The 144,179-nt window shown below is 35.4% G+C and overlaps 1 protein-coding gene, 1 long non-coding RNA gene and 8 gene segments (V, D, J or C); all 10 read right to left on the bottom strand.

The window, feature by feature from the left end:
* Positions 1–15,916: 15,916 nt before the first annotated feature.
* Positions 15,917–17,167, bottom strand: LOC127499029 (T cell receptor alpha variable 18-like). The segment is given in 2 exon segments: positions 15,917–16,251; positions 16,361–17,167. Coding segments are annotated over 2 exon segments (528 nt in total).
* Positions 17,168–23,207: 6,040 nt separating this feature from the next.
* Positions 23,208–23,803, bottom strand: LOC127501436 (immunoglobulin heavy variable 3-64D-like; the record flags this gene model as incomplete). The annotated part of the segment is given in 2 exon segments: positions 23,208–23,518; positions 23,704–23,803. Coding segments are annotated over 2 exon segments (351 nt in total), but the record flags the coding sequence as incomplete, so codon positions are not given.
* A 267-nt stretch (positions 23,804–24,070) lies between these two features.
* On the bottom strand, positions 24,071–25,214 carry LOC127501310 (T cell receptor alpha variable 9-2-like). The segment is given in 2 exon segments: positions 24,071–24,703; positions 24,853–25,214. Coding segments are annotated over 2 exon segments (420 nt in total).
* Positions 25,215–36,383: 11,169 nt separating this feature from the next.
* LOC127501377 (Ig kappa chain V region K16-167-like) lies at positions 36,384–37,373 on the bottom strand. The segment is given in 2 exon segments: positions 36,384–36,862; positions 37,037–37,373. Coding segments are annotated over 2 exon segments (385 nt in total).
* A 28,833-nt stretch (positions 37,374–66,206) lies between these two features.
* Positions 66,207–67,894, bottom strand: LOC127501466 (uncharacterized). Its single transcript, XR_007926612.1, has 3 exons — positions 67,651–67,894; positions 66,521–67,528; positions 66,207–66,433 (listed from the first exon to the last, which is right to left on the bottom strand). It is a non-coding gene; the product is annotated as an uncharacterized LOC127501466 (long non-coding RNA).
* A 20,661-nt stretch (positions 67,895–88,555) lies between these two features.
* LOC127499016 (uncharacterized) lies at positions 88,556–95,160 on the bottom strand (the record flags this gene model as incomplete). The annotated part of the gene is made up of 6 exons (XM_051869077.1): positions 95,133–95,160; positions 94,805–94,924; positions 93,166–93,561; positions 91,812–92,117; positions 89,005–89,055; positions 88,556–88,854 (listed from the first exon to the last, which is right to left on the bottom strand). Coding segments are annotated over exons 1-6 (1,200 nt in total), but the record flags the coding sequence as incomplete, so codon positions are not given.
* Positions 95,161–104,673: 9,513 nt separating this feature from the next.
* LOC127501256 (T cell receptor alpha variable 12-2-like) lies at positions 104,674–105,566 on the bottom strand. The segment is given in 2 exon segments: positions 104,674–105,350; positions 105,524–105,566. Coding segments are annotated over 2 exon segments (444 nt in total).
* A 22,561-nt stretch (positions 105,567–128,127) lies between these two features.
* LOC127498991 (T cell receptor alpha variable 18-like) lies at positions 128,128–128,744 on the bottom strand. The segment is given in 2 exon segments: positions 128,128–128,441; positions 128,546–128,744. Coding segments are annotated over 2 exon segments (507 nt in total).
* A 379-nt stretch (positions 128,745–129,123) lies between these two features.
* Positions 129,124–130,230, bottom strand: LOC127501275 (T cell receptor alpha variable 19-like). The segment is given in 2 exon segments: positions 129,124–129,868; positions 130,162–130,230. Coding segments are annotated over 2 exon segments (438 nt in total).
* A 13,205-nt stretch (positions 130,231–143,435) lies between these two features.
* The window catches only part of LOC127501217 (T cell receptor alpha variable 18-like), a 994-nt gene continuing 250 nt past the window's right edge, over positions 143,436–144,179 (bottom strand). The window contains 2 exon segments of the V gene segment in view: positions 143,436–143,899; positions 144,073–144,179. The exon segment at positions 144,073–144,179 is cut by the window's right edge and continues 250 nt beyond it. Coding sequence covers positions 143,499–143,899; positions 144,073–144,115 — 444 coding nt within the window.

Raw genomic sequence — 144,179 nt, 5'->3', positions numbered from 1 at the left:
TATTCTTATTGTTTAAATCTAATTTTCTTGATTTTTTGCGAGTACCGTGCTTTACCATGCCTCAGAGAAAAACACTTTTGTGAAGTAGCTAACATAGCATCATCAGATGCAGCTTTATTTTTAGTAACAGTAATACAGCATTTTCTCAATCATACAGTACATTTTAAAATTAATTGCATGCTATTTATCAACACAAGCCATCCAGCATTTATTAATATGATATTCTAAAATCGATCTTACTGCAGTGTGCAACAGTGTCTCACAGCAGCCACCGAGCGAACGCACAGATAACATTATAACATCATTTTCAAAACACTCCGATGTATCTAACATGATAAACAGAGCTGCGTTAACTCATAATTATGACCGGAAAAGCAGAAGCGGCGCCGGCAACTGTGGCATAATAAAAGTTCCGCTGCTCGCGAGGCGTGTGTTGCGCAATTGCTCCAGCGGCCTCGTTCAGCTCCCACAACATTCGGTCCTGCTCTGCTTTATACTAAAGTAACGTTAATAATCACATCCATGAACATGATTTCTGCCCGAGGCCTATCCCGATTATTTTCCCTGGCTGTGAGTTGAAGACCACATGTCCCAAGATTCCTCGTTCAAACTTGGCATCATCAAGCTATGCCTTTATTTTGAATAGGCCTCTAGGGACCTCTAGCGGACAGAAAATTTTACATATTGCACCTTTAATACGGATTAGTTTTATGATCTCTTTACGAAATTTTTGAAGCATCAAAAGGTCAGTTGCGTTGCTGTCTATGGAGGCACAGAAATCTCTCAGATTTCATCAGAAATATCTTCATTTGTGTTCCAAAGATGAACAAAGGTCTTACAGGTTTGGAACGACATGACGGTGAGTACATGATGACAGAATTTTCATTTATAGTTGAACTAACCCTTTAACAGGTGAACAACAACAGCATAGAACAACAAGTGAACGAAATCAGTAAATAAGGGAACAAACTAGCACACGCTAGTAAAATAGGGCTGTGTCCGAAAACTTAAAAATGCTGCTTTCAGAGGATGCATTCCAAGGTAGGAAGGCATCAAGGCACGTCCGAATCCAATGTTAGCTTCACTTCCTGTCTCCTGAGATACCGTCATCTGATCAATTTTTGAAGGCAGCAGATGTATCCTTCGCTGCCTTTGATATCCCACAATCCTGTGCTTTCCATTCTGTGACAGCTGAGCTAGAAAAATTAAGATGGTGTCTGAATGTTGTGGTTGCTGCAAAGTCATTGACTATAAGGTGAGGCAACAAATCGGCTGCCTAAGTTTTCAGACGCAGCCTTAGGTCAGGGAACACATGGTAGAACAACACAGTGAACAAAACATAATCCTGACACTTGTAGGATAATTAAAAATAAATATCCTCTTCAGATATAATTTTTTGCTGCTACTGTATATTGCACACGTTTTATTGTTTGTTGTATTAAAGGGAAGTATTATAGGGATTTAATAACTCCAATTGAATGTAATGTAAATCTTTCACATTGCCACACAAATTCACATCTTATAATTAAAAGAAAATAAATCCGTGTCTACCTTTTGATTTGGTACCTGTGATTTATTCATTGGTTCTATTACTTTCCTGACATACATAATACTGTAATTGTCAGTTGCAGTTTCTTTCTGTCTGTGTTCATCTGTCTCTCATTGTAACAGGTTTTTGTATAGATCTGATGTGTTTCCTGTGACTGTGGGCCTCAGAGCACAGTAGTACACAGCAGAGTCAGACACACGCAGATCCTTGATCATCAGAGGAACTGAATTTGATGAAAGTTCAGAGTGAAATCTCTCCTGGAACTCAGTGCCATTTTCTCCTCCATATTTGCTTCTCCTCAGGATGTATTTAGGAAAGTCATTTGCTCTCTGGATGTACCAGAATAAATGTTCTTGTGTTGAATCTGTTTTATATTTACACTGTAATGTCGCTGATCAACTGTGTCCTCTGATCTGCACTCTGTAAAAGTGTAAGAATATTTAATGTACAGTATGATACAAAATATGACCAACTTGCATGAATATTAAGCTGTATTAAATGAAAATGTATACCAAGTATGAATAGTGCGAAGAGAAATATGTTCCTCAACCTGTGTGACATGACTGTTGAATAAACATTGAAGTTCAGATAAATCAGTAATGGGAGAAATTTATTTTTAGTTTTATAATAATGATGATCCAAGGAGGAGCTTGTGGATACCCAATAAAGGTTCAGTATTGTCAAAGGTAATATTGAGTAACTACTGCCCTCTAATGGTTACCTGCAAGTATTGCATAACTGAAACAGTGCCATCTCATATTCGCTGTGTCCACCTGGTATTAAGATGTGTTTTGGTCAATTGGATCACATGTAGATGAGGGAGACACATACCCGTTAACACCTGGTGTCTCTTTTGTCCACTTTCAACCACTTCTGTCCTGATTTCTTCAAGGGGAGGGTCTATGGGGGGGTAAATGTATGGGCTTTTTCAGATCTTTCGATCTAATGGACAAAATGAGCTTGCACAATTTACATATATGAACACTACTGGAGACATGGAAAAACATACAGAGAGCAGCTTTCTTTTCTGCTCTGACAGCTGCAAGACCGGCCGAACGTGGTGACTGAGTGTGTGTTAGAAATCAGGAATGGAGAGAACATTGTGCTTGGTATGTTTTCGTCTTCAAACCCAACTTGCGTCTTCAGCCGACAAAGTTTTAATCCCATCTGGCCAGTGCGATTCCCATAATGTTTAAATGTATTCAGTAGGTGAAGAGTAGGCATCTTTAGCGCTGTTCGAACACATTTGACTATATGAGTGTTTCCACTACAAAAGCAATCCGGTCGATTGAGTTTTCGATTGAGTGGTCAAAAGTGCACAAGCTCAAAACATTTTACACCCCATTTACACCTGTATTTAGCATCGTCCACTTGTGATCTGATCGACCAAAACACATCTTAATATCAGGTGTAAACAGGGATATAGATTTTAATTTAAGTAAAGATACTTATTTTCGGAATTACTTGATATTCTAAAGGGACTGGTGAACTAAAGGACCGTATTGTAGGGATTTAATGTAATTTATCGCTCATACTGCCACACAAATGCACATTGTAATTGGCTGTTTGACTCACTTTAGAATTTTTATGTTTTAATCATTTTTGCATCTATGACTGCACGACGACAGAGGACCCAAAAGAAACACTTTATTATAAAAGTGGGAGTTCACAGGAGAAATAACAGAGGAACACAAGCACTCTCCCATAAACAATACAGGACAAAGAACTAAGGAGAACTCGGGGCTTATATACAGACTGGGTCATCAAGGTAGAAACACAACAGGTGTGGGGAACTAATTAACAACCATAGAAACAAACTAGAGGCGGGAAATGAGGACAAAGGAAACAGGAACTAGAACAGAACCAAAACAGAATACACATGACAGCATTAGATTCATTACATATTTTATACTAGCTTCATTTTCACTATCTCTGTGTTTGTACAAAAACCTGTTACAATGAGATAGAGTTACAGTGTTTCCTGTGACTGTGGGCCTCAGAGCACAGTAATACAGAGCAGAGTCTGATACTGCAGCAGAGGAGATCTCCAGATCCACATGTTCGCTTCTTATAATGTTAGCAGAAAATCTTGGATCTACTTTAGACACCTGAGCTTCTTTTGCATTACTGTAGGTGAGTACAAGAAATTCAAGTTTTGATCTTCCATACTGACGGTACCAGTGGAGATAATCTGAAGCTACAGAGGCAGAAAAACTACAGGATAATGTAACACTTGAACCCTCCTCAGCAAAAACATCTGTTTTGTTTGGTTTGATGACATTTCCAAATACAGCAGCTGAAACAGAAAAGATACATTTGTACATTTTTAGTGAGACTTTTTTAATAAAAAGGAAATTTTAAATATTATAATAATTAACCAAATAACATACCTGCTGAAGCACAGAGCAGAATAAGTGAATGAAGATTCATTGTACAAGTGTTCACTCTGAGAAGAGTCAGACTGAATGGTTTCATCCACAGTCTCTTTCAGACACGATTAGATCATGTCAGATCTGTGAACTCTGAGTCCCTCCTCTCTGAGAACATCTGACAATGAATTTCAAGAAGACAAGAAAGATCCAATCACATAAACTAATCTTACAACTATATGATTGTGAAACAAGGCTAAATTGATCTGTGATCCTTATTTGAGTATATGAATGGTTACAAAGCTATTTTAATTATTTATTGCATTTCAGGGGGTGTGACCTTCTTCCATTATAGTCACATTTTGAATGTTATTTTGGACTCGTCTCACAACAGCGTACCATCATTTTAAACAATTTATCTGTCCATCAGTAAGAATAATAAATAATATGCTGTACAATTGTTCATGTTCAAGATCAGTTTTACTGTGCACAGCCTTTTAATCAGGAAAACACTATCGGATGATTAAAATGATATTGAAATCATTCAATTAAAATAAATTATGTAATCAATGTAATAATGATTGCATGATCATAATGTAGTTCATGATGATTTTATTACAGTTTTTAAATGTCAAAAATGCTTTCATCACAGTCACATATGTTTATGGTTGTGTTTTTGTATGTGGTTTGACTTCAGTTTTGTCACAGTGGTCCTCAGAGCACAGTAGTACACAGCAGAGTCAGACACACACACATCCTTGATCATCAGAGGAACTGAATTTGATGAAAGTTCAGAGTGAAATCTCTCCTGGAACTCAGTGCCATTTTCTCCAATTCCAACCTTGTCCCTTCTCAGGATGTATTTAGGAAAGGCATTTGCTCTCTGGATGTACCAGAAGAGGTTTGGCTGTGCTGAAGCTGTCGTATATGTACAATCTAATGTCACAGATTTTCCTTCAACTTCAGTCACATGTTTGACTGGCTGATCAACTTTCTCTTCTGATCTGCACTCTGTAAAGATTTAAGAATATTTGATGTAGATTTGATTTTTGACTCATAAAATCCATATCGACAAACAATCTATACAAATATTCAAAAGTGATTTAAATTCTTAAAAATGAGAAGAAATGCATACCAAGACTGAACAGTGCAAATAGAAATATATTCCTCATCCACCTCATGATCTGTTTTAAATTGACACTGAAGTCGAAATAAATCTGTCAATGAGAGAGTTTTGCTTTCATAAATATCATAAAGACTCTGAGGAGGAGCTTGTGAAAACCTAAAAGAACGTCTCAGGTTATGACTATAACCATGGTTCCCTGAGAGAGGGAACGAGACACTGCGTCCCGAAAGGGGCGCTATGGGAACGCCCTCAGCGTGAATGCGTCTGATGCACGTGTGTCAACTAGTCCAATGGCGAGAATGAACGTCACTGGTGGGTGACGTCACGACCAGGAAAGGATAAATACACATCCGGAAAGACCGGCTTCAGCTTAAATTGCCGAAGCAAATCGATCACAGGAATGCAGGGAGTATGGCAACGCGACGCAGTGTCTCGTTCCCTCTCTCAGGGAACCATGGTTATAGTCATAACCTGAGACGTTCCCTTTCGAGGGAACTCGCACTGCGTCCCGAAAGGGGCGCTATGGGAACGATATCCCAAAACGCCATAATTCCAAAATGCCTGTCCGTGTGAAACTGTGGCACACTAAGACGAGAGCACTGATGAGCCTGGAGCTGCGTCCAGGTCGAGATATATCATCTCACAACGTGAGTGGCGAGGATCAGCCCACCACATCACAGACTTCCTTGAGGAAAACCCCCAACAACAAGGCCGTGGAAGCCACCATACTCCTAGAAGAGTGAGCTCTGACAGACAGAGGATACTGCTGACCAGAGACCTCATACGCAAGTGACATAGTCTCAACTATCCACTTGCTAACCATGGACGCAGGGAGACCCCTTATAGCGCGGTCCAAAACAAACAGTTGATCTGAAGTCCTCCACAGGGCAGCTCTGTGGACATTAGGTGTCCAGTGCTCACACTGGACACACAAGATTCAACTTTTCCTGGTCTGGATCTGAGAACAGAGAACAGAAAGCTTGCAGCACTATAGGCCGTGGAATATTGGTCAGAACCTTAGGTATATAACCCGGTAGGGTAAAGGAACACTTGACCATCCCTGGTGCACACTCAAGGCACGTAGGGGGTACAGATAGGACCTAAAGGTCTCCTACTCTTTTTAGGGGAGAACCCAAGCAGGAACCCTAGAGCATGCTGCAGGCCTCAGCCTCAGAGTGCCACGAAGGAAACGATACCTCAAAGGGTTATACCCCACAATTATACCATCCACAGGGACATGGAATGCAGAAATACGAGGATAGTTTCCTTGTGGCTGGAGTTCTGGAGTAAAGTATGGTTTCCACAACCTCGGTTGAGAGACCAGATACTATGAGTTGGGCCCCCTCAGGGGCCAAACCCACAGGTTCAATACTTCTGGGCGGGGTGAAAAATCAAACCCTTCACCTGAGATAGAAGGTCTCTCCTGATCAGAATCTCCGAGGGAGAGCCGTCGAGGAGAAACACAAGTTCCAAGAACCATATCAGACTTGGCCAGTAAGGTGCTACTAACAGACTTATTCCTTCCCGGCGAATTTTGTCCAGAACTCCTGGGAGCAGAACAATTGGGGGAAAAATATACAGACATGGCCCCGGCCATGTCTGTACCATGGCATCCAGTCCAAGAGGAACTGGATGTGTAAGGGATAACCACAGTGGACAGTGCGCCGTATCCTGAGACGCAAAAGATCCACTTCCACGTGGCTATAAATCTCCCATATAAGCTTCACCACTTTGGGGTGAAGTCTCCATTCCCCTGGCCTCAGCCCCTGTCTCGACAGGACGTCTGCTCCTATATTCTAGGTCCCTGGAATAAGATTGTTCTCACAGAGAGCATCTTTCCCAGGGACCACAGGAGGATCTGGTGTGCCAGATAGTGGGCGCGAGCGCAGACCCCCCTGTTGATTTATACAAGAAACCATCGATGCATTGTCTGTCCAGACAGCTCGATGACCTCTCAGGTCTGGGAGGAAGAACTTCAATGCATTGAACACTGCCATCATCTCCAGGCAATTATGTGCCACGAAAGATGACTCCTCCACAGCCCTTGAGCTGAGCGGCCTTCCATTACCACTCCCCAGCCTGTGAGAGAAACATCTATCATGAGAGTGACTCAATGATATTAAGCTCCTAACACAGGGCCCTGGGACAGGAACCAACTTTTCTTCCATATAACCAAGGCGTGAAGACACCGCCGTGTGATCTTGATCATACGAAGTGGGTTCCCCCTCAGGGACAACCCTTGGTCCTGAGCCACTACTGTAAGGGTCTCATGAACAGCAGGCCAAAAGGTATCACCATTGGACGCAGCTGCCACCAGACCCAACAGTTTTAGAAAACTGTTTTACAGTGAGTGACTGGCCTAGATATATCTCCTGTGTGACTGAAAAGATTGCAGAAATACGAGTGGGCGACAGAACGGCCCGCAGCGTCACTGAATCCATACCATGCCCAGGAAGGTGGTTCTCTGTAATGGAGAAAGCACACTCTTCTTGGCGTTCAGCCACAACCCCAATTTTTATATGAGCAAGAACGACATCTCGATGTCGAACTGACCATCTTCTTCTGACTGCGCTAATATTAGCCAGTCATCTAATCAGTTCAGAATGCGTATGCCCTGCAGCCTGAGCAAGGCCAAAGCTGCATCTACGCATTTCATGAACGTGTGGGGTGATAGAGCTAGACCGAATGGAAGAACCTAATATTGGTATACTTTGCCTCTGAAAGCAAACCTGAGGAACTTCCTATGCTGTGGAAGGATAGAGACATGGAAGTATGCATCCTTTAGAACTATCATGACAAACCAGTCCTCGGATCTGGTTTAGCGTCAACATTTTGAACCCAAGTCTCCTGACTGAACGATTCAAATGATTAAGATCTAATATAGGACGCAACCCTCCATCCTTCTTTGGAACAAAATAGTAGCGGCCCTAAAAACCCTAACTCTCTGCTGGGAGGAGGAACCCATTTTATAGCTCCTTTCGCAAAAGAGTTTACTTTCTGTTCCATCACCAGAGCCTGCCCAGTGAGATAAATTTGGCAGAAGCCTCAACTCTGCCAGAAAATCCACAAAAGGGAACCAGCCTCTCAAAGCTGGTCTCTGGTATACCTAGAGCAGCCACTTTGGTGACCTGAAATACACTGGCAGGAAACAACCCATTTGACTGCTTTTCGACCCTCCTCAGAGGGTGCGAACCTGACACAGCGTCGTGTGAACGCTGAGTCATAGCTTGCTGGAAACTGCTGCGCCCTGAAACACCAAGGGTGCCAGGGTTGGTAGAACGGCCCCATACAGACAATGAAGTTGAGCGGGCACCGTATATTGAGGTGTACACCGCTCTATCCCGTATGGGGCTGCCCTTAGATTTCATTCAGAGGGTGCGAGCCTGATGCAACGTCGTATGAGCGCTGAATCAAAGCTTGCTGGAAACCGCTGCGCCCCAAAGCACCGAGAGTGATGGGGTTAGCAGATCGGTCCCCTGAGGGCAACGAAGTGGCACGGGCACCGTATACTGAGGTGTACACCGCTCCACCCCGCAGGGGGCTGCCCTAAGAAGCCTAACACCACTGGCGTCAGGATCTACATGAAAGGCTGAACTAATACATGAATCTAACTACTTAAAGTCAGATAAATATGTATTATTTTAATTTCTCAAAATTAAATTACAGCCAACTGTCCATTTAATTCCTGAAAAATTAAATGCAGCAAATGATCTATCAGACAAGTTAATACTGTCTGAAAGAAATGCTAAATATAGTATGCATATAGGCCATACACACATCAAATAAAGAGTTATTAGTGCAGACATATAGCTTTTAAAAACCAGGCAATATCCCATTTAACTCCTCAAATTAAATGCATCAATGAATCACCAGACAAGTGTACACGGTCTGAATGATTGGTTGAATATTTATAACTGCCGTCTGCACACCCTAATCTACGCGTTGCCTCGGCAAACACGAGATCAGAGCCACTAGATTCTTTATTGCATTTTGCAGGCTCGAAATCTACGCGTCGCCTCGGCAGACGCGAGATGAGAGCCACTAGAATCTTTAATGCAGTTTGCAGACACGAAATCTACGCGTCGCCTCGGCAGACGCGAGATGAGAGCCACTAGAATCTTTATTGCAGTTTGCAGACTCGAAATCTACGCATCGCCTCGGCAAACACGAGATCAGAGCCACTAGAATCTTTATTGCAGTTTGCAGACTCGAAATCTACGCATCGCCTCGGCAAACACGAGATCAGAGCCACTAGAATCTTTAATGCAGTTTGCAGACACGAAATCTACGCGTCGCCTCGGCAGACGCGAGATGAGAGCCACTAGAATCTTTATTGCAGTTTGCAGACTCGAAATCTACGCATCGCCTCGGCAAACACGAGATCAGAGCCACTAGAATCTTTATTGCAGTTTGCAGACTCGAAATCTACGCATCGCCTCGGCAAACACGAGATCAGAGCCACTAGAATCTTTATTGCAGTTTGCAGACTCGAAATCTACGCATCGCCTCGACAGACGCGAGATGAGAGCCACTAGAATCTTTATTGCAGTTTGCATACTCGAAATCTACGCATCGCCTCGGCAAACACGAGATCAGAGCCACTAGAATCTTTATTGCAGTTTGCATACTCGAAATCTACGCATCGCCTCGACAGACGCGAGATGAGAGCCACTAGAATCTTTATTGCAGTTTGCATACTCGAAATCTACGCATCGCCTCGGCAAACACGAGATCAGAGCCACTAGAATCTTTATTGCAGTTTGCAGACTCGAAATCTACGCATCGCCTCGGCAGACGCGAGATGAGAGCCACTAGAATCTTTATTGCAGTTTGCAGACTCGAAATCTACGCATCGCCTCGGCAAACACGAGATCAGAGCCACTAGAATCTTTATTGCAGTTTGCAGACTCGAAATCTACGCATCGCCTCGGCAAACACGAGATCAGAGCCACTAGAATCTTTAATGCAGTTTGCAGAATCGAAATCTACTCGTCGCCTCGGCAGACGCGCGATCCGTGCCACTAGATTCTTTATTGCATTTTTGCAGACCCGTAATCTACGCGTCGCCTCGACAGACGCGAGATCAGAGCCACTAGATTCTTTATTGCAGTTTGCAGACCCGAAAACAACGCGTCGCCTCGGCAAACGCAAGATCCAAGCCATAGATTCTTTATTGCTCAAGACTTTATTCCCTCAAGAAAAAAGCCAAGTGGAGCAGAGCTAAAAAATCTCGATAGTGCATCACATCGGGAAATTTATGAATGAACACCGTCAGATCCCAATACAAGAGCTGACATGTATGCTCTGCTCTCAAACAAACAACACATGAATCGCGTGTATCCCCACTCGTATAGTAGCGAGGGCAGGGAAGCACACACGACTCAAGTTGCTATTTGCTCGCCAATAAACTCCTGTCTAGAAATATATAATGCTTGAGGACAAACAACAATAAATAGACAGAGACAGTTTCACACAGAGCGCTTTGCTGAGGCACAAAAGCTGAAGCCGGTCTTTCCGGATGTGTATTTATCCTTTCCTGGTCGTGACGTCACCCACCAGTGACGTTCACTCTCGCCATTGGACTAGTTGACACACGTGCATCAGACGCATTCACGCTGAGGGCGTTCCCATAGCGCCCCTTTCGGGACGCAGTGCGAGTTCCCTCGAAAGGGAAACTTCTCTGTTAAGTGTAATACTGAGAGATATCGCCCTCTTTTGGTTTCTTACAAGTGTTACACAATTGAAATAAAGTCACATGATGTGAAACATGTTAGCCATAAAGAAACTTAAAAACACTTATAATTACAATCATTCATACTGTTTCTTGAAATTGTACCTTTTTGAAAAGCATTGTTTGCCCTTTTATTCACTTCTTCCTACAACCTCACACAGATGTTTGCAGTTTTATCTCACTTTGAGGTTTGAATTTCATGAGAGCCACAAAGTGAAAGCGTCTTTTAGTTTTTGTATGACGTGTTTCATGTTTTGTATCACTGGGCTTCAACTCTTAGAGCACAATAATAGAGAGCTGAATCTGACACAGTCACACTGCTAATAATGAGTTCAGTGAATATGTAAGAAGTACTTGACTGAAATCGAGGATCAATTCTGTGCCTTATAATGCTTGATCGAGCTCCCTCACGTAATAAATATTGAGGTTCTTCATTGGGATATTGTCTGTACCAGTAAAGACATACATATTCATTGTCTGAATCATATGAGCAGCTCAGTGTTACAGACTCTCCTTCTGTTTTGATGACTTTGGTCCCTCGGTTTGGCTCATTTTTGTCCTCAGCCGTCACATCTGCAAACATTAAGCACAATATTAACTCCCTGTTTAAACGTTATAACAAAGAAGATACTCTGCAATTGTTTTGAAAGAAAATCAATAATACCATCCAGTGTTTTATAGAGTTTTTTAAGCTGCTGCTAATAGTCTGAAGTGAACATAAATGACACACCTGACGCCATAATGAAAAGCAGCAGCATGTATTTGTTCATGGTGAATCAGATCAGATCAGTTGTGTGTTAATGCTCTCAGTTCTCTGAGCTCTTACTGTGTGTTACTGATGCTTTCTGCTCTTCACTTATCAAGACATTCAACTTCCTGATCTCTGAGTGTAAAACCAAAGCTTTGAACCTTCATTAATAGTATGATTAATAGTATTTTCCGTGTTTTCAGTCTCTTTTCTTACGTATAATATTAAAATATAGTAGAAATATAAATTCTGTTGTTCATTGCTGCAGTTCCTAGTGAATGTCTGAGAACACTGACACCTTGTGGCACATTGTATATGCGCGATCTGTTACATGTGATATTGGATCACTTATATTGGAAACTTAATCTACTTTTGTAGACTACTTTTGTATGGATTTAATGGATTTAACAATATTAGGATGCTTAATTTATTTTTTTAATGTTATATTAATTTAAATATTTAATCTTTCTAACTGCAATTTTATAGCAGTAGGCTTGGATCCATTAGCTTTTTATCAGTTTATTTATTTTAATTCAGTTATTGCTCTACTTATTACTTACACCTGCAGTTTTTATCTCTGTGTCTATTGCTTGTTCTCATTGGATTAAATACAGAAGGGTTTTTGTACAGAGTTACAGTGTTTCCTGTGACTGTGGGCCTCAGAGCACAGTAATACAGAGCAGAGTCTGATACTGCAGCAGAGGAGATCTCCAGATCCACATGGATTTGTTCCTTTTTTGTTACTTTAACAGAGAGTCTTGAATCTACTTCAGATTCTTGAGGCTCTTTTTCAGTACTGAAGGTGAGGACAAGAAATTCAGGTGTAGGAAACTTTTTCCTCGTTGAAGCAGAGACCAGGAGACGTTGGGATATCTTTCAAGCAGAAGTTACTCTTTATTGAGAAACGCGCTGTGTGTCGCTGTAGTCATCCAAGTCCAACTAAGGCAGGGTACATTGTAGTTTATATACATTCAAGGGGGAGGGATACATACAGTAGAGGTGGAGACAATCTAAACAAAGCATGCAAATGCAGTGCAGGAATCAGCCCGTTACCAGCATTTCCCCAGCCCTGATCTAATCAGCATAACAGTGTCATTCAAATGCATAGGTGCTAATCCAATCAGTCTGACAGTATCGCCCATACCTTCACATTATCATAGAGACAAAGGCAGAGCTGTGTCTTGAGCTTGTCATGCCAAATGGTCAGGAAGTGCATAAAGACACCTGGGCTGCCTGATTTGATTTTCTTAGAAAGTCATCCTTTTTACCTTAAAATGCTAAATACAATGTACTTCACCATAGTATTTCATGTGATGTTATGTCAGGATGTAGGATCAGCAGATCTAGTAAGGGATATAAGGGATATAAGATATAAAAATGCACTTCTGGCCCCCACAACAAAATGAAGAGAAGTCTCAAACCTGAAATGTGCATTGTGCTCCATACTTACCTAAAAAATTCAAACCCTTCCCATAAATTGACCCTGAGTGATCTTTATCATTATCATTATATCACTATATTTGGACTAAGGAATAAGGAATGGACCATTTAAGATGGATTGGCCCTATTTTGAAGTTTTTACATACAGTTGAGATATAACTTTATATATATATATATATATATAATATATATAATATTTTTAATGTCTGTTGTTGTTTTTCATGATTAGTTATTTATTCTTCTTTAATTTACAATTAAAATGTATAACCATTATTGCAGCATAAAGCATAAACACTGTTATATATACTATAGGTAAACGTTTACTGTAGGTACTGAACCCCTTTTTGATGTTCAACAGGTGTTACCATATCCTCTCATTTATAGTCTCTGTGGTTTACAAAAGAGACGTCTGTGGTTTGATACTCATGTGATTGCTGTTGTTCAAAGCAGTAATAGTGTGTGTGAGTTTTTGTAAAGCTTCTCAGGCATTTTGTATCACTGGGCTCCTACTCTAAGAGCACAATAATAGAGAGCTGAATCTGACAGAGCTGCTGCTTTAATAATGAGTTCAGTGGATGACTGGGATGTTGTTGACTGAAACCGACTGTCTGGTATATCAGAATGTGTGCTGTATGTTCGAGCACCTTTATACAGTAAATATTCTGGTTCTCTGTTTGGATACTGTCTGTACCAGTAAAGATAGACATAATTGCTGCTAGCATCATATGAGCATCTCAGTGTCACAGACTCTCCTTCTCTTCTGATCATATTAGTATCCTTGTCAACTGGACCAATGCTATCAGCAAATGCACCTGCAATACAATTTGAGAAATCACAATAGAACATTAAACCATCAGCCAGTTTTTCTTGCCAAAAACAGCATGAGATTTTAAAAGTGTAAATTATATCCACCTGAAACTGTAATGGCAATCACTAGTAGACATCTGTCCATGTTGATTCCTCAGTTTAAACAGGTTTTGATAATGGTTTAAGGTTAGCTGTGTATCTTTCTTTAAGTGATAAATGATAGGAAAAAAAAAAAAAAACATTGAATAGATAAATGAATGCAGTGGGAGGGGCTCTGCAGGAGGAGTCTGACTGAACCACAGTTCCTGAATACTGAACGTCTCTTCCTCCTTAAGGATTCTGGATGTACTTTTAATACTTTTCAATGTTCTGATGTTTGTTTTATTAGTTTCTTCAAATACGTTGATACAAGCACTGACCAGTATTGTTTTTGTGTGAGTGTTGAGTGTGTTTGAGTCACAGTGGTCCTCAGAGCACAGTAGTACACAGCAGAGTCAGACACACACACATCCTGGATTATCAATGGAAATGATTTTGAAATTGTGTTGAGATCGCTGCTAAATCGATCCCTGAACCACATTTCATTACTAGTAAATCGGTCCAGAATGTATTCTAGAAATCCTTTCTTTTTTTTCTGGTACCAGAGAGGTTTTGCATTACATCAGTGGTTTCATATTGACAGTTGATTGTTACAGCTGCACCTTCAACAGCAGTTTGAACTCCTGGATTTTGTTCAACGCTGTCCAGAGAATCACATCCTGTAATGTATAACATCACTGATGAGGATCTCATATTCATATTAGAATATTACAGCATGAATACTTACAGAATCTGACTTACCCCAGAAATATGTGATAAAGAAGACTACAATTCTTTGCCAGTTTACCATCACAGAAATTGTTAAAATAATACTTTAGATAAAATGAACTTGTTGAAATCTACAGTAGACTCTTGTTTCAGCCTCTCTTTGATAAAGTTGTACTAACACTGTCACATATCAGAGACCTGCAGGAGGAGTCTGACTGAACCACAGTTCCTCAATACTGAACGTCTCCTCCTCCTTAAGGATTCATTATGGTTATGTATTTGTCATCAATGCCAAAGAAATGTGTTTTTGTGTGAGTGTTGAGTGTGTTTGAATCACAGTGGGGTTCAGAGCACAGTAGTACACAGCAGAGTCAGAGTTGCTCTGAGTTGAAGAGAGTGAGAGAAAAACAACTAATGTGAGTCTCTCCTTATGGTGAATCTCTCTTTAGTAGCTTCTCTTGATCTCTTTCAGCAACTGCACGAGAATTTAAGTGATGCTTCCCCCTGGTGGTGAATGTATTGAATTAAACACCTCACGTTTGAAGTTCATTTGTAACCTTTGAAACCATTTGTGATTTTTTTTTTTATTATATAAATGATAGAGTGCAATGTCCTTTGCCTGATTGTGTAAAATGTTATTACATATAATCATCTCTGTGTATCTCAATCAAGACGAGTAGTCAGGTGAGAGAATAATGCGATTTTTCAGTCAAATGTCTCTGTTTCTCTTAGTCATTTTAGTTGCTTCATAAGGTTCAGCTATAATAATTTGAGGAATGATGAGGAATTCTTCCTAATACATTTGCTAAGCTGTACATTACACAACATTACATATTTCCATGCCATCAGCATCTAAATCAGGTTTCAATGTTATATGTCCACATTTATTATGGTTAACAGGTTTGCATATGTTTTGCATATTAATAACAATCCACAAAATGCAACATTAGCCTATGTTGTGAAATAATTCAACACTGTAACTAAAGTCAGAATCAATTAATCAGAAGTAAAATGACATTTATTGGATTGATCAGACTCTTTCAGGCAGACTCAAGCAGAGGAGATATCAGATGATAATTTAATGTTTAATCACATTTATCAAGCTGTGATGAACTAAAGTCATGTGGGATGTTACATATTTAATAGAATATGTATTGTTTATCTGTTATTTTGATCTCTTTTCACTTTCTTTCATTTGGCTTTATAACTTGAACTAAATGTCATTTGTAACCACACACAGGTGTTTCCACAACTGTAATTGTATTGTGTGAATTATAGATTGTGGGTTTGATGTGGCTTGAGATCAAAGTGAAAAATGAATTTGAGTTTTTGTACAGCTTCACATAGACTTTGTATCACTGGGCTGCTCTCCTACTCTTAGAGCACAATAATAGAGAGCTGAATCTGACAGAGTCACTCCATTAATCTTGAGTTCAGTGGATGTTTGAGATGTAGTCGACTGAAAGCGGCGATCAGAGGGGTTCCCAGTACCACTACTAGATCGTGCCGCCTTATATAGTAAATACTGAGGCTCTCCATTAAGATACTGTCTGTACCAGTAAAGTCTAACATAACTGCTGTCTGTATCATATGAGCAGCTGAGGGTCACAGTCTCGCCTTCCTTCTTTATAAGAGTTTCTTCTTTTGGCCCAATCTTGTCTGCAGTCATCACACCTAAAACAAAGAAACAAAATAATTTGAGAGTCAAGTTGCACAAAATTTTGCAAATCTCATTTGGATGTTTCTGACCAGTAATAAATTTAAAAAAAAAATCATATTGTACCTGAAATCAGAAATAAAATCAGAAACAGGTGTTTTTCCATGTTTACTCGGTCATATGAATTGTGTATTAATGTTCTCCGTGCTCTGAGCTGTAGCTCTGTGTTACTGTGAGTCTCTGCAGTTTCACACATAAACACGCTGGAACTTCCTGCTTTCAATGTGATGCTCCACTTCTCATGTTTTCGCTCTGCCATTGCCTAGAGGACAACTTTTGCAACTGCAAGAAATATACATATATTTATTTATTTTACAGATGATTTAAGAAAAAATATGAATGATTAATGAACCAATAATATTAACAGTGCTATGATATGGGAAAATTATGTCATTTTGTGAAATTATGTGGTGCCAATTAAAATGGCTTTGTAAGCCTTTTTATGTAGTTGCCTATTCCAGCTTTGAATCATTTTTATTGTATAGACAAATAAATTAACAAATGAGTAATCTGTAAATGAGATATCTGTTATTTTGTAAATAGAAAAGGTGGAGCTATTATAATCCTGTAATGATGCTTGATAATGAATATGCATATGGTTACCCAAAAGCATTACAAAATGAAAACCAAGTTTAATTTGAGTAGTTTCCTCCAAAGAAAATAAAGTCTGCATACTGTTTTTTTCTCCTTGCACATATTATTTTTTTTATATATAAATGCTGGTAGTAGTTACATCACATAATGACTTTGGGTTTGTAGAAAATTATTATATGTAATTTATATGTAACATGGGTCTTTGAATGTGTTCCATCAGACTTTTGTTCTGTGTCTGAATTGTCAGTTTGGGAATGTGATTCTTTCGATTGTTATGTGCTTCAGTCTGTTTAGTAGAAGGCATAATTAAAGTTATGCTTTTTTAGCTGTGTCAGGTTTTTGTACAGTGTTCTTGTGTTTCCTGTGACTGTGGGCCTCAGAGCACAGTAATACAGAGCAGAGTCTGATACTGCAGCAGAGGAGATCTCCAGATCCACACGGTTGATCTCTTTTGTGGCTTGTTTTTCTTTTCTGAGCTTAGTAGAGAACCTGGGATCTACCTCAGATGTCTTAGCCTCTTTAACACCATCTATTATAAGCACAAGAAATTGAGGAGCTGATCCAGGATACTGACGGTACCAGAGAAGTGAATGTGCAGATGAATAACTGCAGGATAATGTAACAGTTGAACCATCTGCAGCAGACTCTTCATTGTTGTCTGGTGTGATTTCATCTCCAAAACTCACACCTGAAAAGAGCAAAACAACAACTTATAATGTTCAAATAGTTTTAGTTTTGAAACTGATTAATTACAGTTATTTGAGATTGTATACATACAGAACATCAAAAGCTAGTTAACAATTATATTACATTTTAATGTTACATTTGTCATTGTGAAGAAAGGATTTAGGATGTAATAAATATTTTCAATTAAATAAAAAGCTCATTTAGCATTTAAGAACAGAAAATTATTTGGAAAAAAAAGTATGTATATTCTCAAATTAGAAATGCAAATGCATGCAAAACATACACAAATGCACTTACATGTCAAAGGCAGAGAGCAGAATGACTGAATGAAGTATCATTGTACATGTGTGTGTTCACTGCAGCAGGACTGAGCTTTGTGACAGTCAAATGTAACAAGATCATGTTAAAGATCATGTGAGATGTTAAACTCCTCCTCTTTCACCCTGATGCCATAAAAAATCTTCACATACACAGTTTAAAACCAAGCATTACCTTTAATCTAATAAATGTGATATCTGCTCATGCATGTCAAGAAATAATCATTTTTATATATGCTCACAAATATGAAGACAATTTTTCGGCACATTAAGTAAAACTAAAATGTATAGTGATGAGTAGATGAAATCACTTTACACAGCACTAAATAATTATAAATTCTTATTTTAAAAAAAATAAAATAAAAAATTATATGCATGTTATTGTTGTGGGACAGAAGTCAATTTGAACTTTGTCATATAATTGAGCACTTCCTCTGTTTTTGTATGAGTGTTGAGTGTGTTTGAGTCACAGTGGGCTTCAGAGCACAGTAGTACACAGCAGAGTCAGACACACGCAGGTTCTTGATTGTCAGTGGAAATGATTTTGAAATTGTGTTGAGATCGCTGCTAAATCTATCCTTGAACCGCATGTCATTATTACTAAATCGGTTCAGCATGTATTCTGGAAATCCATTCACTTTTTGCTGGTACCAGAAGAGATCTGGTGAAACATCAGTGGTTTCATATTGACAGTTGATTGTTACAGCTGCACCTTCAACAGCAGTTTGAACTCCTGGATTTTGTTCAACGCTGTCCAGAGAATCACATCCTGTAATGTATAACATCACTGATGAGGATCTCATATTCATATTAGAAGAATATTACAGCATGAATACTTACAGAATCTGACTTACCCCAGAAATATGTGATAAAGAAGACTACAATTCTTTGCCAGTTTGCCATCACAGAAATTGTTAAAATAATACTTTAGATAAAATGAAGTTGTTGAAATCTACAGTAGACTCTTGTTTCAGCCTCTCTTTGATAAAGTTGTACTAACACTGTCACATATCAGAGACCTGCAGGAGGAGTCTGACTGAACCACAGTTCCTCAATACTGAACGTCTCCTCCTCCTTAAAGATTCTGGATGTACTTTAACAAAATTGCAGTGCTCTGATGTTTTATTATATGTTGGTTCAAGCACTGACCCCTTATTTCAATTCATTGACCAAAATTATTCTAGACAGAGCACATGACATTGTTATTGCACTTAATTAGAAGAAACTTCTAAACACTTAATGTTATTCTCAACTGTATTACATGTACGTTACATGTAATCATACTGCCAGCATCTAACAGGTTTTTAAAATGTAATTTTTGTTTTTTAATTTTAAAATGTCTTATTGTTTGACATACAGTATGTCCACATCTATTAGGATTGCATGCTTTGCATATTAATAGCAATCCACAAAATGTTATTTTGATCTCTTTTCACTTTTTCTTAAAATTTCCCTTTATAACTTGAAATAAATGGCATTCATAACCACACACAGGTGTTTCCACTGGTGTAATAATATTATGTGAATTATAGATTGTGGGTTTGATGTGGCTTGAGATCAAAGGGAAAAATGAATTTGAGTTTTTGTACAGCTTCACATAGACTTTGTATCACTGGGCTCCATAGAGCACAATAATAGAGAGCTGAATCTGACAGAGTTACTCCATTAATCTTGAGGTCAGTGGATGTTTGTAATGCAGTCGACTGAAAGCGAGGATCAGAGGGGTTCCCATTTACAGTAGCTGATCGGGCAGGTTTAAATATTAAATACTGAGGTTCACTATTAGGATAATGTCTGTACCAGTAAAGATAAACAACACTGCTGTCTGTTTCATATGAGCAGCTGAGGGTCACAGTCTCGTCTTCCTTATTTATAACAGTTTCTTTATTTGGCCAAATTTTGTCTGCAGTCATCACACCTAAAGCAAAGAAAATTTCAGAGAAAGTCAAGTTGGATAAAAAATATTTCTTACATTGTTTTTCTGCATCACTACAATGAATAAAGTGAATCATTTTTTACCTGAAGTCAGAAATAAAATCAGAAACAGGTGTTTTTCCATGTTTTCTACAGATCTGTTCATGTTCTCTGTGCTTCGATGCTAATGCTTTAGTTCAGAGCTCACAGAAGAGGTGTGTCTTCAGTGTCTTCATCTTTGGTTCAGATGCAGGTGATTGGTTGGAAGTGACAGTTTTGAACACAAGAGCCTTGAAAGAAAGAAATCAGAAAGTGTGTGATTGGGACCTATATGTGCTGGTTAAAAACCAAATACACCAACACATTCTGGATCATATAGAACTATACTCTAAAAAGTTGAATAAATATATAACAATGAAAATATTGTAGAGATGCTCTGCTTGAGTAGAACTTTGGGGTTTCACATCTTGCAGGTTCATCTTGAACTTTAAATGACGTGATTCTTCATGGTTCCCCACAAAGAGCACTTTATTGCTTATTACTGGTATGCTTCTCACTTCTTCTCACTCATATGTGAAATGTCATTTTATAATATGTTTCCATTTGGTTTATAGTGTTGCTTTGGCAAAGTTGGAGAGTTTTTATTTATTTTGCATGTTTTTGTATGAGTGTTGAGTGTGTTTGAGTCACAGTGGGCCTCAGAGCACAGTAGTACACAGCAGAGTCAGACACACACACATCCTGGATCATCAGAGGAACTGATCTTGATGTGGAGTCCAATGTTGCAGAAAATCTGTCTCTAAATTCATCCTCAGTATTTCCTTTACCAACTGTAAATTCACTCAGAATGAATGTTGGTGATTTGTTTGGTAGCTGTTTGTACCAGAAGAGATATGGACTTCTATCACTTGTAGTATAATTACACCTTAAAATAACTTGATCTCCTTCACTTGCAGTCATTTCTCTTGAAGACTGTTCAACTCTGTCCTGTCCCAAAGACACTAAGTAGATAGAAAAGGGTAAATCATTAACATGAAGTATCAGGAACGTAAACTTAAATTAATAATCTAAATGTAAGTAAACCTTGTTCTGTTAAATTTACCAAAACAGAAAAAAGAGCTCACCATCATAATGTGCTGCTATGAGACACAGGGAAATCAAAGCCCGTTTGAACATAGTTGTTCTGTGCGGTAAAAGAGCAGAAAGAGCTGTGCTCTCAAAAACTCTGTGCTTCTCTCACAGAGCTCTACTTTAAATGTGTTCATCCTGTCACATGATATAATCATACATGAAGAGTGCAATGCTGACCCCTTGTGGATAAATTTGAAATTGAAATTTGGACTCGTTTTAGTTTTTTTTTTTTTTCTTCACATTTCTCCAAATGAATGTTGTTCTCAAAACAATTAACACAGCAAACTAAACACACTCTTATGATGGCAAAACAGTTCAGTATTCACTGCATAATGAAGCACTGCAGTTTTTTCTATTAATGCATTTATCAAAAATAAATACTAACAACAAAACTACAAGAGTGTTCTCTGTTGATTAATTTGATTAAAAATTCAGCTGCAGATACACAAATAATTAATGAAAATACATGTTTTTCATGGCCTTTAATTGTGTTATTTTAATGGTTCTGTAATCGTCTTTAAAAGTTCTTTAATGACAAGTTTAGTTGTATAATGACGGGTTTCGCCTAAAAAAAAAGTGAGTAAATAAATAAATAAATAAATGTACTGCAATCAATGAATCAATGAACTTTATACACCTTGCCTCTCATTTACATCTGGCCAAAGAATTTAATCAACATCTCAGCATATATTTTCACAAGTCATGGATCGTGGGTAAAAAAAAAAGTTGCATCTGTAAAAATGCTGGATCCATCCTTGTGCCTCAGCTTCTCCACAAGCCTCTTCCATCACTTCAACAAGACTTACTTGGTTGTAAGGGCTGTGATCATATGCCTTCCATCTCCAAGAGAAGAATATGCTGGAACAAACACCATCCTGAAATTGGGTGATGCTCAAACCACTCTTGTACCGGTGCTGAATGGTGAAAGTGGACATTGTCCCACACAACTACACAATTTCACTCAGTTTGCTCCTGATTACCCTGCAGAAAGTGGATATCACTGAGGGGGTTTAAACAATTTAGAAGCCGTTCTGTGTCGTGTGGCCCAAGACAGTATTGTGTGCCACAACACCAGTGGATGGAGCTCTTGTTGTCCAGGGACATTGACTGTGGAACGATGCTTATATTGGGCAGAACTCTCTCTTCAGCTTCTCTCAAGAAAAGACCATAATTTATGACATGGTAAATTAGGTTGGCTCTGATTTCATTTGAAACTCATCTGTACCCTATCCTTCTACCTCTCCTCCTCCCTCTTATACCTTTCTTTCCCTCTGTCCAGGTCTTTCTTGCTCTTTCCACTAATACCATTGCCTTCCACTCTATCTCCCTCTACTCCTCCGTCTTCTTACATCCTCAACTCTTCTTGCTCCATCTCCTCTTCCCATCTATTCCTTTCCCCTCATCTCTTCCTCTTCCACTGTTCCTCTCCCTCTCAATATTCTCTATCCTCTCCAAAACCTCTCACTCTTACACCTCTTCCTTTTCCCATTCTTCTTCTTTTTTTGTGGTTGTTGTTTTTCTTTTCCCCTTTTATAGTTTTTGTAACTGAAAACAATTAAACAATTAGGAAGCTTTTCCTGTGTTGTGTGTATTACTAACTCAGAAGATATTTATTTGTGGCTAATTGAGATCAACTGAGAATTTAACAAATAACAGAGTTTTGTTTGTTTTGTTTGGAAAAATGGTGCCAAAATGATATATTAAAGTTTTGGTTGGCTGTATACTGTGAAAACATCTGGGCATTTTGTTCACAGTGTTTTGAGAAAATAATGTATGTGATTTGTAATTTGCATGAAATGAAGGAAAATTTACCACCTGTTAAGGACAATTACAAAGTGTTCAGATTACTGTGTTGTGACCTGTGTGTGTTTGGAGAAAATGTGTTTGGAAAAATGTCAAATCGACTGAGAAAAACTGTAATAAACCAAGCTAACTGTGATAATACAGTAAATGATGAAAAAAAGTTTCATGAGGGTGGGTAATTATTTCTGAAGAAGGTGTGACTTGATTGTATTTATGACTTTTGTACATGCAAATAGGTGACTTCTGCCATGTTTTAGACAAACACTTTTAACTTAAAATAATGTAATTCAAAAATGCTCAAATTGTGGCATGTGGCTTATTTGATTCGGCAAGATGCTACTTGACATACTGGAGGGGATCTGGGTATAATTCAAGATTCAAGAGTCCCATTTCTCTCGAACTGTAGAAGCCCATTGATTCCTCACTCTGAACAGAAGCAGGTTTTTGTACAGTGTTCTTGTGTTTCCTGTCACTGTGGGCTCCAGAGCACAGTAATACAGAGCAGAGTCTTTCAGAGCAGCAGAGGAGATCTCCAGATCCACATAGTTTTCTTTTTCTTTTCTGATCTCAGCAGTGAATCTGGAATCTACATCAGACTCCTTAGCGTCTTTTGCACTGTCTGAGATGAGCACAAGGAATTCAGGAGCTGATCCGGGATACTGACGGTACCAGTGAAGATAATATGCAGATGAATAACTGCAGGATAATTTAACACTTGAACCCTCAACAGTGAACTCTTCTGTTTTGGCTGGTTTAATTTCATTTCCGTATGTTGCATCTGCAAAAGTAGATCAAATCTTTACTGAACTGATTTAAATTAAATCATTTTAGATGTATCAGCATAACATACTGTATTGTACAATGTAAAGAATAGACTTCATACTTTTAATTTTGAGCAGAAATTAGCAATTCAAATCTGGCTGCTCAGAATACTTGCGATACTCAAAAGACTTCAATACTTACATGCAAGTGCAGAAAGCAGAATAAAAGAATGGAGTATCATTGTGTTTGTTCCTTATGATCTGTTGAACAGACTTCTCTTACAGACACTTATCAAGATCACATCTGATGTCAATGCTTTAAACCCTCCCTCTTCCAGAGATCTAAATGAAAGAGCAGATCAGATCTGTTTCATAGTCCACAGTGTCATCACTATTCATATACTGTAGTTTATAACACCCTCTTGTGGTTACTTACTAAAATGTACAAGAAAAATCCTCAGAACACAAACAGAATGTGATCTTGATTAATTCCTCAAACTTTGGTTGTTATAGTATTGTAGATTTATAAATCAGGTATTAATTTTATGGTCTTGTACAGTCGCCATAGCTTAGACACAAAAAGCAAGTTAAATTCTATTTAAAACAACAATCAATCAGTGGTTTGCAGAACATCCTAAGAGTACAGTGTGTACGAAGAGCAGTAATAACATTAAGTCATTTATTTTATTTTTTTATTTATTTTTTTTTTAAAAAGAAGAATCATAACATATCATGTCACTGCTGCACTTTTCACCTTCACATATTTATATATTATTAATTATTAATCTACCTTTAATTTGGATAGATTTTTATGGAAGGAAATTAGTAGTACACCTTCAGTTGTGTCAGGTTTTTGTACAGTGTTGATGTGTTTCCTGTGACTGTGGGCCTCAGAGCACAGTAATACAGAGCAGAGTCTGATACTGCAGCAGAGGAGATCTCCAGATCCACACGTTTGATCTCTTTTGTTTCTTGTTTTTCTTTTCTGATCTTAGTAGAGAACTTGGGATCTACCTCCGATGTCTTAGTGTCTTTCACACTCTCTATTTTAAGCACAAGAAATTCAGGAGCTGATCCAGGATACTGACGGTACCAGTGTAGATAATCTGCAGATGTATAACTGCAGGATAATGTAACAGTTGAACCCTCTGCAGCAGACTCTTCAGTGCTGTCTGGTGTGATTTCATCTCCAAAACTCACACCTGAAAATTTTCAGGGATCTGAATCAATTAATAGTTAACAATTATATTCAATTTTAATGTTAATTTGTCATATATATATATATATATATATATATATTTTCTCAAATTAGAAATGCAAATGCATGCAAAACATACACAAATGCACTTACATGTCAAGGCAGAGAGCAGAATGACTGAATGAAGTATCATTGTACATGTGTGTGTTCACTGCAGCAGGACTGAGCTTTGTGACAGTCAAATGTAACAAGATCATCTGAGATGTTAAACTCCTCCTCTTTCATCCTCTCATATATACACAGTTTAAACCCAAACATTTCATTTAAATTAATAAATGTGATATCTACTCATGCTGGTCAAGAAATAATCATTTTTATGCAGGTTCACCGAAAAAAATAAAGATAATTTTAGCACATATGTAGCACCTTATGTAAAACTAAAATGTATAGTGATGAGGATGAAATGTACAGCTCTAAATAAATTAAAATTCTTAAATTATTTTTTAAAATGATACAGTGTGCATGTTATTGTTGTCGGACAGAAGTCAATAGCATGTGGATTTACACCTTTTCATATAATTGAGCACTTCCTCTGTTTTTGTGTGAGTGTTGAGTGTGTTTGAGTCACAGTGGGGCTCAGAGCACAGTAGTACACAGCAGAGTCAGACACACACACATCCTGGATCATCAGAGGAACTGATCTTGAAGAGGTGTTGAGATCAGCATCAAATCTCACTTTAAACTGTTCATCAATCTCACCAGATCCGGGATATTTCTTCAGCATATATTTAGGGAATCCATTTATTTTTTGCTGGTACCAGAAGAGATATGGAAATGAATCAGTGGTTGAATATGTACAGTTGATTGTTACTGATTCACCTTCAAAAGCAATCTGAACTCTTGTTTTCTGTTCAACACTGTCCAGAGAATCACAGCCTAAAATAGAATTTCAAAAAACAGTTTATTTTCTAATGAAATGTAAAACACACACACACACACACACACACACACAGGGAATAGCCTATAAAAATGAATCTAAATCCACACATATTTCATGATGTCACTTACCCCACAAATATGTGAAGAGAATGAGAACCACCCTTTTCCAGTATGTCATTATGTCTGTTGTGCTTTCCAAATTAAATCACCAAAGTCATAAAAAATAAACTGAGGAGTTTTGAGTCTCTTCTTGTTTTTGCGTCTCTGTGATGTAGTCGACCTACAAAACTTTATAGGAGGAGCTTCTTCTGTTGAGATCATCACCATCATCAGGTTTATAGTTAGAAAGATCTGTATGATTTACATCTGTGTGCTGTAATCATTTGCATTTTTAAAATATTTCAAAATAATTGCTCTTCCCTTTACCTTCGTGGTTTCTGTATTTGTTAAGCAGGTTGCAGTGGATCCCAGGTCCATTTGAACATCTGCATCATTACTGGTGTGATTTTTACTGTTTACTGGAGGGAATATATCAAAATCATTAGCGTCATTAAATAATGATTATCAACATATACATGACTGTCTGTGAGGTCTCTTACCAAATTAGCTTATTTTATTATTATTATTTTTAACATCACTTTCACTTGCTTTCTCATATCTGTTTATCAATTTATGCATTTATTGATGCATTTCTTTATTACTTCTTTTTTCCATGAGATGTTTAGCTGCATTACTGCTACTTTTCTTTCTTCATACCACCACTGTCTGAACTGCTGTATGATATTTTAAGTGTTTTGTGATGCACTGGCCCTTCTCTGAAACTTTAGTTTATGAGGAGATTTATTGTTGAGGATGTTTTTGTACAGTGAGGATGAGTTTCCTGTCACTGTGGGCGTCAGTGCGCAGTAGTACAGCGCAGAGTCTGATACTTCAGCAGAGGAGATCTCCAGGCTCACAAGATTGTTGTTTTTATCCACTTTAGGTAAAAGACGAGGAGGAAGATGGTCACTTGTGGTTCCATATAGATAAATGTATGCGAGGAACTCTGGTTTGGATCCTGGATACTGACGATACCAGTGCAGGTTATTTACAGATCCATTATATTTACAGGACAGAGTGACTTCGTCTCCTGCAGATTTAAGCACCTTGTTTTCCAGCGGTGTTATTGACTGTGCAAATGTCTCCCCTGCAAGACAACCATTAAACTTTTGATCAAACTTACCCAAAGAAAGAATCGTGCTGATGCATTAGTCAGTTAAATCAGTTTCAAGCAATATAAAAAAAGAGATGAAACTCCAAACATTGTACAAAACAAGAAAGCATGTGATTAAAGGTCTAGAATCAGTAAATTTCTCTTACTTTTCATCAACAATAGCAGAAGCAGAACACAAAGGATCGTCATGTTTGCACTGTAGGAAGAAAAAGAGTTTAGTTTGCTCTATATCAGATCTCCACAGGCTCCTCCTATCTGTCAGTGTAAGAGGATGAGAACAGCATTAAAATTACATCAGTTCATGAACACTGAAAACATATGAAACCATAATATACCATAACCATACTATAATGCTGTGCTGTAAGACTATCAGAGCTCATCTAATCATTAAGATTATTTTCTTCATTATGGTGGATGTTTATGGCTTCCTGCTGGTTATTGTAATAAAACCCTGATTGGGTTTCACAGTACATTAGAGTCCTCATTCATTACAGCTGCAATTTAGTTTAATTTGATGAAATAATTAAAACTTTAATCAAACTCATAATAATTTAACTCCTTAAAGAAGGATGAACATCATTAAATGTCAATGTTGAGTGTATATCGCCCTCTTCTGGTCTTTCATAGCTTTCTGCACATAATACATCTTCACAAAATCTAGATTTTAATGGCAATAACCAGATTTATGGTGATATATATTATTGTAACAGTATAAGCAATATGAAATCAATTGAAACCAAATGTAAGGGAAAACTGATACAAATGTAAATATAAATAATGTAAAATTATATATATATATATACATGTGGATGGATAAAAAGGTTTTTAAAAATGAAATCATAAAGTAGGTGAATTATTCTAATACAAACTGAAATTGTATAATGATGTAATTGATGCTGTTGCTGTCAGAGTTTTTGTGTGAGTGTTGAGTGTGTTTGAGTCACAGTGGGGTTCAGAGCACAGTAGTACACAGCAGAGTCAGACACACACAGGTTCTTGATTGTCAGAGGAACTGAAGTTTTGCTGAGATTTGCTTGAAATCTCTCCTTGAATTCATCCTCATTTTTTCCACTGTTAGAGAATCTATTCAACATGTACTTGGGGATCCCATTAACTTTCTGCTGGTACCAGAAGAGAGTCGGGTTTGGGTAAGAAGTCTGATATGTACAGTTGATTGTTACATCATCACCTTCAAAAGCAGACTGAATCTTTGTATGCTGATCAACTTTATCTTCAGATTTACATCCTGAAATAGAATTGAAACAATATGAATAAAAACTTCACCTACTGGCTGCAAGGAATATACACAGATATATAAGGAAAATTCATTTTAAATAGGCTATTTGAAAAGAATCATTATTTGATAGTGTTACTCACCCCAGATATATAAAAATATGATCACAATGACACTTTTCCAGAGTGCCATTATATACAACTGAAATTACCAAGGATATATTCAGAGATGTTGTGATCTCCTTCCTCTTTCTGTATCTGTTAAAGCAGCAGTAAATTCAAGTCATTTGGTCTGACTGCTGGGAGGAGCCTGTGCTACAGCAAGTGCCAGTGAAGACTGTAGTTTATATAATATATAGTGCTATATCACTTCATTCACTTATCTGAGTAGCTCAAACCGGCACTACTTTCATATCTCTCATATCACAGAGTATCATTCAAGTATACATGACAGACAGTACAGTTAATAGTTAAGTTACATACCAAGAACTAAAACCATTAAAAGTAAATTCATCAGCCAGATTAACAGATTATAACAGTCTAATAAGTATTCCAGAGCACAAATGTTTGCAGATGTTACAAGGGACAAATACATTTAACATACAGTGGGATCTTAAATGAGTATTTCCCACATCACAGATTCTGCCACACTGTGGCCAACTTCTGAAATTACATTGTTTTGTCAGAATAAAAAAGGTGTTCAAAGACAAAGTTACAGTAGCTCCTGTTTGACTTCTAAGTTTTTTTCAAACCTTTTTTCTTTTTCTTTTGAACTGTACTAAAAATATGTAAATATTACTTTTATTTATTTATTTATTTAAATATGGCCATGTATGAATGTAGCAAACACATTTGGTTTTGCATTTGCTGAGGAGAAGTTTGGATTATATTCGAGCAAGACAATCTTGTTAGTTTGTCAGTGTGAGATGTTTAAGAACAGCATTGATTATGTAAACTAACTATAAACTAAAAGTTTTGCCAAAGTAATCTCTTTAGTCATAATGATAATGATTGAAATGAAGTAATTAAAGAAGTAGAAATTAAGATGTGTATTTGTGCACTGAAGGAACCACATGAAACATATATTGTATCTTTGTAGTTTTTTAACAGGCCTAATTCAGCCTCACACAGGTGTTAGCACATATTTTATTACATTTGAGGCTGGATAGATTGTGGTTTTGATTGTGGTTTTCACTAGATCGGTTCAAAGTGAAAAGAGCTTCAGGTTTTTGTACGACGTGTTTCATGTTTTGTATCACTGGGCTTCAACTCTTAGAGCACAATAATAGAGAGCTGAATCTGACAGACGTACATCAGTAATAGTGAGTTCAGTGGATGTTCGTGATGTAGTCGACTGAAACCGATCATCAGAGGTGTGATCACCACTCGCTAACCGTGCATTTTTGTATAATAAATACTGAGATTCTTTGTTTGGATATTGTCTGTACCAGTAAAGCCAAACATATTCAATATTTGTACTATATGAGCAGCTCAGCTTGACAGTTTCTGTTTCTTTAGTGTTTTTTTCTTTCTCTTTATCAGGCCCAATGTTGTCTCCAGTCACCAAACCTGTCAACAATAAAAAGTGATATTTGATTGACAAAATTGACAAAAAAAAAAAAAAAAAAAAAAAAAAAAATATATATATATATATATATATATATATATATATATATATATAGTGATGTTTTAAATACACATTTGTTTTCACTCAGTAAATAATGTACCTGTTCCCACAATGAGAATAAGTATGAAGCATGTGTCCATGTTGAATCAGATCAGATCAGTTCTCTGTTGAGGCTCTCAGTGCTTGAGCTGTAAGTCACTGCAGATCAGTCACAAACACACACAGGAACTTCCTGCTTTATAAAGGCATGGCTTAAATACTAGATGTCTTTGCATTATTCAGTCTGTCTGATTTCCTCTCAATTCTCATGAACATGAAAATATTAACTGATGGAAATATGAAGAATATTTATTTTCTAGTTTCTAGTTTCTAGTTATTTAGCTAACTATTTTGTATATATTATACAACCATGATTGGGGCAGTCGTGGCCTAATGGTTAGAGAGTCAGACTGGTAACCTGAAGGTTGTGGTTTCGATTCTTAATTCCGGCAAAAAAATGACTAAGGTACCTTTGAGCAAGGACCTAATTCCCAATCACTCCCCTGGCGCCTCACCAAAAATGGCTGCCCACTGCTCTGTGTGTGTGTGTGTGTGTTTGTTCATTACTCCTAATGTGTGTGCACTAACTTGGATGGGTTAAATGCAGAGGACAAACTCTAAGTATGGTTTACCGTATTTGGCCTTCACATGTCACTTTCACTTGACTTAATTTAGAACAAGAAAGAGCTCCATATGAATGTATGTGCTTTATATTACACATGAGATAATTATTATTTTAATGTTTTTTTTTTTTTTTTTCTTTCTTGAATTACAGGATATTCTAAATTGATTTGTCAATAGGACAGTAAGACAGTATTGAAGGGTTTTAATGTGCTTCATCTTTATATTGCCAAAGATTCACTCAATTTAGAATGTTATTTTGTTTATATTTTTATCATTTTTACAATGAGCTGATTAAATGATTTGTCTACCTTTTGATTTTGGTAGCAACCTATTTCCATTATTTCTCTGACATACATATTGTTGTAATTGGCAGTTACAGCTTTTTGTTCTCACTGTCATTTTCACTATCTCTGTGTTTCTCTCATTGTAACAGGTTTTTGTATAGATCTGATGTGTTTCCTGTGACTGTGGGGTTCAGAGCACAGTAATACACAGCAGAGTCAGACACACACAGATCCTTGATCATCAGAGGAACTGAATTTGATGAAAGTTCAGAGTGAAATCTCTCCTGGAACTCAGTGCCATTTTCTCCTCCATATTTGCTTCTCCTCAGGATGTATTTAGGAAAGTCATTTGCTCTCTGGATGTACCAGAAGAGGTTTGACTGTGCTGAAGCTGTCGTATATGTACAATCTAATGTCACTGATTTTCCTTCAGCTTCAGTCACATGTTTGACTGGCTGATCAACTTTCTCTTCTGATCTGCACTCTGTAAAGGTTTAAGAATATTTGATGTAGATTTGATTTTTGACTCATGATAAAATCCATATAAACAAACAATCTATACAAATATTCAAAAATGATTTAAATTCTTAAAAATGAGAAGAAATGCATACCAAGACTGAACAGTGCAAATAGAAATATATTCCTCATCCACCTCATGATCTGTTTTAAATTGACACTGAAGTCGAAATAAATCTGTCAATGAGAGAGTTTTGCTTTCATAAATATCATAAAGACTCTGAGGAGGAGCTTGTGAAAACCTAAAAGAAACTTCTCTGTTAAGTGTAATACTGAGAGATATCGCCCTCTTTTGGTTTCTGACAAGTGTTACACAATTGAAATAAAGTCACATGATGTGAAACATGTTAGCCATAAAGAAACTTAAAAACACTTATAATTACAATCATTCATACTGTTTCTTGAAATTGTTCCTTTTTGAAAAGCGTTGTTTGCCCTTTTATTCACTTCTTCCTACAGCCTCACACAGATGTTTGCAGTTTTATCTCACTTTGAGGTTTTAATTTCATGAGAGCCACAAAGTGGAGGAATAACTACAGGACAACTTAACATTTTGTCCCTCATCAGCACCAACATCTGTTGTGTCTGGTTTGATGGTATTTCCAAAGACAGCAGCTGAAACAGAAGAGGAATGGGTTGCTTTATAGAAAGACTTCTTTGTAATCAGGCAATGAATGAATCAATCAAAGAAATACACACCTGCTGAGACACAGAGCAGAATAACTGAATGAAGATTCATTGTACAAGTGTTCACTCTGAGAAGAGTCAGACTGAATGGTTTCATCCACAGTCTCTTTCAGACACGATTAGATCATGTCAGATCTGTGAACTCTGAGTCCCTCCTCTCTGAGAACATCATGTCTATATTTCACACTTGGGGAACTGAAGAAAGAGTCAATCACACTCACTGTTTTCTCTTGTTTTCTCTGTGCTGTTTTGTGTGTGATTTTGAAATATGTTTTATATAGGAAATATATTCATGTCCTGCAAATTAAAATTCTGAAATTTGCCTTTCAGTTTCCACTGCATTTACAAGGAATGCTATATTTGAAAAGTTTAAGAAATATTTCTGAATTTAAAAAAACTGTCTCTCTTTCATGAATTTGAATTGAATTGGTCACATCCCACTGGAAACTGAATTGGAATTTGAATTAGAATATCAGGAAGTGGAATGACAATCCATACAACTAATCTTAATGTTACACTTTATTTTTAGGTGTCCTTGTTACTGTGTAATTATACATTTAAGTACAGAGTAATATTAATTAACTAAATATACTTAATATAGGGTAAGATTAAGGTTTGGTTTAGGCTAGTTGTGTGTAAATGTAATTATTCCTAATATATAGTTATTACTAGAGTAACATGTTACATGTGTAACAAGGACAGTAAAATAAAGTGTTACCAAAGTTAATACATTAACTTGTAAGGAATTTTAAAAACTGCATTACATCTAAAGAGAGAAAGCGGTTTAACAAATTGATGTTTCTGCCAGAGAATGCAGATTATATGGCTATTAAAAGTGGTTTGAACATGTGGAATATGATATCTAGACATACTGTTAACACTTATTTCTGAAATTTCTAATTTATGTCTTATAACAAAGACCTAGTTCAGCCTCACACAGGTGTTACCACATATATTATTACATTTGAGGCTGGATAGATTGTGGTTTTGATTGTGGTTTTCACTAGATCGGTTCAAAGTGAAAAGAGCTTCAGGTTTTTGTACGACGTGTTTCGTGTTTTGTATCACTGGGCTCCAACTCTTAGAGCACAATAATAGAGAGCTGAATCTGACAGACGTACATCAGTAATAGTGAGTTCAGTGGATGTTTGTGATGTAGTCGACTGAAACCGATTATCAGAGGTGTGTGCTGCAGCACCTGATGATCGTGCAGGTTTGCGTAATAAATACTGTGGTTCTTTGTTTGGATATTGTCTGTACCAGTAAAGCAGAACATATTGACTATTTGTAGTATATGAGCAGCTCAGCTTGACAGTTTCTGTTTCTTTAGTGCTTTTTTCTGTTTTATCTGGCTCAATGTTGTCTCCAGTCACCAAAACTGTGAACAATAAAAAGTGATTTTTGATTTGTGAAAGCAAGTTTGACAAAATGATATTGCAAGCACAATTTTTTTTTTTTTTAAATAAAGAAAAAAAAAATGCTGTTTGATGCTTTAAAGTTGTAATTGTTTATGTACAGAATTGTATTAATTAATAAATAACGTACCTGTTCCCACAATGAGAATAAGTATGAAGCATGTGTCCATGTTGAATCAGATCAGATCAGTTCTCTGTTGAGGCTCTCAGTGCTTGAGCTGTAAGTCACTGCAGATCAGTCACAAACACACACAGGAACTTCCTCCTCGCTCAACTTCCTGCTGCTGTTTATGATTGTCATTTAACTGTGTTAGATAACTAATTAAATCTGTTCATATAAAGCAATCAAGTCTCTTCAGAAAATTTGGACTAAACCACTCAATTAATATGTTTTACAATCTCTTAATGAACTATTTGAAGCATCAAAGTGTCAATTGCGTAGCTGTCTAGAAACAGAAAGCTCTCAGATTTCATCAAAAATATCTTCATTTGTGTTCCAAAGATGAACCAAGGTCTCACAGGTTTGGAACAACATGACGGTGAGTAATTAATGACAGAATTTTCATTTATGGTTGAAATAACCCTTTAACAGGTGAACAACAACAGCATAGAACGACAAGTGTGCGAAATCAGTAAATAAGGGAACTCCTCCTCGCTGAACTTCCTGCTGCTGTTTATGATTGTCATTTAACTGTGTTAGATAACTATGCAAATTTTATTTATTTTAATTATTAGAGAATTTTGTATATAATATGCAACATGAGAAGCATGATAATTAAACTGTCTTGATGGAGTTCAGCTGTCTTAATGTGTGCAAAACATGATAGTGCTGCTGATGATGAATAGAGTAGATGCAGTGGAGTATTTCTAAAAAAATAAAATAAAATACATAATATTGTAATATGACCAGTGATGGGAATAACGTCGTTATAAATAAACGGCGTTACTAACGGCGTTACTTTTTTCAGTAACGAGTAATCAAACGAATTACTTTTGCTCCCGTTACAACGCCGTTACCGTTACTGACAATAAAATGCCGCGTTACTATAACTGAGCTCACTGAAGCGGTTTTCATCCGAGTAGTAGTTGTTCATTTAAGCCATTAGTTAACTAATCACATTTATATTAATTTAATTTCTTAAATACTGGAGAGAATAAACCATAATAATGAGCGTTTACATAGGCTATATAGCACTCAAGCGCACGCATAAATCTTGCCATAAAGAACCGGCAAAAACAGCAAGGAGACATTATAATTGTTTATTTTGTTTTTGTTTTTTTAATAAACTACCCTAATGTTTTCTGAATCAGTGTCGTCTGCGAAGATGAAGTTGACATTTGCTGACTCTCATCATGTCTGCATAGTGGACGCGCCTATAGAGAGAAAATGCACATTTCTTTCGGATTACATAATCAGAGAGTAGGCTAGCCTATTTCTATTTGTTTTGAATTATTTCGTTTAAAAGTAGACATTTCTATAGATATATTTCTCATGTCTGTGAGGCAAGCAGCTGCTGAGTTTCGATTCATTTAGCCTATAAGACGCGCTCCAGTTCACGCGCAAGTCATCGTGCCGGCGCTTCCATGCCATAATTATATTGTCTGCTATATTTGCTTCTCATTTATTAAATCCAGGCAATTGGTTGATGAAACATTGATTAAAATTAAGATACAATTTTTACAAAACGAAATTCACTTTTAAAAAAAAGTCTTTCTACAAAACAAAACTTAATGAAGTGGTCAAAATCATGTCAAAATCATGTCACTCCATGTCTCCCGATATATTGCGCATCTTATGCTGTATTCTATCATGCTGTTCACTTTTCATAATCAAACAGATACATAACATAGGTCTATTTAAAGATAAATATGAAACTACGTTTTCTTTAATGCTACCAACACGTATAATACAGTACAGAGAAATTTCATGTCGTGAGCAAGAGCGGATCACGAGTTAACGATCAAGAATTATTTATTTTTAGACTTATATTTAATATTAGGGAGATCCAAGTTATTTGATATATTTGATTTTTTTTTTTTTTTTTTTTTTTTTTTTTTTAAGTAATGCAATAGTTACTTTCCCTGGTAATTAGTTACTTTTATAATGATGTAACTATTTGTGAGAAGTAACTAGTAACTATTACTAATTACTTTTTTTAAAGTAACGTGCCCAACACTAAATATATGACCATATCTTATATAAGATTTGAAACAGCAGTATTTCCATGTGAATGTGTGTAAACACTGCCATCCTGTGGCATACATGTACCAGTAGTGGCCAAAAGTGGTGTCCAGCCTAGGACAATTGATATTCACACTATTTATTTAAATATGTAAAAAAAAAAAATTGTTAAAGATTTTGTAAACATAATGCATAGTTGTGCTTGAAGTCTTATTTGTGATAACGCAATGAAACATGCCAAAATGTGTGAACATAATTTTTGGCCAGGTCTGTTATACAAAGAAATTATGAACACATGCAAAAACAAGAGAAAACCAACAAAATCTTAATTATGTTGTAGTCAGTGTTTGCTTTTTCCTGTGAGATTTTTGTTTTTCTATTTTTTTTTTTTTTTTTGCATAGTAGAAATAAATCCTGTAGCTGTAGTTTACCGTTTAACAAATAACTTTGTCAGATAAATACCTTAACCAAGTTTAGTGTTCAATCAAACTAATCTTATTAATAACTAATAAAACAACAGGTGAACAAAATCAGTAATTAAGGGTACAAACTGGAACACACTAGAGAACTAGATCAGAGAACACGACAGAACAACACAATGAACAAAACATAATCCTGACACTTGTAGGATCATTAATATATATATATATATATATATTATAAATCCTCTTCAGATAATCCTTTTTGCCGCTGCTGTATTTTGCACATGAGAATCATTTGAGATGTTTTATTGTTTGTTGTATTAAAGGGCAGTTTATATTTAAAATATATAAAATAATTTTATAATTTTATAAAATTAAAATAAATAAATAAATAAAATATATAATATATATAAATATATAAAATAAAATCCCTATTGGGATTTAATAACTCTAATTGAATGTAATGTAAATCTTTCACATTGCACACAAATTCATGCCTTATAATGAAAACAAAACAAAAAAAGAAATCTGTATCTACCTTTTGATTTGGTACCTGTATTTATTCATTGGTTCTATTACTTTCTGACATAATACTGTAATTGACAGTTACAGTTTCTTTCTATCTGTCTTCATCTCTTTCTCATTGTAACAGGTTTTTGTATAGATCTGATGAGTTTCCTGTCACTGTGGGCGTCAGTGCGCAGTAGTACAGCGCAGAGTCTGATACTTCAGCAGAGGAGATCTCCAGGCTCACAAGATTGTTTTTTATCCACTTTAGGTAAAAGACGAGGAGGAAGAGGGTTACTTGTGGTTCCTTGTGGATAAATGAATGCGAGGAACTCTGGTTTGGATCCCGGATACTGACGATACCAGTGCAGGTTATCTATAGATCCATCATATTCACAGGACAGAGTGACTTCGTCTCCTGCAGATTTAAGCACCTTGTTTTCCAGTGGTGTTATTGACTGTCCAAATGTCTCCCCTGCAAGACAACCATTAAACTTTTGATCAAACTTACCCAAAGAAAGAATCGAGCTGATGCATTAGTCAGTTAAATCAGTTTTAAGCAATATAAAAAAAAGAGATGAAACTCCAAACATTGTACAAGACAAGAAAGCATGTGATTAAAGGTCTAGAATCAGTAAATTTCTCTTACTTTTCATCAAGAATAGCAGAAGCAGAACACAAAGGATCGTCATGTTTGCACTGTAGGAAGAAAAAGAGTTTAGTTTGCTCTATATCAGATCTCCACAGGCTCCTCCTATCTGTCAGTGTAAGAGGATGAGAACAGCATTAAAATTACATCAGTTCATGAACACTGAAAACATATGAAACCATAATATACCATAACCATACTATAATGCTGTGCTGTAAGACTATCAGAGCTCATCTAATCATTAAGATTATTTTCTTCATTATGGTGGATGTTTATGGCTTCCTGCTGGTTATTGTAATAAAACCCTGATTGGGTTTCACCTGTACAGTACATTAGAGTCCTCATTCATTACAGCTGCAGTTTAGTTTAATTTGATGAAATAATTAAAACTTTAATGCAACTCATAATAATTTAACTCCTTAAAGAAGAATGAACATCATTAAATGTCAATGTTGAGTGTATATCGCCCTCTTCTGGTCTTTCATAGCTTTAATACATAATACATCTTCACAAAATCTAGATTTTAATGGCAATAACCAGATTTATGGTGATATATATTATTGTAACAGTATGAGCAATATGAAATCAATTGAAACCAACTGTAAGGGAAAACTGATACAAATGTAAATATAACTGATGTAAATTAGATCATGTGAATTGAGTGTAAACTTTTAAATGAATATATCCATATATATTTTTATCCATAAATGTGGATAAAAAGGTTTTTAAAAATGAAATCATAAAGTAGGTGAATTATTCTAATACAAACTGAAATTGTATAATGATGTAATTGATGCTGTTGCTGTCAGAGTTTTTGTGTGAGTGTTGAGTGTGTTTGAGTCACAGTGGGCTTCAGAGCACAGTAGTACACAGCAGAGTCAGACACACACAGGTTCTTGATTGTCAGAGGAACTGAAGTTTTGCTGAGATTTGCTTGAAATCTCTCCTCGAATTCATCCTCATTTTCTCCAGTGTTAGAGAATCTATTCAACATGTACTTGGGGATCCCATTAACTTTCTGCTGGTACCAGAAGAGAGTCGGGTTTGAGTAAGAAGTCTGATATGTACAGTGGATTGTTACATCATCACCTTCAAAAGCAGACTGAATCTTTGTATGCTGATCAACTTTATCTTGAGATTTACATCCTGAAATAGAATTGAAACAATATGAATAAAAATTTTGCCCATTGGCTGCAAGGAATGTGCACAAAGATATATAAGGAAAATTCATTTTAAATAGTCTATTTGAAAAGAATCATTATTTAATAGTGTTACTCACCCCAGATATATAAAAATATGATCACAATGACACTTATATACATTATATATCATTATATACAACTGAAATCACCAAGGATATATGCAGAGATGTTGTGATCTTCTTCCTCTTTCTGTATCTGTTAAAGCAGCAGTAAATTCAAGTCATTTGGTCTGACTGCTGGGAGGAGCCTGTGCTACAGTAAGTGCCAATGAAGACGAGTATGAGGTCTCTGCGGAACAAAAGTGGGCGTTTCTGAATTTGTGGGTGATTTCAAACTGGTGGGTGTTTATAAATCATGCAATGACAATGATCCCTTTCATCCGACCCCACCCCTAAACCCTACCCACACTCTGACGTGGGCAAATCAGGTAACGCTCTCAAAAACGCTATGTTTATGATGGCCTCGCTCACTGATCTGGTAACTCCTATTACTGTCCTGCAGAGACTGATGAAGACTGTAGTATATGTAATATATTGAAGTGCTATATCACTTCATTTTGCTTATATGTATAATAATGAATCTATGTATACATGTATTTGATTAGCTTATATCACTTTTTATTCACTGAAAAACACAGTATCTTATTACACTTTAGAATGCTTGATTCTGTGGCATTCAGCAGCAGTCTATTTCCATATATTTGCCATCATCCATAGCAACATTGTATATGTATTCTGTATGTTGTTGTGAATTTTAAGGTAACATAGCTACAGGTCAGATTATAAACTGAATTTGCAAACTTTAACTGTAAAATCAATTTCATATTCACATACCCTCACAAAAAAAAAGTATACTTCAAGTTCATTTTATTAAGTATACATAACATTACATTTAACAGGTACATTACATACCAAGATGTGTGTTTGTGCATTGGAGGAACCACATGGGACGTGATATCCTGAACATATTGTTTCTTTGAAGTTTTATAGCAGGCCTAATTCAGCCTCACACAGGTGTTAGCACATATTTTATTACATTTGGGGCTGGATAGATTGTGGTTTTGATTGTGGTTTTCACTAGATCGGTTCAAAGTGAAAAGAGCTTCAGGTTTTTGTACGACGTGTTTCATGTTTTGTATCACTGGGCTTCAACTCTTAGAGCACAATAATAGAGAGCTGAATCTGACAGACGTACATCAGTAATAGTGAGTTCAGTGGATGTTCGTGATGTAGTCGACTGAAACCGATCATCGGAAGTGTGTCCATCAGAACTAAGTGATCGGGCTCCTTTGAATAATAAATACTGAGGTTCTTTGTTTGGATATTGTCTGTACCAGTAAAGATAAACATATTCACTATTTGTACTATATGAGCAGCTCAACTTGACAGTTTCTGTTTCTTTACTGTTCTTTTCTCTCTCTTTATCTGGCTCAATGTTGTCTCCAGTCACCAAACCTGTCAACAAGCACATGGATTTTTGATTTGTGAAAGTTGGCAAAATAATACTTCAAACACATTCACGGCACATTTTACAAAAAATAAATAAATAAATAAATAAATAAATAAAAATTAAATCAATAGGCCATTGGGGTTTGAGGGGTTTACTTTCTTCCTTTTTTTCATTTAAAAATCAATACAATTAAAAGTACCTGTTCCCACAATGAGAATAAGTATGAAGCATGTGTCCATGTTGAATCAGATCAGATCAGTTCTCTGTTGAGGCTCTCAGTGCTTGAGCTGTAAGTCACTGCAGATCAGTCACAAACACACACAGGAACTTCCTGCTTTATAAAGGCATGGCTTAAATACTAGATGTCTTTGTATTTTTTAGTCTGTATAATTTCCTCTCAATTCTCATGAAAATATTAACTGTTGGAAATATGAAGAATATTTACTTTATAGTTATATAGATATTTAGCTAGTTATTTTAGTATATATACCATAATTTAGGACAAGCAAGAGCTCCATTTGAATGTGTGTGCTTTATATTACATGAGAAACATTTGAGATATTTTAAGGTTTGTTACATTTAACTTTTTTTTTTTTTTAATGATTTGTCAAATAGGACAGTATAAGAATTAGTATCTTTCTTGTCTCTCATTGTAACAGGTTTTTGATCTGATCTGATGTGTTTCCTGTGACTGTGGGCTTCAGAGCACAGTAATACACAGCAGAGTCAGACACACGCAGATCCTTGATCATCAGAGGAACTGAGTCTGATGACACATCCGGGTGAAATCTCTCCGGGAACTCAGTGTCCTGATCTCCTCCATATTTGTTTTTCCTCAGCATGTATTTAGGAATGTTGTTTTCTCTCTGGATGTACCAGAAGAGGTCTGGTGGTGGTGTTGTAGATGCAGTATATTTGCACTGTAATGTGACTGATCCTCCTTCAGGTTTAGTTACATGTTTATCTGGCTGATCAACTGTATCTAGTCTGCATTCTGAAAATAAGATATTAATGTTACAAATGGTATTATTCAATAAAAAAATAACTTTACATGAAGTATACATACCATGAATAAATAATGCAAATATTAATGCTTGATTCAGTCGGTCTGAGAGAGAAGTCTGTTATTCCACACATCGCATATTAATACCGATAGCTGTTTTTCTTTTGAAAATTATTGGTTTCCAGGGGAATATTTCCAGCACATGGGTCTGAATCTAATACAGTCAGAATATGAACATTACACTTTTCATTGTTTTGTATAAATAAATAATAAACTGAAAATTGTTAATGGATTCCAGGTCAATGATAGTCCATGTAGTTAAAACAGAAGTTATTCCAGAATGTTATTTGGAAGCATAATATAATTTGTTTCATTATTTTTTTTTTATATTTTTAATGTCTGTTCTTGTTTTTGTTTTTTTTGTTTTTTTTTTGTTTTTATAAACAGTTATTTATTCTTCCTTAATTTACATTTAAAATGTATAATCATTAATGCTGCATTAAACATAAACAGTGTTATATATACTGTAGGTAAACGTATACTGTACGTACTGAACCACTTTTTGATATTCAACAGGTGTTACCATATCCTGTCATTTATAGTCTCTGTGGTTTACAAAAGAGATGTCTGTGGTTTGATACTCATGTGATTGCTGTTGTTCAAAGCAGTAATAGTGTGTGTGAGTTTTTGTAAAGCTTCTCAGGCATTTTGTATCACTGGGCTCCTACTCTAAGAGCACAATAATAGAGAGCTGAATCTGACAGAGCTGCTGCTTTAATAATGAGTTCAGTGGATGACTGGGATGTTTTCGACTGAAACCGATTGTCTGGTATATTAGAATTTCCGCTGTATGTTCGAGCACCTTTATACAGTAAATATTCTGGTTCTCTGTTTGGATACTGTCTGTACCAGTAAAGCAAAACATCATTGCTGCTTGTATCATATGAGCATCTCAGTGTCACAGACTCTCCTTCTCTCCTGATCATATTAGTATCCTTGTCAGCTGGACCAATGCTATCAGCAAATGCACCTGCAATACAATGTGAGAAATCACAATAGAACATTAAACCATCAGCCAGCTTCTCTTGCCAAAAACACCATGAGATTTTAAAAGTGTAAATTATATCCACCTGAAACTGTAATGGCAATCACTAGTAGACATCTGTCCATGTTGATTCCTCAGTTTAAACAGGTTTTGATAATGGTTTAAGGTTAGCTGTGTATCTTTCTTTAAGGTTTATACGTGTGCACTAAACTGATTGTGATAAATGATAAAAAACATTGAATAGATAAATGACTGCAGTGGGCGGGGCTCTGCTGTTTATGAATAGTGTGGGTGTGGTCAGTGACATCACAATCAATACGAGATCCTTTTTGTTTCATATTTTAAAATATAACAAGGAACAATGTCTGTTTATGAATATCGCTATTCCTTTTTTAATTCAGAGTTTAATAACTAAATGTAATCAAAACTTTCATGCTCACCATCTGTGTCTTTAAGGCAATAATAACTTCTCATTAAGTGTAATAAGTGTTTAGGTTCTCAGAGACCTTATTACAGTGGAAGTAATCACGTAATATGTGAGTTAAAACAATTAAAATTAACAGAGTTCCTATATGCAGTTTGGAAAACTTGAGTAATTTCCAGGTTTGGGTAAGTATGGAAAAAAGAAAGTATGAGTAGGAAAATATATTTCTGTTTCCAGACTATTGCCCCTATTCAGTTTTCTAAAATATAAAATTAAGAATTTCTAAAATGTATCATACAAGCAGAGTGTTTTCATGACCGAAGTTTAGTGATTATTTAGTGATTGTCAAAAAGGACTGAATGAATTTAAGGTGCACAATTTCATTATATTTCATTATGTGTGTGTGCCACTCAAATGATCATCTGTTACAAAACTGCTCTGAAGCACAGGTTGAAGATCCAAGTGCAGCTTTTATTTAGTGTAATCCATAAACAGGCACAGGGTCAAAAACATTGGCAAACGATGATGGTGCAACATCAAACCACGATTATTAAACCAATGTGTCAGAGGTGAATATGCACATTTAAGGCTTCTTTTCATCATTTTAAGCATGTTATCACTTCGAGAAAACCACTGGAAGAAAAAAAAAAAAAAAAAAAAAATCAAAATTAAAAATATTTTGAGATGACTGTATTATATACCAAAAACAATGCTGTACGAACCAGTACGAACCATGTTAAATATGGTCTGAAAAATCTACAGAGAGGTTTGGAAATTTTAGTGTCGAAAAGTATGGGATTTTGAAATGAAAAATGTGCAGGAAGTTAAACAACACCACTTAAATGCTCACACGAGGTTTTTGTGTTTATGTTGAGTGTGTTTGAGTCACAGTAGTACACAGCAGAGTCAGACACACACACATCCATGTTTTTTGATCCCTTTTTAATTTTTCTTTCAATTTCCCTTTGTAACTTGAATACAATTTCCTTTGTAACCACACACAGGTGTTTCCACTGGTGTAATTATATTATGTGAATTATAGATTGTGGGTTTGATGTGGCTTGAGATCAAAGGGAAAAATGAATTTGAGTTTTTGTACAGCTTCACATAGACTTTGTATCACTGGGCTCCAGAGCACAATAATAGAGAGCTGAATCTGACAGAGTCACACTGTTAATAATGAGTTCTGTGGATGTTTGAGATGTAGTTGACTGAAAGCGAGGATCAGAGGGGTTCCCAGTACTACTATATGAACGAGCCTCTTTCCATATTAAATACTGAGGTTCACTATTAGGATACTGTCTGTACCAGTAAAGTGTAACATAATTGCTGTCTGTTTCATATGAGCAGCTGAGGGTCACAGTCTCGTCTTCCTTCTTTATAACGCTAGTTTCTTTATTTGGCCAAATCTTGTCTGCAGTCATCACACCTAAAACAAAGAAAATTTCAGAGAAAGTCAAGTTGGATAAAAAATATTTCTTACACTGTTTTTCTGCATCACTAGAATGAATAAAGGGAATCATTTTTTACCTGAAATCAGAAATAAAATCAGAAACAGGTGTTTTTCCATGTTTTCTACAGATGTGTTCATGTTCTCTGTGCTCCGATGCTAATGCTTTAGTTCAGAGCTCACAGAAGAGGTGTGTCCTCAGTGTCTTCATCTTTGGTTCAGATGCAGGTGATTGGTTGGAAGTGACAGTTTTGAACACAAGAGCCTTGAAAGAAAGAAATCAGAAAGTGTGTGATGGGGACCTATATGTGCTGGTTAAAAAACCAAATACACCAACACATTCTGGATCATATAGAATTATACTCTGTTAAAACTGAAGAAATAAAAATAATGAAAACAATTTAAATACTGTAGATCTGCTCTGCTTGAGTTAAACTTCACAAAAAACACATATGAGTTTAAACAACACTACTCAGATGCTCACACAGTCTTTTTGTGTGAGTGTTGAGTGTGTTTGAGTCACAGTGGGCCTCAGAGCACAGTAGTACACAGCAGAGTCAGACACACACACATCCTGGATCATCAGAGGAACTGATCTTGTTAATGTGTTTAGACTTGCGTTAAATCTCTTCTTGAACTCTTCCTCGTTATCTCCATAAGCACTGACTCTATTCAGCATGTATTTTGGGAATCCGTTCACTTTTTGCTGGTACCAGAAGAGAGTTTGGGATGGATCGGTGGTTGTAAATGTACAATTGATTGTTACAGCTGCACCTTCAACAGCAGTTTGAACTCTCATATTCTGGTGGACGGCATCCTCAGATTTACACCCTGAAATTTAGAAAACCATTTACCAATTTAAATCATTCAATAATTTATTCTCAAATAAATATGTTTAAAAATCTACTTACCCAAGAAATATGAGATAAACAACGTAAAATATTTTTTCCAGTGTGTCATCATAATACTGTAATTGTGCTGTATAAATTAAACTAAATTGAATGAACAGCAGTTTTAACCCCCTTGTTGCTTCAGACTCTTAGACTCTCTAAAGTTACACTGAAGACATTTAAAACACCTGGAGGAGGAGACGGACTAAACCACAGTATCTGAATGCAGAGAGCTTAAAGGATTTGTGATTCATTTGGACAATTATGTCATAATATTAAATATTTTGCATAAAGTTTGAGAATATGATATTTTAATATTTTTGCATTCCTCAATTATATGGAAAAAGTGCAGATTAATTAAACAGATAAAAAGAAATGGAATAAAGTTATTAGTTGAACAGTTTTGTCATCATTTATTTGCGTCATGTTTGTTCCAAACCGGCATAACTTTCTTTCCTCTGTTTTTTCCTGTGTTTTTTGTCAATGGGAACCGAAACTGTTTGGGTACCAACATATTTCAAAATATCTTATTTTGTGTTCCACAGAAGAAAGTAAGTCATGTAGGTTTAGGACAAGGTGAGGGTGAGTAAATCATGGGAGAATTTTAATTTTGGTGTGAACTGTCCCTTTAATATCATGCTTATGAAACTCTTTTTACATTGTAATTTATTTTCTCTTTTTTATATTTATTGTATTTGGTGTTAGTGAATGTATTATGATGGCAGGATCTGTTTGTGGTTGATCTCAGTGTTCTTGTGTGAGAGTGAAGTGTTCTGTTGTCACAGCGGCTTCAGATCACAGCAGAGTCTGACACACATCCTGGATCATCAGAGGAACTGATCTTGATGTGGAATATAAGATGGATTGGCCCAATTTTACAGTTGAGATAATAACTTTAAAACATGACATAAAGAAACTGCATTCACCTTATTTTTAAAGTAAAAAATATGGGTACGGCCATTTGTAACTTGAATGTGTTGGGCTTCCCGTCTCATCTGCTTTGCAAAATAAGGAGGATAAACATCCCATACAACAAGTTCTTCTAGTGTGATTTCATATCCTCTCTTCTCCACTCTCTTCATGTACTTCATGTATTGTTCAACAGGTGTTACCACATACAGTCACTGTGGTTTAGAAATATAAATGTGGTGTGATAAACATTTGATAACTGGCTTTTAAAGCAGTAATAGTGTGTGTGAGTTTTTGTAAAGCTTCTCAGGCATTTTGTATCACTGGGGTAACTATTCTAAGAGCACAATAATAGAGAGCTGAATCTGACAGAGCTGCTGCTTTAATAATGAGTTCAGTGGATGACTGGGATGTTTTCGATTGAAACCGGTCTGGTATATCAGAATATGTATCAGAGCTGTATGCTCGAGCACCTTTATACAGTAAATATTCTGGTTCTCTGTTTGGATACTGTCTGTACCAGTAAAGCAAAACATCATTGCTGCTTGTATCATATGAGCATCTCAGTGTCACAGACTCTCCTTCTCTTCTGATCATATTAGTATCCTTGTCAACTGGATCAATGCTATCAGCAAATGCACCTGCAATACAATTTGAGAAATCACAATAGAACATTAAACCATCAGCCAGTTTCGCTTGCCAAAAACAGCATGAGATTTTAAAAGTGTAAATTATATCCACCTGAAACTGTAATGGCAATCACTAGTAGATATCTGTCCATGTTGATTCCTCAGTTTAAACAGGTTTTGATAATGGTTTAAGGTTAGCTGTGTATCTTTCTTTAAGGTTTATACATGTGCACTAAACTAATTGTGATAAATGATAAAAAAAAAAACATTGAATAGATAAATGACTGCAGTGGGAGGGGATCTGCAGGAGGAGTCTGACTGAACCACAGTTCCTGAATATTGAACGTTGATGTACTTTTAATACTTTTCAATGTTCTGAAGTTTGTTTTATCAGTCTCTTCAAATACATTGATTCAAGCACTGCCAACAAAATTAGTTTGATGAACTAAACTAATGCTAGTAGATCATTTGGCATAGTTATTGTACTTGGCTATATTATTAGAAGAAGCTTTAAAAAAGAGACTTTTACCATTAAATGATTGTATATTTTATGTTGTTATTCTCAAATTATTTTATTATTATTTGATTCATTATAGTTATGCATTTTTATCAGTGTCAGAGAATTGTTTTTGTGTGAGTGTTGAGTGTGTTTGAGTCACAGTAGGCATCAGAGCACAGTAGTACACAGCAGAGTCAGACACACGCAGGTACTTGATTGTCAGTGAAACTGAATTTGAGTCCAAACTGGCATTAAATCTCTCTTCAAATTCAGAACTGCTACTCGATCCAAACTTGTATTTCATCAGTATATATTCAGGAAGGTCATTAAAGCGTTGAATGTACCAGAAAAGATATGGATCAGACCGAAGTGTTTCATATTCACAGCTCAGGGTAACCTGATGTCCTTCAGTGGCAGTTTTTGTCTCACTTGACTGATTAACAGTGTCTTTCCCAAAGCATCCTGTGAATGCATAATAACATAATTATACAAGCAATATAATTTTAATAATGCAGTTATTTACAGCAATAAAGATTTGATTACTTACCATAGAAATTAAAGGCCAAAATGAATAAAACAGGCATTCTGAGAGACATCTTTGTTTATCTATGAAAGGAAATAGGAAAATGTAATTCATAGCAGCGTTCCACAGCTGTAGGAGAAGCTTTGTCTTCTGCTTGTCATGTTGATATAGTGATGATGTTCAACCGCAGATGTTTCTTTTCAATCAAGACTTACAATAATAAACATGAGGTGGTGTCATGTGTATGTAGATATCGCCATCTTCAGGCTAAAAAATACGAATAAAAAACTTCTGTGTCCTAACTTCCATTGTAACAAAATCCAAAACCATTTTAAAATAAAATAAAATAAACAGCTGTTGTTGGTATAGATCAGATCACATTATCAGCTAAAAAACAACAACGACTTCTCGATTGTTTTGTTTTTTGTTTTGTTTGAAGGTTCAATACAGTCTCTTCTGACTTACACCTGAATATGAATTAAAGAAATGTTTTAAAAAGTAATGTACATTTATGTTGTTTTAAGAGGTTTTCATAAAAGAAGAAATAAAAGTAGCAATTGGCAAAGCATTTTCATAGCGTTTATGGCAAATGTGAATCTGTTTTTTTTTTAGGTTAATAAGTAATAAGTAGGTTCACAGGGTCCTTATAACAGTGTAAGTAATCACATCACATCAGAGGTTGAACAGGGTTTTTGTGTGAGTGTTGAGTGTGTTTGAGTCACAGTGGGCCTCAGAGCACAGTAGTACACAGCAGAGTCAGACACACACACATCCTGGATCATCAGAGGAACTGATCTTGATGTGGAGTCCAATGTTGCAGAAAATCTGGCTCTAAATTCATCCTCAGTAGTTCCTTTACCAACTGTAAATTTACTCAGAATAAATATTGGTGATTTGTTTGGTAGTTGTTTGTACCAGAAGAGATATGCAGTTGTAGTTGTGGTAGAATAATTGCACAGGAGAGTAACTTGATCTTGTTCATTTGCAGTCATTTTTCTGTAAGGCTGTTCAACTCTGTCTTGTCCCCAGCACACCGAAAAATATATATAAAACTATTTATAATTTACACACACACATATATATATATATATATATATATATATATATATATATATATATATATATATATATATATATATGTCACGATCACTGTCTGTTCCTGTCAGTTCCTGGACTCCACTTCCCATAATCCTCCCTTCCAATCACATGCACCAATCACCAATTGCCACACACACCTGCAGATCATTACCTGGACTATTTAAGACACACACACACACACACACCCACCCACCCACCCACCCACCCTTTGCGAAGTCTTGATTTGCCCCGGTGATCATCGTTTTCTTGTGGATTGTATTTCTGTTGCCATTGGACTGTTTATTGGACTGTGTTTGTTTGCCGCCTGCCCTGATCCTTGCCTGTTATTTGGACTGTGTTTGTTTGCCGCCTGCCCTGACCATTGCCTGTGACTTTACTCTGCTTGTCTGCCGCCTGCCTCGACCATTGCCTGTCCCTGTTTGTGTCTCTGCCTTTGCCCCTGTCTGCTTTGATGTTTATCGTAATAAAGCTGCAAATGGATCCTCACGCATTCGACCCATCATTACAATATATATATATATATTTACAGACACTGAAGTGTAATTGATTGTCTTTCTTACCAAAGTCCCGTGTTATGAAGAAAAGAGTAATAATAATCAGTTTTTGCATTGCTGAGATGAAGAGATTATTTTAACATATATTCAGTGAATGTGTCTCTGTCTCTTTACTGAAGCTCTCTGTTTCCTCTCTGCTGCTCTTCTCTTGATATTTCAAGTCTTCAAGTAGCTCTAGGTCCTCACATGGCACACTGTCGATGACACTTTAAGTGATGCTGCCCCCCAGTGGTGAAATTATGTATTTCTAACACATGACCACATTATGTTTACATGTTGTAGCAGTGGACATACAGAGGACACAATTTTTGATATGAAGCTTCAGGGCCAGATTTACTAACAGCTTGCACCAGCACAAACCATGCAACGTGATTTACTAAGGTTTGCAGTAGTCAGTTTACTGGCATTTGAACTATTATTTAATGATTGCAGTCTCATGCTAATTTGCCCTGTTTAGTAAATCTGGCCTTATTTCTTTATAACTGCCTTTACCATCCAGAAACTTTTCAAAAGAGCTGCATCTGACAGAGTCACATCAGCATTAATGAGGTTATTGGTTGATCGGGATATCGACACCTGAAACATTAAATACTGAAGTTCTCTGTTTGGATACTGCCTGTACCAGTAAAGTCTGACATAACTGCTGCTTGTGTCACATGAGCATCTCAGTGTCACAGACTCTCCTTCTCTAATGATGAGATTTGAACCCATATTTGGCCAAATCAGGTCCTCAGCTATCACACCTGCAAACATGAACAAAGAAATGTGTTACAAACATGTGAGATCATGCACACATTATAAATAAATTGATACACATTACATTTGAATAATCCATATCACTATACTGTAGTGGAAAAAACGTGTGGTTGCTTACCATAGGACATAATTAAAATCAAACTTAGATGTTTCTCCATGTTTAAAAGCTGATATGAGTTTGTTAGTGCTCTCAGCGCTCTGTTCTGCAGTTTCTCACAGTGACTCTCTGATATTCAGTCTTTGACACTTGGTTGTGAGAAGAAGGAGAATAAAATCAATAAAAAACATTTAATAATAATCTTAAAAAAAACAAAAAAACAATGATAAATATGACGCTATTAGCTGAAATGACTGAATTTATTATGTAGTCTGTGAATGTCAAAATTGCTCACAAACTTGTTTATCTTTTGTGAATTGTTTCACTTCTATTGCTACCTCTTTTTTAAAGGAACACTCCACTTTTTTTGATAATAGGCTCATTTTCCAACTCCCCTAGAGTTAAACAGTTGAGTTTTAAAACTTGACTCTTCTGTAGTTACATCGTGTACTAAGACCAACGAAAAATTAAAAGTTGCAATTTTCTAGGCCGATATGGCTAGGAACTATACTCTCATTCCGGCGTAATAATCAAGGAACTTTGCTGGCGTACCATGGGTGCAGCAGGCGCAATGATATTATGCAGCGCCTCTCACAAATGTCTCCATGGTTGCAAGGCACGCTCCCTGTTCAAGCAGGTGATCACAGGCGCTGCGTAATATCATTGCGCCTGCTTTTCATTTTCCGTCGGTCTTAGTACACGATGTAACTACAGAAGAGTCAAGTTTTAAATAGGAAAAATATTGAAACTCTTTGGTCATTTTTTAACGAGATGCTAACGGTCTAATCAGATTCAATGAACTATGCTAAGCTATGCTAAAAGTGGTACCGCCAGACCCGGAGATCGGCTGAATGGATTCGAAAATGGAAAAAAACTCAACTGTTTAACTCTAGGGGAGTTGGAAAATTAGCCTATTTTCAAAAAAAGTGGAGTGTTCCTTTAACATATACTGTATATCTGGATAAAATTTCTTATTACACTCACATGCAGGTGTTTCCACTTTTTTAAAAAAAATTCTGTGTATAATAGATTGTGGTTTTGATGTGGTTTAGTTTCAAAGAGTAAAATGAATTTGAGTTTTTGTACAGCTTCACATAGACTTTGTATCACTGGGCTCCAGAGCACAATAATAGAGAGCTGAATCTGACAGAGTTACTCCATTAATCTTGAGTTCAGTGGTTGTACGTGATGTAGTCGACTGAAAGCGAGGATCAGAGGGGTTCCCAGTACCACTATATGAACGAGCATATTTCCATATTAAATACTGAGGTTCACTATTAGGATACTGTCTGTACCAGTAAAGTGTAACTTGATTGCTGTCTGTTTCATATGAGCAGCTCAATGTCACAGACTCTCCTTCTGTATGGATGAAATCTGCACCCTTATTTGGCCCAATCTGATCTGCAGCCATTATACCTGCAAACATGAACATAAACATAAAAAATGTGCATATGTTTTAAAACTCATGTGGGTTTCAGTCACATTACACTTGATTATCTATTTTCCATACCTCTGGAATCAAATGATATTTTACCTGAAGTCATGATTAAAATCAGAACCAAGTGTCTGTCCATGTTCACTAAGTCAGATCAGTTGTGTTGATGCTCTGAGTTTCTACAGTTACTCAGGAGGAACTGAGTCATAAAGTCACTCAGAAACTTCCTGCTCTCTGTTGAGATGATGCTGTTCGTCAGTTTACAATTGAGCAAAAACATCAATGTAATATAGAAACAAAATGTTCAAAAATATTTGAAGAGTAAAAACTATTCAAAAAATATTTGCAAATACTGATAAAACCGAAGACTCGTTTTTATTGTATAGACAAATAAATGAACGAACGAGCGAACTAACAAGAGCTGTAAATGAGATATCTGTTATTTTGTAAATAGAAAAGGAGGAGCTAATGATCCTGTAATGAGGCGTGATAATATGAATATGTGGTGCATATTGCCATCTTATGGTTACCAAAAAGCATTATAAACTGATTAATTTTAGTAGTTTCCTCCAAAATAAAAAAAATAAAAAAGTCTGCATTCTGTTTCTTTTCTCCTTGTATATTTTAATTTGTTTTATTCTTTATAAATGCTTCTAGCAGTTACACTGTGAAACTCACCTTTCATTACAGCACATATAATGCCTTTAATGTTGGGTTTGTACAAAGTTATTATATCTCATTATAAATGTGTCTTTTTGTTTCATCAGACTTTTGTTCTGTGTCTGAATTGGCAGTTTGGGAATGTAATTATTTCTATTGTTATGTGCTTCAATCTGTTTAGAAGGCATAATTATATGCCTTTTCAGCTGTGTCAGGTTTTTGTACAGTGTTCTTGTGTTTCCTGTGACTGTGGGCCTCAGAGCACAGTAATACAGAGCAGAGTCTGATACTGCAGCAGAGGAGATCTCCAGATCCACAGAGTTTTCTTTGACTTTAGTGACTTTGGCAGTGAATCTGGAATCTACATAAGACTCCTGAGCTTGTTTTGAACCGTCTGAGATGAGCACAAGGAATTAAGGAGCTGATCCAGGATACTGACGGTACCAGTGAAGAGTATTTGCAGTTGAATAACTGCAGGATAATTTAACATTTGAACCCTCAACAGCGAACTCCTCTGTTTTGGTTGGTTTAATTTCATTTCCATGTGTTGCATCTGCAAAAGTATCAAATCTTTTATTAACTTGTGTTTGAATTGAATTTATTTTAGATGTATCAGCATAAAATGCAATATACAAAATACACTTTATACATATTCTGACTGCTCAGAATAGTTACTGTAAATGCAAAACACAAAACACTTCAATACTTACATGCAAAGGCAGAAAGCAGAATGACAGATTGGAGCATCATTGTGTTTGTTCCTTATGATCTGTCTGAAGTTTAACAATATCTCACCAGATATCATTGTTTTAAACCCTCCCTCTTCCAGAGAGCAGATCAGTTTCATCTTCATATAGTCCACAGTGTCATCTCTATTGCTATAGTTCATAGCTCCCTCTTGTGGTTACTTACTATCTCTGTCAAATGATATAAATCATCAGATATCAACATATAAAATATGATAAATTGCTCATACTTTGGTTGTTATAGTATTTTAGAAACATAAACCAGATTATCATCAGATATTCTCTGTTTAGATGCATGAATTTCAGTGCTACTAAAACAGGAATTCATCTGGTTCTGTACAGTTCACACAGCTTAGACAAAAAAAAAGCAAGTCGAACTATATATAAATTAACATTTAGTCAGTGATTTATATCCTAGAGTACAGTGTGAATAAATATCATTATTAGTATTCAGAAAGATAAGCATACTTTATCATACCACTGCTGCAACTATAGTGTTCACCTTCACATATTTATATATTATGAATTCATAATCTAACTTTAATTCAAATAGATTTTTATGGAAGGAAATTAGTTGTACATCTTCAGTTTTGTCAGGTTTTTGTACAGTGTTCTTGTGTTTCCTGTGACTGTGGGCCTCAGAGCACAGTAATACAGAGCAGAGTCTGACACACGCAGATCCTGGATTGTCAATGGAAATGATTTTGTAGTTGTGTTGAGATTGCTGCTAAATCTATCTTCGAACTGTTTATCATTCGTACTGAATCTGCCCAGCATGTATTCTGGAAATCCATTCACTTTTTTCTGGTACCATAAGAGATTTGGTGATAAATCAGTGGTTTCATATTGACAGTTGATTGTTACAGCTGCACCTTCAACAGCAGTTTGAACTCCTGGATTTTGTTCAACGCTGTCCAGAGAATCACATCCTGTAATGTATAACATCACTGATGAGGATCTCATATTCATATTAGAAGAATATTACAGCATGAATACTTACAGAATCTGACTTACCCCAGAAATATGTGATAAAGAAGACTACAATTCTTTGCCAGTTTGCCATCACAGAAATTGTTAAAATAATACTTTAGATAAAATGAAGTTGTTGAAATCTACAGTAGACTCTTGTTTCAGCCTCTCTTTGATAAAGTTGTACTAACACTGTCACATATCAGAGACCTGCAGGAGGAGTCTGACTGAACCACAGTTCCTCAATACTGAATGTCTCCTCCTCCTTAAGGATTCATTATGGTTATGTATCTGTCATCAATGTCAGAGAAATGTGTTTTTGTGTGAGTGTTGAGTGTGTTTGAGTCACAGTGGTCCTCAGAGCACAGTAGTACACAGCGGAGTCAGACACACACACATCCTGGATCATCAGAGGAACTGTTCCTAATGTGGAATCCAGTTTTGCATGATATCTCTCCTCAAATTCAGGCTCTGTCTTTCCTTTCCCAATGGAAAAGACACTCAGAATGAATGTTGGTGATCTGTTTGGTAGCTGTTTGTACCAGAAGAGATAAGCATTTGCAGCGCTCATGAGGGTATAATTACACAATAAAGTCACTTGATTTCCCTCAGCAGAAGTCTTTTCTCTTGAAGGCTGATCAACACTGTCCTGTCCCCAGCACACTGGAAGAGATGGGACATAAATTAACAATCATTTACAGATACTCAAATAAATAAAGTGTAAATAATGAAAGATTGTCCTTACCTAAATCATGTGCCGTGAAGAAAAGAGCAATAATCACCCATTTTGTCATTGTTGCTCTGAGTTGAAGAGAGTGAGAGAAAAACTACTAATGTGAGTCTCTCCTTATGGTGAATCTCTCTTTAGTAGCTTCTCTTGATCATTTTCAGCAACTGCGCGAGAATTTAAGTGATGCTTCCCCCTGGTGGTGAATGTATTGAATTAAACACCTCACGTTTGAAGTTCATTTGTAACCTTTGAAATCATTTGTGATTTTTTAAAGTATATAAATGATATAGTGTCCTATGACTGATTGATTGTGTAACATGTTATTACATATAATCATCTCTGTGTATCTCAATCAAGACGAGTAGTCAGGTGAGAGGATAATGTGATTTTTCTAGTCGTTTTAGATTCTTCATATGGTTCAGCCTTATATAATAATTTGAGGAATGATACTTTCTTCTTAATACATTTGCTGAGCTGGACATTACACAACATTACATATTTTCATGCCACCAGCATCTAAATCAGGTTTCAAAGTTTATTTAATTTTAAAATATGTATGTTATATTGTTTTTGATATATGTCCACATGTATTTTGGTTAATGGTTTTGCATATGTTTTGCATATTAATAACAATCCACAAAATGCAACATTAGCCTATGTTGTGAAATAATTAAATACTGTAACTAAAGTCAGAATTAATTAATCAAAAGTAAAATGACATTTATTGGATTGATCAGACTTTTTCAGGCAGACTCAAGCAGAGGAGATATCAGATGATAATGTAATGTTTAATCAAATGTATCAAGCTGTGATGTACTAAAGTCATGTTATATATCTAATAGAATATGTATTGTTTATCTGTTATTTTGATCTCTTTCACTTTCTTTCATTTAGCTTTATAACTTGAACTTTCTAACTTGTAACCACACACAGGTGTTTCCACTGGTGTAATTATATTATGTGAATTATAGATTGTGGGTTTGATGTGGCTTGAGATCAAAGTGAAAAATGAATTTGAGTTTTTGTACAGCTTCACATAGACTTTGTATCACTGGGCTCCACAGAGCACAATAATAGAGAGCTGAATCTGACAGAGTTACTCCATTAATCTTGAGTTCAGTGGTTGTACGTGATGTGGTCGACTGAAAGCGAGGATCAGAGGGGTTCCCAGTACCACTCAATGACCGAGCATTTTTCCATATTAAATACTGAGGCTCTCCATTAAGATACTGTCTGTACCAGTAAAGTCTAACATTACTGCTGTCTGTTTCATATGAGCAGCTGAGGGTCACAGTCTCGTCTTCCTTCTTTATAACAGTTTTTTCATTTGGCCCAATCTTGTCTGCAGTCATCACACCTAAAACAAAGAAACAACATAATTTGAGAGTCAAGTTGCACAAAATTTCTCAAATCGCATTTAGATGTTTCTGACCACAGTAATAAAAAAAAATCATATTGTACCTGAAATCAGAAATAAAATCAGAAACAGGTGTTTTTCCATGTTTACTCGGTCATATGAATTGTGTATTAATGTTCTCCGTGCTCTGAGCTGTAGCTCTGTGTTACTGTGAGTCTCTGCAGTTTCACACATAAACACGCTGGAACTTCCTGCTTTCAATGTGATGCTCCGCTTCTCATGATTTTGCTCTGCCATTGCCTAGAGGACAACTTTTGCAACTGCAAGAAATTATAGATATAAATATTTATTTATTTAGCAGATGATTTTGCCTAAGAAAAATATGAATGAGCCAATAATATGAATAGTGCTATGATATGGGAAAATTATGTCATTATGTGAAATTATGTTGTGCCAATTAAAATGGCTTTGAGAAATGTGGGATCTGTAACAAACAAAACTTTTCTGTTGAATGACTTTTTTTCACATCAAATAACTTGGACTTTCTGTTTATCACTGAAACATGACTTGCACCAGATGAATAAGTTCTCTATTTCTGAACTCACCCCTATGAACTGCAACTATCTTAGCTGCTCTAGACTTTCAGTCATTTATATTAAATAATAAATGAACAAACGAGTAATCTGTAAATGAGATATATATTTTATTATGCAAATAGAAAAGAAGGAGCTAGTGATCCTGTAATAAGGCTTGACAATAAATATGTGGTTCAAACGGCATTACAAAATGAAAACCAAGAAAATAAAGTCTGCATACTGTTTTTTTGTTCTCCTTGCACATTTTATTTTCTTTATGTAAATGCTGGTAGCAGTTACATCACATATAATGACTTTAATTTGGGGGTTTTACAAGTTATTATATCTAATTTCAAACATGGGTCTTTGAATGTGTTCCATCAAACTTGTTCTCAGTGTCTGAATTGGCAGTTTGGGAATCTGATTGTTTCGATTGTTATATGCTTCAGTCTGTTTAGTAGAAGGCATAATTATAGCTATGCCTTTTCAGTTGTGTCAGGTTTTTGTACAGAGTTACAGTGTTTCCTGTGACTGTGGGCCTCAGAGCACAGTAATACAGAGCAGAGTCTGATACTGCAGCAGAGGAGATGATCAGATCCACACGTTTGATCTCTTTTGTGGCTTGTTTTTCTTTTCTGATCTTAGAAGAGAACCTGCCATCTACCTCTGATGTCTTAGTGTCTTTCACACTCTCTATTTTAAGCACAAGAAATTGAGGAGCTGATCCAGGATACTGACGGTACCAGAGAAGTGAATGTGCAGATGAATAACTGCAGGATAATGTAACAGTTGAACCCTCTGCAGCAGACTCTTCAGTGCTGTCTGGTGTGATTTCATCTCCAAAACTCACACCTGAAAAGAGCAAAATATCAACTTTTAATGTTCAAATAGTGTTAGTTTTGAATTGATTATAGTGATCAGTGATTTGAGATTGTATACATACAGAAAATCAAAAGCTAGTTAACAATTACATTTTAATGTTTTATTTGTTGTTGTGAAAAAGTCTATATTTAGGATGCAATAAATACTTTCAATTAAATAAAAAGCTCATTTAGCATTTAAGAGAAAATTATTTTAAAAAAAAAAGTATATTCTCAAATTAGAAATGCAAATGCATGAAAAACATACACAAATGCACTTACATGTCAAAGCAGAGAGCAGAATGACTGAATGAAGTATCATTGTACATGTGTGTGTTCACTGCAGCAGGACTGAGCTTTGTGACAGTCAAATGTAACAAGATCATGTTAAAGATCATGTGAGATGTTAAACTCCTCCTCTTTCATCATGATGCCATAAAAAATCTTCACATACACAGTTTAAAACCAAGCATTACCTTTAATCTAATAAATTTGATATCTGCTCATGCATGTCAAGAAATAATCATTTTTATACAAGCTCACAAAAGAATATGAAGACAATTTTTCGGCACATTAAGTAAATCTAAAATGTATAGTGATGAGTGGATGTACTTTAACAAAATTGCAGTGCTCTGATGTTTTATCATATATTGGTTCAAGCACTGACCCCTTATTTCAATTCGATGAACTAAACTAATTCGAGACAGAGCACTTGACATTGTTATTGTACTTGGGTGTATTATTAGAAGAAACTTTCAAAAATAAGACATTTTTTCAAATGTATTTTTTGTTATTTATTCTTAAAATATGTTTTATTGTTTGTGATATACAGTCTGTCCACATCTATTAGGATTGGTTTTGCATGCTTTGCATATTAATAGCAATCCACAAAATGTTAATTTCCCTTTATAACTTGAACTAAATTTCATTCGTAACCACACACAGGTGTTTCCACTGGTGTAATTGTATTATGTGAATTATAGATTGTGGGTTTGATGTGGCTTGAGATCAAAGTGAAAAATGAATTTGAGTTTTTGTACAGCTTCACATAGACTTTGTATCACTGGGCTCCAACTAATAGAGCACAATAATAGAGAGCTGAATCTGACAGAGTTACTCCATTAATCTTGAGTTCAGTGGATGTTTGAGATGTAGTCGACTGAAAGCGAGGATCAGAGGGGTTCCCAGTTGTAGTACCTGATCGGGCAGGTTTAAATATTAAATACTGAGGCTCACTATTAGGATACTGTCTGTACCAGTAAAGATAAACATAATTGCTGTCTGTTTCATATGAGCAGCTGAGGGTCACAGTCTCGTCTTCCTTCTTTATAACGCTAGTTTCTTTATTTGGCCAAATCTTGTCTGCAGTCATCACACCTAAAACAAAGAAATAAGAAAATTACTGAGTCAAATTGCATAAAAAATATTTCTTACACTGTTTTTCTGCATCACTAGAATGAATAAAGTGAATCATTTTGTACCTGAAGTCAGAAATAAAATCAGAAACAGGTGTTTTTCCATGTTTTCTACAGATGTGTTCATGTTCTCTGTGCTCCGATGCTAATGCTTTAGTTCAGAGCTCACAGAAGAGGTGTGTCTTCAGTGTCTTCATCTTTGGTTCAGATGCAGGTGATTGGTTGGAAGTGACAGTTTTGAACACAAGAGCCTTGAAAGAAAGAAATCAGAAAGTGTGTGATGGGGACCTATATGTGCTGGTTAAAAACCCAGACACACCGGCACATTCTGGATCATATAAAACTCTACTCCAAAAAGCTGAAGAAATAAAAATAAACTAAACGAAAATATATGCTCTGCTTGAGTAGAACTTTGCAGCTTCATAACTTGCAGGTTCATCTTGAACTTTAAATGATGTGATTCTTCATGGTTCCCCAGAAAGAGCATTTATTGCATATTACTGATATGCTTCTCACTTCTTCTCACTGATATGTGAAATGTTATTTTATAATATGTTTCTACTTGGTTTATAGTGTTGCTTTGGCAAAGTTGGAGAGTTTTTATTTATTTTTGCATGTTTTTGTGTGAGTGTTGAGTGTGTTTGAGTCACAGTGGTCCTCAGAGCACAGTAGTACACAGCAGAGTCAGACACACACACATCCTGGATCATCAGAGGAACTGATCTTGATGTGGAGTCCAATGTTGCAGAAAATCTCTTCTTAAAATCAGGCTCAATAGTTTCTTCACCATATATATATTTATTCAGAATAAATGTTGGTGATTTGTTTGGTAGCTGTTTGTACCAGAAAAGATAAACATTATTATCTGCAGCTTTGGTAGAGTAATTACACATTAAAGTTATTTGATCCTCTTCATTTGCAGTCATTTCTCTTGAAGGCTGTTCAACTCTGTCTTGCCCCCAGCACACTGAAAAATAGATTTAACTATTGCTCATTTACATATATTAATTAACTCACATATAAACTAAAATAATAAAGTGTAAATTCTTACCAAAAATCTGTGCTGTGAGGAAAAGAGTACTAATCACCCATTTTTCCATTGCTGAGATAAAGATATTAATATTTTAACATGTATTCTGTCTCTCTGTCTTAGATCTGACTGAAGCTCTCTGTTTCATCTGTGCTTCTCTTCTCTAGATATTTCAAGTCTTCAAGCGTTCACATGACTTGTGTCTCTTTGATGACACTTTGAGGAATGCTGCCTCCCTGTGGTGAATTTGGGTATTTCTAACATTTTTAACCAAAGTGACTTACAAATATGAAATAAAATCAGAAACAGTAAACCAAAGCAGTAACACAATACACCTATCATGCAGAACCTGATTTCACCAAGTGCAACATGTTCCTGGATCAACATTCCAATCAACCAATCAGATTTGAAGGTTTACAGTTCATGTCAAGTTTAGGCTTAGAAGTAGGGTTAGTTGCTTGCAGCAGAGGAGATCTCCAGATACACACGTTTGATCTCTTTTGTGGCTTGTTTTTCTTTTCTGGTCTTAGTAGAGAACCTGCCATCTACCTCAGAAGCCTCTTTCACACTCTCTTTTTTAAGCACAAGTAATTGAGGAGCTGATCCGAGATACTGACGGTACCAGAGAAGTGAATCTGCAGATGAATAACTGCAGGATAATGTAACAGTTGAACCCTCTGCAGCAGACTCTTCAGTGCTGTCTGGTGTGATTTCATCTCCAAAACTCACACCTGAAAAGAGCAAAATATCAACTTTTAATGTTCAAATAGTTTTAGTTTTGAAATTGATTATAGTGATCAGTGATTTGAGATTGTATACATACAGAACATCAAAAGCTATATTACATTTTAATGTTTTATTTGTTGTTGTGAAAAAAGTCTACATTTAGGATGTAATAAATATTTTCAATTAAATAAAAAGCTCATTTAGCATTTAAGAGAAAATTATTTGAAAAAAAAAAAAAAGCATATGTATATTCTCAAATTAGAAATGCACATACGTACAAAACATACGCAAATACACTTACATGCCAAAGAAAATCTTCACATAGACAGTTTAAAACCAAGCATTACCTTTAATCTAATAAATGTGATATCTGCTCACGCATGTCAAGAAATAATCATTTTTATACAAGCTCACAAAAGAATATGAAGACAATTTTTCGGCACATTAATTAAATCTAAAATGTATAGTGATGAGTGGATGTACTTTAACAAAATTGCAGTGCTCTGATGTTTTATCATATGTTGGTTCAAGCACTGACTGCTTATTTCAATTCGATTAACTAAACTAATTCTAGCAGAGCACTTGACGTTGTTTTACTTGGGTGTATTATTAGAAGAAACTTTCAAAAATAAGACACTCAAAGAAATGTTTTTAAAATTATTTTTTTGTTAATTATACTTAAAATATGTTTCATTGTTTGTGATATACAGTCTGTCCACATCTATTAGGATTGGTTTTGCATGCTTTGCATATTAATAGCAATCCACAAAATGTTATTTTGATCTCTTTCACTTTTTCTTTCAATTTCTCTTTATAACTTGAACTAAATGTCATTTGTAACCACACACAGGTGTTTCCACTGGTGTAATTGTATTATGTGAATTATAGATTGTGTATTTGATGTGGCTTGAGATCAAAGTGAAAAATGAATTTGAGTTTTTGTACAGCTTCACATAGACTTTGTATCACTGGGCTCCATAGAGCACAATAATAGAGAGCTGAATCTGACAGAGTTACTCCATTAATCTTGAGGTAAGTGGATGTGTGTAATGCAGTCGACTGAAAGCGAGGATCAGAGGGGTTCCCAGTTACAGTAGCTGATCGGGCAGGTTTAAGTATTAAATACTGAGGTTCACTATTAGGATAATGTCTGTACCAGTGAAGATAAACATAATTGCCGTCTGTTTCATATGAGCAGCTGAGGGTCACACTCTCGTCTTCCTTCTTTATAACAGTTTCTTTATTTGGCCAAATCTTGTCTGCAGTCATCACACCTAAAACAAAGAAATAAGAAAATTACTGAGTCAAATTGCATAAAAAATATTTCTTACACTGTTTTTCTGCATCACTAGAATGAATAAAGTGAATCATTTTGTACCTGAAGTCAGAAAATCAGAAACAGGTGTTTTTCCATGTTTTCTACAGATGTGTTCATGTTCTCTGTGCTCCGATGCTAATGCTTTAGTTCAGAGCTCACAGAAGGGGTGTGTCTTCAGTGTCTTCATCTTTGGTTCAGATGCAGGTGATTGGTTGGAAGTGACAGTTTTGAACACAAGAGCCTTGAAAGAAAGAAATCAGAAAGTGTGTGACAGGGACCTATATGTGCTGGTTAAAAACCCAAACACACCGGCACATTCTGGATCATATAAAACTGTACTCTAAAAAGCTGAAGAAATAAAAATAAACTAAACAAAAATATATGCTCTGCTTGAGTAGAACTTTGCAGTTTCAAATCTTGCAGATTCATCTTGAACTTTAAATGACGTGATTCTTCATGGTTCCCCACAAAGAGCACTTTATTGCTTATTACTGATATGCTTCTCACTTCTTCTCACTGATATGTGAAATGTCATTTTATAATATGTTTCCACTTGGTTTATAGTGTTGCTTTGGCAAAGTTGGAGAGTTTTTATTTATTTTGCATGTTTTTGTGTGAGTGTTGAGTGTGTTTGAGTCACAGTGGGCCTCAGAGCACAGTAGTACACAGCAGAGTCAGACACACACACATCCTGGATCATCAGAGGAACTGATCTTGATGTGGAGTCCAATGTTGCAGAAAATCTCTTCTTAAAATCAGGCTCAGTATTTCCTTCACCAACTGTGTATTTACTTAGAATGAATGTTGGTGATTTGTTTGGTAGCTGTTTGTACCAGAAGAGATATGGACTTGTATCACTTGTAGTATAATTACACCTTAAAATAACTTGATCTCCTTCACTTGCAGTCATTTCTCTTGAAGACTGTTCAACTTTGTCCTGTCCCAAAGACACTGAAAAAAGTATGTCATTAATGTGAATTATTTGCAGAGTAAACTTAAACATTTAATGATCTAAATGAAAGTAAACCTTGTTCTGTTAAAATGTTCCAAAAAACAGAAAAAAATGTGCTTACCATCATAATGTGCTGCAATGAGACACAGGGAAATCAAAGCCCAGCTAAACATAGTTGTTCTGTGAGGTAAAATAACTGAAATTCGCTCAACGTTGCTCTTAAAGACTCTCTGTCTGTCTCAGAGCTTAATGATCTACTCATACATGAAGAGAGCAATGCTGACCCCTTGTGGAAAAAAGTTTGAAATGACTTAAAATGTGTTATTTTGAATAATTTCTCGTAAAATTAGGATTAGCCTAAAATGTTTTTGAACACATGCTTGATCCCCTTAACCCATAATTCTGTGTGTATGTCGTGAAGCCATTTACTCACTGCATATACCCATGGGCTTCATGCACCTGTTTTGTTGTTGTTGTTTTTCCTGCAGTGTTAAAGTAAAGTTTATCTGAAGATGTGCCTTGATTGTGTATTGATCACATTTGTACATGCGAATGAGTAAACTAACACTACAATAATCATGCATTTGTGTTTCATATGGCTCCTTTGAATGGGCAAGATGCTTCTACTGTACGGTAGAGGGGTCTGTCTATAATTCAAGATTTAAGGGTCCCATTTCTCCTGAACTGTGGAGCACCATAGTGTCATTTTTAGCACAAGCAGGTTTTTGTACAGTGTTCTTGTGTTTCCTGTGACTGTGGGCTGCAGAGCACAGTAATACAGAGCAGAGTCTGATACTGCAGCAGAGGAGATCTCCAGATCCACACGTTTGATCTCTTTTGTAGCTTTTGAAAACAGACGAAGATCAGGCTCAGATTTGTTTGAATATTCAGTGACAAGAAGTAGGAACTCTGGTTTTGCTCCAGGATACTGCCGATACCACTGGAGAGAGTTAACACTGACACCACCAGTTGTACTGTAGTTACAGAAGAGAATCACATTTTCACCCTGAAAAACATGTTTTTCTGAAGTGAATGGATGTATTGTATCAGCCAAAGAAGTTTCTGTGAAAAAGAAAAGGGTATCAATTAACCAAGCAATAAAGTTAAACTATCAGAATCTATACAGTCACATACATTTTTTATTATTATTTTGACTGATATAATGCTGAAATTATTTCTTACCAATGCAAAGTTGGATTATTATCCAGGTAAAAGGAAACATGTTGTCCTCAGAGAGATGATGATGGCAAAAACAGTAGTTCAGTTTTCACCCAGTCATCATCTCTCACTGTCAGCATCAGTGTGAATCAGCTCCACCCACTGCTGGAGTCTTTTATTCTGGAATACATGAGCCAGATCTTTGTGGAAATATGATCTATGAATGTCATAACTGAAATTCATAATACATTATAACAAAAATGTTCATAGTAAATGTTTGCATTAGCAGTGAGCAGCACTTTAAAGTGGTATACCATTATATCTTTACTGATGTCACACCGATGCATTCAAAGAAGAGTAAAGCAGTTTTTGTTAATTATTTGTTTATTTATTAAAAAATATATATATAAATAACATAGAATATGCATATTGAGGGAAACATCATGTTAAAAACTGCACGAGTCCGAGCTCTTGGTTCTTGTCAGGATGTTGAAGTGTTTCAGTCTCAGTGGGCTTCAGAGCACAGTAGTAAACAGCAGAGTCAGACACACACACATCCTGGATTGACAGAGAAACTGAGCTTGAGGATTTGTTGAGATCTGCATGAAATCTTTCCTCAAATTCTTTTTCACTGCTGCTTGATCCAGTTGAGAGCATGTAAACTGGGAATCCATTGGTTTTCTGTTGGTACCAGTAAAGATAAGGGTATTGGTCACTGGTACTGTAAGTGCAGTGAAGTGTGACCACGTCATGTTCAGACGCTGTTTGAACTCTTGTTGGCTGATTAACAGAATCTTGTGTACTGCACTCTGTCAGGAAATATAAAAGGAAAGAAACAAATCAGTTTTCAAGAGTATTCTGATGTAAAGATAATAAGGAATAATTCAATTTAAAAGTAAAGTTACTTTACCTAGAACTGCAGCCAGTAGAAGTAAACTCTTCAGCCAGATTAACATAGTTTACATACAAACATATAAAACTGCAAACGTGATATTAGTGAGTTATGATGATGATGAACATGAGCCAGCCTGAGTTTAGATTTCACTGTGACTATATGTTTGCACAGGTTAAACACATATAGGAGGAGCTTGAATGCATAATAGGCTACAATTCTGCCACAGTGTGGCCAGTTTCTGCAATTACATTAAAATAAAAACAGAAACCCCTTAAAGCAGAACTGGTTGCAGTTTTTACTGTTGGACTTTTAATATCTTTTAATTTATTTGTAACATACACAATTTTCAACATTTACTGTACGATCTCAAAAGTTTAATTCTAAAGGTTAAAAGGTTTAGGCCTACCTTGAATTTAAAGTAGAGGAATTTGCTGACTAAATGTAAGTTAATTTGATGCTGCATTCATGGAATGAAACAATATTTTTATGCTTTTAATGTTTTTTATGCTTTTAATGTTTTTTATGCTTTTAAAGTCTTTATGCCTTTAATGTTTTAATGTTTATGGTTTTCTTTTATGCCTTAACTCTACTTCACACAGGTGTTAGCACATATTTTATTACACTTAGAGCTGGATAGATTGTGGTTTTGATTGTGGTTTTCACTAGATCGGTTCAAAGTGAAAAGAGCTTCAGGTTTTTGTACGACGTGTTTCATGTTTTGTATCACTGGGCTCCAACTCTTAGAGCACAATAATAGAGAGCTGAATCTGACAGACGTACATCAGTAATAGTGAGTTCAGTGGATGTTTGTGATGTAGTCGACTGAAACCGACGATCAGAGCTGTCTGCAGCACTCAGTGATCGTGCTCCTCTATATGTTAAAAACAAGGGTTCTGCATGTGGATATTGTCTGTACCAGTAAAGCCGAACATCATCAGCTGGTTGTACTATATGAGCAGCTCAGCTTGACAGTTCCTCTTTCTTCTGTGATAACATTTTTCTCTTTATCTGGCCAAATATTGTCCCCAGACACCAAACCTGTGAACAATAAAGCAAGGCTGACCAAAAACATTGCAAACACTGAAAATGCAAACAGTAAGAATTTGTCAAATAAGATTGTTAAATCATTGTTTTTTTTTTAGGTTTTCCAATCTCTACTGTTTCATCATTTACTGAATAATGAATGTACCTGTTCCCATAATTACAATCATCAGAAAGCATCTGTCCATGTTGAATAAGATCAGCAGTTCTTTGTTGAGACTTTCGATGTTCTGCACTAAGAGACACTGAAGGATGTAAAGACACCCATGAACTTCCTGCTCACTGTCACATGATGTCTGTCTATCTGTCTAGGCCTTTAACAACAATTTTAGTAAAAAAAACTTTCTTTATCAAAATTGCCAGAAAATTCTACCGTCTTTTCTGTCCTTCTGAGATATAGACAACATGAAATATGTGTATTGCCTGAAATGTTGTTAATATTTTATATTCTATTATGTCATGTTTGTACTATTTACATTACATCATCCGTGCAGCTGCTGTTTTTCTCCTTAAAGGAAAGAAAGAAAGAAAGAAAGAAAGAAAGAAAGAAAGAAAGAAAGAAAGAAAGAAAATTTCTTTCTTTTTCTCTTTATTTCCAAGTTATTCACTTTCTTATACTAATGTTTGCATTTTCTTACAGTAAGAACATTTGACAACACTGCAGCCCTGTGGTGGAAATGTGTCTGCACAATATGGTTATCATTTAATAATTTTTATAGCATATTTGTGTGTGAAGGACAGTACTGTATGTTGTATGGATGTAATATCATTGTCAGTTTAAGACTGTTTGACTCTCTGTATCAGCTCTTCTTGCTCTCTCTCACTGTGTCACAGGTTTTTGTATAGATCTGATGTGTTTCCTGTGACTGTGGGCCTCAGAGCACAGTAATACAGAGCAGAGTCTGATACTGCAGCAGAGGAGATCTCCAGATCCACATGAGTTTGTTCCCATTTAGTGAGTTTAACAGACAGTAGCTGACAGACAGACAGCAGAGACAGCAGCTGAAAAAGAACATTAGGTACATTAGATTTGTTTTAATTAAACTCATTATTAACAACAGATAATACATTTAAAATAATTATACATACATGCCAGACTGTAGAAGAGAATAACTGAATAAATCTCCATTGTGCAGTGCGCTGTGTTCACTTTAAGATGATTCAGACTGAATTGTTTCTAACTGAAGTGATCAGATTGTGTCAGATCTGTGTAGTCCCTCCTCTCTGAGAAACATCATGGCCAAGTTTTACATTTCACACCTGGAGAGGAGAAGAAAGATCCAGTTACAATCACTAATGTTTTTGTCTAATTGATCTATGATTATTATTTGAATATTTGAGAATATATAGCACAATAGTAAAGTGCTGGATGTGAGAGTGACATCTTTAATAATGAGTTCAGTTTTTTATTGTTTATTATTATTATTATTATTGCATTATAATCAAACATGTTAGTATGCAGATACCATGACTGTCTTTGAACACAAATAAAACAGAGAGATTTGATCTACTGTAATCAGGGCTCGATTTGAGGGTGAATGCAGGGGGATTGCGTCCCCCTTGTTGAAAACAAAAATGACAAAATAGCATCTCCTTTCACATTCAATGTATGTGTTTTAACAGCATATTGATCACTGAGGATTGTTTTGACATGAAATGCCTGTCTAAATATAATTTATTATAGGCTAAAGTTAATGTCAAATTTAAAAATTGGGTAATTGATTATAATATGAAGTGGAATAGTGTGAAATGATAGACTTTCATGTAATCCAAAGACAAGTCAGTAATTATTTAATTTAGGGCTCATGTATTTGCAGTGTTTTTGTGTGAGTGTTGAGTGTGTTTGAGTCACAGTGGTCCTCAGAGCACAGTAGTACACAGCAGAGTCAGACACACACACATCCTGGATCATCAGAGGAACTGATCTTGAAGAGGTGTTGAGATTAGCATCAAATCTCACTTTAAACTGTTCATCAATCTCACCAGATCCGGGAAATGAATCAGTGGTTGAATATGTACAGTTGATTGTTACTGATTCACCTTCAAAAGCAATCTGAACTCTTGTTTTCTGTTCAACACTCTCCAGAGAATCACAGCCTAAAATAGAATTATAAAAACAGTATATTTTCTAATGAAATGTAAAAACACACACACACACACACAGGGAATAGCCTATAAAAATTAATCTAAACCCACACATATTTCATGATGTCACTTACCCCACAAATATGTGAAGAGAATGAGAACCACCCTTTTCCAGTATGTCATTATGTCTGTTGTGCTTTCCAAATGAAATCACCAAAGTCATAAAATAAACTGAGGAGTTTTGAGTCTCTTCTTGTTTTTGCGTCTCTGTGATGTAGTCGACCTACAAAACTTTATAGGAGGAGCTTCTTCTGTTGAGATCATCACCATCATCAGGTTTATAGTTAAAAGATCTGTAGGATTTACATCTGTGTGCTGTAATCATTTGCATTTTTAAAATATTTCAGAATAATTGCTCTTCCCTTTACCTTTGTGGTTTCTGTATTTGTTAAGCAGGTTGCAGTGGATCCCAATTCCATTTGAACATCTGCATCATTACTGGTGTGATTTTTACTGTTTACTGGAAGGAATATATCAAAATTATTAGCGTCATTAAATAATAACATATACATGACTGTCTGTGAGGTCTGTTACCAAATTAGCTTATTTTATTATTATTTTTAACATCACTTTCACTTGCTTTCTCATATCTGTTTATCAATTCATGCATTTATTGATGCATTTCTTTATTACTTCTTTTGTCCATGAGATGTTTAGATGCATTACTGCTACTTTTCTTTCTTCATACCACCACTGTCTGAACTGCTGTATGATATTTTAAGTGTTTTGTGATGCACTGGCCCTTTTCTGAAACTTTAGCTTATGAGGAGATTTATTGTTGAGGATGTTTTTGTACAGTGAGGATGAGTTTCCTGTCACTGTGGGCGTCAGTGCGCAGTAATACAGAGCAGAGTCTGATACTTCAGCAGAGGAGATCTCCAGGCTCACAAGATTGCTGTTTTTATCCACTTTAGGTAAAAGACGAGGAGGAAGATGGTCACTTGTGGCTCCATGTGGATAAATGAATGCAAGGAACTCTGGTTTGGATCCCGGATACTGACGATACCAGTGCAGGTTATTTAGAGATCCATTATATTTACAGGACAGAGTGACTTCGTCTCCTGCAGATTTAAGCACCTTGTTTTCCAGCGGTGTTATTGACTGTCCAAATGTCTCCCCTGCAGGACAACCATTAAACTTTTGATCAAACTTACCCAAAGAAAGAATCGTGCTGATGCATTAGTCAGTTAAATCAGTTTCAAGCAATATAAAAAAAGAGATGAAACTCCAAACATTGTACAAAACAAGAAAGCATGTGATTAAAGGTCTAGAATCAGTAAATTTCTCTTACTTTTCATCAACAATAGCAGAAGCAGAACACAAAGGATCGTCATGTTTGCACTGTAGGAAGAAAAAGAGTTTAGTTTGCTCTATACCAGATCTCCACAGGCTCCTCCTATCTGTCAGTGTAAGAGGATGAGAACAGCATTAAAATTACATCAGTTCATGAACACTGAAAACATATGAAACCATAATATACCATAACCATACTATAATGCTGTGCTGTAAGACTATCAGAGCTCATCTAATCATTAAGATTATTTTCTTCATTATAATTTAACTCCTTAAAGAAGAATGAACATCATTAAATGTCAATGTTGAGTGTATATCGCCCTCTTCTGGTCTTTCATAGCTTTCTGCACATAATACATCTTCACAAAATCTAGATTTTAATGGCAATAACCAGATTTATGGTGATATATATTATTGTAACGGTATGAGCAATATGAAATCAGTTGAAACCAACTGTAAGGCAAAACTGATACAAATGTAAATATAACTGATGTAAATCAGATAATGTAAACTGAGTGTTAACTTTTAAATGAATATATCCATATATATTTTATCCATATATATATATATATATATATATATATATATATATATATATATATACATGGATAAAAAGGTTTTTAAAAATGAAATCATAGAATAAGAATAATTATTCTAATACAAATTGAAATTGTATAATGATGTAATTGATGCTGTTGCACTGTCAGTGTTTTTGTGTGAGTGTTGAGTGTGTTTGAGTCACAGTGGGCTTCAGAGCACAGTAGTACACAGCAGTCAGACACACACAGGTTCTTGATTGTCAGAGGAACTGAAGTTTTGCTGAGATTTGCTTGAAATCTCTCCTTGAATTCATCCTCATTTTTTCCACTGTTAGAGAATCTATTCAACATGTACTTGGGGATCCCATTTACTTTCTGCTGGTACCAGAAGAGAGTCGGGGTTTGGTAAGAAGTCTGATATGTACAGTTGATTGTTACATCATCACCTTCAAAAGCAGACTGAATCTTTGTATGCTGATCAACTTTATCTTGAGATTTACATCCTGAAATAGAATTGAAACAATATGAATAAAAATTTTGTCCGACGTGGGTATAAAAAATAGGCTATTTGAAAAGAATCATTATTTGATAGTGTTACTCACCCCAGATATATAAAAATATGATCACAATGACACTTTTCCAGAGTGTCATTATATACAACTGAAATCACCAAGGATATATGCAGAGATGTTGTGATCTTCTTCCTCTTTCTGTATCTGTTAAAGCAGCAGTAAATTCAAGTCATTTGGTCTGACTGCTGGGAGGAGCCTGTGCTACAGTAAGTGCCAATGAAGACTGTAGTTTATGTAATATATAGTGCTGTATCACTTTATTTTACTTATATGTATAATAATGAATCTTAAGATGTATGTATACATGTATTTGATTAGCTTATATCACTTTTTATTCACTGAAAAACACAGTATCTTATTACACTTTAGAACGCTTGATTCTGATTGGTCATTCGTGGCATTCAGCAGCAGTCTGATATTTCCTTATATTTGCCATCATTCATAGTAACGTTATATATCAGTCCGCTTATCTGAGTAACTGAAACTGGATCTACTTTCATGTCTCTCTTTTATCACAACTCTTGCTCTCTTGTTCCAAACAAACACAACTTGCATCTCAGGCCCTGTTTCCACCTCGTATTGTAAATCATCTTGCAAATGACCTCAGATGATTTTTGTCTTGTTGCTCGGCCAATTGTTCTTGTTGTTGTGGACTTTAAGATAACATAGCTACAGGTCAGATTATAAACTAAATTTGCAAACTTGAACTGTAAAATCGATAACACTTTACAATACACTAATATGCATTAATTCATGCTTAACTAATGCACAGATAATCATGAGTTAATGTATGACTCATGAAGAACTAAACCATTAATTAATGATTACTGCATCAGCAACTAATGAAGTTTCTATATGATTAATAGATTAAGTAATATATGAATTGTTATTAATTAAATGTGTCATACTGTATTAATTCCTTAATAACATATTTTATTAATTAAAAGTGTAAATGAATGTGTTCATTAATTAATTCTTAGTTATTATTAATTAATCATTAACTAATGATTTGTAAATGTATTATTATGACTTTACTTGTTGAGGCACATGACTATTAACTAACTGTTAAGTAATATGTCATTAATGGGTTTTGACAGTTGCACATGCAGTGAGTGTAATGACAGAGAATGTGTTTGAAGGATGGGTAAGTTGGGCTGCACACAAATATCAGCACACCAGAATCTGAACTGCAGATTGATGTTGTACTGTGTTTGAACTGGATGTGACCATTATCGAGTCATGCCGCAATAGCTGTCTACACTGGACATGACAGATCATTGCAAGTCCATTTGTCCTTCATAACAGAAGTGATGTTTTGATGTGTTGTGTTGCGTTGTGCCGCATCCAGTGTAGAATCACTATCACTAATAATAATGGGTTCTATTCTCTTTGTCTGGTCTTGACACAGTGTTATGAAATAGCAGTGCCATGGCTGCATGTTCTCAGTGTTCTGCCTTTGAATCCTAGACCTCAAGCTTAACCTGACACAATCCTGTGCCATGAACAACAGGGTTCTGGATGCAGCAGTTCATCTGGTACAGTGGAATCATGGTTGTAAATGGCTGGAAAATTAAATCCATGGCTTAGTGTTGATGTCAAAATCATAATGACATATTACTTAACAATTAGTTAATAGTCATGTGGCTCAATAAGTAAAGTCATAACATAATGATACGTTTGCAAATCATTAGTTAATTATTAATTAAAGCAGACAACTGGAAGTTGAAGTACATGGCTTCAAACCATTGTGGTAATTAACACATTAACTTACACTATTAGTTAATAAACTATGTTATTAAGGAATTAATACATTATGACACATTTAATTAATAACAATTCATATATTACTTAATCTATTAATCATATAGACTCTTTATTAGTTGCTGATGCAGTTATCATTAATTAATGAGTCATACATTAACTCATGATTATCTGTGCATTAGTTAAGCATGAATTAATGCATATTAGTGCACCAGTATATAAAAACCATTTCATATCCACATACCCTTACAAAAAATAAGTATACTTCATGTTCATTTTATTAAGCATACACAACAGTACATTTAACAGTTAAGTTGAATACCAAGAACTGCAACCATTAAAAGTAAATTCCTCAGCCAGATTAACAGATTATAAGAGGCTAATAAGTATTCCAGAGCAGTTTAAGAATATTTAATGTAAAATCTGATATAAAATGTAAACAATTGATATGAACAGCTGCTGTATTGTCAAAGGTAATATTAAGTAACTACTGCCCTCTTATGGTTAACTGCAAGTATTGCACAACTGAAACAGCGCCATCTCATTGTGTAACAAATTAAAAAAATATGACTCACTTTTAGAATGTTGCTTTGTTTTACGTTGTATCATTTTTGTATTTGATTGTGTAATTATTTGTACACTAGGTTCTTTCTCACATTTTTTTTCTCTCTGTCTCTCTGTCTCGTCTCTCACTGTAATGGGTTTTTTGTACAGTGTTCTTGTGTTTCCTGTGACTGTGGGCCTCAGAGCACAGTAATACAGAGCAGAGTCTGATACTGCAGCAGAGGAGATCTCCAGATCCACGTGGATTTGTTCCTTTTTTGTTACTTTAACAGAGAATCTTGAATCTACTTCAGATACTTTAGGCTTTTTTTCAGTACTGAAGGTGAGGACAAGAAATTCAGGTTTTGATCTTCCATACTGACGGTACCAGAAGAGATAATCTGAACCTCCAGTGGAGGAATAACTACAGGACAACTTAACATTTTGTCCCTCATCAGCACCAGCATCTGTTGTGTCTGGTTTGATGGTATTTCCAAAGACAGCAGCTGAAACAGAAGAGGAATGGGTTGATTTATAGAAAGACTTCTTTGTAATCAGGCAATGAATGAATCAATCAATCAATTAATCAATCAATCAATCAGAGAAATACACACCTGCTGAGACACAGAACAGAATAAGTGAATGAAGATTCATTGTACAAGTGTTCACTCTGAGAAGAGTCAGACTGAATGGTTTCATCCACAGTCTCTTTCAGACACGATTAGATCATGTCAGATCTGTGAACTCTGAGTCCCTCCTCTCTGAGAACATCGTGTCTATATTTCACACTTGGGGAACTGAAGAAAGAGTCAATCACACTCACTGTTTTCTCTTGTTTTCTCTGTGCTGTGTTTTGTGTGTGATTTTGAAAGATTTTATATAGGAAATATATTAATGTCCTGCAAATTAAAATTCTAAAATTTGCCTTTCAGTTTCCACTGCATTTACAAGAAATGCTATATTTGAAAAGAAATTTCAACTTTCAAATTTCAAATTTCACTTTGTTTATTTAATTTTCCATTCCCAACATGATATTAGATATATAAAAATTTGGTGTGTATTAAGTCAAATTATATCAAGCAGCATTAGGAAAAATTCTGAATTTAAAAAACTGGCTCCCTTTTGTCACAGACACGCCAGGCTCCACCACTCACCAATCACAGCGCACCGATTCCCCAGAGTACTGATCACCTGCACCTGCACCTCATCAGCACCGCAATCACCCACAGTATATAACATCCACACTCACACACAGTCTTTGTCTGGTCTCGTTTGCATCAAGACTTACCCGTATGCTTACCTCAAGGACTCCTACAAACCTACTTACCTGTCTCCGGCGTCTCCTGTTTTCCTTGTGTGAATCCCATCTGTGTGTGAGTGTTCTCCTTCTCCAACGTCAAGTTTCTCCAGCGTCATTCAAGTTTCCCCGCTTCTACAATCAACAAGGACAGTATTACTTATCTGCACTCTCTCCATCTTCAATTACTTCACGTTATATTCACCTGCACTGCTGTTTCACGATTGCTGGTATCAATAAACATCCTTGCCTGTTATATCTGCCTCAGTCCCTTCTGTGTTGTAACACCTTTCATGAATTTGAATTGAATTGTTCACATCCCACTGGAAACTTAATTTGAATTTGAATTAGAACATCTTAATATATGACAATCCATACAATTAATGTTAATGTTACACTTTTTTTTTTTTTTTTTTTTTTTTTTTTTTTTTCGGTATCTTTGTTACTGTGTAATTATACATTTAAGTACAGAGTAATATTTATTTAACTAAATGTACTTAATATAGGGTAAGATTAGGGTTTGGTTTAGGCTAGTTGTGTGTAAATGAAATTATTCCTAATTTACAGTTATTACTAGAGTAACATGTGTAACACGGACACTAAAATAAAGTGTTACCAAAGTTAATATATTAATTTTAAAGGAATTATAAAAACTGTATTACATCTAAGAAAGAGAGAAAGTTTCTGAGAGAGAATGCAGATTATATGGCCATAAAAAAGTGGTCATGTGGTTTGAACATGTGGAATATGATATCTGGTCATGTTGTTAATGCTTCTTTTCTGAAATTTCTAATTTATGCCTTATAACAATCATCTAATTCAGCCTCACACAGGTGTTACCACATATTTTATTACATTTGGAGCTGGATAGATTGTGGTTTTGATTGTGGTTTTCACTAGATTGGTTCAAAGTGAAAAGAGCTTCAGGTTTTTGTACGACGTGTTTCATGTTTTGTATCACTGGGCTCCAACTCTTAGAGCACAATAATAGAGAGCTGAATCTGACAGACGTACATCAGTAATAGTGAGTTCAGTGGATGTTTGTGATGTAGTCGACTGAAACCGACTATCAGAGGTGTGTTCACCACCCTGTGATCGGGCTCCTTTGCGTAATAAATATTGTGGTTCTTTGTTTGGATATTGTCTGTACCAGTAAAGCAGAACATATTGATTATTTGTACTATATGAGCAGCTCAGCTTGACAGTTTCTGTTTCTTTAGTGTATTTTTCTGTCTCTTTATCTGGCTCAATGTTGTCTCCAGTCACCAAACCTGTAAACAATAAAAATGATTTTTGATTTGTGAAAGCAAGTTAGACAAAATGATATTTCAAGCACAATTTACTTTTTACAAAAAAATGCTGTTTGATGCTTTAAAATTGTAATTGTTTATGTACAGAATTGTATTAATTAATAAATACCTGTTCCCACAATGAGAATAAGTATGAAGCATGTGTCCATGTTGAATCAGATCAGATCAGTTCTCTGTTGAGGCTCTCAGTGCTTGAGCTGTAAGTCACTGCAGATCAGTCACAAACACACACAGGAACTTCCTGCTTTATAAAGGCATGGCTTAAATAGATGTCATTTTTCAGTCTGTCTAATTTCCTCTCATTTCTCATGAACATGAAAATATTAACAGATGGAAATATGAAGAATATTTACTTTATAGTTACACAGATATTTAGCTATTTTTGTATATATAACCATAATTTAGAACAAGCAAGAGCTCCATTTGAATGTGTGTGCTTTATATTACATGAGAATCATTTGAGATATTTTAACTTTTGTTACATTTGACAGTATGTTTAATTAAATTGATTTGTCAGCTAGGACAGTAAGACAATATTGGTTTTAATGTGATTCATCTTTATATTGCCAAACATTCACTCACTTTAGAATATATTTTGTTTATATTTGATCACTTTTACAATAAGCTGATCTTTCTTGTCTCTCATTGTAACAGGTTTTTGTATAGATCTGATGTGTTTCCTGTGACTGTGTCAGCATCCTACCTCCTGTAGTTTGTCTCCGTGCCTCTAGAGGTCCCCTGTGTTCCCTGCTGCCTTAGTTCTTCCTCGTGTGTCCTTGTTAGGATTATCCAGGTCACCTGTGCCTTGTTTCTCCTAGGGTATTTTAGTTGTGTTTTTTCCCCTCGTTCCTCACTTGGTTTTTGAGTCTTGGCTGTGTGCTTCCTGCTTTGTTTCTTCAAGTCCTTCCAAGCTACCTCAAGTAAGGTGTTCTGAGTTATTTGGTTGTTAATGTTCTCTAGTTTTGCTTTCTCCCCTTGTGGAGTTTTTATTTTTCCCATGTGGTTTTTCCATTATCTCTTATGTTATTAATACCTCTGTCTGAGAGGAACTTTTGTTGGACTTTTTTTTTTTTTTAATAAATCTACATTGCCTGGAGTACTGCCTTGAGTGTTTCGTTTGGGTCCAACATTACAGCCTCTGTGGCCTAGTGGCAGATATCTCAACCACCACACCAGAGACCCAAGTTATAGCCCAGCTTGTGACACTGTGGGCCTCAGAGCACAGTAATACAGAGCAGAGTCTGATACTGCAGCAGAGGAGATCTCCAGATACACATGTTCCCTTCTTGTAATGTTAGCAGAAAATCTTGGATCTACATTAGACACCTGAGCTTCTTTTGCATTACTGTAGGTGAGTACAAGAAATTCAGGTTTTGATCTTCCATACTGACGGTACCAGTGGAGATAATCTTGAGCTCCAGAGGCAGAAAAACTACAGGATAATGTAACACTTGAACCCTCCTCAGCAAAAACATCTGTTTTGTTTGGTTTGATGACATTTCCAAATACAGCAGCTGAAACAGAAAAGATACATTTGTACATTTTTAGTGAGATGTTTTTAATAAAAACTAAATTTTAACAGAAATATTATAATAATTATCAGAATAACATACCGGCTGAAGCACAGAGCAGAATAAGTGAATGAAGATTCATTGTACAAGTGTTCACTCTGAGAAGAGTCAGACTGAATGGTTTCATCCACAGTCTCTTTCAGATCTGTGAACTCTGAGTTCCTCCTCTCTGAGAACATCTGACAATGAATTTCAAGAAGACAAGAAAGATCCAATCACATGAACTGCTATTATGACTATATGATTGTGCCAAAAACAAGTAAGGCTGAATTGATCTGTGTTCCTTATTTGAGTATATGAATGGTTAGAAAGTTATTGTAATGATTTATTGCATTTGAGGGGGTGTGACAGCTTTCATTTAAAGGATTTTGAGTATTTAGTGATGATTTTCTTCCATTACAGTCACCTTTTAAACGTTATTTTGGACTCGTCTCACAACAGCGTACCAGTAGTTTAAACAATTTATCTGTCCATCGGTGTTAAGAATAATAATATGCTGTACAAATTTTTTTTTTTTTTTTTTTTTTTTTTTTTTCATGTTCAAGATCAGTTTTACTGTGCACAGCCTTTTAATCAAGAAAACACTATTGGATGATTAAAATAATATTGAAATCATTCAATTAAAATAAATCATGTAATCAATGTAATAATGATTGCATGATCATAATGTAGTTCATGATGATTTTATTACAGTTTTTAAATATCAAAAATGCTTTCATCACAGTCACATATGTTTATGCTTGTGTGTTTTGTATGTGGTTCGACTTCAGTTTTGTCACAGTGGTCCTCAGAGCACAGTAGTACACAGCAGAGTCAGACACACACATCCTTGATCATCAGAGGAACTGAATTTGATGAAAGTTTTCTTCTGAAACTCAGTGTCCTGATCTCCTCCATATTTGTTTTTCCTCAGCATGTATTTAGGAATGTCATTTTCTCTCTGGATGTACCAGAAGAGGTCTGGTGGTGTTGTAGATGCAGTATATTTGCACTGTAATGTGACTGATCCTCCTTCAGGTTTAGTTACATGTTTATCTGGCTGATCAACTGTATCCTCTGGTCTGCATTCTGAAAATATATTATATTAATGTTAAAAATGGTATTATTCAATAAAAACATAACTTTACATGAAGTATACATACCCTGAATAAATAATGCAAATATTAATGCTTCCAGCCATAGTTGCATTGTTTGATAGAGTGATATCTAAGCAGTTTGATTCAGTCGGTCTGAGAGAGAAGTCTGTTATTCCACACATCGCATATTAATACCGATAGCTGCTTTCCTTTTGAAAATTATTGGTTTCCAGGGGAATATTTCCAGCACATGGGTCTGAATCTAATACAGTCAAAATATGAACATTACACTTTTCATTGTTTTGTATAAATGAATAATAAACTGAAAACTGTTAATGGATTCCAGGTCAATGATAGGCAGAAACAGAAGTTATTCCTGAATGTTATTTGGAAGCATAATATAATTTGTTTCATTATGTTTGTTTTTTTTGTTTTTTTATATATTTTTAATGTCTGTTCTTGTTTTTTTCATAATCAGTTATTTATTCTTCCTTAATTTACAATTAAAATGTATAACCATTAATGCAGCATAAAACATAAACGGTGTTATATATACTGTAGGTAAACGTTTACTGTAGGTACTGAACCACTTTTTGATATTCAACAGGTGTTACCATATCCTCTCATTTATAGTCTCTGTGGTTTACAAAAGAGATGTCTGTGGTTTGATACTCATGTGATTGCTGTTGTTCAAAGCAGTAATAGTGTGTGTGAGTTTTTGTAAAGCTTCTCAGGCATTTTGTATCACTGGGCTCCTACTCTAAGAGCACAATAATAGAGAGCTGAATCTGACAGAGCTGCTGCTTTAATAATGAGTTCAGTGGATGACTGGGATGTTTTCGACTGAAACCGATTGTCTGGTATATTCGAATTTCTGCTGTATGCTCGAGCACCTTTATACAGTAAATATTCTGGTTCTCTGTTTGGATACTGTCTGTACCAGTAAAGCAAAACATCATTGCTGCTTGTATCATATGAGCATCTCAGTGTCACAGACTCTCCTTCTCTTCTGATCATATTAGTATCCTTGTCAACTGGACCAATGCTATCAGCAAATGCACCTGCAATACAATTTGAGAAATCACAATAGAACATTAAACCATCAGCCAGCTTCTCTTGCCAAAAACACCATGAGATTTTAAAAGTGTAAATTATATCCACCTGAAACTGTAATGGCAATCACTAGTAGACATCTGTCCATGTTGATTCCTCAGTTTAAACAGGTTTTGATAATGGTTTAAGGTTAGCTGTGTATCTTTCTTTAAGGTTTATACATGTGCACTAAACTGATTGTGATAAATGATAAAAAACATTGAATAGATAAATGACTGCAGTGGGAGGGGCTCTGCTGTTTATGAATAGTGTGGGTGTGGTCAGTGACATCACAATCAATACAAGATCCTTTTTGTTTCAAATTTTAAAATATAACAAGGAACAATGTCTGTTTATGAATATTTTTCATAGTTTAATAACTAAATGTAATCAAAACTTTCATGCTCACCATCTGTGTTTTTAAGGCAATAATAACTTCTCATTAAGTGTAATAAGTGTTTAGGTTCTCAGAGACCTTATTACAGTGGAAGTAATCACGTAATATGTGAGTTAAAACAATTAAAATTAACAGAGTTCCTATATGCAGTTTGGAAAACTTGAGTAATTTCCAGGTTTGGGTAAGTATGGAAAAAAGAAAGTATGAGTAGGAAAATATATTTCTGTTTCCAGACTATTGCCCCTATTCAGTTTTCTAAAATATAACATTAAGAATTTCTAAAATGTATCATACAAGCAGAGTGTTTTCATGACTGAAGTTTAGTGATTATTTAGTGATTGTCAAAAAGGACTGAATCAATTTAAGGTGCACAATTTCATTATATTTCATTATGTGTGTGTGCCACTCAAATGATCATCTGTTACAAAACTGCTCTGAAGCACAGGTTGAAGATCCAAGTGCAGATTTTATTTAGTGTAATCCATAAACAGGCACAGGGTCAAAAACATTGGCAAACGATGATGGTGCAACATCAAACCACGATTATTAAACCAATGTGTCAGAGGTGAATATGCACATTTAAGGCTTCTTTTCATCATTTTAAGCATGTTATCACTTCGAGAAAACCACTGGAAGAAAAAAAAAAAAAAAAAAAATCAAAATTAAAAATATTTTGATGACTGTATTATATACCAAAAACAATGCTGTACGAACCAGTACGAACCATGTTAAATATGGTCTGAAAAATCTACAGAGAGGTTTGGAAATTTTAGTGTCGAAAAGTATGGGATTTTGAAATGGAAAATGTGCAGGAAGTTAAACAACACCACTTAAATGCTCACACGAGGTTTTTGTGTTTATGTTGAGTGTGTTTGAGTCACAGTAGTACACAGCAGAGTCAGACACACACACATCCATGTTTTTTGATCCCTTTTTAATTTTTCTTTCAATTTCCCTTTGTAACTTGAATAAAATTTCCTTTGTAACCACACACAGGTGTTTCCACTGGTGTAATAATATTATGTGAATTATAGATTGTGGGTTTGATGTGGCTTGAGATCAAAGGGAAAAATTAATTTGAGTTTTTGTACAGCTTCACATAGACTTTGTATCACTGGGCTCCAACTCTTAGAGCACAATAATAGAGAGCTGAATCTGACAGAGTCACACTGTTAATAATGAGTTCAGTGGATGTTTGAGATGCAGTCGACTGAAAGCGAGGATCAGAGGGGTTCCCAGTACCACTATATGAACGAGCCTCTTTCCATATTAAATACTGAGGCTCTCCATTAAGATACTGTCTGTACCAGTAAAGTGTAACATAATTGCTGTCTGTTTCATATGAGCAGCTGAGGGTCACAGTCTCGTCTTCCTTCTTTATAACAGTTTCTTTATTTGGCCAAATCTTGTCTGCAGTCATCACACCTAAAACAAAGAAATAAGAAAATTAAGAGTCAAGTTGCACACAATCATTTCTTACACAGTTTTTCTGCATCACTAGAATAAATAAAGGTAATCATTTTGTACCTGAAGTCAGAAATAAAATCAGAAACAGGTGTTTTTCCATGTTTTCTACAGATGCTGTTCATGTTCTCTGTGCTCCGATGCTAATGCTTTAGTTCAGAGCTCACAGAAGAGGCGTGTCCTTCAGTGTCTTCATCTTTGGTTCAGATGCAGGTGATTGGTTGGAAGTGACAGTTTTGAACACAAGAGCCTTGAAAGAAAGAAATCAGAAAGTGTGTGATGGGGACCTATATGTGCTGGTTAAAAACCAGACACACCAGCACATTCTGGATTATATAGAACTGCACTCTGTTAAAATTAAAGAGATAAAAATAATGAAAACAATTTAAATACTCTAGATCTGCTCTGCTTGAGTTAAACTTCACAAAGAGCACATTATGTATTGTTTATTACTGACAGGATTCTCACTTCATGAAATATGATTTTTCAGAGTTCTTATAACAGTGGAAGTAATCACATCACTTATGAGTTTAAACAACACTACTCAGATGCTCACACAGTGGGCTTCAGAGCACACACTGTAAAAAAGAATTATTGGTTTAACTTAAAAAAGTAAGTTACCTGGTTGCCCTAAAATGTTGAGTTCACTGAAATGAAAAATTTGAGTTAATACAATGAAGGTGATTTGTTTAATCAACAGAAACTCAAAATATTATGTTATCTGAACTACATTAATTATCTAAGTTGATTTGGCAAAAGAACAAATGTTATGATAACAAATCATGAAAATATTTTTTACAGTGCAGTAGCACACAGCAGAGTCAGACACACACACATCCTGGATCATCAGAGGAACTGATCTTGTTAATGTGTTTAGACTTGCGTTAAATCTCTTCTTGAACTCTTCCTCAGTTATCTCCATAAGCACCTGACTCTATTCAGCATGTATTTTGGGAATCCGTTCACTTTTTGCTGGTACCAGAAGAGAGTTTGGGATGGATCGGTGGTTGTAAATGTACAACTGATTGTTACAGCTGCACCTTCAACAGCAGTTTGAACTCTCATATTCTGGTGGACGGCATCCTCAGATTTACACCCTGAAATTTAGAAAACCATTTACCAATTTAAATCATTTAATAATTTATTCTCAAATTAAATATGTTTAAAAATCTACTTACCCAAGAAATATGAGATAAACAACACAATATTTTTTCCAGTGTGTCATCATAATACTGTATTTGTACTGTATAAATTAAACTAAATTGAATGAACAGCAGTTTTAACCCCCTTGTTGCTTCAGACTCTCTTTGCTAAAGTTACACTGAAGACATTTACAAACACCTGGAGGAGGAGACGGACTAAACCACAGTATCTGAATGCAGAGAGCTTAAAGGATTTGTGATTCATTTGGACAATTATGTCATAATATTAAATATTTTGCATAAAGTTTGAGAATATGATATTTTAATATTTTTGCATTCCTCAATTATATGGAAAAAGTGCAGATGAATTAAACAGATAAAAAGAAATGGAATAAAGTTATTAGTTGAACAGTTTTGTCATCATTTTTTTGCCTCATGTTTGTTCCAAACCGGCATGACTTTCTTTCCTCTTTTTAACATGAAAGGATATTTCAGAAATGTCTCAGTGTTTTTTGTCAATGGGAACCGAAACTGTTTGGGTACCAACATATTTCAAAATATCTTATTTTGTGTTCCACAGAAGAAAGTAAGTCATGTAGGTTTAGGACAAGATGAGGGTGAGTAAATCATGGGAGAATTTTAATTTTGGTGTGAACTGTCCCTTTAATATCATGCTTATGAAACTCTTTTTACATTGTAATTTATTTTCTCTTTTTTATATTTATTGTATTTGGAGTTAGTGAATGTATTATGATGGCAGGATCTGTTTGTGGTTGATCTCAGTGTTCTTGTGTGAGAGTGAAGTGTTCTGTTGTCACAGCGGCTTCAGATCACAGCAGAGTCAGACACACATCCTGGATCATCAGAGGAACTGATCTTGATGTGGAACATAAGATGGATTGGCCCAATTTTACGGTTGAGATAATAACTTTAAAACATGACATAAAGAAACTGCATTCAACTTATTTTTAAAGTAAAAAATATGGGTACGGCCATTTGTAACTTGAATGTGTTGGGCTTCCCGTCTCATCTGCTTTGCAAAATAAGGAGGATAAACATCCCATACAACAAGTTCTTCTAGTGTGATGTCATATCCTCTCTTCTCCACTCTCTTCATGTATTGTTCAACAGGTGTTACCACATACAGTCACTGTGGTTTAGAAATATAAATGTGGTGTGATAAACATTTGATAACTGGCTTTTAAAGCAAGAATTGTGTGTGTGAGTTTTTGTAAAGCTTCTCAGGCATTTTGTATCACTGGGGTAACTATTCTAAGAGCACAATAATAGAGAGCTGAATCTGACAGAGCTGCTGCTTTAATAATGAGTTCAGTGGATGACTGGGATGTTTTCGATTGAAACCGGTCTGGTATATCAGAGTATCTATCATCACTCCATGTTCGAGCACCTTTATACAGTAAATATTCTGGTTCTCTGTTTGGATACTGTCTGTACCAGTAAAGCCAAACATCATTGCTGCTAGCATCATATGAGCATCTCAGTGTCACAGACTCTCCTTCTCTTCTGATCATATTAGTATCCTTGTCAACTGGACCAATGCTATCAGCAAATGCACCTGCAATACAATTTGAGAAATCACAATAGAACATTAAACCATCAGCCAGCTTCTCTTGCCAAAAACACCATGAGATTTTAAAGGTGTAAATTATATCCACCTGAAACTGTAATGGCAATCACTAGTAGACATCTGTCCATGTTGATTCCTCAGTTTAAACAGGTTTTGATAATGGTTTAAGGTTAGCTGTGTATCTTTCTTTAAGGTTTATACATGTGCACTAAACTGATTGTGATAAATGATAAAAAACATTGAATAGATAAATGACTGCAGTGGGCGGGGCTCTGCAGGAGGAGTCTGACTGAACCACAGTTCCTGAATACTGAACGTCGATGTACTTTTAATACTTTTCAATGTTCTGAAGTTTGTTTTATCAGTCTCTTCAAATACATTGATTCAAGCACTGCCAACCCCCCCACCCCCCTTTTTTTTTTTTTTTTTTTTTTTTAATTTGATGAACTAAACTAATGCTAGTAGATCATTTGGCATAGTTATTGTACTTGGCTATATTATTAGAAGAAGCTTTAAAAGAGAGACTTTTACCATTAAATGATTGTATATTTTATGTTGTTATTCTCAAATTATTTTATTATTATTTGATTCATTATAGTTATGCATTTTTATCAGTGTCTGAGAATTGTTTTTGTGTGAGTGTTGAGTGTGTTTGAGTCACAGTGGGGTTCAGAGCACAGTAGTACACAGCAGAGTCAGACACACGCAGGTTCTTGATTGTCAGTGAAACTGAATTTGAGTCCAAACTGGCATTAAATCTCTCTTCAAATTCAGAACTGCTACTCGATCCAAACTTGTATTTCATCAGTATATATTCAGGAAGGTCATTAAAGCGTTAAATGTACCAGAAAAGATATGGATCAGACCGAAGTGTTTCATATTCACAGCTCAGGGTAACCTGATGTCCTTCAGTGGCAGTTTTTGTCTCACTTGACTGATTAACAGTGTCTTTCCCAAAGCACCCTGTGAATGCATAATTACTTACCATAGAAATTAAAGGCCAAAATGAATAAAACAGGCATTCTGAGAGACATCTTTGTTTATCTATGAAAGGAAATGGGAAAATGTCATTCATAGCAGCGTTCCACAGCTGTAGGAGAAGCTTTGTCTTCTGCTTGTCATGTTGATATAGTGATGATGTTCAACCGCAGATGTTTCTTTTCAATCAAGACTTACAATAATAAACATGAGGTGGTGTCATGTGTATGTAGATATCGCCATCTTCAGGCTAAAAAATAAAAATAAAAATCTTCTGTGTCCTAACTTCCATTGTAACAAAATCCAAAACCATTTTAAAATAAAATAAAATAAACAGCTGTTGTTGGTATAGATCAGATCACATTATCAGCTAAAAAACAACAACGACTTCATGATTGTTTTGTTTTTTGTTGTTTGAAGGTTCAATACAGTCTCTTCTGACTTACACCTGAATATGAATTAAAGAAATGTTTTAAAAAGTAATGTACATTTATGTTGTTTTAAGAGGTTTTCATAAAGGAAGAAATAAAAGTAACAATTGGCAAAGCATTTTCATAGCGTTTATGGCAAATGTGAATCTGTGTTTTTTTTAGGTTAATAAGTAATAAGTAGGTTCACAGGGTCCTTATAACAGTGTAAGTAATCACATCACATCAGAGGTTGAACAGGGTTTTTGTGTGAGTGTTGAGTGTGTTTGAGTCACAGTGGGCCTCAGAGCACAGTAGTACACAGCAGAGTCAGACACACACACATCCTGGATCATCAGAAGAACTGATCTTGATGTGGAGTCCAATGTTGCAGAAAATCTGTCTCTAAATTCATCCTCAGTAGTTCCTTTACCAACTGTAAATTTACTCAGAATAAATATTGGTGATTTGTTTGGTAGTTGTTTGTACCAGAAGAGATATGCATTTGTAGCTGTGGTAGAATAATTGCACAGGAGAGTAACTTGATCTTGTTCATTTGCAGTCATTTCTCTGTAAGGCTGTTCAACTCTGTCTTGTCCCCAGCACACTGAAAAATATATATAAAACTACTTATAATTACACACACACACACACATATATATATATATATATATATATATATATATATATATATATATATATATATTTACAGATACTGAAGTGTAATTGATTGTCTTTGTCTTTCTTACCAAAGTCCCGTGTTATGAAGAAAAGAGTAATAATAATCAGTTTTTGCATTGCTGAGATGAAGAGATTATTTTAACATATATTCAATGAATGTGTCTCTGTATCTTTACTGAAGCTCTCTGTTTCCTCTCTGCTGCTCTTCTCTTGATATTCAAGTCTTCAAATAGCTCTAGGTCCTCACATGGCACACCACTGATGACACTTTAAGGGATGCTGCCCCCCAGTGGTGAAATTATGTATTTCTAACACATGACCACATTATGTTTACATTTTGTAGCAGTGGACATACAGAGGACACACTTTTTGATATGAAGACACAGGGCCAGATTTACTAACAGCTTGCACCAGCACAAACCATGCAACGTGATTTACTAAGGTTTGCAGTAGTCAATTTACTGGCATTTGAACTATTATTTAATGATTGCAGTCTCATGCTAATTTGCCCTGTTTAGTAAATCTGGCCTTATTTCTTTATAACTGCCTTTACCATCCAGAAACTTTTCAAAAGAGCTGCATCTGACAGAGTCACATCATCATTAATGAGGTTATTGGTTGATCGGGATATCGACACCTGAAACATTAAATACTGAAGTTCTCTATTAGGATACTGCTCTGTACCAGTAAAGTCTGACATAACTGCTGCTTGTGTCACATGAGCATCTCAGTGTCACAGACTCTCCTTCTCTAATGATGAGATTTGAGCCCATATTTGGCCAAATCAGGTCCTCAGCTATCACACCTGGAAAACATGAACAAAGAAATGTGTTACCAACATGTGAGATCATGCATACAATATAAATAAATTGATACACATTACATTTGAATAATCCATATCACTATACTGTAGTGGAAAAAACATGTGGTTGCTTACCATAGGACATAATTAAAATCAAACTTAGATGTTTCTCCATGTTTAAAAGCTGATATGAGTTTGTTAGTGCTCTCAGCGCTCTGTTCTGCAGTTTCTCACAGTGACTCTCTGATATTCAGTCTTTGACACTTGGTTGTGAGAAGAAGGAGAATAAAATCAATAAAAAACATTTAATAATAATCTTAAAAAAAAAAAAAAGAACAATGATAAATATGACGCTATTAGCTGAAATGATTGAATTTATTATGTAGTCTGTGAATGTCAAAATTGCTCACAAACTTGTTTATCTTTTGTGAATTGTTTCACTTCTATTGCTACCTCTTTTTTAAAGGAACACTCCACTTTTTTTGATAATAGGCTCATTTTCCAACTCCCCTAGAGTTAAACAGTTGAGTTTTAAAACTTGACTCTTCTGTAGTTACATCGTGTACGAAGACCAACGGAAAATTAAAAGTTGCAATTTTCTAGGCCGATATGGCTAGGAACTATACTCTCATTCCGGCGTAATAATCAAGGAACTTTGCTGGCGTACCATGGGTGCAGCAGGCGCAATGATATTACGCAGCGTCTCTCACAAATGTCTCCATGGTTGCAAGGCACGCTCCCTGTTCAAGCAGGTGATCACAGGCGCTGCGTAATATCATTGCGCCTGCTTTTCATTTTCCGTCGGTCTTAGTACACGATGTAACTACAGAAGAGTCAAGTTTTAAATAGGAAAAATATTGAAACTCTTTGGTCATTTTTTAACGAGATGCTAACGGTCTAATCAGATTCAATGAACTATGCTAAGCTATGCTAAAAGTGGTACCGCCAGACCCGGAGATCGGCTGAATGGATTCGAAAATGGAAAAAAACTCAACTGTTTAACTCTAGGGGAGTTGGAAAATTAGCCTATTTTCAAAAAAAGTGGAGTGTTCCTTTAACATATACTGTATATCTGGATAAAATTTCTTATTACACTCACATGCAGGTGTTTCCACTTTTTTAAAAAAAAATTCTGTGTATAATAGATTGTGGTTTTGATGTGGTTCAGTTTCAAAGAGTAAAATGAATTTGAGTTTTTGTACAGCTTCACATAGACTTTGTATCACTGGGCTCCAACTCTTAGAGCACAATAATAGAGAGCTGAATCTGACAGAGTTACTCCATTAATCTTGAGTTCAGTGGCTGTACGTGATGTAGTCGACTGAAAGCGAGGATCAGAGGGGTTCCCAGTACCACTATATGAACGAGCATATTTCCATATTAAATACTGAGGTTCACTATTAGGATACTGTCTGTACCAGTAAAGTGTAACTTGATTGCTGTCTGTTTCATATGAGCAGCTCAATGTCACAGACTCTCCTTCTGTATGGATGAAATCTGCACCCTTATTTGGCCCAATCTGATCTGCAGCCATTATACCTGCAAACATGAACATAAACATAAAAAATGTGCATATGTTTTAAAACACATGTGGGTTTCAGTAACATTACACTTGATTATCTATTTTCCATAGCTCTGGAATCAAATTATATTTTACCTGAAGTCATGATTAAAATCAGAACCAAGTGTCTGTCCATGTTCACTAAGTCAGATCAGTTGTGTTGATGCTCTGAGTTTCTGCAGTTACTCAGGAGGAACTGAGTCATAAAGTCACTCAGAAACTTCCTGCTCTCTGTTGAGATGATGCTGTTCAGCAGTTTACAATTGAGCAAAAACATCAATGTAATATAGAAACAAAACCTTCAAAAATATTTGAAGAGTAAAAACTATTCAAAAAATATTTGCAAATACTGATAAAACCGAAGACTCGTTTTTATTGTATAGACAAATAAATGAACGAACGAGCGAACGAACAAGAGCTGTAAATGAGATATCTGCTATTTTGTAAATAGAAAAGGAGGAGCTAATGATCCTGTAATGAGGCGTGATAATATGAATATGTGGTGCATATCGCCATCTTATGGTTACCAAAAAGCATTATAAACTGAGAATCAAGATTAATTTTAGTAGTTTCCTCCAAAATAAAAAAAAGTCTGCATTCTGTTTCTTTTCTCCTTGTATATTTTAATTTGTTTTATTCTTTATAAATGCTTCTAGCAGTTACATTGTGAAACTCACCTTTCATTACAGCACATATAATACCTTTAATGTTGGGTTTGTACAAAGTTATTATATCTCATTATAAACGTGTCTTTGTGTTTCATCAGACTTTTGTTCTGTGTCTGAATTGGCAGTTTGGGAATGTAATTATTTCTATTGTTATGTGCTTCAATCTGTTTAGAAGGCATAATTATATGCCTTTTCAGTTGTGTCAGGTTTTTGTACAGTGTTTCCTGTGACTGTGGGCCTCAGAGCACAGTAATACAGAGCAGAGTCTGATACTGCAGCAGAGGAGATCTCCAGATCCACAGAGTTTTCTTTGACTTTAGTGACTTTGGCAGTGAATCTGGAATCTACATAAGACTCCTGAGCTTGTTTTGTACCGTCTGAGATGAGCACAAGGAATTCAGGAGCTGATCCAGGATACTGACGGTACCAGTAAAGAGTATTTGCAGATGAATAACTGCAGGATAATTTAACACTTGAACCCTCGACAGCGAACTCCTCTGTATTGGTTGGTTTAATTTCATTTCCATGTGCTGCATCTGCAAAAGTATCACATATTTTATTAACTTGTGTTTAAATTGAATTTATTTTAGATGTATCAGCATAAAATGCAATATACAAAATACACTTTATACATATTCTGACTGCTCAGAATAGTTACTGTAAATGCAAAACACTTCAATACTTACATGCAAAAGCAGAAAGCAGAATGACAGATTGGAGCATCATTGTGTTTGTTCCTTATGATCTGTCTGAAGTTTAACAATATCTCACCAGATATCAATGTTTTAAACCCTCCCTGTTCCAGAGAGCAGATCAGTTTCATCTTCATATAGTCCACAGTGTCATCTCTATTGCTATAGTTCATAGCTCCCTCTTGTGGTTACTTACTATCTCTGTCATATGACATAAATCATCAGATCTAAACAAATAAAATATGATAAATTGCTCATACTTTGGTTGTTATTGTGTTTCAGAAACATAAACCAGATTATCATCAGATATTCTCTATTTAGATGCATGAATTGAGGGATGCAGTTCATGTTTCAGTGCTACTAAAACAGGAATTCATCTGGTTCTGTACAGTTCACACAGCTTAGACAAAAAAAAGTAAGTCGAACTATATATAAATTAACATTTAGTCAGTGATTTACATCCTAGAGTACAGTGTGAATAAATATCATTATTAGTATTCAGAAAGATAAGCATACTTTATCATACCACTGCTGCAATTATAGTGTTCACCTTCACATATTTATATATTATGAATTCATAATCTAACTTTAATTCAAATAGATTTTTATGGAAGGAAATTAGTTGTACATCTTCAGTTTTGTCAGGTTTTTGTACAGTGTTCTTGTGTTTCCTGTGACTGTGGGCCTCAGAGCACAGTAATACAGAGCAGAGTCTGACACACGCAGATCCTGGATTGTCAATGGAAATGATTTTATAGTTGTGTTGAGATTGCTGCTAAATCTATCCTCGAACTGCTTATCATTCGTACCAAATCTGCCCAGCATGTATTCTGGAAATCCATTCACTTTTTGCTGGTACCAGAAGAGATATGGTGAAACATCAGTGGTTTCATATTGACAGTTGATTGTTACAGCTGCACCTTCAACAGCAGTTTGAACTCCTGGATTTTGTTCAACGCTGTCCAGAGAATCACATCCTGTAATGTATAACATCACTGATGAGGATCTCATATTCATATTAGAAGAATATTACAGCATGAATACTTACAGAATCTGACTTACTCCAGAAATATGTGATAAAGAAGACTACAATTCTTTGCCAGTTTGCCATCACAGAAATTGTTAAAATAATACTTTAGATAAAATGAACTTGTTGAAATCTACAGTAGACTCTTGTTTCAGCCTCTCTTTGATAAAGTTGTACTAACACTGTCACATATCAGAGACCTGCAGGAGGAGTCTGACTGAACCACAGTTCCTCAATACTGAACGTCTCCTCCTCCTTAAAGATTCATTATGGTTATGTATTTGTCATCAATGTCAGAGAAATGTGTTTTTGTGTGAGTGTTGAGTGTGTTTGAGTCACAGTGGGCCTCAGAGCACAGTAGTACACAGCAGAGTCAGACACACACACATCCTGGATCATCAGAGGAACTGATCTTGATGTGGAGTCCAATGTTGCAGAAAATCTCTTCTTAAAATCAGGCTCAATAGTTTCTTCACCATATATATATTTATTCAGAATAAATGTTGGTGATTTGTTTGGTAGCTGTTTGTACCAGAAAAGATAAACATTATTATCTGCAGCTTTGGTAGTGTAATTACACGTCAAAGTAATTTGATCCTCTTCATTTGCAGTCATTTCTCTTGAAGGCTGTTCAACTCTGTCTTGCCCCAGCACACTGAAAAGAGATGGGACAAAAATTAACAATCATTTACAGATACTCAAATAAATAAAGTGTAAATAATGAAAGATTGTCCTTACCTAAATCATGTGCCGTGAAGAAAAGAGCAATAATCACCCATTTTGTCATTGTTGCTCTGAGTTGAAGAGAGTGAGAGAAAAACTACTAATGTGAGTCTCTCCTTATGGTGAATCTCTCTTTAGTAGCTTCTCTTGATCATTTTCAGCAACTGCGCGAGAATTTAAGTGATGCTTCCCCCTGGTGGTGAATTTATTGAATTAAACACCTCACGTTTGAAGTTCATTTGTAACCTTTGAAATCATTTGTGATTTTTTAAAGTATATAAATGATATAGTGTCCTATGACTGATTGATTGTGTAACATGTTATTACATATAATCATCTCTGTGTATCTCAATCAAGACGAGTAGTCAGGTGAGAGGATAATGTGATTTTTCTAGTCGTTTTAGATTCTTCATATGGTTCAGCCTTATATAATAATTTGAGGAATGATACTTTCTTCTTAATACATTTGCTGAGCTGGACATTACACAACATTACATATTTTCATGCCACCAGCATCTAAATCAGGTTTCAAAGTTTATTTAATTTTAAAATATGTATGTTATATTGTTTTTGATATATGTCCACATGTATTTTGGTTAATGGTTTTGCATATGATTTGCATATTAATAACAATCCACAAAATGCAACATTAGCCTATGTTGTGAAATAATTAAATACTGTAACTAAAGTCAGAATTAATTAATCAAAAGTAAAATGACATTTATTGGATTGATCAGACTTTTTCAGGCAGACTCAAGCAGAGAGATATCAGATGATAATGTAATGTTTAATCAAATGTATCAAGCTGTGATGTACTAAAGTCATGTTATATATCTAATAGAATATGTATTGTTTATCTGTTATTTTGATCTCTTTCACTTTCTTTCATTTAGCTTTATAACTTGAACTTTCTAACTTGTAACCACACACAGGTGTTTCCACTGGTGTAATTATATTATGTGAATTATAGATTGTGGGTTTGATGTGGCTTGAGATCAAAGTGAAAAATGAATTTGAGTTTTTGTACAGCTTCACATAGACTTTGTATCACTGGGCTCCAACAGAGCACAATAATAGAGAGCTGAATCTGACAGAGTTACTCCATTAATCTTGAGTTCAGTGGTTGTACGTGATGTGGTCGACTGAAAGCGAGGATCAGAGGGGTTCCCAGTACCACTCAATGACCGAGCATTTTTCCATATTAAATACTGAGGCTCTCCATTAAGATACTGTCTGTACCAGTAAAGTCTAACATTATTGCTGTCTGTTTCATATGAGCAGCTGAGGGTCACAGTCTCGCCTTCCTTCTTTATAACAGTTTTTTCATTTGGCCCAATCTTGTCTGCAGTCATCACACCTAAAACAAAGAAACAACATAATTTGAGAGTCAAGTTGCACAAAATTTCTCAAATAGCATTTAGATGTTTCTGACCACAGTAATAAAAAAATCATATTGTACCTGAAATCAGAAATAAAATCAGAAACAGGTGTTTTTCCATGTTTACTCGGTCATATGAATTGTGTATTAATGTTCTCCGTGCTCTGAGCTGTAGCTCTGTGTTACTGTGAGTCTCTGCAGTTTCACACATAAACACGCTGGAACTTCCTGCTTTCAATGTGATGCTCCGCTTCTCATGATTTTGCTCTGCCATTGCCTAGAGGACAACTTTTGCAACTGCAAGAAATTATAGATATAAATATTTATTTATTTAGCAGATGATTTTGCCTAAGAAAAATATGAATGAGCCAATAATATGAATAGTGCTATGATATGGGAAAATTATGTCATTATGTGAAATTATGTTGTGCCAATTAAAATGGCTTTGAGAAATGTGGGATCTGTAACAAACAAAACTTTTCTGTTGAATGACTTTTTTTCACATCAAATAACTTGGACTTTCTGTTTATCACTGAAACATGACTTGCACCAGATGAATAAGTTCTCTATATCTGAACTCACCCCTATGAACTGCAACTATCTTAGCTGCTCTAGACTTTCAGTCATTTATATTAAATAATAAATGAACAAACGAGTAATCTGTAAATGAGATATATTTTATTATGCAAATAGAAAAGAAGGAGCTAGTGATCCTGTAATAAGGCTTGACAATAAATATGTGGTTCAAACGGCATTACAAAATGAAAACCAAGAAAATAAAGTCTGCATACTGTTTTTTTGTTCTCCTTGCACATTTTATTTTCTTTATGTAAATGCTGGTAGCAGTTACATCACATATAATGACTTTAATTTGGGGGTTTTACAAGTTATTATATCTAATTTCAAACATGGGTCTTTGAATGTGTTCCATCAAACTTGTTCTCAGTGTCTGAATTGGCAGTTTGGGAATCTGATTGTTTCGATTGTTATGTGCTTCAGTCTGTTTAGTAGAAGGCATAATTATAGCTATGCCTTTTCAGTTGTGTCAGGTTTTTGTACAGAGTTACAGTGTTTCCTGTGACTGTGGGCCTCAGAGCACAGTAATACAGAGCAGAGTCTGATACTGCAGCAGAGGAGATGATCAGATCCACACGTTTGATCTCTTTTGTGGCTTGTTTTTCTTTTCTGATCTTAGAAGAGAACCTGCCATCTACCTCTGATGTCTTAGTGTCTTTCACACTCTCTATTTTAAGCACAAGAAATTGAGGAGCTGATCCAGGATACTGACGGTACCAGAGAAGTGAATCTGCAGATGAATAACTGCAGGATAATGTAACAGTTGAACCCTCTGCAGCAGACTCTTCAGTGCTGTCTGGTGTGATTTCATCTCCAAAACTCACACCTGAAAAGAGCAAAATATCAACTTTTAATGTTCAAATAGTTTTAGTTTTGAATTGATTATAGTGATCAGTGATTTGAGATTGTATACATACAGAAAATCAAAAGCTAGTTAACAATTACATTTTAATGTTTTATTTGTTGTTGTGAAAAAGTCTATATTTAGGATGCAATAAATACTTTCAATTAAATAAAAAGCTCATTTAGCATTTAAGAGAAAATTATTTAAAAAAAAAAAAAGTATATTCTCAAATTAGAAATGCAAATGCATGAAAAACATACACAAATGCACTTACATGTCAAAGCAGAGCAGAATGACTGAATGAAGTATCATTGTACATGTGTGTGTTCACTGCAGCAGGACTGAGCTTTGTGACAGTCAAATGTAACAAGATCATGTTAAAGATCATGTGAGATGTTAAACTCCTCCTCTTTCATCATGATGCCATAAAAAATCTTCACATACACAGTTTAAAACCAAGCATTACCTTTAATCTAATAAATGTGATATCTGCTCATGCATGTCAAGAAATAATCATTTTTATACAAGCTCACAAAAGAATATGAAGACAATTTTTCGGCACATTAAGTAAATCTAAAATGTATAGTAATGAGTGGATGTACTTTAACAAAATTGCAGTGCTTTGATGTTTTATCATATGTTGGTTCAAGCACTGACCCCTTATTTCAATTCGATGAACTAAACTAATTCGAGACAGAGCACTTGACATTGTTATTGTACTTGGGTATATTATTAGAAGAAACTTTCAAAAATAAGACATTTTTTCAAATGTATTTTTTGTTATTTATTCTTAAAATATGTTTTATTGTTTGTGATATACAGTCTGTCCACATCTATTAGGATTGGTTTTGCATGCTTTGCATATTAATAGCAATCCACAAAATGTTAATTTCCCTTTATAACTTGAACTAAATTTCATTCGTAACCACACACAGGTGTTTCCACTGGTGTAATTGTATTATGTGAATTATAGATTGTGGGTTTGATGTGGCTTGAGATCAAAGTGAAAAATGAATTTGAGTTTTTGTACAGCTTCACATAGACTTTGTATCACTGGGCTCCAACTAATAGAGCACAATAATAGAGAGCTGAATCTGACAGAGTTACTCCATTAATCTTGAGTTCAGTGGATGTTTGAGATGCAGTCGACTGAAAGCGAGGATCAGAGGGGTTCCCAGTTGTAGTACCTGATCGGGCAGGTTTAAATATTAAATACTGAGGCTCACTATTAGGATACTGTCTGTACCAGTAAAGTAAACATAACTGCTGTCTGTTTCATATGAGCAGCTGAGGGTCACAGTCTCGTCTTCCTTCTTTATAACGCTAGTTTCTTTATTTGGCCAAATCTTGTCTGCAGTCATCACACCTAAAACAAAGAAATAAGAAAATTACTGAGTCAAATTGCATAAAAAAATATTTCTTACACTGTTTTTCTGCATCACTAGAATGAATAAAGTGAATCATTTTGTACCTGAAGTCAGAAATAAAATCAGAAACAGGTGTTTTTCCATGTTTTCTACAGATCTGTTCATGTTCTCTGTGCTCCGATGCTAATGCTTTAGTTCAGAGCTCACAGAAGAGGTGTGTCTTCAGTGTCTTCATCTTTGGTTCAGATGCAGGTGATTGGTTGGAAGTGACAGTTTTGAACACAAGAGCCTTGAAAGAAAGAAATCAGAAAGTGTGTGATGGGGACCTATATGTGCTGGTTTAAAAACCCAGACACACCGGCACATTCTGGATCATATAAACTCTACTCCAAAAAGCTGAAGAAATAAAAATAAACTAAACGAAAATATATGCTCTGCTTGAGTAGAAACTTTGCAGCTTCATAACTTGCAGGTTCATCTTGAACTTTAAATGATGTGATTCTTCATGGTTCCCCAGAAAGAGCATTTATTGCATATTACTGATATGCTTCTCACTTCTTCTCACTGATATGTGAAATGTTATTTTTATAATATGTTTCTACTTGGTTTATAGTGTTGCTTTGGCAAAGTTGGAGAGTTTTTATTTATTTTTGCATGTTTTTGTGTGAGTGTTGAGTGTGTTTGAGTCACAGTGGGCCTCAGAGCACAGTAGTACACAGCAGAGTCAGACACACACACATCCTGGATCATCAGAGGAACTGATCTTGATGTGGAGTCCAATGTTGCAGAAAATCTCTTCTTAAAATCAGGCTCAATAGTTTCTTCACCATATATATATTTATTCAGAATAAATGTTGGTGATTTGTTTGGTAGCTGTTTGTACCAGAAAAGATAAACATTATTATCTGCAGCTTTGGTAGTGTAATTACACGTCAAAGTAATTTGATCCTCTTCATTTGCAGTCATTTCTCTTGAAGGCTGTTCAACTCTGTCTTGCCCCCAGCACACTGAAAAATAGATTTAACTATTGCTCATTTACATATATTAATTAACTCACATATAAACTAAAATAATAAAGTGTAAATTCTTACCAAAAATCTGTGCTGTGAGGAAAAGAGTACTAATCATCCATTTTTCCATTGCTGAGATAAAGATATTAATATTTTAACATGTATTCTGTCTCTCTGTCTTAGTTCTGACTGAAGCTCTCTGTTTCATCTGTGCTTCTCTTCTCTAGATATTTCAAGTCTTCAAGCGTTCACATGACTCGTGTCTCTTTGATGACACTTTGAGGAATGCTGCCTCCCTTTGGCGAATTTGGGTATTTCTAACATTTTTATCCAAAGTGACTTACAAATATGAAATAAAATCAGAAACAGTAAACCAAAGCAGTAACACAATACACCTATCATGCAGAACCTGATTTCACCAAGTGCAACATGTTCCTGGATCAACATTCCAATCAACCAAATCAGATTTGAAGTTTTACAGTTCATGTCAAGTTTAGGCTTAGAAGTAGGGTTAGTTGCTTGCAGCAGAGGAGATCTCCAGATACACACGTTTGATCTCTTTTGTGGCTTGTTTTTCTTTTCTGGTCTTAGTAGAGAACCTGCCATCTACCTCAGAAGCCTCTTTCACACTCTCTTTTTTAAGCACAAGTAATTGAGGAGCTGATCCGAGATACTGACGGTACCAGAGAAGTGAATCTGCAGATGAATAACTGCAGGATAATGTAACAGTTGAACCCTCTGCAGCAGACTCTTCAGTGCTGTCTGGTGTGATTTCATCTCCAAAACTCACACCTGAAAAGAGCAAAATATCAACTTTTAATGTTCAAATAGTTTTAGTTTTGAAATTGATTATAGTGATCACTGATTTGAGATTGTATACATACAGAACATCAAAAGCTATATTACATTTTAATGTTTTATTTGACGTGAAAAAAGTCTACATTTAGGATGTAATAAATATTTTCAATTAAATAAAAAGCTCATTTAGCATTTAAGAGAAAATTATTTGAAAAAAAAAAGTATATGTATATTCTCAAATTAGAAATGCACATACGTACAAAACATACACAAATACACTTACATGCCAAAGGAAATCTTCACATACACAGTTTAAAACCAAGCATTACCTTTAATCTAATAAATATGATATCTGCTCATGCATGTCAAGAAATAATCATTTTTATACAAGCTCACAAAAGAATATGAAGACAATTTTTCGGCACATTAAGTAAATCTAAAATGTATAGTGATGAGTGGATGTACTTTAACAAAATTGCAGTGCTCTGATGTTTTATCATATGTTGGTTCAAGCACTGACTGCTTATTTCAGTTCGATGAACTAAACTAATTCTAGACAGAGCACTTGACATTGTTATTGTACTTGGGTATATTATTAGAAGAAACTTTCAAAAATAAGACACTCAAAGAAATGTTTTTAAAATTATTTTTTTGTTATTTATTCTTAAAATATGTTTCATTGTTTGTGATATACAGTCTGTCCACATCTATTAGGATTGGTTTTGCATGCTTTGCATATTAATAACAATCCACAAAATGTTATTTTGATCTCTTTCACTTTTTCTTTCAATTTCCCTTTATAAATTGAGCTAAATGTCATTCGTAACCACACACAGGTGTTTCCACTGGTGTAATTATATTATGTGAATTATAGATTGTGGGTTTGATGTGGCTTGATATCAAAGTGGAAAATGAATTTGAGTTTTTGTACAGCTTCACATAGACTTTGTATCACTGGGCTCCAACTCTTAGAGCACAATAATAGAGAGCTGAATCTGACAGAGTTACTCCATTAATCTTGAGTTCAGTGGATGTTTGTAATGCAGTCGACTGAAAGCGAGGATCAGAGGGGTTCCCAGTTACAGTAGCTGATCGGGCAGGTTTAAATATTAAATACTGAGGTTCACTATTAGGATACTGTCTGTACCAGTAAAGTCTGACATAACTGCTGTCTGTTTCATATGAGCAGCTGAGGGTCACAGTCTCGTCTTCCTTCTTTATAACGCTAGTTTCTTTATTTGGCCAAATCTTGTCTGCAGTCATCACACCTAAATCAAAGAAATAAGAAAATTACTGAGTCAAATTGCATAAAAAATATTTCTTACACTGTTTTTCTGCATCACTAGAATGAATAAAGTGAATCATTTTGTACCTGAAGTCAGAAATAAAATCAGAAACAGGTGTTTTTCCATGTTTTCTACAGATCTGTTCATGTTCTCTGTGCTCCGATGCTAATGCTTTAGTTCAGAGCTCACAGAAGAGGTGTGTCTTCAGTGTCTTCATCTTTGGTTCAGATGCAGGTGATTGGTTGGAAGTGACAGTTTTGAACACAAACTCAAGAGCCTTGAAAGAAAGAAATCAGAAAGTGTGTGATGGGGACCTATATGTGCTGGTTAAAAACCCAAACACACCGGCACATTCTGGATCATATAAAACTGTACTCCAAAAAGCTGAAGAAATAAAAATAAACTAAATGAAAATATATGCTCTGCTTGAGTAGAACTTTGCAGTTTCACATCTTGCAGGATCATCTTGAACTTTAAATTCTTCATGGTTCCCCACAAAGAGCACTTTATTGCTTATTACTGATATGCTTCTCACTTCTTCTCACTGATATGTGAAATGTTATTTTATAATATGTTTCCACTTGGTTTATAGTGTTGCTTTGGCAAAGTTGGAGAGTTTTTATTTATTTTGCATGTTTTTGTGTGAGTGTTGAGTGTGTCTGAGTCACAGTGGGCCTCAGAGCACAATAGTACACAGCAGAGTCAGACACACACACATCCTGGATCATCAGAGGAACTGATCTTGATGTGGAGTCCAATGTTGCAGAAAATCTCTTCTTAAAATCAGGCTCAGTAGTTCCTTCACCGACTGTGTATTTATTTAGAATGAATGTTGGTGATTTGTTTGGTAGCTGTTTGTACCAGAAGAGATATGGACTTGTATCACTTGTAGTATAATTACACCTTAAAATAACTTGATCTCCTTCACTTGCAGTCATTTCTCTTGAAGACTGTTCAACTTTGTCCTGTCCCAAAGACACTGAAAAAAGTATGTCATTAACATGAATTATTTGCAGAGTAAACTTAAACATTTAATAATCTAAATGAAAGTAAACCTTGTTCTGTTAAAATGTTCCGAAAAACAGAAAAAAATGTGCTTACCATCATAATGTGCTGCTATGAGACACAGGGAAATCAAAGCCCAGCTAAACATAGTTGTTCTGTGAGGTAAAATAACTGAAATTCGCTCAACGTTGCTCTTAAAGACTCTCTGTCTGTCTCAGAGCTTAATGATCTACTCATACATGAAGAGAGCAATGCTGACCCCTTGTGGAAAAAAGTTTGAAATGACTTAAAATGTGTTATTTTGAATAATTTCTCGTAAAATTAGGATTAGCCTAAAATGTTTTTGAACACATGCTTGATCCCCTCTACCCATAATTCTGTGTGTATGTCGTGAAGCCATTTACTCACTGCATATACCCATGGGCTTCATGCACCTGTTTTGTTGTTGTTGTTTTTCCTGCAGTGTTAAAGTAAAGTTTATCTGAAGATGTGCCTTGATTGTGTATTGATCACATTTGTACATGCGAATGAGTAAACTAACACTACACTAATCATGCATTTGTGTTTCATATGGCTCCTTTGAATGGGCAAGATGCTTCTACTGTAGATAGAGGGGTCTGTGTATAATTCAAGATTTAAGGGTTCCATTTCTCCCGAACTGTGGAGCGCCATAGTGTCATTTTTAGCACAAGCAGGTTTTTGTACAGTGTTCTTGTGTTTCCTGTGACTGTGGGCTCCAGAGCACAGTAATACAGAGCAGAGTCTGATACTGCAGCAGAGGAGATCTCCAGATACACGCGTTTGATCTCTTTTGTAGCTTTTGAAAACAGACGAAGATCAGGCTCAGATTTGTTTGAATATTCAGTGACAAGAAGTAGGAACTCTGGTTTTGCTCCAGGATACTGCCGATACCACTGGAGAGAGTTAACACTGACACCCCCAGTTGTACTGTAGTTACAGAAGAGAATCACATTTTCACCCTGAAAAACATGTTTTTCTGAAGTGAATGGATGTATTGTATCAGCCAAAGAAGTTTCTGTGAAAAAGAAAAGGGTATCAATTAACCAAGCAATAAAGTTAAACTATCAGAATCTATACAGTCACAGACATTTTTTATTATTATTTTGACTGATATAATGCTGAAATTATTTCTTACCAATGCAAAGTTGGATTATTATCCAGGTAAAAGGAAACATGTTGTCCTCAGAGAGATGATGATGGCAAAAACAGCAGTTCAGTTTTCACCCAGTCATCATCTCTCACTGTCAGCATCAGTGTGAATCAGCTCCACCCACTGCTGGAGTCTTTTATTCTGGAATACATGAGCCAGATCTTTGTGGAAATATGATCTATGAATGTCATAACAAAAAATCATAATACATTATAACAAAAATGTTCATAGTAAATGTTTGCATTAGCAGTGAGCAGCACTTTAAAGTGGTATACCATTATATCTTTACTGATGTCACACCGATGCATTCAAAGAAGAGTAAAGCAGTTTTTGTTAATTATTTGTTTATTTATTAAAAAAAAAAATATATAAATAACATAGAATATGCATATTGAGGGAAACATCATGTTAAAAACTGCACGAGTCCGAGCTCTTGGTTCTTGTCAGGATGTTGAAGTGTTTCAGTCTCAGTGGGCTTCAGAGCACAGTAGTAAACAGCAGAGTCAGACACACACACATCCTGGATTGACAGAGAAACTGAGCTTGAGGATTTGTTGAGATCTGCATGAAATCTTTCCTCAAATTCTTTTTCACTGCTGCTTGATCCAGTTGAGAGCATGTAAACTGGGAATCCATTGGTTTTCTGTTGGTACCAGTAAAGATAAGGGTATTGGTCACTGGTACTGTAAGTGCAGTGAAGTGTGACCACGTCATGTTCAGACGCTGTTTGAACTCTTGTTGGCTGATTAACAGAATCTTGTGTACTGCACTCTGTCAGGAAATATAAAAGGAAAGAAACAAATCAGTTTTCAAGAGTATTCTGATGTAAAGATAATAAGGAATAATTCAATTTAAAAGTAAAGTTACTTTACCTAGAACTGCAGCCAGTAGAAGTAAACTCTTCAGCCAGATTAACATAGTTTACATACAAACATATAAAACTGCAAACGTGATATTAGTGAGTTATGATGATGATGAACATGAGCCAGCCTGAGTTTAGATTTCACTGTGACTATATGTTTGCACAGGTTAAACACATATAGGAGGAGCTTGAATGCATAATAGGCTACAATTCTGCCACAGTGTGGCCAGTTTCTGCAATTACATTAAAATAAAAACAGAAACCCCTTAAAGCAGAACTGGTTGCAGTTTTTACTGTTGGACTTTTAATATCTTTTAATTTATTTGTAACATACACAATTTTCAACATTTACTGTACGATCTCAAAAGTTTAATTCTAAAGGTTAAAAGGTTTAGGCCTACCTTGAATTTAAAGTAGAGGAATTTGCTGACTAAATGTAAGTTAATTTGATGCTGCATTCATGGAATGAAACAATATTTTATGCTTTTAATGTTTTTTATGCTTTTAATGTTTTTTATGCTTTTAAAGTCTTTATGCCTTTAATGTTTTAATGTTTATGGTTTTCTTTTATGCCTTAACTCTACTTCACACAGGTGTTAGCACATATTTTATTACACTTAGAGCTGGATAGATTGTGGTTTTGATTGTGGTTTTCACTAGATCGGTTCAAAGTGAAAAGAGCTTCAGGTTTTTGTACGACGTGTTTCATGTTTTGTATCACTGGGCTCCAACTCTTAGAGCACAATAATAGAGAGCTGAATCTGACAGACGTACATCAGTAATAGTGAGTTCAGTGGATGTTTGTGATGTAGTCGACTGAAACCGACGATCAGAGCTGTCTGCAGCACTCAGTGATCGTGCTCCTCTATATGTTAAAAACAAGGGTTCTGCATGTGGATATTGTCTGTACCAGTAAAGCCGAACATCATCACTGGTTGTACTATATGAGCAGCTCAGCTTGACAGTTCCTCTTTCTTCTGTGATAACATTTTTCTCTTTATCTGGCCAAATATTGTCCCCAGACACCAAACCTGTGAACAATAAAGCAAGGCTGACCAAAAACATTGCAAACACTGAAAATGCAAACAGTAAGAATTTGTCAAATAAGATTGTTAAATCATTGTTTTTTTTTTAGGTTTTCCAATCTCTACTGTTTCATCATTTACTGAATAATGAATGTACCTGTTCCCATAATTACAATCATCAGAAAGCATCTGTCCATGTTGAATAAGATCAGCAGTTCTTTGTTGAGACTTTCGATGTTCTGCACTAAGAGACACTGAAGGATGTAAAGACACCCATGAACTTCCTGCTCACTGTCACATGATGTCTGTCTATCTGTCTAGGCCTTTAACAACAATTTTAGTAAAAAAAACTTTCTTTATCAAAATTGCCAGAAAATTCTACCGTCTTTTCTGTCCTTCTGAGATATAGACAACATGAAATATGTGTATTGCCTGAAATGTTGTTAATATTTTATATTCTATTATGTCATGTTTGTACTATTTACATTACATCATCCGTGCAGCTGCTGTTTTTCTCCTTAAAGGAAAGAAAGAAAGAAAGAAAGAAAGAAAGAAAGAAAGAAAGAAAGAAAATTTCTTTCTTTTTCTCTTTATTTCCAAGTTATTCACTTTCTTATACTAATGTTTGCATTTTCTTACAGTAAGAACATTTGACAACACTGCAGCCCTGTGGTGGAAATGTGTCTGCACAATATGGTTATCATTTAATAATTTTTATAGCATATTTGTGTGTGAAGGACAGTACTGTATGTTGTATGGATGTAATATCATTGTCAGTTTAAGACTGTTTGACTCTCTGTATCAGCTCTTCTTGCTCTCTCTCACTGTGTCACAGGTTTTTGTATAGATCTGATGTGTTTCCTGTGACTGTGGGCCTCAGAGCACAGTAATACAGAGCAGAGTCTGATACTGCAGCAGAGGAGATCTCCAGATCCACATGAGTTTGTTCCCATTTAGTGAGTTTAACAGACAGTAGCTGACAGACAGACAGCAGAGACAGCAGCTGAAAAAGAACATTAGGTACATTAGATTTGTTTTAATTAAACTCATTATTAACAACAGATAATACATTTAAAATAATTATACATACATGCCAGACTGTAGAAGAGAATAACTGAATAAATCTCCATTGTGCAGTGCGCTGTGTTCACTTTAAGATGATTCAGACTGAATTGTTTCTAACTGAAGTGATCAGATTGTGTCAGATCTGTGTAGTCCCTCCTCTCTGAGAAACATCATGGCCAAGTTTTACATTTCACACCTGGAGAGGAGAAGAAAGATCCAGTTACAATCACTAATGTTTTTGTCTAATTGATCTATGATTATTATTTGAATATTTGAGAATATATAGCACAATAGTAAAGTGCTGGATGTGAGAGTGACATCTTTAATAATGAGTTCAGTTTTTTATTGTTTATTATTATTATTATTATTGCATTATAATCAAACATGTTAGTATGCAGATACCATGACTGTCTTTGAACACAAATAAAACAGAGAGATTTGATCTACTGTAATCAGGGCTCGATTTGAGGGTGAATGCAGGGGGATTGCGTCCCCCTTGTTGAAAACAAAAATGACAAAATAGCATCTCCTTTCACATTCAATGTATGTGTTTTAACAGCATATTGATCACTGAGGATTGTTTTGACATGAAATGCCTGTCTAAATATAATTTATTATAGGCTAAAGTTAATGTCAAATTTAAAAATTGGGTAATTGATTATAATATGAAGTGGAATAGTGTGAAATGATAGACTTTCATGTAATCCAAAGACAAGTCAGTAATTATTTAATTTAGGGCTCATGTATTTGCAGTGTTTTTGTGTGAGTGTTGAGTGTGTTTGAGTCACAGTGGTCCTCAGAGCACAGTAGTACACAGCAGAGTCAGACACACACACATCCTGGATCATCAGAGGAACTGATCTTGAAGAGGTGTTGAGATTAGCATCAAATCTCACTTTAAACTGTTCATCAATCTCACCAGATCCGGGAAATGAATCAGTGGTTGAATATGTACAGTTGATTGTTACTGATTCACCTTCAAAAGCAATCTGAACTCTTGTTTTCTGTTCAACACTCTCCAGAGAATCACAGCCTAAAATAGAATTATAAAAACAGTATATTTTCTAATGAAATGTAAAAACACACACACACACACACACACAGGGAATAGCCTATAAAAATTAATCTAAACCCACACATATTTCATGATGTCACTTACCCCACAAATATGTGAAGAGAATGAGAACCACCCTTTTCCAGTATGTCATTATGTCTGTTGTGCTTTCCAAATGAAATCACCAAAGTCATAAAATAAACTGAGGAGTTTTGAGTCTCTTCTTGTTTTTGCGTCTCTGTGATGTAGTCGACCTACAAAACTTTATAGGAGGAGCTTCTTCTGTTGAGATCATCATCATCATCAGGTTTATAGTTAAAAGATCTGTAGGATTTACATCTGTGTGCTGTAATCATTTGCATTTTTAAAATATTTCAGAATAATTGCTCTTCCCTTTACCTTTGTGGTTTCTGTATTTGTTAAGCAGGTTGCAGTGGATCCCAATTCCATTTGAACATCTGCATCATTACTGGTGTGTTTTTTACTGTTTACTGGAGGGAATATATCAAAATTATTAGCGTCATTAAATAATAACATATACATGACTGTCTGTGAGGTCTGTTACCAAATTAGCTTATTTTATTATTATTTTTAACATCACTTTCACTTGCTTTCTCATATCTGTTTATCAATTCATGCATTTATTGATGCATTTCTTTATTACTTCTTTTGTCCATGAGATGTTTAGATGCATTACTGCTACTTTTCTTTCTTCATACCACCACTGTCTGAACTGCTGTATGATATTTTAAGTGTTTTGTGATGCACTGGCCCTTTTCTGAAACTTTAGTTTATGAGGAGATTTATTGTTGAGGATGTTTTTGTACAGTGAGGATGAGTTTCCTGTCACTGTGGGCGTCAGTGCGCAGTAATACAGAGCAGAGTCTGATACTTCAGCAGAGGAGATCTCCAGGCTCACAAGATTGCTGTTTTTATCCACTTTAGGTAAAAGACGAGGAGGAAGATGGTCACTTGTGGCTCCATGTGGATAAATGAATGCGAGGAACTCTGGTTTGGATCCCGGATACTGACGATACCAGTGCAGATTATTTAGAGATCCATTATATTTACAGGACAGAGTGACTTCGTCTCCTGCAGATTTAAGCACCTTGTTTTCCAGCGGTGTTATTGACTGTCCAAATGTCTCCCCTGCAAGACAACCATTAAACTTTTGATCAAACTTACCCAAAGAAAGAATCGAGCTGATGCATTAGTCAGTTAAATCAGTTTCAAGCAATATAAAAAAAGAGATGAAACTCCAAACATTGTACAAAACAAGAAAGCATGTGATTAAAGGTCTAGAATCAGTACATTTCTCTTACTTTTCATCAACAATAGCAGAAGCAGAACACAAAGGATCGTCATGTTTGCACTGTAGGAAGAAAAAGAGTTTAGTTTGCTCTATACCAGATCTCCACAGGCTCCTCCTATCTGTCAGTGTAAGAGGATGAGAACAGCATTAAAATTACATCAGTTCATGAACACTGAAAACATATGAAACCATAATATACCATAACCATACTATAATGCTGTGCTGTAAGACTATCAGAGCTCATCTAATCATTAAGATTATTTTCTTCATTATAATTTAACTCCTTAAAGAAGAATGAACATCATTAAATGTCAATGTTGAGTGTATATCGCCCTCTTCTGGTCTTTCATAGCTTTCTGCACATAATACATCTTCACAAAATCTAGATTTTAATGGCAATAACCAGATTTATGGTGATATATATTATTGTAACGGTATGAGCAATATGAAATCAGTTGAAACCAACTGTAAGGCAAAACTGATACAAATGTAAATATAACTGATGTAAATCAGATAATGTAAACTGAGTGTTAACTTTTAAATGAATATATCCATATATATTTTATCCATATATATATATATATATATATATATATACATGGATAAAAAGGTTTTTAAAAATGAAATCATAGAATAAGAATAATTATTCTAATACAAATTGAAATTGTATAATGATGTAATTGATGCTGTTGCACTGTCAGAGTTTTTGTGTGAGTGTTGAGTGTGTTTGAGTCACAGTGGGGTTCAGAGCACAGTAGTACACAGCAGAGTCAGACACACGCAGGTTCTTGATTGTCAGAGGAACTGAAGTTTTGCTGAGATTTGCTTGAAATCTCTCCTTGAATTCATCCTCATTTTTTCCACTGTTAGAGAATCTATTCAACATGTACTTGGGGATCCCATTTACTTTCTGCTGGTACCAGAAGAGAGTCGGGGTTTGGTAAGAAGTCTGATATGTACAGTTGATTGTTACATCATCACCTTCAAAAGCAGACTGAATCTTTGTGTGCTGATCAACTTTATCTTGAGATTTACATCCTGAAATAGAATTGAAACAATATGAATAAAAATTTTGTCCGACGTGGGTATAAAAAATAGGCTATTTGAAAAGAATCATTATTTGATAGTGTTACTCACCCCAGATATATAAAAATATGATCACAATGACACTTTTCCAGAGTGTCATTATATACAACTGAAATTACCAAGGATATATTCAGAGATGTTGTGATCTTCTTCCTCTTTCTGTATCTGTTAAAGCAGCAGTAAATTCAAGTCATTTGGTCTGACTGCTGGGAGGAGCCTGTGCTACAGTAAGTGCCAATGAAGACTGTAGTTTATGTAATATATAGTGCTGTATCACTTTATTTTACTTATATGTATAATAATGAATCTTAAGATGTATGTATACATGTATTTGATTAGCTTATATCACTTTTTATTCACTGAAAAACACAGTATCTTATTACACTTTAGAACGCTTGATTCTGATTGGTCATTCGTGGCATTCAGCAGCAGTCTGATATTTCCTTATATTTGCCATCATTCATAGTAACGTTATATATCAGTCCGCTTATCTGAGTAACTGAAACTGGATCTACTTTCATGTCTCTCTTTTATCACAACTCTTGCTCTCTTGTTCCAAACAAACACAACTTGCATCTCAGGCCCTGTTTCCACCTCGTATTGTAAATCATCTTGCAAATGACCTCAGATGATTTTTGTCTTGTTGCTCGGCCAATTGTTCTTGTTGTTGTGGACTTTAAGATAACATAGCTACAGGTCAGATTATAAACTAAATTTGCAAACTTGAACTGTAAAATCGATAACACTTTACAATACACTAATATGCATTAATTCATGCTTAACTAATGCACAGATAATCATGAGTTAATGTATGACTCATGAAGAACTAAACCATTAATTAATGATTACTGCATCAGCAACTAATGAAGTTTCTATATGATTAATAGATTAAGTAATATATGAATTGTTATTAATTAAATGTGTCATACTGTATTAATTCCTTAATAACATATTTTATTAATTAAAAGTGTAAATGAATGTGTTCATTAATTAATTCTTAGTTATTATTAATTAATCATTAACTAATGATTTGTAAATGTATTATTATGACTTTACTTGTTGAGGCACATGACTATTAACTAACTGTTAAGTAATATGTCATTAATGGGTTTTGACAGTTGCACATGCAGTGAGTGTAATGACAGAGAATGTGTTTAAAGGATGGGTAAGTTGGGCTGCACACAAATATCAGCACACCAGAATCTGAACTGCAGATTGATGTTGTACTGTGTTTGAACTGGATGTGACCATTATCGAGTCATGCCGCAATAGCTGTCTACACTGGACATGACAGATCATTGCAAGTCCATTTGTCCTTCATAACAGAAGTGATGTTTTGATGTGTTGTGTTGCGTTGTGCCGCATCCAGTGTAGAATCACTATCACTGATAATAATGGGTTCTATTCTCTTTGTCTGGTCTTGACACAGTGTTATGAAATAGCAGTGCCATGGCTGCATGTTCTCAGTGTTCTGCCTTTGAATCCTAGACCTCAGGCTTAACCTGACACAATCCTGTGCCATGAACAACAAGGTTCTGGATGCAGCAGTTCATCTGGTACAGTGGAATCATGGTTGTAAATGGCTGGAAAATGAAATCCATGGCTTAGTGTTGATGTCAAAACCATAATGACATATTACTTAACAATTAGTTAATAGTCATGTGGCTCAATAAGTAAAGTCATAACATAATGATACGTTTGCAAATCATTAGTTAATTATTAATTAAAGCAGACAACTGGAAGTTGAAGTACATGGCTTCAAACCATTGTGGTAATTAACACATTAACTTACACTATTAGTTAATAAACTATGTTATTAAGGAATTAATACATTATGACACATTTAATTAATAACAATTCATATATTACTTAATCTATTAATCATATAGACTCTTTATTAGTTGCTGATGCAGTTATCATTAATTAATGAGTCATACATTAACTCATGATTATCTGTGCATTAGTTAAGCATGAATTAATGCATATTAGTGCACCAGTATATAAAATCCATTTCATATCCACATACCCTTACAAAAAATAAGTATACTTCATGTTCATTTTATTAAGCATACACAACAGTACATTTAACAGTTAAGTTGAATACCAAGAACTGCAACCATTAAAAGTAAATTCCTCAGCCAGATTAACAGATTATAAGAGGCTAATAAGTATTCCAGAGCAGTTTAAGAATATTTAATGTAAAATCTGATATAAAATGTAAACAATTGATATGAACAGCTGCTGTATTGTCAAAGGTAATATTAAGTAACTACTGCCCTCTTATGGTTAACTGCAAGTATTGCACAACTGAAACAGCGCCATCTCATTGTGTAACAAATTAAAAAAATATGACTCACTTTTAGAATGTTGCTTTGTTTTACGTTGTATCATTTTTGTATTTGATTGTGTAATTATTTGTACACTAGGTTCTTTCTCACATTTTTTTTCTCTCTGTCTCTCTGTCTCGTCTCTCACTGTAATGGGTTTTTTGTACAGTGTTCTTGTGTTTCCTGTGACTGTGGGCCTCAGAGCACAGTAATACAGAGCAGAGTCTGATACTGCAGCAGAGGAGATCTCCAGATCCACGTGGATTTGTTCCTTTTTTGTTACTTTAACAGAGAATCTTGAATCTACTTCAGATACTTTAGGCTTTTTTTCAGTACTGAAGGTGAGGACAAGAAATTCAGGTTTTGATCTTCCATACTGACGGTACCAGAAGAGATAATCTGAACCTCCAGTGGAGGAATAACTACAGGACAACTTAACATTTTGTCCCTCATCAGCACCAGCATCTGTTGTGTCTGGTTTGATGGTATTTCCAAAGACAGCAGCTGAAACAGAAGAGGAATGGGTTGATTTATAGAAAGACTTCTTTGTAATCAGGCAATGAATGAATGAATCAATCAATTAATCAATCAATCAGAGAAATACACACCTGCTGAGACACAGAACAGAATAAGTGAATGAAGATTCATTGTACAAGTGTTCACTCTGAGAAGAGTCAGACTGAATGGTTTCATCCACAGTCTCTTTCAGACACGATTAGATCATGTCAGATCTGTGAACTCTGAGTCCCTCCTCTCTGAGAACATCGTGTCTATATTTCACACTTGGGGAACTGAAGAAAGAGTCAATCACACTCACTGTTTTCTCTTGTTTTCTCTGTGCTGTGTTTTGTGTGTGATTTTGAAAGATTTTATATAGGAAATATATTAATGTCCTGCAAATTAAAATTCTAAAATTTGCCTTTCAGTTTCCACTGCATTTACAAGAAATGCTATATTTGAAAAGAAATTTCAACTTTCAAATTTCACTTTGTTTATTTAATTTTCCATTCCCAACATGATATTAGATATATAAAAATTTGGTGTGTATTAAGTCAAATTATATCAAGCAGCATTAGGAAAAATTCTGAATTTAAAAAACTGGCTCCCTTTTGTCACAGACACGCCAGGCTCCACCACTCACCAATCACAGTGCACCGATTCCCCAGAGTACTGATCACCTGCACCTGCACCTCATCAGCACCGCAATCACCCACAGTATATAACATCCACACTCACACACAGTCTTTGTCTGGTCTCGTTTGCATCAAGACTTACCCGTATGCTTACCTCAAGGACTCCTACAAACCTACTTACCTGTCTCCGGCGTCTCCTGTTTTCCTTGTGTGAATCCCATCTGTGTGTGAGTGTTCTCCTTCTCCAACGTCAAGTTTCTCCAGCGTCATTCAAGTTTCCCCGCTTCTACAATCAACAAGGACAGTATTACTTATCTGCACTCTCTCCATCTTCAATTACTTCACGTTATATTCACCTGCACTGCTGTTTCACGATTGCTGGTATCAATAAACATCCTTGCCTGTTATATCTGCCTCAGTCCCTTCTGTGTTGTAACACCTTTCATGAATTTGAATTGAATTGTTCACATCCCACTGGAAACTTAATTTGAATTTGAATTAGAACATCTTAATATATGACAATCCATACAATTAATGTTAATGTTACACTTTTTTTTTTTTTTTTTTTTTTTTTTTTTTTTTTTTTCTCGGTATCTTTGTTACTGTGTAATTATACATTTAAGTACAGAGTAATATTTATTTAACTAAATGTACTTAATATAGGGTAAGATTAGGGTTTGGTTTAGGCTAGTTGTGTGTAAATGAAATTATTCCTAATTTACAGTTATTACTAGAGTAACATGTGTAACACGGACACTAAAATAAAGTGTTACCAAAGTTAATATATTAATTTTAAAGGAATTATAAAAACTGTATTACATCTAAGAAAGAGAAAGTTTCTGAGAGAGAATGCAGATTAAATGGCCATAAAAAAGTGGTCATGTGGTTTGAACATGTGGAATATGATATCTGGTCATGTTGTTAATGCTTCTTTTCTGAAATTTCTAATTTATGCCTTATAACAATCATCTAATTCAGCCTCACACAGGTGTTACCACATATTTTATTACATTTGGAGCTGGATAGATTGTGGTTTTGATTGTGGTTTTCACTAGATTGGTTCAAAGTGAAAAGAGCTTCAGGTTTTTGTACGACGTGTTTCATGTTTTGTATCACTGGGCTACAACTCTTAGAGCACAATAATAGAGAGCTGAATCTGACAGACGTACATCAGTAATAGTGAGTTCAGTGGATGTTTGTGATGTAGTCGACTGAAACCGACTATCAGAGGTGTGTTCACCACCCTGTGATCGGGCTCCTTTGCGTAATAAATATTGTGGTTCTTTGTTTGGATATTGTCTGTACCAGTAAAGCAGAACATATTGATTATTTGTACTATATGAGCAGCTCAGCTTGACAGTTTCTGTTTCTTTAGTGTATTTTTCTGTCTCTTTATCTGGCTCAATGTTGTCTCCAGTCACCAAACCTGTAAACAATAAAAATGATTTTTGATTTGTGAAAGCAAGTTAGACAAAATGATATTTCAAGCACAATTTACTTTTTACAAAAAAATGCTGTTTGATGCTTTAAAATTGTAATTGTTTATGTACAGAATTGTATTAATTAATAAATACCTGTTCCCACAATGAGAATAAGTATGAAGCATGTGTCCATGTTGAATCAGATCAGATCAGTTCTCTGTTGAGGCTCTCAGTGCTTGAGCTGTAAGTCACTGCAGATCAGTCACAAACACACACAGGAACTTCCTGCTTTATAAAGGCATGGCTTAAATAGATGTCATTTTTCAGTCTGTCTAATTTCCTCTCATTTCTCATGAACATGAAAATATTAACAGATGGAAATATGAAGAATATTTACTTTATAGTTACACAGATATTTAGCTATTTTTGTATATATAACCATAATTTAGAACAAGCAAGAGCTCCATTTGAATGTGTGTGCTTTATATTACATGAGAATCATTTGAGATATTTTAACTTTTGTTACATTTGACAGTATGTTTAATTAAATTGATTTGTCAGCTAGGACAGTAAGACAATATTGGTTTTAATGTGATTCATCTTTATATTGCCAAACATTCACTCACTTTAGAATATATTTTGTTTATATTTGATCACTTTTACAATAAGCTGATCTTTCTTGTCTCTCATTGTAACAGGTTTTTGTATAGATCTGATGTGTTTCCTGTGACTGTGTCAGCATCCTACCTCCTGTAGTTTGTCTCCGTGCCTCTAGAGGTCCCCTGTGTTCCCTGCTGCCTTAGTTCTTCCTCGTGTGTCCTTGTTAGGATTATCCAGGTCACCTGTGCCTTGTTTCTCCTAGGGTATTTTAGTTGTGTTTTTTCCCCTTGTTCCTCACTTGGTTTTTGAGTCTTGGCTGTGTGCTTCCTGCTTTGTTTCTTCAAGTCCTTCCAAGCTACCTCAAGTAAGGTGTTCTGAGTTATTTGGTTGTTAATGTTCTCTAGTTTTGCTTTCTCCCCTTGTGGAGTTTTTATTTTTCCCATGTGGTTTTTCCATTATCTCTTATGTTATTAATACCTCTGTCTGAGAGGAACTTTTGTTGGACTTTTTTTTTTTTTTTTTTTTAATAAATCTACATTGCCTGGAGTACTGCCTTGAGTGTTTCGTTTGGGTCCAACATTACAGCCTCTGTGGCCTAGTGGCAGATATCTCAACCACCACACCAGAGACCCAAGTTATAGCCCAGCTTGTGACACTGTGGGCCTCAGAGCACAGTAATACAGAGCAGAGTCTGATACTGCAGCAGAGGAGATCTCCAGATCCACATGTTCCCTTCTTGTAATGTTAGCAGAAAATCTTGGATCTACTTTAGACACCTGAGCTTCTTTTGCATTACTGTAGGTGAGTACAAGAAATTCAGGTTTTCATCTTCCATACTGACGGTACCAGTGGAGATAATCTTGAGCTCCAGAGGCAGAAAAACTACAGGATAATGTAACACTTGAACCCTCCTCAGCAAAAACATCTGTTTTGTTTGGTTTGATGACATTTTCAAATACAGCAGCTGAAACAGAAAAGATACATTTGTAAGTTTTTAGTGAGATGTTTTTAATAAAAAGGAAATTTTAACAAATATTATAATTAACAGAATAACATACCAGCTGAAGCACAGAACAGAATAAGTGAATGAAGATTCATTGTACAAGTGTTCACTCTGAGAAGAGTCAGACTGAATGGTTTCATCCACAGTCTCTTTCAGACACGATTAGATCATGTCAGATCTGTGAACTCTGAGTCCCTCCTCTCTGAGAACATCTGACAATGAATTTCAAGAAGACAAGAAAGATCCAATCACATGAACTGCTATTATGACCATATGATTGTGCCAAAAACAAGCAAGGTTGAATTGATCTGTGTTCCTTATTTGAGTATATGAATGGTTAGAAAGTTATTGTAATGATTTACTACATTTGAGGGGGTGTGACAGCTTTCATTTAAAGGATTTTGAGTATTTAGTGATGATTTTCTTCCATTAGTCACATTTTTGAACGTTATTTTGGACTCGTCTCACAACAGCGTACCGTCGTTTAAACAATTTATCTGTCCATCAGTGTTAAGAATAATAAATAATATGCTGTACAATTTTTTTTTTTTTTTTTTTTTTTTCATGTTCAAGATCAGTTTTACTGTGCACAGCCTTTTAATCAAGAAAACACTATTGGATGATTAAAATGATATTGAAATCATTCAATTAAAATAAATCATGTAATCAATGTAATAATGATTGCATGATCATAATGTAGTTCATGATGATTTTATTACAGTTTTTAAATATCAAAAATGCTTTCATCACAGTCACATATGTTTATGCTTGTGTGTTTTGTATGTGGTTCGACTTCAGTTTTGTCACAGTGGTCCTCAGAGCACAGTAGTACACAGCAGAGTCAGACACACACATCCTTGATCATCAGAGGAACTGAATTTGATGAAAGTTTTCTTCTGAAACTCAGTGTCCTGATCTCCTCCATATTTGTTTTTCCTCAGCATGTATTTAGGAATGTCATTTTCTCTCTGGATGTACCAGAAGAGGTCTGGTGGTGTTGTAGATGCAGTATATTTGCACTGTAATGTGACTGATCCTCCTTCAGGTTTAGTTACATGTTTATCTGGCTGATCAACTCTATCTGGTCTGCATTCTGAAAATATATTATATTAATGTTAAAAATGGTATTATTCAATAAAAACATAACTTTACATGAAGTATACATACCCTGAATAAATAATGCAAATATTAACGCTTCCAGCCATAGTTGCATTGTTTGATAGTGATATCTAAGCAGTTTGATTCAGTCGGTCTGAGAGAGAAGTCTGTTATTCCACACATCGTATATTAATACTGATAGCTGCTTTCCTTTTGAAAATTATTGGTTTCCAGGGGAATATTTCCAGCACATGGGTCTGAATCTAATACAGTCAGAATATGAACATTACACTTTTCATTGTTTTGTATAAATAAATAATAAACTGAAAACTGTTAATGGATTCCAGGTCAATGATAGGCAGAAACAGAAGTTATTCCTGAATATTATTTGGAAGCATAATATAATTTGTTTCATTATTTATTTTTTTTATATTTTTAATGTCTGTTCTTGTTTTTTCATGATCAGTTATTTATTCTTCCTTAATTTACAATTAAAATGTATAACCATTAATGCAGCATAAAACAGTGTTATATATATACTGTAGGTAAACGTATACTGTAGGTACTGAACCATTTTTTGATATTCAACAGGTGTTACCATATCCTGTCATTTATAGTCTCTGTGGTTTACAAAAGAGATGTCTGTGGTTTGATACTCATGTGATTGCTGTTGATCAAAGCAGTAATAGTGTGTGTGAGTTTTTGTAAAGCTTCTCAGGCATTTTGTATCACTGGGCTCCTACTCTAAGAGCACAATAATAGAGAGCTGAATCTGACAGAGCTGCTGCTTTAATAATGAGTTCAGTGGATGACTGGGATGTTTTCGACTGAAACCGATTGTCTGGTATATTAGAATATGTGCTGTATGATCGAGCACCTTTATACAGTAAATATTCTGGTTCTCTGTTTGGATACTGTCTGTACCAGTAAAGTCTAACATTATTGCTGCTTGTATCATATGAGCATCTCAGTGTCACAGACTCTCCTTCTCTTCTGATCATATTAGTGTCCTTGTCAACTGGACCAATGCTATCAGCAAATGCACCTGCAATAAAATTTGAGAAATCACAATAGAACATTAAACCATCAGCCAGTTTCTCTTGCCAAAAACACCATGAGATTTTAAAAGTGTAAATTATATCCACCTGAAACTGTAATGGCAATCACTAATAGACATCTGTCCATGTTGATTCCTCAGTTTAAACAGGTTTTGATAATGGTTTAAGGTTAGCTGTGTATCTTTCTTTAAGGTTTATACATGTGCACTAAACTGAATGTGATTAATGATAAAAAACATTGAATAGATAAACGACTGCAGTGGGAGGGGCTCTGCTGTTTATGAATAGTGTGGGTGTGGTCAGTTACATCACAATCAATACAAGATCCTTTTTGTTTCATATTTTAAAATATAACAAGGAACAATGTCTGTTTATGAAAATCGCTATTCCTTTTTTAATTCAGAGTTTAATAACTAAATGTAATCAAAACTTTCATGCTCACCATCTGTGTTTTTAAGGCAATAATAACTTCTCATTAAGTGTAATAAGTGTTTAGGTTCTCAGAGACCTTATTACAGTGGAAGTAATCACGTAATATGTGAGTTAAAACAATTAAAATTAACAGAGTTCCTATATGCAGTTTGGAAAACTTGAGTAATTTCCAGGTTTGGATAAGTATGGAAAAAAGAAAGTATGAGTATAGGAAAATATATTTCTGTTTCAAGACTATTGCCCCTAGTTTTCTAAAATATAAAATTAAGAATTTCTAAAATGTATCATACAAGCAGAGTGTTTTCATGACTGAAGTTTAGTGATTATTGAGTGATTGTCAAAAAGGACTGAATGAATTCAAGGCGCACAATTTCATTATATTTCATTATGTGTGTGTGCCACTCAAATGATCATCTGTTACAAAACTGCTCTGAAGCACAGGTTGAAGATCCAAGTGCAGCTTTTGTTTAGTGTAATCCATAAACAGGCACAGGGTCAAAAACATTGACAAATGATGATGGTGCAACATCAAACCACGATTATTAAACCAATGTGTCAGAGGTGAATATGCACATTTAAGGCTTCTTTTCATCATTTTAAGCATGTTATCACTTCGAGAAAACCACTGGAAGAAAAAAAAAAAAAAAAAAATCAAAATTAAAAATATTTTGAGATGACTGTATTATATACCAAAAACAATGCTGTACGAACCAGTACGAACCATGTTAAATATGGTCTGAAAAATCTACAGAGAGGTTTGGAAATTTTAGTGTCGAAAAGTATGGGATTTTGAAATGGAAAATGTGCAGGAAGTTAAACAACACCACTTAAATGCTCACACGAGGTTTTTGTGTTTATGTTGAGTGTGTTTGAGTCACAGTAGTACACAGCAGAGTCAGACACACACACATCCATGTTTTTTGATCCCTTTTTAATTTTTCTTTCAATTTCCCTTTGTAACTTGAATAAAATGTCATTTGTAACCACACACAGGTGTTTCCACTGGTGTAATTGTATTATGTGAATTATAGATTGTGGGTTTGATGTGGCTTGAGATCAAAGTGAAAAATGAATTTGAGTTTTTGTACAGCTTCACATAGACTTTGTATCACTGGGCTCCAACTAATAGAGCACAATAATAGAGAGCTGAATCTGACAGAGTCACACTGTTAATAATGAGTTCAGTGGATGTTTGAGATGTAGTCGACTGAAAGCGAGGATCAGAGGGGTTCCCAGTGCCACTATATGAACGAGCCTCTTTCCATATTAAATACTGAGGCTCTCCATTAAGATACTGTCTGTACCAGTAAAGTGTAACTGTATTGCTGTCTGTTTCATATGAGCAGCTGAGGGTCACAGTCTCGTCTTCCTTCTTTATAACAGTTTCTTTATTTGGCCAAATCTTGTCTGCAGTCATCACACCTAAAACAAAGAAATAAGAAAATTAAGAGTCAAGTTGCACACAATCATTTCTTATACAGTTTTTCTGCATCACTAGAATGAATAAAGTGAATCATTTTGTACCTGAAGTCAGAAATAAAATCAGAAACAGGTGTTTTTCCATGTTTTCTACAGATCTGTTCATGTTCTCTGTGCTCCGATGCTAATGCTTTAGTTCAGAGCTCACAGAAGAGGTGTGTCTTCAGTGTCTTCATCTTTGGTTCAGATGCAGGTGATTGGTTGGAAGTGACAGTTTTCAACACAAGAGCCTTGAAAGAAAGAAATCAGAAAGTGTGTGATGGGGACCTATATGTGCTGGTTAAAAAACCAAATACACCAATACATTCTGGATCATATAGAATTATACTCTGTTAAAACTGAAGAAATAAAAATAATGAAAACAATTTAAATACTGTAGATCTGCTCTGCTTGAGTTAAACTTCACAAAAAACACATATGAGTTTAAACAACACTACTCAGATGCTCACACAGTCTTTTTGTGTGAGTGTTGTGTGTGTTTGAGTCACAGTGGGCCTCAGAGCACAGTAGTACACAGCAGAGTCAGACACACACACATCCTGGATCATCAGAGGAACTGATCTTGTTAAGGTGTTTAGACTTGCGTTAAATCTCTTCTTGAACTCTTCCTCGTTATCTCCATAAGCACTGACTCTATTCAGCATGTATTTTGGGAATCCGTTCACTTTTTGCTGGTACCAGAAGAGAGTTTGGGATGGATCGGTGGTTGTAAATGTACAATTGATTGTTACAGCTGCACCTTCAACAGCAGTTTGAACTCTCATATTCTGGTGGACGGCTTCCTCAGATTTACACCCTGAAATTTAGAAAACCATTTACCAATTTAAATCATTTAATAATTTATTCTCAAATTAAATATGTTTAAAAATCTACTTACCCAAGAAATATGAGATAAACAACGTAAAATATTTTTTCCAGTGTGTCATCATAATACTGTAATTGTACTGTATAAATTAAACTAAATTGAATGAACAGCAGTTTTAACCCCCTTGTTGATTCAGACTCTCTTTGCTAAAGTTACACTGAAGACATTTAAAACACCTGGAGGAGGAGACGGACTAAACCACAGTATCTGAATGCAGAGAGCATAAAGGATTTGTGATTCATTTGGACAATTATGTCATAATATTAAATATTTTGCATAAAGTTTGAGAATATGATATTTTAATATTTTTGCATTCCTCAATTATATGGAAAAAGTGCAGATGAATTAAACAGATAAAAAGAAATGGAATAAAGTTATTAGTTGAACAGTTTTGTCATCATTTTTTTGCCTCATGTTTGTTCCAAACCGGCATGACTTTCTTTCCTCTGTTTAACACGAAAGGATATTTTCAGAAATGTCTCAGTGTTTTTTGTCAATGGGAACCGAAACTGTTTGGGTACCAACATATTTCAAAATATCTTATTTTGTGTTCCACAGAAGAAAGTAAGTCATGTAGGTTTAGGACAAGATGAGGGTGAGTAAATCATGGGAGAATTTTCATTTTGGTGTGAACTGTCCCTTTAATATCATGCTTATGAAACTCTTTTTACATTGTAATTTATTTTCTCTTTTTTATATTTATTGTATTTGGTGTTAGTGAATGTATTATGATGGCAGGATCTGTTTGTGGTTGATCTCAGTGTTCTTGTGTGAGAGTGAAGTGTTCTGTTGTCACAGCGGCTTCAGATCACAGCAGAGTCAGACACACATCCTGGATCATCAGAGGAACTGATCTTGATGTGGAACATAAGATGGATTGGCCCAATTTTACAGTTGAGATAATAACTTTAAAACATGACATAAAGAAACTGCATTCACCTTATTTTTAAAGTAAAAAATATGGGTATGGCCATTTGTAACTTGAATGTGTTGGGCTTCTGGTCTCATCTGCTTTGCAAAATAAGATGGATAAACATCCCATACAACAAGTTCTTCTAGTGTGATGTCATATCCTCTCTTCTCCGCTCTCTTCATTACTCCAGAATTGTTCAACAGGTGTTACCACATACAGTCACTGTGGTTTAGAAATATAAATGTGGTGTGATAAACATTTGATAACTGGCTTTTAAAGCAGTAATAGTGTGTGTGAGTTTTTGTAAAGCTTCTCAGGCATTTTGTATCACTGGGGTAACTATTCTAAGAGCACAATAATAGAGAGCTGAATCTGACAGAGCTGCTGCTTTAATAATGAGTTCAGTGGATGATTGGGATTGTAAATATTCTGGTTCTCTGTTTGGATACTGTCTGTACCAGTAAAGTCTATAACTGCTGCTTGTATCATGTGAGCATCTCAGTGTCACAGACTCTCCTTCTCTTCTGATCATATTAGTATCCTTGTCAACTGGACCAATGCTATCAGCAAATGCACCTGCAATACAATTTGAGAAATCACAATAGAACATTAAACCATCAGCCAGTTTCGCTTGCCAAAAACAGCATGAGATTTTAAAAGTGTAAATTATATCCACCTGAAACTGTAATGGCAATCACTAGTAGACATCTGTCCATGTTGATTCCTCAGTTTAAACAGGTTTTGATAATGGTTTAAGGTTAGCTGTGTATCTTTCTTTAAGGTTTATACATGTGCACTAAACTAATTGTGATAAATGATAAAAAAAAAAAACATTGAATAGATAAATGACTGCAGTGGGAGGGGCGCTGCAGGAGGAGTCTGACTGAACCACAGTTCCTGAATACTGAACGTCTCTTCCTCCTTAAGGATTCTGGATGTACTTTTAATACTTTTCAATGTTCTGAAGTTTGTTTTATCAGTCTCTTCAAATACATTGATTCAAGCACTGCCAACAAAATTAGTTTGATGAACTAAACTAATGCTAGTAGATCATTTGGCATAGTTATTGTACTTGGCTATATTATTAGAAGAAGCTTTAAAAAAGAGACTTTTACCATTAAATGATTGTATATTTTATGTTGTTATTCTCAAATTATTTTATTATTATTTGATTCATTATAGTTATGCATTTTTATCAGTGTCAGAGAATTGTTTTTGTGTGAGTGTTGAGTGTGTTTGAGTCACAGTGGGGTTCAGAGCACAGTAGTACACAGCAGAGTCAGACACACGCAGGTTCTTGATTGTCAGTGAAACTGAATTTGAGTCCAAACTGGCATTAAATCTCTCTTCAAATTCAGAACTGCTACTCGATCCAAACTTGTATTTCATCAGTATATATTCAGGAAGGTCATTAAAGCGTTGAATGTACCAGAAAAGATATGGATCAGACCGAAGTGTTTCATATTCACAGCTCAGGGTAACCTGATGTCCTTCAGTGGCAGTTTTTGTCTCACTTGACTGATTAACAGTGTCTTTCCCAAAGCACCCTGTGAATGCATAATAACATAATTATACAAGCAATATAATTTTAATAATGCAGTTATTTACAGCAATAAAGATTTGATTACTTACCATAGAAATTAAAGGCCAAAATGAATAAAACAGGCATTCTGAGAGACATCTTTGTTTATCTATGAAAGGAAATAGGAAAATGTAATTCATAGCAGCGTTCCACAGCTGTAGGAGAAGCTTTGTCTTCTGCTTGTCATGTTGATATAGTGATGATGTTCAACCGCAGATGTTTCTTTTCAATCAAGACTTACAATAATAAACATGAGGTGGTGTCATGTGTATGTAGATATCGCCATCTTCAGGCTAAAAAATACGAATAAAAAACTTCTGTGTCCTAACTTCCACTGTAACAAAATCCAAAACCATTTTAAAATAAAATAAAATAAACAGCTGTTGTTGGTATAGATCAGATCACATTATCACCTAAAAAACAACAACGACTTCTCGATTGTTTTGTTTTTTGTTTTGTTTGACGGTTCAATACAGTCTCTTCTGACTTACACCTGAATATGAATTAAAGAAATGTTTTAAAAAGTAATGTACATTCATGTTGTTTTAAGAGGTTTTCATAAAAGAAGAAATAAAAGTAGCAATTGGCAAAGCATTTTCATAGTGTTTATGGCAAATGTGAATCTGTTTTTTTTTTAGGTTAATAAGTAATAAGTAGGTTCACAGGGTCCTTATAACAGTGTAAGTAATCACATCACATCAGAGGTTGAACAGGGTTTTTGTGTGAGTGTTGAGTGTGTTTGAGTCACAGTGGGCCTCAGAGCACAGTAGTACACAGCAGAGTCAGACACACACACATCCTGGATCATCAGAGGAACTGATCTTGATGTGGAGTCCAATGTTGCAGAAAATCTGTCTCTAAATTCATCCTCAGTAGTTCCTTTACCAACTGTAAATTTACTCAGAATAAATATTGGTGATTTGTTTGGTAGTTGTTTGTACCAGAAGAGATATGCAGTTGTAGCTGTGGTAGAATAATTGCACAGGAGAGTAACTTGATCTTGTTCATTTGCAGTCATTTTTCTGTAAGGCTGTTCAACTCTGTCTTGTCCCCAGCACACTGAAAAATATATATAAAACTATTTATAATTTACACACACACACACACACACACACACATATATATATATATATATATATATATATTTACAGACACTGAAGTGTAATTGATTGTCTTTCTTACCAAAGTACCGTGTTATGAAGAAAAGAGTAATAATAATCAGTTTTTGCATTGCTGAAATGAAGAGATTATTTTAACATATGTTCAATGAATGTGTCTCTGTATCTTTACTGAAGCTCTCTGTTTCCTCTCTGCTGCTCTTCTCTTGATATTCAAGTCTTCAAATAGCTCTAGGTCCTCACATGGCACACTGCTGATGACACTTTAAGTGATGCTGCCCCCCAGTGGTGAAATTATGTATTTCTAACACATGACCACATTATGTTTACATTTTGTAGCAGTGGACATACAGAGGACACACTTTTTGATATGAAGACTCAGGGCCAGATTTACTAACAGCTTGCACCAGCACAAACCATGCAACGTGATTTACTAAGGTTTGCAGTAGTCAGTTTACTGGCATTTGAACTATTATTTAATGATTGCAGTCTCATGCTAATTTGCCCTGTTTAGTAAATCTGGCCTTATTTCTTTATAACTGCCTTTACCATCCAGAAACTTTTCAAAAGAGCTGCATCTGACAGAGTCACATCATCATTAATGAGGTTATTGGTTGATCGGGATATCGACACCTGAAACATTAAATACTGAAGTTCTCTGTTTGGATACTGCCTGTACCAGTAAAGTCTGACATAACTGCTGCTTGTGTCACATGAGCATCTCAGTGTCACAGACTCTCCTTCTCTAATGATGAGATTTGAACCCATATTTGGCCAAATCAGGTCCTCAGCTATCACACCTGCAAACATGAACAAAGAAATGTGTTACAAACATGTGAGATCATGCACACATTATAAATAAATTGATACACATTACATTTGAATAATCCATATCACTATACTGTAGTGGAAAAAACGTGTGGTTGCTTACCATAGGACATAATTAAAATCAAACTTAGATGTTTCTCCATGTTTAAAAGCTGATATGAGTTTGTTAGTGCTCTCAGCGCTCTGTTCTGCAGTTTCTCACAGTGACTCTCTGATATTCAGTCTTTGACACTTGGTTGTGAGAAGAAGGAGAATAAAATCAATAAAAAACATTTAATAATAATCTTAAAAAAAAACAAAAAAACAATGATAAATATGACGCTATTAGCTGAAATGACTGAATTTATTATGTAGTCTGTGAATGTCAAAATTGCTCACAAACTTATCTTTTGTGAATTGTTTCACTTCTATTGCTACCTCTTTTTTAAAGGAACACTCCACTTTTTTTGATAATAGGCTCATTTTCCAACTCCCCTAGAGTTAAACAGTTGAGTTTTAAAACTTGACTCTTCTGTAGTTACATCGTGTACGAAGACCAACGGAAAATTAAAAGTTGCGATTTTCTAGGCCGATATGGCTAGGAACTATACTCTCATTCCGGCGTAATAATCAAGGAACTTTGCTGGCGTACCATGGGTGCAGCAGGCGCAATGATATTATGCAGCGCCTCTCACAAATGTCTCCATGGTTGCAAGGCACGCTCCCTGTTCAAGCAGGTGATCACAGGCGCTGCGTAATATCATTGCGCCTGCTTTTCATTTTCCGTCGGTCTTAATACACAATGTAACTACAGAAGAGTCAAGTTTTAAATAGGAAAAATATTGAAACTCTTTGGTCATTTTTTAACGAGATGCTAACGGTCTAATCAGATTCAATGAACTATGCTAAGCTATGCTAAAAGTGGTACCGCCAGACCCGGAGATCGGCTGAATGGATTCGAAAATGGAAAAAAACTCAACTGTTTAACTCTAGGGGAGTTGGAAAATTAGCCTATTTTCAAAAAAAGTGGAGTGTTCCTTTAACATATACTGTATATCTGGATAAAATTTCTTATTACACTCACATGCAGGTGTTTCCACTTTTTTTTAAAAAAATTCTGTGTATAATAGATTGTGGTTTTGATGTGGTTTAGTTTCAAAGAGTAAAATGAATTTGAGTTTTTGTACAGCTTCACATAGACTTTGTATCACTGGGCTCCAACTCTTAGAGCACAATAATAGAGAGCTGAATCTGACAGAGTTACTCCATTAATCTTGAGTTCAGTGGTTGTACGTGATGTAGTCGACTGAAAGCGAGGATCAGAGGGGTTCCCAGTACCACTATATGAACGAGCATATTTCCATATTAAATACTGAGGTTCACTATTAGGATACTGTCTGTACCAGTAAAGTGTAACTTGATTGCTGTCTGTTTCATATGAGCAGCTCAATGTCACAGACTCTCCTTCTGTATGGATGAAATCTGCACCCTTATTTGGCCCAATCTGATCTGCAGCCATTATACCTGCAAACATAAACATAAACATAAAAAATGTGCATATGTTTTAAAACACATGTGGGTTTCAGTCACATTACACTTGATTATCTATTTTCCATACCTCTGGAATCAAATGATATTTTACCTGAAGTCATGATTAAAATCAGAACCAAGTGTCTGTCCATGTTCACTAAGTCAGATCAGTTGTGTTGATGCTCTGAGTTTCTACAGTTACTCAGGAGGAACTGAGTCATAAAGTCACTCAGAAACTTCCTGCTCTCTGTTGAGATGATGCTGTTCGTCAGTTTACAATTGAGCAAAAACATCAATGTAATATAGAAACAAAATGTTCAAAAATATTTGAAGAGTAAAAACTATTCAAAAAATATTTGCAAATACTGATAAAACCGAAGACTCGTTTTTATTGTATAGACAAATAAATGAACGAACGAGTGAACAAGAGCTGTAAATGAGATATCTGTTATTTTGTAAATAGAAAAGGAGGAGCTAATGATCCTGTAATGAGGCGTGATAATATGAATATGTGGTGCATATTGCCATCTTATGGTTACCAAAAAGCATTATAAACTGATTAATTTTAGTAGTTTCCTCCAAAATAAAAAAAATAAAAAAGTCTGCATTCTGTTTCTTTTCTCCTTGTATATTTTAATTTGTTTTATTCTTTATAAATGCTTCTAGCAGTTACACTGTGAAACTCACCTTTCATTACAGCACATATAATACCTTTAATGTTGGGTTTGTACAAAGTTATTATATCTCATTGTAAACGTGTCTTTGTGTTTCATCAGACTTTTGTTCTGTGTCTGAATTGGCAGTTTGGGAATGTAATTATTTCTATTGTTATGTGCTTCAATCTGTTTAGAAGGCATAATTATATGCCTTTTCAGCTGTGTCAGGTTTTTGTACAGTGTTCTTGTGTTTCCTGTGACTGTGGGCTGTAGAGCACAGTAATACAGAGCAGAGTCTGATACTGCAGCAGAGGAGATCTCCAGATCCACAGAGTTTTCTTTGACTTTAGTGACTTTGGCAGTGAATCTGGAATCTACATAAGACTCCTGAGCTTGTTTTGAACCGTCTGAGATGAGCACAAGGAATTAAGGAGCTGATCCAGGATACTGACGGTACCAGTGAAGAGTATTTGCAGTTGAATAACTGCAGGATAATTTAACATTTGAACCCTCAACAGCGAACTCCTCTGTTTTGGTTGGTTTAATTTCATTTCCATGTGTTGCATCTGCAAAAGTATCAAATCTTTTATTAACTTGTGTTTGAATTGAATTTATTTTAGATGTATCAGCATAAAATGCAATATACAAAATACACTTTATACATATTCTGACTGCTCAGAATAGTTACTGTAAATGCAAAACACAAAACACTTCAATACTTACATGCAAAAGCAGAAAGCAGAATGACAGATTGGAGCATCATTGTGTTTGTTCCTTATGATCTGTCTGAAGTTTAACAATATCTCACCAGATATCATTGTTTTAAACCCTCCCTCTTCCAGAGAGCAGATCAGTTTCATCTTCATATAGTCCACAGTGTCATCTCTATTGCTATAGTTCATAGCTCCCTCTTGTGGTTACTTACTATCTCTGTCAAATGATATAAATCATCAGATATCAACATATAAAATATGATAAATTGCTCATACTTTGGTTGTTATAGTATTTTAGAAACATAAACCAGATTATCATCAGATATTCTCTGTTTAGATGCATGAATTTCAGTGCTACTAAAACAGGAATTCATCTGGTTCTGTACAGTTCACACAGCTTAGACAAAAAAAAAGCAAGTCGAACTATATATAAATTAACATTTAGTCAGTGATTTACATCCTAGAGTACAGTGTGAATAAATATCGTTATTAGTATTCAGAAAGATAAGCATACTTTATCATACCACTGCTGCAACTATAGTGTTCACCTTCACATATTTATATATTATGAATTCATAATCTAACTTTAATTCAAATAGATTTTTATGGAAGGAAATTAGTTGTACATCTTCAGTTTTGTCAGGTTTTTGTACAGTGTTCTTGTGTTTCCTGTGACTGTGGGCCTCAGAGCACAGTAATACAGAGCAGAGTCTGACACACGCAGATCCTGGATTGTCAATGGAAATGATTTTGTAGTTGTGTTGAGATTGCTGCTAAATCTATCTTCGAACTGTTTATCATTCGTACTGAATTTGCCCAGCACGTATTCTGGAAATCCATTCACTTTTTTCTGGTACCATAAGAGATTTGGTGATAAATCAGTGGTTTCATATTGACAGTTGATTGTTACAGCTGCACCTTCAACAGCAGTTTGAACTCCTGGATTTTGTTCAACGCTGTCCAGAGAATCACATCCTGTAATGTATAACATCACTGATGAGGATCTCATATTCATATTAGAAGAATATTACAGCATGAATACTTACAGAATCTGACTTACCCCAGAAATATGTGATAAAGAAGACTACAATTCTTTGCCAGTTTGCCATCACAGAAATTGTTAAAATAATACTTTAGATAAAATGAAGTTGTTGAAATCTACAGTAGACTCTTGTTTCAGCCTCTCTTTGATAAAGTTGTACTAACACTGTCACATATCAGAGACCTGCAGGAGGAGTCTGACTGAACCACAGTTCCTCAATACTGAATGTCTCCTCTTCCTTAAGGATTCATTATGGTTATGTATCTGTCATCAATGTCAGAGAAATGTGTTTTTGTGTGAGTGTTGAGTGTGTTTGAGTCACAGTGGTCCTCAGAGCACAGTAGTACACAGCGGAGTCAGACACACACACATCCTGGATCATCAGAGGAACTGTTCCTAATGTGGAATCCAGTTTTGCATGATATCTCTCCTCAAATTCAGGCTCTGTCTTTCCTTTCCCAATGGAAAAGACACTCAGAATGAATGTTGGTGATCTGTTTGGTAGCTGTTTGTACCAGAAGAGATAAGCATTTGCAGCGCTCATGAGGGTATAATTACACAATAAAGTCACTTGATTTCCCTCAGCAGAAGTCTTTTCTCTTGAAGGCTGATCAACACTGTCCTGTCCCCAGCACACTGGAAGAGATGGGACAAAAATTAACAATCATTTACAGATACTCAAATAAATAAAGTGTAAATAATGAAAGATTGTCCTTACCTAAATCATGTGCCGTGAAGAAAAGAGCAATAATCACCCATTTTGTCATTGTTGCTCTGAGTTGAAGAGAGTGAGAGAAAAACTACTAATGTGAGTCTCTCCTTATGGTGAATCTCTCTTTAGTAGCTTCTCTTGATCATTTTCAGCAACTGCGCGAGAATTTAAGTGATGCTTCCCCCTGGTGGTGAATTTATTGAATTAAACACCTCACGTTTGAAGTTCATTTGTAACCTTTGAAATCATTTGTGATTTTTTAAAGTATATAAATGATATAGTGTCCTATGACTGATTGATTGTGTAACATGTTATTACATATAATAATCTCTGTGTATCTCAATCAAGACGAGTAGTCAGGTGAGAGGATAATGTGATTTTTCTAGTCGTTTTAGATTCTTCATATGGTTCAGCCTTATATAATAATTTGAGGAATGATACTTTCTTCTTAATACATTTGCTGAGCTGGACATTACACAACATTACATATTTTCATGCCACCAGCATCTAAATCAGGTTTCAAAGTTTATTTAATTTTAAAATATGTATGTTATATTGTTTTTGATATATGTCCACATGTATTTTGGTTAATGGTTTTGCATATGATTTGCATATTAATAACAATCCACAAAATGCAACATTAGCCTATGTTGTGAAATAATTAAATACTGTAACTAAAGTCAGAATTAATTAATCAAAAGTAAAATGACATTTATTGGATTGATCAGACTTTTTCAGGCAGACTCAAGCAGAGGAGATATCAGATGATAATGTAATGTTTAATCAAATGTATCAAGCTGTGATGTACTAAAGTCATGTTATATATCTAATAGAATATGTATTGTTTATCTGTTATTTTGATCTCTTTCACTTTCTTTCATTTAGCTTTATAACTTGAACTTTCTAACTTGTAACCACACACAGGTGTTTCCACTGGTGTAATTATATTATGTGAATTATAGATTGTGGGTTTGATGTGGCTTGAGATCAAAGTGAAAAATGAATTTGAGTTTTTGTACAGCTTCACATAGACTTTGTATCACTGGGCTCCAACTCTTAGAGCACAATAATAGAGAGCTGAATCTGACAGAGTTACTCCATTAATCTTGAGTTCAGTGGTTGTACGTGATGTGGTCGACTGAAAGCGAGGATCAGAGGGGTTCCCAGTACCACTCAATGACCGAGCATTTTTCCATATTAAATACTGAGGCTCTCCATTAAGATACTGTCTGTACCAGTAAAGTCTAACATTATTGCTGTCTGTTTCATATGAGCAGCTGAGGGTCACAGTCTCGCCTTCCTTCTTTATAACAGTTTTTTCATTTGGCCCAATCTTGTCTGCAGTCATCACACCTAAAACAAAGAAACAACATAATTTGAGAGTCAAGTTGCACAAAATTTCTCAAATAGCATTTAGATGTTTCTGACCACAGTAATAATAAAAAATCATATTGTACCTGAAATCAGAAATAAAATCAGAAACAGGTGTTTTTCCATGTTTACTCGGTCATATGAATTGTGTATTAATGTTCTCCGTGCTCTGAGCTGTAGCTCTGTGTTACTGTGAGTCTCTGCAGTTTCACACATAAACACGCTGGAACTTCCTGCTTTCAATGTGATGCTCCGCTTCTCATGATTTTGCTCTGCCATTGCCTAGAGGACAACTTTTGCAACTGCAAGAAATTATAGATATAAATATTTATTTATTTAGCAGATGATTTTGCCTAAGAAAAATATGAATGAGCCAATAATATGAATAGTGCTATGATATGGGAAAATTATGTCATTATGTGAAATTATGTTGTGCCAATTAAAATGGCTTTGAGAAATGTGGGATCTGTAACAAACAAAACTTTTCTGTTGAATGACTTTTTTTCACATCAAATAACTTGGACTTTCTGTTTATCACTGAAACATGACTTGCACCAGATGAATAAGTTCTCTATATCTGAACTCACCCCTATGAACTGCAACTATCTTAGCTGCTCTAGACTTTCAGTCATTTATATTAAATAATAAATGAACAAACGAGTAATCTGTAAATGAGATATATATTTTATTATGCAAATAGAAAAGAAGGAGCTAGTGATCCTGTAATAAGGCTTGACAATAAATATGTGGTTCAAACGGCATTACAAAATGAAAACCAAGAAAATAAAGTCTGCATACTGTTTTTTTGTTCTCCTTGCACATTTTATTTTCTTTATGTAAATGCTGGTAGCAGTTACATCACATATAATGACTTTAATTTGGGGGTTTTACAAGTTATTATATCTAATTTCAAACATGGGTCTTTGAATGTGTTCCATCAAACTTGTTCTCAGTGTCTGAATTGGCAGTTTGGGAATCTGATTGTTTCGATTGTTATGTGCTTCAGTCTGTTTAGTAGAAGGCATAATTATAGCTATGCCTTTTCAGTTGTGTCAGGTTTTTGTACAGAGTTACAGTGTTTCCTGTGACTGTGGGCCTCAGAGCACAGTAATACAGAGCAGAGTCTGATACTGCAGCAGAGGAGATGATCAGATCCACACGTTTGATCTCTTTTGTGGCTTGTTTTTCTTTTCTGATCTTAGAAGAGAACCTGCCATCTACCTCTGATGTCTTAGTGTCTTTCACACTCTCTATTTTAAGCACAAGAAATTGAGGAGCTGATCCAGGATACTGACGGTACCAGAGAAGTGAATCTGCAGATGAATAACTGCAGGATAATGTAACAGTTGAACCCTCTGCAGCAGACTCTTCAGTGCTGTCTGGTGTGATTTCATCTCCAAAACTCACACCTGAAAAGAGCAAAATATCAACTTTTAATGTTCAAATAGTTTTAGTTTTGAATTGATTATAGTGATCAGTGATTTGAGATTGTATACATACAGAAAATCAAAAGCTAGTTAACAATTACATTTTAATGTTTTATTTGTTGTTGTGAAAAAGTCTATATTTAGGATGCAATAAATACTTTCAATTAAATAAAAAGCTCATTTAGCATTTAAGAGAAAATTATTTAAAAAAAAAAAAAAGTATATTCTCAAATTAGAAATGCAAATGCATGAAAAACATACACAAATGCACTTACATGTCAAAGCAGAGAGCAGAATGACTGAATGAAGTATCATTGTACATGTGTGTGTTCACTGCAGCAGGACTGAGCTTTGTGACAGTCAAATGTAACAAGATCATGTTAAAGATCATGTGAGATGTTAAACTCCTCCTCTTTCATCATGATGCCATAAAAAATCTTCACATACACAGTTTAAAACCAAGCATTACCTTTAATCTAATAAATGTGATATCTGCTCATGCATGTCAAGAAATAATCATTTTTATACAAGCTCACAAAAGAATATGAAGACAATTTTTCGGCACATTAAGTAAATCTAAAATGTATAGTAATGAGTGGATGTACTTTAACAAAATTGCAGTGCTTTGATGTTTTATCATATGTTGGTTCAAGCACTGACCCCTTATTTCAATTCGATGAACTAAACTAATTCGAGACAGAGCACTTGACATTGTTATTGTACTTGGGTATATTATTAGAAGAAACTTTCAAAAATAAGACATTTTTTCAAATGTATTTTTTGTTATTTATTCTTAAAATATGTTTTATTGTTTGTGATATACAGTCTGTCCACATCTATTAGGATTGGTTTTGCATGCTTTGCATATTAATAGCAATCCACAAAATGTTAATTTCCCTTTATAACTTGAACTAAATTTCATTCGTAACCACACACAGGTGTTTCCACTGGTGTAATTGTATTATGTGAATTATAGATTGTGGGTTTGATGTGGCTTGAGATCAAAGTGAAAAATGAATTTGAGTTTTTGTACAGCTTCACATAGACTTTGTATCACTGGGCTCCAACTAATAGAGCACAATAATAGAGAGCTGAATCTGACAGAGTTACTCCATTAATCTTGAGTTCAGTGGATGTTTGAGATGTAGTCGACTGAAAGCGAGGATCAGAGGGGTTCCCAGTTGTAGTACCTGATCGGGCAGGTTTAAATATTAAATACTGAGGTTCACTATTAGGATACTGTCTGTACCAGTAAAGATAAACATAATTGCTGTCTGTTTCATATGAGCAGCTGAGGGTCACAGTCTCGTCTTCCTTCTTTATAACGCTAGTTTCTTTATTTGGCCAAATCTTGTCTGCAGTCATCACACCTAAATCAAGGAAATAAGAAAATTACTGAGTCAAATTGCATAAAAAATATTTCTTACACTGTTTTCTGCATCATTAGAATGAATAAAGTGAATCATTTTGTACCTGAAGTCAGAAATAAAATCAGAAACAGGTGTTTTTCCATGTTTTCTACAGATGTGTTCATGTTCTCTGTGCTCCGATGCTAATGCTTTAGTTCAGAGCTCACAGAAGAGGCGTGTCTTCAGTGTCTTCATCTTTGGTTCAGATGCAGGTGATTGGTTGGAAGTGACAGTTTTGAACACAAGAGCCTTGAAAGAAAGAAATCAGAAAGTGTGTGATGGGGACCTATATGTGCTGGTTAAAAACCCAGACACACCGGCACATTCTGGATCATATAAAACTCTACTCCAAAAAGCTGAAGAAATAAAAATAAACTAAACGAAAATATATGCTCTGCTTGAGTAGAACTTTGCAGCTTCATAACTTGCAGGTTCATCTTGAACTTTAAATTATGTGATTCTTCATGGTTCCCCAGAAAGAGCATTTATTGCATATTACTGATATGCTTCTCACTTCTTCTCACTGATATGTGAAATGTTATTTTATAATATGTTTCTACTTGGTTTATAGTGTTGCTTTGGCAAAGTTGGAGAGTTTTTATTTATTTAGCATGTTTTTGTGTGAGTGTTGAGTGTGTTTGAGTCACAGTGGTCCTCAGAGCACAGTAGTACACAGCAGAGTCAGACACACACACATCCTGGATCATCAGAGGAACTGATCTTGATGTGGAGTCCAATGTTGCAGAAAATCTCTTCTTAAAATCAGGCTCAATAGTTTCTTCACCATATATATATTTATTCAGAATAAATGTTGGTGATTTGTTTGGTAGCTGTTTGTACCAGAAAAGATAAACATTATTATCTGCAGCTTTGGTAGAGTAATTACACATTAAAGTTATTTGATCCTCTTCATTTGCAGTCATTTCTCTTGAAGGCTGTTCAACTCTGTCTTGCCCCCAGCACACTGAAAAATAGATTTAACTATTGCTCATTTACATATATTAATTAACTCACATATAAACTAAAATAATAAAGTGTAAATTCTTACCAAAAATCTGTGCTGTGAGGAAAAGAGTACTAATCAGCCATTTTTCCATTGCTGAGATAAAGATATTAATATTTTAACATGTATTCTGTCTCTCTGTCTTAGATCTGACTGAAGCTCTCTGTTTCATCTGTGCTTCTCTTCTCTAGATATTTCAAGTCTTCAAGCGTTCACATGACTCATGTCTCTTTGATGACACTTTGAGGAATGCTGCCTCCCTGTGGTGAATTTGGGTATTTCTAACATTTTTAACCAAAGTGACTTACAAATATGAAATAAAATCAGAAACAGTAAACCAAAGCAGTAACACAATACACCTATCATGCAGAACCTGATTTCACCAAGTGCAACATGTTCCTGGATCAACATTCCAATCAACCAATCAGATTTGAAGGTTTACAGTTTATGTCAAGTTTAGGCTTAGAAGTAGGGTTAGTTGCTTGCAGCAGAGGAGATCTCCAGATACACACGTTTGATCTCTTTTGTGGCTTGTTTTTCTTTTCTGGTCTTAGTAGAGAACCTGCCATCTACCTCAGAAGCCTCTTTCACACTCTCTTTTTTAAGCACAAGTAATTGAGGAGCTGATCCGAGATACTGACGGTACCAGAGAAGTGAATCTGCAGATGAATAACTGCAGGATAATGTAACAGTTGAACCCTCTGCAGCAGACTCTTCAGTGCTGTCTGGTGTGATTTCATCTCCAAAACTCACACCTGAAAAGAGCAAAATATCAACTTTTAATGTTCAAATAGTTTTAGTTTTGAAATTGATTATAGTGATCAGTGATTTGAGATTGTATGCATACAGAACATCAAAAGCTATATTACATTTTAATGTTTTATTTGTCGTGAAAAAAGTCTACATTTAGGATGTAATAAATATTTTCAATTAAATAAAAAGCTCATTTAGCATTTAAGAGAAAATTATTTGAAAAAAAAAAAAGTATATGTATATTCTCAAATTAGAAATGCACATACGTACAAAACATACGCAAATACACTTACATGCCAAAGAAAATCTTCACATACACAGTTTAAAACCAAGCATTACCTTTAATCTAATAAATGTGATATCTGCTCATGCATGTCAAGAAATAATCATTTTTATACAAGCTCACAAAAGAATATGAAGACAATTTTTCGGCACATTAAGTAAATCTAAAATGTATAGTGATGAGTGGATGTACTTTAACAAAATTGCAGTGCTCTGATGTTTTATCATATATTGGTTCAAGCACTGACCCCTTATTTCAATTCGATGAACTAAACTAATTCTAGCAGAGCACTTGACATTGTTATTGTACTTGGGTGTATTATTAGAAGAAACTTTCAAAAATAAGACACTCAAAGAAATGTTTTTAAAATTATTTTTTTTGTTATTTATTCCTAAAATATGTTTAATTGTTTGTGATATACAGTCTGTCCACATCTATTAGGATTGGTTTTCATGCTTTGCATATTAATAGCAATCAACAAAATGTTATTTTGATCTCTTTCACTTTTTCTTTCAATTTCCCTTTATAACTTGAACTAAATGTCATTCGTAACCACACACAGGTGTTTCCACTGGTGTAATTATATTATGTGAATTATAGATTGTGGATTTAATGTGGCTTGAGATCAAAGTGAAAAATGAATTTGAGTTTTTGTACAGCTTCACATAGACTTTGTATCACTGGGCTTCTACTTCAAGAGCACAATAATAGAGAGCTGAATCTGACAGAGTTACTCCATTAATCTTGAGTTCAGTGGATGTTTGTAATGCAGTCGACTGAAAGCGAGGATCAGAGGGGTTCCCAGTTACAGTAGCTGATCGGGCAGGTTTAAATATTAAATGCTGAGGTTCACTATTAGGATAATGTCTGTACCAGTGAAGATAAACATAACTGCCATCTGTTTCATATGAGCAGCTGAGGGTCACAGTCTCGTCTTCCTTCTTTATAACGCTAGTTTCTTTATTTGGCCAAATCTTGTCTGCAGTCATCACACCTAAAACTGAGTCAAATTGCATAAAAAATATTTCTTACACTGTTTTTCTGCATCACTAGAATGAATAAAGTGAATCATTTTGTACCTGAAGTCAGAAATAAAATCAGAAACAGGTGTTTTTCCATGTTTTCTACAGATGTGTTCATGTTCTCTGTGCTCCGATGCTAATGCTTTAGTTCAGAGCTCACAGAAGAGGTGTGTCTTCAGTGTCTTCATCTTTGGTTCAGATGCAGGTGATTGGTTGGAAGTGACAGTTTTGAACACAAGAGCCTTGAAAGAAAGAAATCAGAAAGTGTGTGATGGGGACCTATATGTGCTGGTTAAAAACCCAGACACACCGGCACATTCTGGATCATATAAAACTGTACTCTAAAAAGCTGAAGAAATTAAAATAAACTAAACGAAAATATATGCTCTGCTTGAGTAGAACTTTGCAGTTTCAAATCTTGCAGGTTCATCTTGAACTTTAAATGACGTGATTCTTCATGGTTCCCCACAAAGAGCATTTATTGCATATTACTGATATGCTTCTCACTTCTTCTCACTGATATGTGAAATGTCATTTTATTGTAAGAATTGAAAATATCTAAAGATATTTTAAAATGAACAAAGACATTTGCTTTACTGTCTCAACCCCCTCTGTCTTGCTACAAGGGCCATTTGGAAGGCTCAAAAGGTGTTGACAGTGATCAAGCCCTGTAGGCCAAGATGTGTGTACATCGGGGGTCTACAAATGGTCACACCTTTAGTACAGTGGGGGAAGTTTTAATTTCCTGATTGGTCAGTTTGAATGTCTCATATTTTGGTTTCAGTCACATGGTCAAGGAAGGGATAAAAGAGGATTGTAACTGTTGCTCTGGGTCTTTGATTCTTGGCTTTTCTTGGGCACTCTCTCTGGCCCCCTCTCTCTCTTTCTCTCTCTTTCTCTTTCACTCTCTGTCTCTCTATTTCTCTGGTAACTTTTGACATACATGCTGGGTACGATTAATGGTATATGATTTTATCATCTCATACATCTATTTTGTAACTATGTTAAGTGTAACCATAACCAGATATTGTCATTAAACTCTTTCATTTACAAATGATGCGCTAACTAGTTTTGATTTAGTATTAACATTAATGTGCTCCATATTGCAATACAATATTGTCACACTATAGCAACGCTCTCCCACATATTTTGCTATTGTAACTGCGCTTATTTCTGTCGTTGGTATAAGTTGCAGTGGGTGGTAATTGAAAAGAAATGTACGGTTTTCTACCATCTTGCTGATAACGTTTCTTTAGTCGCTCGGCAACCCTACAGCCTGAACCCCTGTAGGAGGTCCACCCTTACATTATAATATGTTTCCATTTGGTTTATAGTGTTGCTTTGGCAAAGTTGGAGAGTTTTTATTTGTTTTGCATGTTTTTGTGTGAGTGTTGAGTGTGTTTGAGTCACAGTGGGCCTCAGAGCACAGTAGTACACAGCAGAGTCAGACACACACACATCCTGGATCATCAGAGAAACTGATCTTGATGTGGAGTCCAGTGTTGCAGAAAATCTCTTCTTAAAATCAGGCTCAGTAGTTCCTTCACCGACTGTGTATTTATTTAGAATGAATGTTGGTGATTTGTTTGGTAGCTGTTTGTACCAGAAGAGATACGGACTTGTAGCAGTTGTAGTATAATTACACCTTAAAATAACTTGATCTCCTTCACTTGCAGTCATTTCTCTTGAAGACTGTTCAACTCTGTCCTGTCCAAAAGACACTGAAAAAAAGTATGTCATTAACGTGAATTATTTGCAGAGTAAACTTAAACATTTAATAATCTAAATGAAAGTAAACATTGTTCTGTTAAAATGTTCTGAAAAACAGAAAAAAAAAATGTGCTTACCATCATAATGTGCTGCTATGAGACACAGGGAAATCAAAGCCCAGCTAAACATAGTTGTTCTGTGAGGTAAAATAACTGAAATTCACTCAGAGGTGCTCTTAGAGACTCTCTGTCTGTCTCAGAGCTTGATGATCTACTCATACATGAAGAGAGCAATGCTGACCCCTTGTGGAAAAAAGTTAGAAATGACTTAAAATGTGTTATTTTGAATAATTTCTCGTAAAATTAGGATTAGCCTAAAATGTTTTTGAACACATGCTTGATCCCCTCTACCCATAATTCTGTGTGTATGTCGTGAAGCCATTTACTCACTGCATATACCCATGGGCTTCATGCACCTGTTTTGTTGTTGTTGTTTTTCCTGCAGTGTTAAAGTAAAGTTTATCTGAAGGTGTGCCTTGATTGTGTATTGATCGCATTTGTACATGTGTATGAGTAAACTAACACTACACTAATCATGCATTTGTGTTTCATATGGCTCCTTTGAATGGCAAGATGCTTCTACTGTAGGTAGAGGGGTCTGTCTATAATTCAAGATTTAAGGGTCCCATTTCTCCTGAACTGTGGAACACCATAGTGTCATTTTTAGCACAAGCAGGTTTTTGTACAGTGTTCTTGTGTTTCCTGTGACTGTGGGCTCCAGAGCACAGTAATACAGAGCAGAGTCTGATACTGCAGCAGAGGAGATCTCCAGATCCACAGAGTTTTGTTTTTCTTTTCTGATCTTACTAGAGAATCGTTGATCTACAGCAGATGTCTGAACTTGTTTTTCACTGTCTGAGATGAGCACAAGGAATTCAGGAGCTGATCCAGGATACTGACGGTACCAAAGTAAAGACCATGCAGAAGAATAACTGCAGGATAACGTAACATTTGAACCTTCGGCAGCAAACTCCTGTGTTTTGTCTGGTGTAATCGTATCTCCATTACTGGCACCTGCAAAGAAAAGTGAAATGTTAGTTTTCACTCTCAAAAGGCGCAAATATTACGAGACTATGCTGATAAAATGTGAGCATTTCAGTTTTTCAGTCACTTATAGTGCACTTTTATATATTAAGCCCACAAACAAGACCATATATTTAATTATAAAAAAAAATTACATGGCATCTGTATTGTAATAATAAAGGACAGCATTGAATTGATGGTACTTACATGCTAAAGCAGAGATCAGAATAACTGAATGGACTATCATTGTATGTGTGCTTACAGCCTCAGCTTGAATGATCTTATGAAAGTCTCTGTCAGGTTCAGCAAAATACCCTCAGATATACATTAAGCTCCTCCTTCCTCACCATCTGGGAAAAGGAGTGCATCTAAAAATCATTTCATCACTGTCATCTTTTTGAACATGGTTTCCTCATAAAATGTCCCAAAGACTGAGTACCATCTTTTGTTTTAATTTTGTAGTGAAATTAATCTTAGAGTGAAATTGACTAACAGACAGAGGAGCCGAATACGTGTAATGTACTGTATAGATGCAATATTGTGTGTCAGGTTTTTGTACAGTGTTCTTGTGTTTCCTGTGACTGTGGGCCTCAGAGCACAGTAATACAGAGCAGAGTCTGATACTGCAGCAGAGGAGATCTCCAGATACACACGTTTGATCTCTTTTGTAGCTTTTGAAAACAGATGAAGATCAGGCTCAGATTTGTTTGAATATTCAGTGACAAGAAGTAGGAACTCTGGTTTTGCTCCAGGATACTGCCGATACCACTGGAGAGAGTTAACACTGACACCACCAGTTGTACTGTAGTTACAGAAGAGAGTCACATTTTCACCCTGAAAAACATGTTTTTCTGATGTGAATGGTTGTTTATTCTGGAATACATGAGCCAGATCTTTGTGGAAATATGATCTATGAATGTCATAACAACAATTCATAATACATTATAACAAAAATGTTCATAGTAAATGTTTGCATTAGCAGTGAGCAGCACTTTAAAGTGGTATACCATTATATCTTTACTGATGTCACACCGATGCATTCAAAGAAGAGTAAAGCAGTTTTTGTTAATTATTTGTTTATTTATAAAAAAAAATTAAAAAAAATAACATAGAATATGCATATTGAGGGAAACATCATGTTAAAAACTGCATGAGTCAGAGCTCTTGGTTCTTGTCAGGATGTTGAAGTGTTTCAGTCTCAGTGGGCTTCAGAGCACAGTAGTAAACAGCAGAGTCAGACACACACACATCCTGGATTGACAGAGAAACTGAGCTTGAGGATTTGTTGAGATCTGCATGAAATCTTTCCTCAAATTCTTTTTCACTGCTGCTTGATCCAGTTGAGAGCATGTAAACTGGGAATCCATTGGTTTTCTGTTGGTACCAGTAAAGATAAGGGTATTGGTCACTGGTACTGTAAGTGCAGTGAAGTGTGACCACGTCATGTTCAGACGCTGTTTGAACTCTTGTTGGCTGATCAACAGAATCTTGTGTACTGCACTCTGTCAGGAAATATAAAAGGAAAGAAACACATCAGTTTTCAAGAGTATTCTGATGTGAAGATAATAAGGAATAATTCAATTTAAAAGTAAAGTTACTTTACCTAGAACTGCAGGGAATATAAACTCTTCAGCCACATTAACATAGTTTACATACAAACATATAAAACTGCAAACGTGATATTAGTGAGTTATGATGATGATGAACATGAGCCAGCCTGAGTTTAGATTTCACTGTGACTATATGTTTGCACAGGTTAAACACATATAGGAGGAGCTTGATAGCATAGTAGGCTACAATCCTGCCACAGTGTGGCCAGTTTCTGCAATTACATTAAAATAAAAACAGAAACCCCTTAAAGCAGAACTGGTTGCAGTTTTTACTGTTGGACTTTTAATATCTTTTAATTTATTTGTAACATACACAATTTTCAACATTTACTGTACGATCTCAAAAGTTTAATTCTAAAGGTTAAAAGGATCAGGCCTACCTTTAATTTAAAGTAGAGGAATTTGCTGACTAAATGTAAGTTAATTTGATGCTGCATTCATGGAATGAAACAATATTTTTATGCTTTTAATGTTTTTTATGCTTTTAAAGTCTTTATGCCTTTAATGTTTTAATGTTTATGGTTTTCTTTTATGCCTTAACTCTACTTCACACAGGTGTTACCACATATTTTATTACATTTAGAGCTGGATAGATTGTGGTTTTGATTGTGGTTTTCACTAGATCGGTTCAAAGTGAAAAGAGCTTCAGGTTTTTGTACGACATGTTTCATGTTTTGTATCACTGGGCTCCAACTCTTAGAGCACAATAATAGAGAGCTGAATCTGACAGACGTACATCAGTAATAGTGAGTTCAGTGGATGTTTGTGATGTAGTCGACTGAAACCGACGATCAGAGCTGTCTGCAGCACTCAGTGATCGTGCTCCTCTATATGTTAAAAACAAGGGTTCTGCATGTGGATATTGTCTGTACCAGTAAAGCCGAACTTCATCACTGGTTGTACTATATGAGCAGCTCAGCTTGACAGTTCCTCTTTCTTCTGTGATAACATTTTTCTCTTTATCTGGCCAAATATTGTCCCCAGACACCAAACCTGTGAACAATAAAGCAAGGCTGACCAAAAACATTGCAAACACTGAAAATGCAAACAGTAAGAATTTGTCAAATAAGATTGTTAAATCATTGTTTTTTTTTTAGGTTTTCCAATCTCTACTGTTTCATCATTTACTGAATAATGAATGTACCTGTTCCCATAATTACAATCATCAGAAAGCATCTGTCCATGTTGAATCAGATCAGCAGTTCTTTGTTGAGTCTTTCGATGTTCTGCACTGTGTGTGAGACACCGAAGGACGTAAAGACACCCATGAACTTCCTGCTCACTGTCACATGATGTCTGTCTATCTGTCTAGGCCTTTAACAACAATTTTAGTAAAAAAAACTTTCTTTATCAAAATTGCCAGAAAATTCTACCGTCTTTTCTGTCCTTCTGAGATATAGACAACATGACATATGTGTATTGCCTGAAATGTTGTTAATATTTTATATTCTATTATGTCATGTTTGTACTATTTACATTATATCATCCGTGCAGCTGCTGTTTTTCTCCTTAAAGGAAAGAAAGAAAGAAAGAAAGAAAGAAAGAAAGATCCAGTTACAATCACTAATGTTTTTTTCTAATTGATCTATGATTATTATTTGAATATTTGAGAATATACAGGTGCTGGTCATATAATTAGAATATCATCAAAAAGTTGATTTATTTCACTAATTCCATTCAAAAAGTGAAACTTGTATATTATATTCATTCATTACACACAGACTGATATGTTTCAAATGTTTATTTCTTTTAATTTTGATGATTATAACTGACAACTAAGGAAAATCCCAAATTCAGTATCTCAGAAAATTAGAATATTGTGAAAAGGTTCAATATTGAAGACACCTGGTGCCACACTCTAATCAGCTAATTAACTCAAAACACCTGCAAAGTCTAGTTCTGTAGGCTACACAATCATGGGGAAGACTGCTGACTTGACAGTTGTCCAAAAGACGACCACTGACACCTTGCACAAGGAGGGCAAGACACAAAAGGTCATTGCAAAATAGGCTGGCTGTTCACAGAGCTCTGTGTCCAAGCACATTAATAGAGAGGCGAAGGGAAGGAAAAGATGTGGTCGAAAAAAGCGTACAAGCAATAGGGATAACCGCACCCTGGAGAGGATTGTGAAACAAAACCCATTCAAAAATGTGGGGGAGATTCACAAAGAGTGGACTGCAGCTGGAGTCAGTGCTTCAAGAACCACTATGCACAGACGTATGCAAGACATGGGTTTCAGCTGTCGCATTCCTTGTGTCAAGCCACTCTTGAACAACAGACAGCGTCAGAAGCGTCTCGCCTGGGCTAAAGACAAAAAGGACTGGACTGCTGCTGAGTGGTCCAAAGTTATGTTCTCTGATGAAAGTAAATTTTGCATTTCCTTTGGAAATCAGGGTCCCAGAGTCTGGAGGAAGAGAGGAGAGGCACACAATCCACGTTGCTTGAGGTCCAGTGTAAAGTTTCCACAGTCAGTGATGGTTTGGGGTGCCATGTCATCTGCTGGTGTTGGTCCACTGTGTTTTCTGAGGTCCAAGATCAACGTAGCCGTATACCAGGAAGTTTTAGAGCACTTCATGCTTCCTGCTGCTGACCAACTTTATGGAGATGCAGATTTGACTTTCCAACAGGACTTGGCACCTGCACACAGTGCCAAAGCTACCAGTACCTGGTTTAAGGACCATGGTATCCCTGTTCTTAGTTGGCCAGCAAACTCGCCTGACCTTAACCCCATAGAAAATCTATGGGGTATTGTAAAGAGGAAGATGCGATAAGCCAGACCCAACAATGCAGAAGAGCTGAAGGCCACTATCAGAGCAACCTGGGCTCTTATAACACCTGAGCAGTGCCACAGACTGATCGACTCCATGCCACGCCGCATTGCTGCAGTAATTCATGCAAAAGGAGCCCCAACTAAGTATTGAGTGCTGTACATGCTCATACTTTTCATGTTCATACTTTTCAGTTGGCCAAGATTTCTAAAAATCCTTTCTTTGTATTGGTCTTAAGTAATATTCTAATTTTCTGACATACTGAATTTGGGATTTTCCTTAGTTGTCAGTTATAATCATCAAAATTAAAAGAAATAAACATTTAAAATATATATGTCTCTGTGTAATGAATGAATATAATATACAAGTTTCACTTTTTGAATGGAATTAGTGAAATAAATCAACTTTTTGATGATATTCTAATTATATGACCAGCACCTGTATAGCACAATAGTAAAGTGCTGGATGTGAGAGTGACATCTTTAATAATGAGTTCAGTTTTTTATTGTTTATTATTATTATTATTATTGCATTATAATCAAACATGTTAGTATGCAGATACCATGACTGTCTTTGAACAGAGAGATTTGATCTACTGTAATCAGGGCTCGATTTGAGGGTGAATGCAGGGGGATTGCGTCCCCCTTGTTGAAAACAAAAATGACAAAATAGCATCTCCTTTCACATTCAATGTATGTGTTTTACCAGCATATTGATCACTGAGGATTGTTTTGACATGAAATGCCTGTCTAAATATAATTTATTATAGGCTAAAGTTAATGTCAAATTTAAAAATTGGGTAATTGATTATAATATGAAGTGGAATAGTGTGAAATGATAGACTTTCATGTAATCCAAAGACAAGTCAGTAATTATTTAATTTAGGGCTCATGTATTTGCAGTGTTTTTGTGTGAGTGTTGAGTGTGTTTGAGTCACAGTGGGCCTCAGAGCACAGTAGTACACAGCAGAGTCAGACACACACACATCCTGGATCATCAGAGGAACTGATCTTGAAGAGGTGTTGAGATTAGCATCAAATCTCACTTTAAACTGTTCATCAATCTCACCAGATCCGGGAAATGAATCAGTGGTTGAATATGTACAGTTGATTGTTACTGATTCACCTTCAAAAGCAATCTGAACTCTTGTTTTCTGTTCAACACTCTCCAGAGAATCACAGCCTAAAATAGAATTATAAAAACAGTATATTTTCTAATGAAATGTAAAACACACACACACACACACACACACACACACACACACACACAGGGAATAGCCTATAAAAATTAATCTAAACCCACACATATTTCATGATGTCACTTACCCCACAAATATGTGAAGAGAATGAGAACCACCCTTTTCCAGTATGTCATTATGTCTGTTGTGCTTTCCAAATGAAATCACTAAAGTCATAAAAAATAAACTGAGGAGTTTTGAGTCTCTTCTTGTTTTTGCGTCTCTGTGATGTAGTCGACCTACAAAACTTTATAGGAGGAGCTTCTTCTGTTGAGATCATCACCATCATCAGGTTTATAGTTAGAAAAGACCTTTATGATTTACATCTGTGTGCTGTAATCATATACATTTTTAAAATATTTCAGAATAATTGCTCTTCCCTTTACCTTTGTGGTTTCTGTATTTGTTAAGCAGGTTGCAGTGGATCCCAGGTCCATTTGAACATCTGCATCATTACTGGTGTGTTTTTTACTGTTTACTGGAGGGAATATATCAAAATCATTAGCGTCATTAAATAATAACATATACATGACTGTCTGTGAGGTCTGTTACCAAATTAGCTTATTTTATTATTATTTTTAACATCACTTTCACTTGCTTTCTCATATCTGTTTATCAATTCATGCATTTATTGATGCATTTCTTTATTACTTCTTTTGTCCATGAGATGTTTAGATGCATTACTGCTACTTTTCTTTCTTTATACCACCACTGTCTGAACTGCTGTATGATATTTTAAGTGTTTTGTGATGCACTGGCCCTTTTCTGAATCTTTAGTTTATGAGGAGATTTATTGTTGAGGATGTTTTTGTACAGTGAGGATGAGTTTCCTGTCACTGTGGGCGTCAGTGCGCAGTAATACAGAGCAGAGTCTGATACTTCAGCAGAGGAGATCTCCAGGCTCACAAGATTGTTGTTTTTATCCACTTTAGGTAAAAGACGAGGAGGAAGATGGTCACTTGTGGCTCCATGTGGATAAATGAATGCGAGGAACTCTGGTTTGGATCCCGGATACTGACGATACCAGTGCAGGTTACTTACAGCTCCATCATATTTACAGGACAGAGTGACTTCGTCTCCTGCAGATTTAAGCACCTTGTTTTCCAGCGGTGTTATTGACTGTCCAAATGTCTCCCCTGCAGGACAACCATTAAACTTTTGATCAAACTTACCCAAAGAAAGAATCGTGCTGATGCATTAGTCAGTTAAATCAGTTTCAAGCAATATAAAAAAAGAGATGAAACTCCAAACATTGTACAAAACAAGAAAGCATGTGATTAAAGGTCTAGAATCAGTAAATTTCTCTTACTTTTCATCAACAATAGCAGAAGCAGAACACAAAGGATCGTCATGTTTGCACTGTAGGAAGAAAAAGAGTTTAGTTTGCTCTATATCAGATCTCCACAGGCTCCTCCT

Source organism: Ctenopharyngodon idella, chromosome 2, assembly GCF_019924925.1.
Source record: "Ctenopharyngodon idella isolate HZGC_01 chromosome 2, HZGC01, whole genome shotgun sequence".
Lineage (NCBI taxonomy): Eukaryota > Metazoa > Chordata > Actinopteri > Cypriniformes > Xenocyprididae > Ctenopharyngodon > Ctenopharyngodon idella.
The sequence above is the reverse complement of the archived record's forward strand: the minus strand, read 5'-3'. Positions and strand labels throughout refer to the sequence as shown.